Source organism: Nycticebus coucang, chromosome 10 (genome assembly GCF_027406575.1).
Source record: "Nycticebus coucang isolate mNycCou1 chromosome 10, mNycCou1.pri, whole genome shotgun sequence".
NCBI lineage: Eukaryota > Metazoa > Chordata > Mammalia > Primates > Lorisidae > Nycticebus > Nycticebus coucang.
The window spans coordinates 90,403,677-90,547,855 of NC_069789.1; the positions used below are offsets into that span (position 1 = coordinate 90,403,677).

Genomic DNA, 144,179 nt, shown 5'->3' on the forward strand with positions numbered 1-144,179 from the left:
TGATTGTTTCCTCAGCTTTCAGACTCTGCCATGTTGGAATTTTAAAGCTGACAAGAATCCTTCCAGTGGCAAGTCTCACAGTGCTCCCCAACTCCAGTCCCCTTGGGGGTGTGGGAGTTCCTCAGCCAGCCTGTCCCAAAAATGGAGTTCTGATCCTAACGGCTGTGCTTTAGGCCCCTGCTAAGATCTTCTCACAACCTTCCCACAATGGCAGCCCCCAGCCAACAAGACCTTCTCAGTATGGCTGCCTTGCCACCCATCAAACCTATGGCAAGTTCACTCCAACTGGCATTAGAATCTGGCTGCTGTACACTGTTCAAATTTGCCCACTTTCCCAAGCTTTCCCCTCAACATGCAGCTTCCTCCAACAACTGAAAACTCAGAAAAGGCTTCCTCCCATCCTGGGCCTCTGTGGGCAGCCAGCTGATCCCATCCAGTTGCAGTGACTTGCCTAATTCATTAGATTTCCATTTCTCCAGACCATCTGATGTATCCAGCTCACCACCTCCTTGCTATGCTCCCTGAGCTATGACTCTGGGTAAGGTCCTTGCTCCAGGTATGGATGGGTTCTGTCTTTTTTCCCCAGTCATTCTAGGAGAGCTCAGCTTCCAACTCCATAGTTTCTGCCTCCCCTCCCTCCATCCAAACTATGGACCTCTCTGGGAGGTATTGTTTGCCATCTAAGCCCATCAATGAGATGAAGTGAAAGCAAAACCTTAAACCTTTCTTGGCTGTGAGTCACATCTTCATCAGATGTAACTATGAGATAGTCTGGGTCTATTTTGGTCAACAACTGCTTTTGAGATGATGTTTGCTTTTGATTCTATTTTTCCTTCCTTTTTTTTTCCTCCTAGCTTTCTTTCTATTAAAGACTTCTTGGTTGTGTTGTTTCTCTAATAATTTCCAATTGACTTTGGTTGGTTCTGGTTGATTCTTTAAGAGAAAACAAAGCAGTGTTGTAAAGGGGGATCTGAGCAGGCAGCTTTTTTCCTCCAGCTGCTAGAGGCCAGGTTTAATTACCTATGGAGCCATTTTTCTGTGGAGTGGGTCTGATTTGGGTCTTTGGTAGGCCAGCTGGAGTACCAGTTTTGTGGTAGAGCATGTTCTGAGAGAATGAACAGTACCAGGCAGATACATTCCTTTGGAAACTCTCGGACTAACTCATTTAACCTCTCCATCCTTTTACAGGCTTTATTCATATACTTTCATCCTCATTTCTATTTCCCCAACCTTTAAAGATAGAACAAAAGACCACTTGAAACAAACAGTTTCTAGGTTTATTTTTTTTTCTTTTTCTTTTCAATCAGTCAATACCATTTTAATACAACCCAAATCTTTTACAAAGTAGAGGGTTTTAGTTAAGATCTAAGTAAAGAGTTTATATGGAAAAGAACTATGACTGCTCAGAATGCTGTCAAAAACAGCTTTCTTCTTTAAATGGACCTGGAACTTTCCAATGGCCTTCAAGTGCACAGAAATCTTAGTTATCATCCTCTAGCATTACACATAAATGGAGCTGGGAGAGGCTCAGGAATACCAACCACTCAGAGAAGGGAGAGGGTGGCCCTTACTTTTCAGATATGGCTCATAACTGTGAAGGCAACTTTGCTATCACAGAGGAATCAGAGCATTGTAAATTTACTCTGTGCATCTGCCATTAGAAATCTTTCCTATAGGAAAATCAGGAAAACAGCCACAAGCAAAGCCAGAAAGCTAAAGAGTTTAACTAAACTTTCAAAGGGAGATGAGGATTCTTGTACAATTCGAGATTTGGTGACTTTGAGTGTTCGGTCCCATTGGGTCATGATGGCATTTCTGGCTCCTTCCCATTTTCCTGGACCAGTCAAGCGGAATTGGTATGGTGAACATGGGCCAAAGAAGACAGCCAGAGCAAGGCGTGGATCCGTCAGGAGCATAGAGAAGATGTTGGGTTTTGCATTGATATAGGTCAGGAGTTCATCTATATATGTGATATAATCTGATTGTAAAGCTTTGCAGTAGCACAAACCAAACCTTTATAAAAGAAAGATTGAGGAAAAAGAGGAAGATAAAAAAAAAAAAAGATAATCTTAGAACAAGTAAAAGTGCCCCCAAACAAATGCTACTGAACAATTTGGAATGGTTTCTGTGTTCTTTTCCCTTTATGCCCATAGCTATTAAGTGGTCTCATTCTATTTCTTAAATACATGATGAGTCCCTTCAAAAGATACTTTATACATATGGCTTTCAGTAGGTGCTCTGGATACTCAGAATACATCTGGTATTACTTTAGTTCTTTTGTGAAATGATTAACAATTTCTAGAGGAAAATATATTTTATAATTTAAATAGATTTTAATGTAAAAAACAATGTAAAAAGGCACAAAAAACCCTAGGGTGGAATTCTCTGTAATGCTGGTATTAGGGTCCTAAATTGTTGGCTGAGCTATGTGATAAGATTTTACATGATGTAGTAGTTCTAATTAGTTACCAATTATGGTAGAGTTCCATAATGGAGATCAAATCATATTCCAGGTTGAGGATAAAAACAAGACATCTAAAATACTTTTATTGTGTTGTAATTTGGTACTTTGAGGAGGACAGATCAACACTTGGAATTTGAGAATATATATGAATGAGAGAGTTGGTAACAAGTTCCTTAAATGTAGTGATTTTAAAACTTTTTTTTTCTGACACAGAATTTTTTTAAGTGAAAATTTATATCAAAGTCCCCAACAGATAAAACAGTAAAGTGGATAAAATCAGGAGTATTTTGGTTGATTGAGAACATTAATGGAAGGTCAAGATTCCCTCTTTCTTCACTGGTCACATGCCTCCCACTATTCCTGGCTCTTGTGTGACAGCCACAGAGGAAAGTGCAAATGGAAGCCTGCCCTCTAGAGAAGTGGTCAACAAGAGATGATAAATGTCTTAGGCTTTTAGGGTCACATGACTGTGTCCATTACCCAACTTTGCTATTGTAATACGAAAGTGGCCATTGATAATATGTAAGTGAATGAGCATGGCTGTGTTCTAAAATTTTATTTATAGTCAATGTGATTTAAATTTCATATAATTTTCACATATCACAAAATATTTTTCTTATTCTTTTTTTCCAACCATTGAAAATGAAAAGCAGGCTTGGCACTCATAGCATGGTGGTCATGGCGCCAGCCATGTACACCAAGTGTGGCAGGTTTGAACCCAGCCTGGGTCAGCTAAAAATGACTATGACAACTGCAACAAAAAATAGCCAGGTGTTGTGGCAGGCACCTGTAGTCCCAGCTACTTAGGAGGCTGAGGCAAGAAAATTGCTTAAGTCCAAGAGTTTGAGGTTGCTGTGAGCTGTGATGGCACAGCACTCTACCAAGGGTGACACAGTGAGACTCTGTCTCAACAAAACAAAACAAAACAAAACAAAAACAAAAAAAAAAAAGAAAGAAAAATGAAAAGCAAGGCTAGTGCCCGTAGCACAGTGGTTATAGCATCAGCCACATGCACGGAGGCTGGCAGGTTCGAGCCTGGCCAGGGCCTGCTAACCAACAATGACAACTGCAACAACAAAAATTTGCCAAGTGTTGTGGCAGGTGCCTGTGGTCCCAGCTACTTAGGAGGCTGAGGCAAGAGAATCGCTTAAGCCCAAGAGTTGGAGGTTGCTATGAGTGTGATGCCATGGCACTCTACAGAGGATGACAGTAAGATTCTGTCTCAAAAAAAAAGAAAGGAAAAATGAAAAGCAAAAAAAGTAAAAAAATGGGTGTATGGAAGTCTTGAACTACTATTGTTGAAATGTTTATTTTTTCCCTTTAATTCTGACATTTTTCACTCCATATATTTTTGGATTTTTTTTTTTTGTTTCACCCAACTTTTATGTTAAAACTAGACTTAGACTAAATAATAATTGAAGTTCATTGAAAAAAATGGAAAGCAAAAGCAACGATCTGAATAAAAGCAATGATCTGAATAAATGCAACAGAGCTAATGAAGACTTGTTTGTTGAATGAATAAATGAGCAGATACTTCTAGTGTCACAGTGGATAAGCATAATTGTTTGCCTGCTGATTATGAATAAGGTATGGAATAATGTGCACAATAGATGAAAGTTACTTATATAATACTTGGTTTGGAATCCAAACTCCTGGTGATGCTAGACAACTATGAACTGAAGTGTTGACTTTGGGGACAATAACACTTCTCAATTTTCCTCTCCCTCCTCTGTTTTTAAACAGGCTGTTGTAGTATTTTTCCTTTAAGTTTCAGATGCATCTTTTTCCGCCAATGTAAGTCTCACCTCTCTGCTATTGTTTTACCAATTTCATAAAGCTTTAGGAGTTAACTTACCAATGGGGCTTGTTTTCTTTCTTTGCATTAACTTCCTCTATCATGACACATGGTGGTGGTAACTTATTCACACCTTCAAGACAAAAACATGCAATTTAACATTAAGTCTATCTGTTTACTTATGAATAAAGATGCTTCATTACTCTCTTCTTTCATTTCTAGGATTCATCTACTCATTTGTTCTGAACTGACTTGTGGTGTGTTTCCTGGTAATGACACAATCAGTTGAAAAAACAAACATTGGATTCTCCCTAGTTATTTGACATGACAGAACTGTACACAGGTTTTGCCTGATTTTCTCATTCAATTTCTTGAATTTTAAAATTTTAATGGAACCAGTTGAATCTGTTGCCTGAAAGAGCTGTTAACTGTTATTTTGTCTTAGTCAAAATTACAGTAACTGGGTACAGTGGGGTGTGCCAGCTGTCCTAGCTCCTCTTAAGGCCAGGAGTTCCAGGCTGTAGTGTGCCATGCTCATGCCTTGAATGGCCACTGAATTCCAGCCTGGGTGACATAATAAGACCTTGACTTTTTAAAAGAAAAAAGAAAGAAAAGAAAAAGAAATAACAAGTTGACATAAACATGGCTTATTTTTTTATTTTTTGAGATGGGGGTCTCACTCTTGATCAGGTTGGTCTCCAACTCCTGAGCGGAAGCAATCCACCTACCCTGGCCTTCCGGAGTTCTAGGATTACAGGTGTGAGCCACAGCGACTGGCCGACATGGCTTATATTTTTGATCCCTGATTTATCATTTATGCTGGTACATGTCATTATGATGGTATATTTCAGTGAATAATAGAACAGACCCAACTTTTAAAGGTTCTGTTGTTTTTAACAGGAGGTGGGTAACAGTCTCAGAATTTCCGGTATCTGAAATCATACAGCAAACCAAACTCTCATGTCCTGCTGTTTCTCATTCACTTACCTTTCAGGACTCTAACAGCCCATCGAGCTTGTGTTTCTCCAGTGGGTATCATGGAGCCCAAGGGTTTGATGAGGCCAATGACAGCCAGGGTTGGCTTTTGCAGATGTGCAGGGAAGATATATTTGTAGAGTGATGCTTGGCCGTCTTCAACTTTCACTACAGACTCATCAAGGAAGGGGAAAGTGAAGGTGTATCCAGTGGCAAAGACAATGATATCAGTGGGTTCTTCCTTTGGGGTGTTGTTAAAAATGATGGAATTTTCCTTTATCTCCTTTATACTTGGCCGGATGAGAACTTTCCCTGTGATGATGCGGCCTGGGAGCTCATCATTTAGCACAAACTCTTTCAGCTGAGTCCTAAACAAAACCATGAATAGGAAAGGGATCTTCCAGTGAGCAATGCAGCCAGCCCCCTCCCTCTTCTTCACCTTCCTGTCTTCATTCTAGGGCTGTCTCCTTTGTTGGACAAGAATTATTAGATTTGGGAGACATTACCTCTGTGGAAGGGGGTTCAGGAATATCCAAGAAGGATTTTACAATATGCTTGCCATTTTCTAGAGTTTAGAAGCTTGAGGAGGAGACCACAACCTTCTGTCGCTTGTTTCTCTTGCTGATTTTCAGCATTCAGCTGTCACTGTCATTCTATCGAGAGCTGAATGCTGAAGGGCTGCAAGGGAAACCGGGGACTTCTCTGTGTGAGAAGAACTACTGGAAGCTCTATCTTGGAAAGGCTTTTTTTCTAGGAAGCAATTGTGTAAGGAAAACACACATGTATTTAAAGGAACAAGGGAAGAATCATCTTTTTCTGGCTGTACCTTTGGAATCACAAGACAAACAGTTTTGAGTTGAGTCTGTCTCAGCTGAGCCATTTTTGGCTTATGGTAAATGCACAGACAGACATTTATGTGGTGAAATGAAATTGCCACTGGAGTAGGAGGTAGTGAGAGTGGCTTCTTATCCAAATGTCTGTACGTAACAGATCTTGGGCAGGTCTTGTAGTTGTATAGGTTTTCTCCTATTTACCTATGGGGGGGGGCACCAATACTTGCTATCCTTAGTTCATGGGGTCGGATGAAGAGCACATGAAATAGTATATATGCAGAGAACTTCAGAGATGGCAAATGATTAAATATAAGAGAGAAAGAATTATAATTTCTTATATTTCTCCCATTATGTTCTCATGTTTATGGGACTAAACCAAATTCTGTATAGTCCCATGAGCTACCATCCAGGCTCAATAAAAGTCATGGTAGCAAAACCTCCACTGGAGAGTCAAAACCCTGAAAAGCCTGGGATATAGGAGGTAGAAGAGAGATGGTAAGAGATAAGGAAGGAAAAAAGGGAGACAATAAAGAGGGAAGCAGCAAGAGAAAAGCAGAAATACATGTGCTGGAGAGGGGGCTGCCTGCCCTTGGTGGTAGCCTGCGTGCCACCTGACTCGAGAGCCAGAGTGAAATCTGGAGGGAGACCAGAAAGGATCTCCATGCCGTGGTGTCAACCGAAAATGGATTTTCATTGTATAAACTTAATGAATGAGGAAATAAAATCTTTGGTTCTTGTTAATGGGATAAATCATAGGTTGTGAATGAAAGGAGAGACTGAAATCAGGGTCCTCTTGACAAGGGCAAGAAGATACTGCCATTAGAGAGATGGTAAAGGGCAATTACAAGATTCGATTTTTCCTCACATGATGGAACAAAGCAAGTGTGTTGCTTTTGTCAACAAATTCATCGACAGATCACCCTCTTTGATTTCTGCCACTGCGGCTGTGCTAATTTTCCAAGGTCACACAGCTCATTTACTACACAATGAGTTTGAAAAATGACTGAAATTTGCTAAGCCTCAGTTTCCCCACAATAAAAGCATGATTATAACAACACTTACCTTAAAGGATTGTTGATAAGGTGAAATACATAATTTTACTTACTGAGCACTTAAGAACAGTTAGTTAGTATTATCAAGCAACTGTTTTTTTTTTTTTCCCAGACAGAGTCTCACTTGGTCACCCATACTGGAGTGCAGTGGTGCACTAACTCATTGTCACCTTGAACTCCTGGGCCCAAGTGATAAGATTGCCTCACCCTCTCTGTGTGCACCACAGGTGTGCACCGCCATGCCTGGTAATAAAAGGAGTTTTTTTTTGTTTGTTTTTTTCTAATTTTTGTAGAGACAGAATCTTGCTATATTGTCCAGGCTGGTCTTGCTCTCAAAAGATCCTCTCAACCTCAGCATCCCAAAGCTCTGTATCTGGACTTTATCAAGTAACTTTGTATCAAGTGTCCTTTCACATTCCTTATCTTGCTCTGTTATTTTCTCCTTTGTATATGTCACTGGGAAGACTGGGGTTCTTTTCTCTTTCTTTTTTTTTTTTTTTTGAGATAGAGTCTTACTAGTTGCCCTTGGTAGAGTGCTGTGGCATCATAGCTCACAGCAACCTCAAACTTGTGGGCTCAGGTAATTCTCCTGCCTCAATCTCCCAAGTAGCTGGGACTACAGGTGCCTCCCACAACGCCTGGCTATGTTTTGATTTTAGCAGGGCCAGGCTGGGTTCGAACCCACTCCCAGTGCATGTGGCTGGCACCCTAACCACTGAGCTATGGGCGCTGAGCCTGGGGTTCCTTTTTCTTAATAGCCCTTGTCAGGTATGTTATACTTACCTGTCTTGTGGTATTAAGCCGAAATTTGCATGACTGAACCAGCTGTCCATCTTTCTTGCCATCAACCAAGTCACAATTGGAGTAGGGAGGCAATTTCTGAGCATGTTCTGAAATCGCGTCATGAACACCATGTCCCACGGGTATCCTGAGTCAAAGACTCTGCTGATCACCCAGGCCCCTGCAGTGGTGCTGAGGAAGACCTGAAAGCAGTCAAAGAGAACCTCAGTCTGACGTGGTGATCATGTCATAGACTTCTCCTGCCAGAGACTTGAGAAGTGTGATGAATTTGATAAGCCACCGAAGAGTCTGCCAGGCTTGAGATACTATGGCAAGCCCTAGGAAGCTTAAATTCTCATGTGGGAAGAAAATGAACAGGTGTTTGCAATTTTGTACACTAACTATAAGAACAGGGCGTGACATCAACTAGGGGAGTTGTTTACAAAGTGTTTCGACTCAAACCACTGGTTTAACTGACAGTAAAATTTGGAACTACAATTAATTTTGGTGTTTTCTTTTTCTTTCTTTCTTTCCTTTCTTTCCTTTCTTTCCTTTCTTCTTTTCTTTTCTTTTCTTTTCTTTTCTTTTCTTTTCTTTCTTTCTTCTCTCTCTTTCCTGTTTTTTGGAGACAGTCTCACTGTGTCACCCTCGGTAGAGTGCTGTGGCATCACAGCTCACAACAATCTCCAAATCTTGGGCTTAAGTGATTCTCTTGCCTCAGCCTCCCAAGTAGTTGGGACTATAGGTGCCCATCACAACCCCCGGCTATTTATTGGTTGTAGTTGTCATGGTTGTTTGGCAGGCCCAGGCTGAGTTTAAACCCGCCAGCTCCAGTGTATGTGGCTGGTGCCCTAGCCCCTTAGCTACAGGTGCTAAGCCTTTGTTTGTGGCTATTTGAGTTACCTGCTGAGTTTATTAAGCTAATAGTTGTTCTGGTACCTACACAATAAGGAGTTTCTTTTTTTTTTTTCTTTTGAGACAGAGTCTCAAGCTGTCGCCTTGGGTAAAGTGCTGTGGTGTCACTGCTGACAGCAACCTCAAACTCTTTGGCTTAAGTGATCCCCTTGCCTCAGCCTCCCAAGTAGCTGGGACTACAGGTGCCTGCCACAACACCCAGCTATTTTTTTGGTGCAGTTGTCATTGTCTTTTGGTGGGCCTGGGCTGGATTTGAACCCACCAGCTCTGGTATATGTGGCTGACACCTTAGCCAATAAGGAGTTTCTTAATACAGCTGTTTAAAAAGCCTCCCCTTCCCTCTGCCCCCCTCCCACAAAAAAAAAGAGTGCATAAGAAGTAGGAGCCAATGTTCACGGAGCCATCACAGCAAGGACCATGTTGCTTCCGAACATCCTGCTCACGGGTATACCTGGGGTTGGAAAAACCACACTAGGCAAAGAACTTGCATCAAGATCAGGACTGAAATACATTAATGTATTAATGTGGGTGATTTAGCTAAAGAAGAGCAGTTGTATGATGGCTATGATAAGGAATATGATTATTCCATGTTAGATGAAGATAGAGTGGTTGATGAGCTAGATAACCAAAAGACAGAGGTGGAGAGTTATTGTTGATCACCATGGCTGTGATCTGTTCCCAGGACGCTGGTTTTGTATAGTTTTTGTGCTGTGAACAAATACCAGTAAATCGTACAAAAGACTTGAAACAAGGGGTTATAAGGAGAAGACATTAAAAGATAATATCGAGTGTGAGATTTTTCAAGTTCTTTATGAAGAAGCCATAGCTATCCTATGAGGAAGAAATTGTGCATCAGCTCAGTGTCAGAGATTTTGTTATACATTGTGTTTGGCCTTATAATCCAATGGAGCAGGATATACAATGCTGGAAATTCAGTGCATAAACTACAGGCACACTCAAAGTTCTGACATGAGATATCTACACTGAACTTGCCTCTCTGTGTTATGATACAGAATTAGATATGACATTTCAATCGGTATTAAGTTTTAAAACAAAGGGAGTCTCTTTGTTGATCTATCAATGATAAAGGGTGTGCTAAAACATGCTTTTTAAAAACAGCATTTAGATTTTTAAATGTTTTTTTTTTGAGACAGAGTCTCACTATGTTGCCCTTGGTAGAGTGCGGTGGCATCACAACTCACAGCAACCTCAAAGTCTTGGACTCAAGCAATTCTCTTGCCTCAGCCTCCCTATAGCTGGGACTATAGGCACCCACCACAACACCAGTTTTTTTTTGTTGCAGTGGTCATTGTTTAGCTGGCCTGGACTAAGTTTGAACTCACCAGCCTGTATGTGGCTGACCACTGTGCTACAGGTGCCAAGCTGATTTTTTTTTTTTTTTTTTTTTGTAGTTTTTGGCTGGGGCTGGGTTTGAACCCACCACCTCTGGCATATGGGGCTGGCGCCTACTCCTCTGAGCCACAGGCACCGCCCTCCAAGCTGATTTTTTTATTTTTTAAAATTAGAGATAGGATTTTATTGAGTTGCCCAGGCTGGTCCCAAATTCCTGGCTCAAGTGATCCTCCCTTCTTAACCTAGGGAGTAGCCAGAACTACATGTGTATGCTGCCACACCCTAAAGCATGTTTTCTGATTGAAGAAATTTCCAAATGGTTAAAAAACAGAAATAATAGTATGCTGCTCTCATGTGGTAGTCATAGTGGTTATAGTGGATAGGCCTGTGTTAGTATTTGTATCAAGACTGCCTTTCTCAGCTTGGTGCCCGTAGCACAGTGGTTATGGCACCAGCCACATGTACTGAGGGTGGCGGGTTCAAACCTGGCCTGGGCTAGCTAAACAACAGTGACAACTGCAACAACAAAAAAATAGCTGAGCATTGTGGTGGGCTCCCATACTTGGGAGGCTGAGGCAAGAGAATCGCTTGATCCCAAAAGTTTGAGGTTGCTGTGAGCTGTGACACCATACCACTCTACCAAGGGTGACATAGTGAGATTCTGTCTTAACAACAACAACAACAAGAAAAAAGACCTCCTTTCTCTTCTTTCAGGATAATATCACCAAATTGCTAAGTTTCTTCAAATCAATTAATAAAGCTATCAGTTAATGAACCAGTCATTAAGTCCCTTCTACAAAGTCCTAGAAAGCTACATAGAAATAGGATCTTGCTTTGTTGCGTAGGCTGCTCTTGAACTCTTGGCTTCAAGGAAAGAGTCCCACTGAGATAACAGATGTGAAACACTGCATCTGCCTGTGCAGAAGGCATTGTAAAGTTACAAACTACCATTTTTTTCCTTCACAGCTAATTTCATTCTTGTAATTATTGGTGTAATTATTTATACTTATTTATGGGCCAAGCATTGTGGCTCATGCCTGTAATCCTAGCACTCTGAGAGACAGAGATGGGCAGATTGCCTGAGCTCAGGAGTTTGAGACCAACCTGAGCAAAAGCAAGACCCTGTCTCTACTAAAAATAGAAAAATTAGCCAGCTGTGGTGGTGGGCACCTATAGTAACAACTACTTGGGAGGCTGAGGCAGGAGGATCGCTTAAGCCCAGGAGTTTCAGGTTGATGTGAGCTATGATGATGGCATGGCATTCTTGCCTGGGCAACAAAGTGAGCCTCTGTCTCAAAAAAAAAAAAAAATTATTTGTACTTATTTATTTGGTGGTATATGTTTTTCTTTTCTTTTCTTTTTTTTTTTGTGTGAGATAGAGTCTCACTATGTCACCTGTGGTAGAGCGCCACGGCATCACAGTTCACAGCAATCTCAAACTCTTGGGCTTAAGTGATTCTCTTGCCTCAGCCTCCCTAGTAGCTGGGACTACAGAAGCCCCCCACACCGTCTGGCTGTTTTTGGGTTGCAGTTGTCATTATTGTTTAGCAGGCCCAGGCTGGGGTCGAACCTGCCAGCCCCAGTGTATGTGGCCGGAGCCCTACTCACTGAGCTACCAGCACTGAGCCAGGTATGTGTTTTTCACCCAAACTATGCTATATATCAATGGGAATCTTGTTTTTGTGGTGGCTGTGTTTGCACAACATTCAGCACATGTGAAGCCAACAACCAATATCCATTAGTTAGCTGAGTGGCTTCCAATGAGTTTACAGCATAGTTGGAAGGAAAATATATACTATAAAAGGTAATTAGCAATACTAAGAATTAGTATGTGCCCACTGAAGAGTACAACTTACAACGATATGTATATTCTGCATAGGGAGGGGTCATTTGGTGTTGGGACGACCTATCTGGGAATGTAGAGGTAGATTGTACTAGAAGAGAAAAAGACTCTGTGGAAGGGGTGACTGATGTGAGCAAAGGAGCAACGAAGACCTGGGAACTGCAAAGGGCACAGAATAGACCTGCTTGGCTGTAGTTGATGATCATGCAGGAAATAGTAGGGTTAAAATTAAAGTAGTCGATTTGGACCAGGCTATGGAAAACTCTGTGATGCAGAGCTAGCATATCTGCTATTTATTATTTTCAGATAAGAAGGGTTTTAGAGATTTCTCAGCATGAAAGTATCAATACTAGAACAGGCTTTTCCGAGGATTTGTTTGTCAGTGGCTGGAGTCTAAATGGCTTGTGGTGAAGCATGGATTGTGGGAAGACATGGGCAGAGTTAGGAGGACAGGCTTTGAGGTCAATCCACTGTGACTCATTCTATCATCTGCTAGTGCTACGATTTTAAGCATCTTCTTTAACCTCTCTAACCTTGGGTTCCTCGTCTGCAGTCAGCGATACTAAGAGGACCTACTTCAATGGCTTGTTCTGATGACTGGTTGAAGTAATCAATAGAAAGCATTTAGTGCAGTGTTTGGCCCGGGGAAATCCTGGTAAATATTAACTATTTCTACAATTATTATTAGAAGAACAATGCAATAGTCTCCTCATTTTCATAAGGAAAGGAAGGGTCAACTGGGAGAGTGTAGCAAGGAAAAATTGCCAGGATATTCGGACCTACATGACTGAGTAAAGAAGAGATGTGTCCTATAGCTCTTGCTGGAAGGCTGGGAAAATGACAAAAAGAAATCAGAGAAATTGGTTTTGGAGGAAAGATGACAACTGGCATTCATAGTAAAATTTATGAACATTTGATAAAAATACATAATAATCTGTTGTATATGTTAAACATTTTTATTCCTTTAACAATTATCATAGTGTCAGATGCTGTCTACTTGAGGCATTCATGTTAAGATAAAGCTGTTCCTTAATATCAAGAATGGTACCTTTTTTGCCAGGTGGCTGGCCTCCACTGCAATGTCTGTGCCAGAATTTCCCATTCCAATCACAAGGACTCTCTTGTCCTTAAATATATCTGGATGCTTATACTGTCGGCTATGAAAGTACTGCCCTTTAAAGGCATGTATACCTGTAGGGTGAGAAAAAGAGAAGTGAGATAGAGAATTTACAGGATAACTGAATGAAACATTAATATTTTTCAGTTGATCATATATCCTTTTGAAAGATGGTTTAGGTTGTTTTTACTGGTATAGTCGAGTTTGAGGAAATCTAAAATATGAATACAGGACTTTATAAAATATCAGTGGATAGCCAGGCATGATGGCTCACATGTATTTTCTCATATTTTGAAATAATCTCAGCATTTTGAGAGGCTGTGGTGGGAGGATCACTTGAAGCCAGGAGTTTGGGACCAGACTGGGCAACATAGCAAGACACCTGTTTCTACAAAAAATATAAAAAATTAGCTGAGCATAGTTGTGTGTGCCTGTAGTGCCAGCTACATGCAAGGCTGAGCTGAGGTGGGAGGATCGCTTAAGCCTGAGAGTTCAAGGTTACAATTAAATATGACTGCACCACTGAATTCCAGTCTGGGCAACAGAATGAGACCCTGTCACTTAAAAAAAAAAAAATAACCTTAGCTGGTATTTATTTAATGGGGTAATTACTTCATTGCACTAGAAGGCCCTCACTTTTACTTACTAGATGATTAACTACTAAACAGAAATATTGTGGGATAAAGTCATACTAAGCGTAAGTACAAGGAATCGTTATCATTTAAAGGTTGATAGAAGTCAATGGGAAAATAGAAATCCATTTACTAATATTTTATTTAGATAAGCTTTTCTCAAGCAAGGAGCACAAGCAAAGAAGTTTGAGTGAACTGTGAGTTAGTGCCTCTATTCAGCAAACATTTTTGGACGTCTGCTATGTGCCTGGCACTAAGCTAGATGACATGGGGGAAATAAGAGAAATGAAATGCAGTCCCTACTCACAGAAGTTCATAAGAGTTGGGGAAGTTCATTGGTAGTTCACCTTGGTGACTGACTGTAACTTGGGCTGGCCCAGAGGAAAAGGGATTGATTATGTTAGTTACATTAAGAGTCAGTAATTTGATAGGATATCTTAGAAATTGATGCCAAATATTAGTGTAACATCAAACATGAATGGAGAAATACTCTCCAGGCCATGTTACACAACCAGAAGGAATATGGCTAATCAAAGTACTTTCTTTTTTTCATTTCTTAGAAAAAAAATTTAACTTCTTGAATGCTTACTATAGATGAAATAAACCAAACCATTGCATTTTCCATTCCCTTGAGCTGAAATCCAATTAAAATTTTGCATAGATTGAGGGTGGAGCAAGATGGCAGCCGAGTAACAGCTTCCTTGCATCTGGGCACCGTGAGTCTGGGGATATAGGACTCCAGGCATCTCTGGCTGGTGGGATCTGCCTATCATCAACCCTGAGAGGATACAGGGAGTCAGCGAGAGACTTCTGGACCCCAAGAGGAGGACTAAAACAGTGGAAAACCGGCAAGTGGTCGCGTGTGTTCAATCCGCCTAAACCCGCCCGCAACTGTAAGTTCAGTAGCAGCGAGACTGCAAACCAGAAAGGCCTTACCTGTGAACTGTTTTGGTGTCTTTGGACTTGGCACTCAGCTGAACTGCCTTGGGGAGAGCCTGAGCGGGAGTGCGGAGAACTTTGGCCTTTGTCTAGGGCCCCAGTCTGAGCCGCTGAGCCAGACGGAGCTAATAGAGTTTGGCTCTGGGTCACAGGCAGACATTGTGAGCGATCTGCCCTGGCAAGCTCCGCCCTCAGGGTCGCAGAGCTGGAATTGGGTGGGAGCTGGTAACCCAGCGACCAAGTAGCCTAAGGGCGGGGTCTGAGCCGCCTTGCAGCCCTAACCCTCGGGGGCAGAGGGAGACCAGTTTTGACACACAGGGTAAGTGGATGGCCACTTCAGCAGTGATTCCAGCAACAAGCACTTCCCTGAGAAAGCTTCTGCTCAGTAAGTGAACAAGTTCAAAGTGCCTTTTAAGTGGGCTGAAGAGAGATTTAGGGTGTCTACCTGCTGGGGTTCGAGAAACTAGCAGCCTCCAGTCGTATCAGAACTGTGATTAACATCTCATACCCCAGAAGACCACGTGTTGCCCAGACAATATTCAATTCCATATACATACTGCTTTGTTTTTGGTTGCGTGTATGTTTTTTTTTGTTTGTTTGTTTGGTTTTTTTTTTGGTTTGGTTGTTTTTTTTGTTTATTTTGACGTTCTAGATTGTTGTTTTGTTTTTTAAGTTCAACCTTTTCCATACACATCCTTTTTCTTTCTCAATTTTTCTAGTTTAATTATAATTTCCCATTGCTGCCTATTTCAATAATCAGAACTTCATTTTTGTTAGTGTTTCTACCACTATTATTTGGTTTTTCCAGCCAATTTTATCCCGTAAAGTTTTCTGTTTGCTTGTTTTGGTTTGATTTATAGCATTTTTGTCTTTCCTCTCTACTTGGTGGAGGTGGGGTACTGTGTCTGATCAGGTTAGCAAAGAGCTGCTGACCTCAAGGGAACCACCCCACTGGGCACCCCCAGAAGGTGTTTTTTTTTTTTAAGGTTGTATCAAAGTACCCTACTGTACACCTATATTGCTCTGTCTCCCTCTTTCTGTGCCTCTCTTCTTTTTGTCAATATTCCTTTCACCCAACCACTCTCCTTTCTCTATTTTTCTTTTTTTTCATTTTTTTTTTTTTTCTTATCACTTGGTCCTCATTTCTTTCATCACTTTTTTGCTCTTAAACCTTCTCACCCTTCTGGTCCTGTAACCCTTAGTCCACAGGCACAAGAACTTAAAGAGCAAGAGGAAGTGAAAGGAAAATTAGGGCAAGTAAACAGATAAAAGAAATCACCCATGAGGAAGAATCAGCAGAAAACTCCAGGCAACATGAAGAACCAGTCCAGAACTACCCCGCCAAGGGACCATGAGGTAGCTACTGCAGAGGATTCCACCTATACAGAAATGTTAGGAATGACAGAAAGGGAATTTAGAATACACATGTTGAAAACAATGAAGGAAATGATGGAAACAATGAAGGAAACTGTTAATAAAGTGGAAAATAACCAAAAGGAAATTCAAAAACAGAATCAAATAAGAGATGAACGATATGAAGAATATAAAAAGGATATAGCAGAGCTGAAGGAAATGAAACAGTCAATCAGGGAACTTAAAGATGCAATGGAAAGTATCAGCAACAGGTTAGACCATGCAGAAGAAAGAATTTCAGAGGTAGAAGACAAAGTTTTTGAGATAACTCAGATAGTAAAAGAGGCAGAAAAGAAGAGAGAGAAAGCAGAACGTTCACTGTCAGAATTATGGGACTTTATGAAGCGTTCCAACATACGAGTTATAGGAATTCCAGAAGGGGAAGAAGAATGCCCCAGAGGAATGGAAGCCATACTAGAGAATATTATAAAAGAAAATTTCCCAAATATCACCAAAGATTCTGACACACTGCTTTCAGAGGGATATCGGACCCCAGGTCGCCTCAACTCTAACCGAGCTTCTCCAAGACACATTGTGATGAACCTGTCCAAAGTCAAGACCAAAGAAAAGATTCTGCAAGCTGCCAGGAGTAAGCGCCAGTTGACCTACAGGGGCAAATCCATCAGATTGACCGCAGACTTCTCTAATGAAACTTTCCAAGCAAGAAGACAATGGTCATCTACCTTTAATCTACTTAAACAGAACAATTTTCAGCCCAGAATTCTGTACCCTGCTAAGCTAAGCTTCAAAATTGACGGAGAAATCAAATCATTTACGAATATACAAACATTGAGGAAATTCGCCACAACAAGACCAGCTCTACAGGAAATACTTCAACCTGTTCTGCACACTGACCACCACAATGGATCAGCAGCAAAGTAAGAACTCAGAAATTAAAGGACAGAACCTAACCTCCACACTGATGCAAAAGATAAAATTAAGCAATGGACTCTCACAAAATAAGATGAATAGAATACTACCACACTTGTCAATTATCTCAATAAATGTTAATGGCTTGAATTCCCCACTGAAGAGACATAGATTGGTTGACTGGATTAAAAAACACAAGGCATCCATTTGCTGTCTGCAAGAAACACACCTGGCTTCAAAAGACAGATTAAAGCTCCGAGTCAAGGGTTGGAAGACAATTTTTCAGGCAAATGGAATTCAGAAGAAAAGAGGAATTGCAATCTTATTTTCAGACACATGTGGATTTAAAGCAACTAAAGTCAAAAAAGACAAAGATGGTCACTTTATATTGGTCAAGGGAAAAATACAACAAGAAGACATTTCAATTCTAAATATCTATGCACCCAATTTAAATGCTCCCAGATTCTTGAAGCAGACCTTACTCAGTCTGAGCAATATGATATCTGATAATACCATCATAACAGGGGACTTTAACACTCCTCTTACAGAGCTGGACAGATCCTCTAAACAGAAATTAAACAAGGATATAAGAGACTTAAATGAGACTCTAGAACAACTGTGCTTGATAGACGCATATAGAACACTCCATCCCAAAGATAAAGAATATACATTCTTCTCATCACCCCATGGAACATTCTCCAAAATTGATCATATCCTGGGACACAAAACAAATATCAACAGAATCAAAAGAATTGAAATTTTACCTTGTATCTTCTCAGACCATAAGGCACTAAAGGTGGAACTCAACTCTAACAAAAATGCTCGACCCCACCCAAAGGCATGGAAACTAAACAATCTTCTGTTGAATAACAGATGGGTGAAGGAAGAAATAAAACAGGAAATCATTAACTTCCTTGAGCATAACAACAATGAAGACACAAGCTACCAAAACCTGTGGGATACTGCAAAAGCAGTTTTGAGAGGAAAATTCATCGCTTTAGATGCCTACATTCGAAAAACTGAAAGAGAGCACATCAACAATCTCACAAGAGATCTTATGGAATTGGAAAAAGAAGAACAATCTAAGCCTAAACTCAGTAGAAGAAAAGAAATATCCAAAATCAAATCAGAGATCAATGAAATTGAAAACAAAAGAATCATTCAGAAAATTAATGAAACAAGGAGTTGGTTTTTTGAAAAAATAAATAAAATAGATAAACCATTGGCCAGACTAACCAGGAATAGAAAAGTAAAATCTCTAGTAACCTCAATCAGAAATGATAAAGGGGAAATAACAACTGATCCCACAGAGATACAAGAGATCATCTCTGAATACTACCAGAAACTCTATGCCCAGAAATTTGACAATGTGAAGGAAATGGATCAATATTTGGAATCACACCCTCTCGCTAGACTCAGCCAGGAAGAAATAGAGCTCCTGAACAGACCAATTTCAAGCACTGAGATCAAAGAAACAATAAAAAAGCTTCCAACCAAAAAATGCCCTGGTCCAGATGGCTTCACTCCAGAATTCTATCAAACCTTCAAGGAAGAGCTTATTCCTGTACTGCAGAAATTATTCCAAAAAATTGAGGAAGAAGGAATCTTCCCCAACACATTCTATGAAGCAAACATCACCCTGATACCAAAACCAGGAAAAGACCCAAACAAAAAGGAGAATTTCAGACCAATCTCACTCATGAACATAGACGCAAAAATTCTCAACAAAATCCTAGCCAATAGATTACAGCTTATCATCAAAAAAGTCATTCATCATGATCAAGTAGGCTTCATCCCAGGGATGCAAGGCTGGTTTAACATACGCAAGTCTATAAACGTTATCCACCATATTAACAGAGGCAAAAATAAAGATCACATGATCCTCTCAATAGATGCAGAAAAAGCATTTGATAAAATCCAGCATCCTTTTCTAATTAGAACTCTGAAGAGTATAGGCATAGGTGGCACATTTCTAAAACTGATTGAAGCTATCTATGACAAACCCACAGCCAATATTTTACTGAATGGAGTAAAACTGAAAGCTTTTCCTCTTAGAACTGGAACCAGACAAGGTTGTCCTCTGTCACCTTTACTATTCAACATAGTGCTGGAAGTTCTAGCCAATACAATTAGGCAAGACAAGGAAATAAAGGGAATCCAAATGGGAGCAGAGGAGGTCAAACTCTCCCTCTTTGCTGACGACATGATCTTATACTTAGAGAACCCCAAAGACTCAACCACAAGACTCGTAGAAGTCATCAAAAAATACAGTAATGTTTCAGGATATAAAATCAATGTCCACAAGTCAGTAGCCTTTGTGTACACCAATAACAGTCAAGATGAGAAGCTAATTAAGGACACAACTCCCTTCACCATAGTCTCAAAGAAAATGAAATACCTAGGAATATACCTAACGAAGGAGGTGAAGGACCTGTATAAAGAAAACTATGAAATCCTCAGAAAGGAAATAGCAGAGGATATTAACAAATGGAAGAACATACCATGCTCATGGATGGGAAGAATCAACATTGTTAAAATGTCCATACTTCCCAAAGCAATCTACCTATTCAATGCCATTCCTATCAAAATACCAACATCATACTTTCAAGATTTGGAAAAAATGATTCTGCGTTTTGTATGGAACTGGAAAAAACCCCGTATAGCTAAGGCAGTTCTCTGTAATAAAAATAAAGCTGGGGGCATCAGCATACCAGATTTTAGTCTATACTACAAAGCCATAGTGCTCAAGACAGCATGGTACTGGCACAAAAACAGAGACATAGACACTTGGAATCGAATGGAAAACCAAGAAATGAAACTAACATCTTACAACCACCTAATCTTTGATAAACCTAACAAGAACATACCTTGGGGGAAAGACTCCCTATTCAATAAATGGTGTTGGGAGAACTGGATGTCTACATGTAAAAGACTGAAACTGGACCCACACCTTTCCCCACTCACAAAAATTGATTCAAGATGGATAAAGGACTTAATCTTAAGGCATGAAACAATAAAAATCCTCCAAGAAAGCATAGGAAAAACACTGGAAGATATTGGCCTGGGGAAAGACTTCATGAAGAAGACTGCCATGGCAATTGCAACAACAACAAAAATAAACAAATGGGACTTCATTAAACTGAAAAGCTTCTGTACAGCTAAGGAGACAATAACCAAAGCAAAGAGACAACCTACACAATGGGAAAGGATATTTGCATATTTTCAATCAGACAAAAGCTTGATAACTAGGATCTATAGAGAACTCAAATTAATCCACATGAAAAAAGCCAACAATCCCTTATATCAATGGGCAAGAGACATGAATAGAACTTTCTCTAAAGACGACAGACGAATGGCTAACAAACACATGAAAAAATGTTCATCATCTCTATATATTAGAGAAATGCAAATCAAAACAACCCTGAGATATCATCTAACCCCAGTGAGAATGGCCCACATCACAAAATCTCAAAACTGCAGATGCTGGCGTGGATGTGGAGAGAAGGGAACACTTTTACACTGCTGGTGGGACTGCAAACTAGTACAACCTTTCTGGAAGGAAGTATGGAGAATCCTCAAAGCACTCAAGCTAGACCTCCCATTTGATCCTGCAATCCCATTACTGGGCATCTACCCAGATGGAAAGAAATCCTTTTATCATAAGGACACTTGTACTAGACTGTTTATTGCAGCTCAATTTACAATCACCAAAATGTGGAAACAGCCTAAATGCCCACCAACCCAGGAATGGATTAACAAGCTGTGGTATATGTATACCATGGAATACTATTCAGCCATTAAAAAAAATGGAGACTTTACATCCTTCGTATTAACCTGGATGGACGTGGAAGATATTATTCTTAGTAAAGCATCACAAGAATGGAGAAGCATGAATCCTATGTACTCAATTTTGATATGAGGACAATTAATGACAATTATGGTTATTGGGGGGGAAACAGAAAGAGGGAAGGAGGGAGGTGGGTGGGGCCTTGGTGTGTGTCACACTTTATGGGGGCAAGACATGATTGCAAGAGGGACTTTACCTAACAATTGCAATCAGTGTAACCTGGCTTATTGTACCCTCAATGAATCCCCAACAATAAAAAAAATAAAAAAAAAAAATAAAAATTTTGCATAGATTAACATGAACCATGGTTACAAAAACCAGATAATCAGGGGCGGCACCTGTGGCTCAGCGGGTAGGGCGCCGGCCCCATATGCCGAGGGTGGCGGGTTCAAACCCAGCCCCGGCCAAATTGCAACAAAAAAAATAGCCAGGTGTTGTGGCAGGTGCCTGTAGTCCCAGCTACTCGGGAGGCTGAGGCAGGAGAATCACCTAAGCCCAAGGATTTGGAGGTTGCTGTGAGCTGTGTGACACCACGGCACTCTACCGAGGGCGATAAGGTGAGACTCTGTCTCTACAAAAAAAAAAAACCAGATAATCAGACCCAAAGATGTTTTAACTTGTCTCCCAAGACTAATCTCTCTGTTAATTATTGACCCAACACCATAAACCCCGATCTAGCTAACAGCTATGGCTACATATAAAAATGAACAAATATATAGCCGGGCATTGTGGCAGGCGCCTGTAGTCCCAGCTACGTGGGAGTCAAGAGAATCACTTAAGCCAGTGGTTCTCAACTTTCCTAATGCCTCCACCCTTTAATACAGTTCCTCATGTTGTGGTGACCCCCAACCATAAAATTATTTTCGTTGCTACTTCATAACTGTAATTTTGCTACTGTTATGAATTGTAATGTAAATATCTGATATGCAGGATGGTCTTAGGTGACACCTGAGAAAGTGTCGTTCGACAACCAAAGGGATTGCGACCCACAGGTTGAGAACCGCTGGCTTAAGCCCAAGAGTTTGAAGTTGCTGTGAGCTGTGATGTCACAGCACTCTACTGAGGGCAACAGTGAAACTCTGTCTCAAAAAAAAAAAAAGAACAAATATAAAAAATCAAATTCCTTTTTCCTTTATTCACAATTGACATTTGGGGCCTCTAAACTCAACTTTGGCAATGTACAACTTCTGCTGAAGCTAGGAACTTGTCTAAGCATGCTGTGTCTTAGAAGCCAGTTACTTAAGGAGGAACATTGAATCTCAGTGAAGCATAAAACTGCTTCTTAACTGACCATTTTGCTCCTCTACACTTGTAAGTTGTTTGGAACAAATGAAAGCTAAAACTTGGTTAGAAAAATACTCCTGTTCCCTTCCAGCTTTTGCTATATAATGGAGTTCATTCCTGGACCTGTCAAGTACTGACGGTGGCTCCCATGAGACAACACGAGGTCAGCTGCAGAAAGTGCTGTACCTGGAAAGGAATCCAGTGGCAAATAAGGGTCAGTGAGAAAACCAGTGCAGACCATGACAGCATCAAAGATGGCTGATTCATGCTTTCCTTCATGCAGAGTGACCACCTCCCATTGGCCAGAGACAGTAAAATCTGGGCATTTTGTTATGCTGCAGACCTTGGTCTAAAAAAAAAAAAAATCATAAATATGATTAGCAGTTGTCAAGGTTCCACTGAGGGCTTGGTTGTTGATACACTAATTGGCATTTCAAAAGTTCTAGAGCACACACTAAACGTAATTAATGAGTATGATCCTATAAACCCAACGAGGCTATCAGACTAATCATGATTTCCTGGATGGGAGTACTCTAAGCTTAGAAGGGTTTTTGAGAGAAGTGGTGGCTTCCAGAGATTTTAAGTGACTTGCTCAACTTCTCACAGAAAGTGGTAAAACTAAGATTAACCTAGGCTTCTAAAGTCTTTTTCATTATTCTCTCTATTATACAATCTTATTTCTTATAGATCGTCTCTTTCACAATAGTTCCTTGAATAGTGATATGAGTAATATATAATTGAAAGCATGAATTTGGTTTCAGGTATCTTAGCTTATGAAAGATCTTATAAAATATGTTGCTGAAGTTTTTCCTAGATTTAGAGAGCTATTGACAAGTGCTAACCTTATGGCCTGAATTTTTGGGAGTAGTCTAAATTTCAAATAGACTATTGTTTTGTTCTTATTGAGTACATATATGTCCATGAATACTATCTTCTGATTCAGAAAATACATACACAATTAATCTAATACAAATCAAACTTAAAAGCATACATTTTTCACTGACCAAGTTTTGCTGCTGTTCTTTCCTTTACAAGGTTTTTAAAGAAGATAGGCTTCTCAAGTCCCTCCTCATGGGTTCATGCTTTAGTTTATAATATTCAAAGTGCTTATTGGGTTTCTACATTTGTATTGGCAACTCTGTCTTTTCTAAAAAATTAATTAATATTTATTTCAAATTTTCAAGATAAAATGTATTTTTAATTATACAGTATTAAATGTTTATTGCTGAATATTTGGAATGTATAGAGAGGAATGATAAACAATCCCAAACAGATATCAACCAACAACCACCTCTCAGAAATAGCTGCATGTGTACTTCTAAAAATTTTGTTGAACATTTAAATCAGGATGCACTTTTTATAATTTTTTTTTGTGGGTTATATCCATTCACTTCACAGTACTTAATTTTTACTGCATCACTTGCAAAATAAGGAAGTGGAATAAAACTCCCCTTGAAATTATGTTTAGAAAGACTTTTAATATTATGACTATAAATGCAACTCTGATTTGGTACTTGTGTGGTCAATGTCTCCATTCATGTAGCTTTTTGTGTGTAATTCCCTATGAATTCCTTATCATCCCCATTTCTGATAGGGGTGGGAGATAGGAGAAAGAATATATTTTTTATTTTTTGCTGTCCTTCTGTCTTCTTCCTGTCTCTAGTCTCTGAAATGGGAAAGAAGGAGGGCCTAAGAGAAGAACAATATTCAAAGATTTTTCTATTCCCTAAAACTCTAGAAAGTATTTCTTTCTAATAGCGAGGCTCTCTTGTTTATGGGCCATTGTGCGTGCCCATTCCTGTAAGAGGATAGTCGAGAAGAGCGCATCCAAGTGGTCATTGTTCATGTGTGCAGGCATCTGGCCCAAGATGAAAATGTGGTTTGGTATTTTTTAGGTCCCTTAGGGTACTTGGATGACAGTATGACAAAGTAAAAATTTTCACATGTAAGTCTTTCCACAAAGTAACCACCTCTACCTTCAGATTTACTTGGAGTGAAGGATGAATACAGTAAGAAAAGAAATCCAGGCAAGTGTCATTAATCTTGCCAGTGAAGTATTTCATCTATAGAGCCAGGGCTAGGATAGGGAGAGGTAATAGAAAAGACGGAGGAAAATGCTTTCTGACTACTAAAGGATGTTTTCATGTCATACCTTGAATTGAATGCATTCCAGAAGGTTGAACCTATTTGCATACATTTTGAGATATTCCAGAAATTGAGCATTTGGCACATAGTTTGGATAATCTTCTGGGAATGGAAAGTCTGAGTAACAAGACATCTCTTTGCAGCTGTTGGAAACCACAGACTTGTAGAGACTGGCTCTGCCTTCTTCAACATGTTCCTGTATAAACAGCACCCACACATGAATATTCATCGCATGCGAACAAACAAACCAGGATGAGCTCACCTGTCTAGATTCACACAGTATCCCTGTAAAGTACAGGAGGATATGGGAATAGAAGGTAGCCAGGAAGTAGTATTTGGATGATGAACTATTTGTACTATTGTTAAGTACTTTGGTTTTGTGAGGTATTCTTGAAAAGGTTATGGAAAAGAGGGGTTCAGATGATGAAGTGTGTTGCATCCAAAATTAATGAATTTGGATTTTATAGGAAGGTGACAGCAGTCTACTGAATGTTTTAAACATGGAAGTGATTCACATTAAATTTTTGGAAGAAAGGCTCAGCGCCTATAGCTCAGCAGCTAAGGCACCAGCCACATACACCGAAGGTGGCAGGTTCGAACCCAGGCTGGGCCTGGCAAACGACAACTACAACCAAAAGAAAAAAGCCGGGCATTGTGGCAGGTGCCTGTAGTCCCAGCTACTTGGGAGGCTGAGGCTAGGGAATCACTTAAGCCCAAGAGTTGGAGGTTGCTATGAGCTGTGATGCCACAGCACTCTACCTAGGGCGACATAATGAGACTCTGTCTCAAGAAAAGAAAAATTGGGGAAGATAATTATAGTTAGAAGGGGCTGGAGAAAAATGAAGGAGGTGAGTAAAGACTGTTCTTGATTGTTATGAGGGCTCAAGCAGAGGGATAGGTGGAAAGCAGAGAGGAGGGACTGTTGAGAAGGCAGTAAAGAGAATGCACAGGACTGAGAAATCAGATTTAGGGATTATGGGAGGAAACAGTTTCAGATTGGATGCCTGTGTGCATTGCACAACACTGACCAATTTCCCACTCCCAGGTTCAACTCAATTAACTAGAAAACATCAGTATCTCGTGACTACTACAAGGTTGAATAATAAGCAGCTTTAGTAATATCTTGAGTGGTATCACGGTATTATGGAGAATTATTCTCCTGATTTCAAGGGAAGGGTCTTTAGTATTTTATTATTATATAGTATTTAGTATATAGTATTATATAGTATTTATTAGTATATAGTTCATTTTTCCTGTAAATAAAAATTATTTTATTTATGTGAGCAAGTGGAAACATGAACATAAAACTCACATATGAAGTGGTCTTACTCTTTTCTCCCAAAGGATTTGAATCTAGATCTATGTAGAAAAACACAGCAATAATAGGGAACAAATTATAAGCCTGTCTCTGTCGTTTACTGTTACCCATTTCAACAACTGCTAAGAGTTGACCATAGCCTGCTTATCTGTGGCCTCAAATTTGATACCCTCTCTTATCCAGAATATGTCTAGAAAACCTTAAGCCAAGAGTCTTTTGAGAAAGATTACTAAATTTTTATCTTTTTTTCTGCTAGAATGTCCAAAACAGTGTTAGTCATATGTAGTCTGTAGAGAGGTACTGATATAAACTGTTACTGGTGTGTTACAAGATAAATATAATTCCCTTTCAGATGGAGACACCATCTTCCAGTGGTTCACCAAAATGATGAACACAAAGGGACAGAGGAGAGGTACCCAAAACATGTTCTCTAGGCCTTTGAGGAAACATGGAGTTTGTTCCTTTGGCCACACAAATGCGCCTCTATAAGAAAGGTGATGTTGGCTCAGTGCCTGTAGCTCAGTAGCTAGGGTGCCAGCCACGTACACCGGAGCTGGCAGGTTTGAATCCAGCCCGGGCCTGCCAAACAACGACAACCGCAACCAAAAAATAGCCGGGCGTTGTGGGTGCTTGTAGTTCCAGATTCTTGGGAGGCTGAGGCAAAAGAATCGCTTAAGCCCAAGAGTTTGAGGTTGCTGTGAGCAATGACACCAAGGCACTCTACCCAGGGTGGCAGCTTGAGACTCTGTCTCAGAAAAAAAAAAAAGAAAAAAAGGTGGTGTTGTAGACATCAGGGGAATGGGTACTGTTCAATGAGCATATTGAACACTCTTAGAGCAGAGACAGTTTTCTTTTTTTTTTTTTTGAGTTTTTGGCCAGGGCCGGGTTTGAACCCACCACCTCCGGTATATGGGCCAGCACCCTACTCCTTGAGCTACTGGTATATGGGCCAGCACCCTACTCCTTGAGCTACAGGCACTGCACCCAAGAGACAGATTTCTAAAATACATGAAGGAAAATGATCAGAAAAAGAAGGAAGCCAAAGAGAAAGCTATCGGGGTTCAACTGAAGCCCCAGCCTGCTCCACCCACAGAAGCTCACTTTGTGCGAACCAAAGCAGAGGAACCTGAGCTGCTGGAACCTATTCCCTATGAATTCATGGCAGAATAGGTGTAAAACGTAAAAGGTTACTATAAAAAAGATAAATACAGAAATAGTGAGCATTTAGAAACTATGATGTATACCAGTAATTTGACTCCTTTTTGCTAAATGGGATGTAAGATCAGTCTTGGTTTTGTCTAATTTGTGAGAAGAGTTTGACCTAAGTACCTGTCATGTGTAGTGGAACTGCAAGATAATGTGTGGTGTTTTAAGGCTCGTTTGAAAACTGTTATCCAAAAGTGCGTAAAATCTGTAATCATTTTATTTCACTGAAAGATAATTTATTTCTAATTATAACCTTACAGTATACATTATTTGAACTGGCTACTGATACAAGGTTGAAGATAAGTTTTAAAAATACAGCACTGTCTGCTTTCTTTTGGATAGCAGTTAAAAAAAAGTATGCTGACCTTACCGAGATTGCTTTAACATCTCTTCTTCCATTCCAATCAGTATACCGCAATGAGTCTAGTTTCTCTACATCGAGTGTTGTTAAGCACTACATAGATAACTTAGGTATATGTTATCCCCTGCAAAGGGCGTTGTTTTCTAAAAAATATTATTTTATTTCAAAATAGTAAAGGGGTACAGTGTTTTTGTTACATACACTTTGCACATCCCTGGAATGACACTCATTGTTCCCAACATGGGAACAATGAACAATGAATAGAAATATCTGTTTATCCCACATTCCCCTTCTCACCCTCCTCCCTTCGTGTTTTCTCATTTTTTTATTTTGCTTTGTGTCTGTCTGTGTGTACCCATCTATTAGCTCCCACTTATTAATAACAACATATGGCATTTGGTTTCTCTTTTTTCTTTTCGTTTTTTTTGAGACAGTCTCATTATGTCACACTCAGTAGAGTGCTTTAGCATCACAGCTCACAGCAACGTCAGCCTCTTGGGTTCAAGAGATTCTCTTGCCTCAGCCTCCCAAGTAGCTGGGACCACAGGTGCCTGCCATGATGTCCAGCTGTTTTTTTGTTGTAGTTTTCATTGTTGTTTAGCAGGCCTGGGCTGGGTTTGAACCCGCCAGCCTCGGTGTATGTGGCTGGTGCCCCAACCACTGAGCTACAGGCGCCAAGATGGTATTTGGTTTTTCATTCTTGAGATACTTCACTTAGGATAATGGTCTCCAGTTCCATCCAAGTTACTGGAAATGACATTATTTCATTTCTTTTTAATGGCTGGGTAGTACTTCATTGTATGTAAATACCATATTTTCTTTGTCCACTTATGAGTTAATGGGCACTTAGGTTGATTCCACATCTTTCCAACCGTGAAGGGTGCCATGATAAACATTCAAGTGTAGGTGTCTTTTTGGTAAAATGACTTCATTTCCTTTAGGTAGATACTCAGTAGTGGGATTGATGGATCAAATGACAGATCTACATTTTATTTTGAAGAATCTGCATACTATTTTCCATAGAGTTTGTATGTCCTAATTTCAGTGTCACCAACAGTGTATAAGTGTTCCTTTCTTTTCTGCATCCATACCAGTATCTATTGTTTTTTTATTTTTTCATAATGACAATTCTGATAGGGTAAGGTGGCATCTCACTGTAGGTTTAATTTACATTTCCTTGATGATTAGTGATGTTGAGTGTTTTTTCCTATGTTTTTCAGGCATTTGTCTATTTTCTTTTGAAAAACTACTGTCCATTACTTTTGTCTGCTTTTTGATGTGGTTGCTTGCTTTTTTTTTTTTTTAATTGTTAAATCATAGCTGTGTACATTAGTTCAGTCAAGGGGTACAATGTGCTGGTTTCATATACAATCTGAAATATTCTCATCAAACTGTTCAACATAGCCTTCATGTCATTTTCTTAGTTATTGTATGTAGACATTTGTATTCTGCATTTAGTAAGTTTCGCCTGTACCCATTCTAAGATACACCGTAGGTGTGGCCCCATCCATTACCCTCCCTCCATCCTAACCTCCCCCCTCCCTTCCCCTCCCTTGGCCCTTTCTCTGTATTCTTGAGCTATAGTTGGGTTATAGCCTTCATATGAGAGCTATAAATTAGCTTCATAGTAGGGATGACTACATTGGATACTTTTTATTCCATTCCTGAGATACTCTGTTAAGAAGAATATGTTCCAGCTCCATCCATGTAAACATGAAAGAGGTAAAGTCTCCATCTTTCTTTAACACTGCATAATATTCCATGGTATACATGTACCACAATTTGCTAGTCCATTTGTGGGTCATTGGGCACTTGGGCTTCTTCCATGACTTAGCAATTATGAATTGGGCTGCAATAAACATTCTGGTACAGATGTCTTTGTTATATTGTGATTTTTGGTCTTCTGGGTATATACCTAGTAAAGGAATTATAGGATCGAATGGCAGGTCTATTTTTAGATCTCTAAGGATCTCCAAACATCCTTCCAAAAGGAATGTATTAGTGTGCATTCCCACCAGCAGTGTAGAAGTGTGCCCTTTTCTCCGCATCCACACCAACATCTCCGGTTTTGGGATTTAGTTATGTGGGCTACTCTTACTGGGGTTAGGTGATATCTCAAAGTAGTCTTGATTTGCATTTCTCTAATGATTAAGGATGATGAACTTTTCTTCATGTCTCTGTAGATCGTGCGTCTGTCTTCTTTACAGAAGTTTCTCTTCAAGTCCTTTGCCCACCCTGAGATGGGATCACTTGTTCTTTTCTTGCTAGTATGTTTGAGTTCTCTGTGGATTCTGGTTATTAAACCTTTATTGGAGGTATAACCTACAAATATTTTCTCCCATTCTGAGGGCTGTCTGCTTGTTTTACTTACTATGTTCTTGGCTGTGCAGAAGCTTTTAAGTTTGATCAGGTCCCAGTAATGTATTTTTGATACTGCTTCAATTGCCTGGGGAGTCCTCCTCATAAAATATTCACCGAGGCCAATTCCTTCAAGAGTTTTCCCTGTACTTTCTTCAAGTATTTTTATAGTTTCATGTCTTAAGTTTAAATCTTTAATCCAGTGAGAGTCTATCTTAGTTAATGGTGAAAGGTGTGGGTCCAGTTTCAGTCTTTTGCAGATTGCCAGCCAGTTCACCCAGCACCATTTGTTAAATAGGGAATCTTTCCCCACGGGATGTTTTTAATTGGCTTGTCAAAGATCAAATAACGGTAAGTAGCTGGATTCATCTCTTGGTTCTCTGTTCTGTTCCAGACATCTACTTCTCTGTTTTTGTGCCAGTACCATGCTGTTTTGATCACTATCGATTGATTTATAGTACAGTCTCAGGTCTGGTAGCATGGTTCCTCCTGCTTTGTTTTTATTTCTGAGTAATGTTTTGGCTACTCGAGGTTTTTTCTGATTCCATATATAATGAAGTATTATTTTTTCAAGATCTTTAAAATATGACAATGGAGCTTTTATAGGAATTGCATTAAAATTATATATTGCTTTGGGTAGTATAGACATTTTAACAATGTTGATTCTTCCCAGCCATGAGCATGGTACGTTTTTCCATTTGTTAACATCTTCAGCTATTTCTTTTCTTAAAGTTTCATAGTTCTCTTTATAGATAGCTTTCACGTTCTTTGTTAGATAAACTCCCAAATATTTCATCTTCTTTGGCACTACTGTGAAAGGAATAGAGTCCTTGACTGTTTTTTCTGCTTGGCTATTGTTGGTAAAGGCTACAGATTTATGGGTGTTGATTTTGTAGCCTGAGACATTGCTGTATTCCTTGATCACTCCTAAAAGTTTTGTAGTAGAATCCCTAGTGTTTTCCAGATATATGATCATGTCACTGTGAAGAGTGAAAGTTTGATCTCTTCTGACCCTATGTGGATACCCTTGATCGCCTTTTCTTCCCTAATTGCAATGGCTAAAACTTCTATTACAATGTTAAAGAGCAATGGAGACAATGGGCAACCTTGCCTGGCTCCTGATCTAAGTGGAAATGATTTCAATTTAACTCCATTCAATACGATATTGGCTGTGGGTTTGCTGTAGATGGCCTCTATTAGTTTAAGAAATGTTCCTTCTATACCAATTTTCTTAAGTGTTCTGATCATGAAGGAATGCTGGATATTGTCAAAAGCTTTTTCTGCATCAATTGAGAGAATCATATGGTCTTTATTTTTTAGTTTGTTTATGTGCTGAATTCCATTTATAGATTTACGTATATTGAACCAGCCTTGAGACCCTGGGATAAATCCCACTTGGTCATGGTGTATAAGTTTTTTGATGTGTTGTTGGATTCTGTTTGTTAGGATCTTATTGAGTATTTTAGCATCAATATTCATTAGTGATATTGGTCTATAGTTTTCTTTTCTTGTTGAGTCTTTCCCTGGTTTAGGGATCAAGGTCATGTTTGCTTCATAGAATGTGTTGGGTAGTATTCTTTCTTTTTCTATATTTTGGAAGAGGTTTAGTAATATAGGTACTAGTTTTTCTTTAAAGGTTTGGTAGAATTCTGATGTAAAGCCAGCTGGTCCTGGGCTTTTCTTTTTAGGGAGATTTTGTATTGTTGATGCTGTTTCAGAACTTGATATAGGCCTGTTCAACATTTCCACTTTGTTTTGGCTAAGTCTTGGTAGGAGGCGTACTTCCAAGTATTGGTCGATTTCTTTCAGATTTTCATATTTCTGAGAATAAAGTTTCTTGTTATATTCGTTAAGGAGTTTTTGAATTTCCGAGGGGTCTGTTGTTATTTCATCGTTACCATTTCTGATTGATGAAATTAGAGATTTTACTCTTTTTTTCCTGGTTAGGTTGGCCAAAGGTTTATCTATTTCATTGACCTTTTCAAAAAAACAACTTTTGGATTTATTGATCTGTTGTATAATTCTTTTGTTTTCAATTTCATTTAATTCTGCTCTGATTTTGGTTATTTCTTTTCTTCTGCTGGGTTTGGGGTTGGAATGTTCTTCCTTCTCCAGTTGCTTGAGATATCCCATTAAGTTATTAACTTCCTCTCTTTCCATTTTCTTGAGGAAGGCTTGCAGTGCTATAAATTTCCCTCCTAGGACTGCCTTTGCAGTATCCCAGAGGTTCTGATAGTTCATGTCTTCATTGTTTTTTTGTTCCAAAAATTTGGTGATTTCCTTCTTAATCTCTTCTATAACCCATCTATCCTTCAGCATAAGGTTATTTAGCGTCCATGTTTTTGTATGGGTATGCAGGTTCCTGTTGTTATTGAGTTCAACTTTTATTCCATGATGGTCTGAGAAGATGCAAGGAATAATTTCTATTTTTTAAAATTTGCTGAGGTTAGATTTGTGGCCTAGGATGTGGTTGATTTTGGAGTTATGTTCCGTGGGCTGATGAGAAGAATGTGTATTCAGTTTTGTTGGGATGAAATGTTCTGTAGATATCTGTTAAGTCCAGATGTTGAATAGTTAAGTTTAAATCTAAAATTTCTTTGCTTAGCTTCTCTTTGGAGAATCTATCCAGCACTGCTAAAGGGTTGTTACAATCTCCAACTACGATGGAACTGGAGGAAATCAAGTTGCTCATGTCTGTTAGAGTTTCTCTTATAAATTGAAGTGCATTCTGGTTGGGTGCATAAATATTAATAATTGAAATCTCATCATATTGAGTATTACCTTTAACAAATATGAAGTGTCCATTCTTATCCTTCCTTATTTTGGTTTGTTTAAAGCCTACTGCATGTGTGAATAGTATTGCAACGCCTGCTTTTTTCTGCTTTCCATTTGCCTGGAGTGTAGATGACCATCCCTTCACCTTGAGTCTATATTTGTCTTTTCATATAAGGTGAGGTATAGCAGCAGATATCTGGCTTGAGTTTTTGTATCCAGTCAGCCAACATGTGCCTCTTTAGAGGACAATTTAGACCATTCACATTAATTGAGAATATTGATAAGCCGTTCGAGAGTCCGGTGGACATTTTTAATCCTTTTGCGACTGTGGAAGTTGGAATTTGATCAAAATTTTCTGGGTGTTTTACTTTTGTGGTGGAGGATTATGCTGGTCTTTATGCAGGATAGGTCTGAGAATTCCTGGAGAGCTGGTTTAGTTATGGCAAATTTCTTCAACATGTGAGTGTCATTAAAGTATTTAATTTCTCCATCATAAATGAAACTCAGTTTAGCTGGGTATAGGATCCCAGGTTGAAAGTTATTTTGTTTTAGGAGATTAAAAGTTGATGACCATCCTTTTCTAGCTTGAAAGGTTTCAGCAGAGAGATCTGTAGTTATTCTAATATTTTTCCCCTTGTAGGTTTTGGTTTTCTTTCGTCTGGCTGCTTTCAGAATTTTCTCCTTCATATTAACTTTAGTGAAATTGATTATGATGTGTCTGGGGGATGTCTTAATTCAGGTTGAATCGTGCTGGAGTTCTGAAACTGTCTGCTATCTGAATTTCAGAATCTCTTGGCATGTCTGGAAAGTTCTCTTTCATAATCTCATGGAGAAGAGACTCTGTGCCTTGTGAAGCCACTTCATTGCTTTCGGGGATCCCTATAAGATGAATATTGATTTTCTTCAAATTATCCCAGAGGTCTCTGAGAGAGTGCTCTGTTTTTGCCCTCCATTTGTCTTCCTCTTTGAGAGTTTAGGAGCGTTCAAAAACTTTGTCTTCAATGTCAGAAATCCTTTCTTCTGCTTGCTCCATTCTGTTACTGAGGGATTCTACTGTGTTTCTCAGATCTTTGAGGGCTACAACTTCTTGTCTCAATGTGTCAAAATCTTGGGTCATTTGGTCTTTGAATTTGTTGAATTCTTGAGACATCTTTTGGGTTACTGCTTGGAATTCTAATTTGATCTTATTTGCTATCCAGATTCTGAATTTGATTTCTGACATCTCAGCTATTTGTTTGTGCATGGGATCTTGTGCTGTGTCTGCCCCATTATTCCTTGGGGAAGTTGATCTACTCTGATTATTCTTATTGCCAGAGTATTTCCATTGATATCGCCTCATGATTGTTTTTCACCATTGCTTCTGGCCATCCTCAGAGTTGGGGAGGTATCTCTCCAAGATAAGACCCCAGTGGGATCACTCTATTGTTGCTGGATCTTTGTATGGAGTAACCCTGTGTAGCTCCTCTGGTGCTGCCCCAGCCAGGGAGTTCTGATTGTGGGAACAGCTCCGAGTGTGATACCCGGATCCAGCAACAGGGCAGGGGGTGGTGCACATGGTTCTGGGAGTGCCTGGCACCCAGTGACTTTGGCACAGAGGGCCCAAGGCTCCAGCAGTCTCTGGCCAGAAGAAGGGTTCTGTGCAGAGGCAGGGAGGGTTCTGGAGGGCATGTGGCTACCGGAGTCCCTGGCCAGACAAGCTGGCTGGTGTGGAGGCAGGGAGGGTACGGGAGTAAGGACTGGGGTTGTGTTGCTCCAGGAGTTCCTGGTCGGGGCGTGCGGAGGCCCAGCCCATGTGGGTCACGGGTTGCGGGTTGTGGCGCCGCTGGTATGGAAGTCCGGGCAGGCTCAGGTCGTGGCGCAGCTTTTACTGGGGTCCAGGCGGGCGCCCATTGCAGGTGGCAGTGCAGCTCTTTCGGAGGTCCGGGTGGGTGCCAATCGCGGTCGTGGCGCAGCTGTTACGGTGGTCCCGGCAGGCACCAATCACAGATTGTGGGTCACAGCATAGCTCTTCCGGTTGTGTGGCAGGTGCCGATCCTGGAGGATCTGGCAATGTCTTACACCTATGGGGACAGATCACAGCCAGAAGGCATTTCAATCGGAAAACTTCTAGGCACTACAGGTGCAATATTTTCCGGGACCCTAGAAGAATGGTCAGCAACTGTGGTGGTATCAGTAACCAAAATCTGGTTGTTTGCTTTTTAATTGCTGGTTTGAGTTTTTTTGTAGATGCTGGATATCATTCAGCATAAATGCTGAATCATTCAGCATAAATGCTGAATCATTCAGCATAATTTTTGTGTGTGCATAAAATGTGAATATCTTCTCCCATCTGTAGATTGTCTATTCACTCTGGTGACAATTTCTTTTGCTGTGCAAAAACATTTTAAATTTAATTAAATACCATTTATTTATTTATTTTTGCAGTTTCGCTGGGGCCGGGTTCAAATCTGCCACCCTCAGTATATGGGGCTGGCGCCCTCCCCACTGAGCCACAGGCACCATCTCATTTATTTTTGTTGTTGGTGTATTTGCCTTTGGGGTTTTAATCATAAATTCTTTGCCTAGGCTAATGTCTAGAGTTTTAGGGAATAGAAAAATCTTTGAATACTGTTCTTCTCTTAGGCCCTCCTTCTTTCCCATTTCAGAGGCTGGAGACAGGAAGAAGGCAGAAGGACAGCAAAAACTCTTTTTGTTTGTTTGTTTGTTTTTTTTAAGAGATAGAGTCTCATTATGTTGTCCTTGGTAGAGTGCTATGGCATCATAGCTCACAGCAACCTCAAACTCTTGGGCTTCAGTGATTCTCTTGCCTCAGCCTCCCAAGTAGCTAGGACTATAGATGCTTGCCACAACGCCCAGCTATTTTTTTTGGTTGCAGTTGTCATTGTTATTTGGCAGGCCTGGGCTGGGTTTCAACCCGCCAGCTCCGGGGTATGTGGCTGGTACCCTTGTCACTGAACTACAGGTCTGAGCCTTTAATTATGTTTTGTATATAGTTGGAAATAGGTGCCAAGGCTCATTTTATTGCATGTGGCTGTCTAGTGTTCTCAAAATCATTTATTGGATAGGGCTTCCTTTTCCCAGCATGTGTTGTTCTGTGCTTTGCCTTGTTAATTGTATATAGTTGTTTTTATTTCTGGGTTCTTTATTCTGTTCCATTGGTCTATGTCTCTACTTTTATGCCAGTACCATGCTGTTTTGGTTACTGTTTAGTTATAGCCTCGTAATATAATTTGAAGTCAGGTAATGTGACGCCTGGAGATTTTTTCTTTTTGCTTAGGATTGCTTTGGCTATTTGGACTCTTTTCTGGTTCCAAATGAAGCTTAGAATTATTTTTTCTACAACAGTGAAATATGACATTGGTATTTTGTTGGGGATAGCATCGAATCTGTAAATCACTTTGGGAAGTATGAATATTTTAATGATGTTGATTCTTCTAATTTATGAACATAAGATGTTTTTCCATTTGTTTGTGTTATAGGATGAGTTATTGAGGAATTCCATCCTTGATATTAGGGAATAGTTTTTGCAGGTTGGTTACCAGTTCTTTGTAGGTTTGGTAGAATTTGGCTGAGAATCCATCCGGTCTTGGTATTTATTTTTGTTGTTGGAGATTTTTTATTACTCTTTGATTTTTCAGTTTTTCTTTATTCATTTTTTGACTCAATGATATGTCTAGTTCTCTGAGTGAAGTATTGAAGTCACCAGCAATTCATATGCCACTTAAGAATCTGCTTTATAAAAGTGGGAGCACCTGTGTTAGGTGCATATATATTTGGGATTGTCATGTCTTCTTTTTGAATTGCTCCATTTACCATCATATAATGACCATCTTTGTCTTTTTCTACCATTGTTGATTTGGAGTCTATTTTATGTCATGTAAGAACATACATTTGCTCACTTTTGGTTTCCATTTGCCTAACTAGAACATTTTTTTCACCACATTGCCTTTAGTCTGTGTGAATCCTTGTTTAGATTCACACAGATTAGATTGTTTAGATCCTTGTTTAGATTTTGATGTATTTCTTAGAGACAGTAAATACTTAGGTTTTTTTTATGCATTCATTTGGTTTGTCTTTTGAATGGAGCGTGCAGACTGTTCATGTTGAGTATTAGTTTGATATACCCAATGCTGTTCTTTTGGATGATACCTTATTGCTATCCCTCTTGTGCTATTGTTTTCTAAGAGGTGGGACCTAGAACTTTTGGGTGTTTTTACACGGGTCAGTGTCTATTGTGCTGTTGCATGTATAATGTAGTTTTGAGCACTTCTTATAGGGAAGATCTAGTAGTGACAAATTCACTTAGTGTTCCCTTTCCTGGGAAAGACTATTTCCTCTTCATTTATGAAACTTAATTTAGCAGGATACAGATTTTTTTTTTGAGACATTATGTTGTCCTCGGTAGAGTGCTGTGGTATCTCAACTCATAGCAACCTCAAACTCTTAGGCTTAAGCGATTCTCTTGCCTCAACCTCCCAAGTAGCTGGGACTACAGGAGCCCACTACAACACCTGGCTATTTTTTTGTTGCAGTTGTCATTGTTGATTAGCTAGTCTGGGCTGGGTTCAAACCTGCCACCCTTGGTGCATGTGGCTGCCATTTAATCACTGTGCTATGGGCGCCAGGATACAAAAAGATTTTTTTTTATTGTTGGGGATTCATTGAGGGTACAATAAGCCAGATTACACTGATTGCATTTATTAGGTAAAGTCCCTCTTGCAATCATGTCTTGCCCCCAGAAGGTGTGGCACACACCAAGGCCCCGCCCCCCTCCCTCCTTCCCTCTACTTTTCCTCTCACCCCCCCCCCCCACCCTAGGATACAAAATTTTGACTGGCAGTTATTCTGTTTAAAGGGAATAAAGAGTAAGACTTTCCAGCTTGTAAGGTTTCTCTTGAGAATTGTGCTGTCCGTCTGGTGGATTTTCCTTTGTAAGTTGCTTGATGCTTTCAAGTGTTTATATGAGTTCCTCCTTCATGTTGACTTTTGTTAGTTTAAGGACTGTACATGTATGTCTTAGTTATGGCTTTTTTTACAATGATCTTCCAGGTGTTTGTTGAGCTTCTTGTATATGGATTTCTAAATCTCTAGTAAGACCAGGGATATTTTTCTCAATTATTCCTTCAAATAGGTTTTCTAGGCCTTTTGCTTTTTCTTCTTCACTCCCAGGGATGCCTGAGATTTTTGTATTTGGTCATTTTACATAATCCCATATCTCTCATATACTTTGTTCATTACTCTTTTTTTTTTTTTAGAGACAGAGTCTCACTTTGTCACCCTTGATAGAGTGTTGTGGTGTCACAGCTCACAGCAACTTCTAGCTCTTGGGCTTAGGTGATTCTCTTGCCTCAGCCTCCCAAGTAGCTGGGAGGTATAGGCATCCACCACAACGGCTGGCTATTTTTTGTTGCAGTTTGGCTGGGGCCGGGTTTGAACCTGCCACCTTTGGTATGTGGGGCCGGCGTCCTGCCCACTGAGTCATAGATGTCGCCCTAGTCTTGATTCCTTCCTTCCTTCTTCCCTCCCTTTACAGAGTCTCACTATGTCACCTTGGGTAGAGTGCTGTGGTGTCACAGCTCACAGCAACCTCAAGCTCTTGGGTTTAAGCAATTCTCTTGGCTCAGCCTCCCAAGTAGCTGGGACTACAGGTTCCTGCTACAATGCTTGGCTATTTTTTGGGTGTAGTTGTCATTATTGTGTGGCGGGCCCGGGCTGGATTTGAACCCGCCAGCTCCAGTGTATGTGGCTGGCGCCTCTGAGCTACAGGCATGGAGCCTGTTCTTTATTTTTGAATGACTGGGTTAATTCAAAAGAGTTGTCTTAAAGCCCTGAAATTCTTTCTTCTGCTTGCTCTAGTCTATACTTAAAAATTTCCACACTATTTTGTATTTCCCTAAATAAAATTTTCATTTCCAGAAGTTCTGTTTGTCTTACAAATATATTTATCTCTTAAATAATTTTTCATTCATTTCCTGAATTTTTTTTGGTTTAACTTGATTTTCCATTTTCTTTGGCCTTTCACTGAGCTTCCTTACAATCCACATTTGGAATTCTTTAACTGTCATGTCAGTGTTTTTTATTTTGGTGAGATTCATTGCTAGAGAGCTAGTGTGCTTCTTCGGAGGTGTCTTTTCACTCTGATTTTTCATACTTCTGTAGTTCTTGCCCTGATATCTTCTCATCTGGAGCAGCTGTAGCTTCTTCATTTTGGATTTTTCTTTTGTTTAGATGATGCTTTTCCCCCCTCTCATTTTTTTTTTTTTGAGACAGAGCCTCAAACTGTCACCCTGGGTAGAGTGCTGTGGCATTACAGCTCACAGCAACCTCTAGCTCTTGGGCTTGGTGATTCTCTTGCCTCGGTCTCCCAAGTAGCTGGGACTAAGGCACCTGCTACAATGCCCGGCTATTTTTTGGTTGCAGGCGTCATTGTTGTTTGGCGGGCCCCAGCTGAATTTGAACCCGCCAGCTCAGTTGTATGTGGCTGGTGCCTTAGCTGCTTGAGCCATAGGCGCTGAGCCAGCCCCCTCTCATCCTTAAGGATGTGCCTGTAGCATGTGTTGGGTAAGGACCTTTGGCTTTGCTTATGGGTGCTTTGATGGGGTCTAGGTTCTGGAAGGATACCTTGGTTATAGAGTGGTGTTTTCTTTGTTGCTAGTTATTTGTAGGCTTTAGCAGTGGTGTGCTATGTGTATGGGCAGATTTCCTGTCTCTTGTTGACAAGGAAAGATGAAGTCTTTGAAATCTTTTGTCTTTCCCCAGCCCTGCAGACTTCTTAACAATATAAATTATAGGGCTGAGTACAGTGGCTCATGCCTGTAATCTTTGCATTCTAGGAGGCAGAGGTGGGTGGATTCCTTGTGCTCAGGAATTCAAGACCAGCCTGAGGAAGAGAGAGACCCCCATTTCTTTTTCTTCTTCTTCTTTTTTTTTTTTTTTGAGACAGATTCTCACTTTGTCGTCCTCAGTAGAGTGCTGTGGTGTCACAGCTCACAGCAATCTCTAACTCTTGGGCTTAAGTGATTCTCTTATCTCAGCCTCCCAAGTAGCTGGGACTACAGGTGCCCACCACAAGGCCCAGATATATTTTGTTGTAGTTGTCATTGTTGTTTAGCTGGCCCAGATTAGGTTCGAATACACCAGCCTCAGTGTATGTGGCTGGTGCTGTAACCACTTCTACAGGTGCTGAGCCAAGAGACCCCATTTCTAAAACTAGTTGAGTGTTGTGGCAGGCACCTGTAGTCCCAGCTACTTATGAGTCTGAGGCAAGAAGATTGCTTAAGCCCAAGAGTTTGAGGTCACTGTGAGCTATGAGGCCATGGTACTCTACCGAAGACAACAAAGTGAGACTGTCTTAAAAACAAAACCAAACAATGTGAATTATATTGGGATGCCCAGTTTAATCTCTGAGACACAATAGGAGATGCTTATGGGAAGAATCAGCTGCAGTCACTGCCAGTAGGTGGTGTTGGCAGGAAAGAGCCAGCTGCAGTGGTGTTTTTTTGTGATTTGTAACCTGCTATTTATTTTTGAGACAGAATCTCAAGCTGTAGCCCTGGGTAGAGTGCTGTGGCATCATAGCTCACAGCAACTTTCAACTCTTGGGTTCAAGCCATCCTCTTGCCTCATTTTTTCTATTTTTAGTAGAGATGGGGGTCTCGCTGTTTGCTCAGGCTGGTCTTAAACTTGTGAGCTCTAGCAATCCACCTGCTTTGGCCTCCCAGAGTGCTAGGATTACAGGCATGAACCGCTGTGCCTTGCCTTACCTGCTCTTTAGATCAGAAGAGGCACTCAAATTCCCCAGGCAGTAAGCAGAGCCTTGGAACTCCTAAGAAAGTCCTTATTCTCCAGTATGGCACAGGCGGGTGGAGGAGGTAGGCTGGGGAGGGCTGGGTTAGAGCAGCCTGTGTTCACGCTCTATAAAGGCAGGCAAAAGATCTGTCTCAGGAGGAGTTGAGGGTCCACTCTCCAGCTGCTGTGGAAAGCCACCAGGGAGGGGCCAAAGTAACCCCACTAACCAGAAAGACTGCTCTTGTGTGCAGGACCATCTGTGATTCGCAATCTGGCTGTTGGGAGTGGGTTTTCCCCTTTTCTCTCCTCCTCTGCCCTGTGGGTCTCCTTCTGTTATCTGGCAGCAAGAAGCAGCCCAAACAGGCTGAGCTCACCAGCAATGGTGCTGTGGGCTGGGAGGTTCCTTGCCCAGGCTCCCAGCCCCAGGCTGCGAGTACAGCTTTTCTGTGGGGTGAGGGGTGCCCCATGAGTGTTCTGCGGCTCAGATCCACTCGGCACTCTCCGGTCAGTTCTGCCGGAGTGGGCTGTATTTCCTGAAATTAGTTCACAAATCTCCACTCTGAGCCCTTGAGGAACATGATTGAGTCCTGTAACATTGGAGTATGGGATCCAGCCTGCAAGCCTGTCTTTTTGTCCCTCAAGTCCAGTCTCTGACCATGCCAGGGTAAAGTGTGCTGGTCCTGAGTTGCTTGTGGGGTGCTGAAGTAGGTTTGATGTCCTTCTGCTTCGGGGCGTGTCCTGCTGTAATAGACCAGCCAGGCAGGCAGCCCTGGGAGGGCCAGTGAGCAGCCTTTGGTCTATGGCCGGTCTCTGAGGGAGAAGTGCGAGCCCCACTCTCTGTGGATGCCTCAGCGTGGTGTGCATGCGAACAGGGGAAGCAGCTGCTTCTGAGAGCCCCGGCTCCATCGTCCCTTGGGGCACTGTGCCACTTGACAGCAGTGGGCTGGGAGGCGGAGGGAAAGCATCTAAATGGTGGTAAACTGGTGCTCTGCCCTTTTTACATCTCTCTGGAAGGAAGCCCACCCAGCACCTCAAAGCTCTGGCATCACAGAGTTTCCACAGGATAGTTTTCTCAGGACCTACCAGCCCTGTGGCTAGGGTCTGGCAGGAGTTGGGAAACAAGTGTGTGGGAACCAGAGACGCAAAATCTAAAGGGCTGATGCTCTCTGGGGAGGACAAAACACAGTGAGTGGAAAAGCAGTAGGTCACCGCCACCTCTGTTCAAGCGTGTGGGAGAGGGAGCGACCCCGAGGGGGCTGGCAGTCTGGTGCTTTGTTCTCAAGAAGCTCCCAGTTCTACTGCTGGCAGCGGCTTTTGGGCTTCTGTGGTAGGAAAGCCCTCCAGCAGCTCTCGAGCCTGCAGTCTTCCAGAGGAGTGAGGGAGGAAGAACAAAGCCCCCACCTACCCTTTCCAGGAGGCTCTAAATTTTTCATTGCTTATTCTCTGCCCAAATCTTGTAGCTTCTTATTCAGCTTCTTCCCATGGAGTCTCTGGTAAGTTCTGGCACTTTCCTCTCAGAATTACACCTGAGCTATGTTTTTTTTCCTTTTCCCTGAGATGATCTAGTGACTGATGTCTTTAGTCAGCCATCTTTTTTTTTTTTAGAGGCAGAGTCTCATTTATTGCCCTGGGTGGAATGCTGTGGTGTCACAGCTCACAGCAACCTCCAACTCCTGGGCTTAAAGCAATCCTCTTGCCTCAGCCTCCCGAGTAGCTGGTACTACAGGCTCCCGCCACAACGCCTGGCTATTGTTTTTTTAGTTGTCGTTGCAGTTGTCATTGTTGTTTAGCTGGCCCGGGCCAGGTTTGAACCCACCAACCAGCCTCTGTGTATGTGGCTGGTGCTGTGCTATGGGCACCGAGCCTTAATGTCATGACTTCTGACTCTGTACAAATTTTTAATTTATATTTTATACATTTTTACTTGTCAGTTTCATTTTATAAAAATAATTTTTATTATATTTGATAAACAACAGTCTATAGTTACTTAGAAATTTAAGAAAAACCTGATTGTTCTCCACAACTTGAGAAGCACAACTTTCTAGACCAGTGCTTCTCAGTCTTGTTAAGAATGGCCTAGGGAATCTAATTAACATGTATATGCTAACCTGGCAGTCTGGGTGAGCTGAGAGTCTGCATTTCTAACAAGCTCCCAGGCAGATGCTGCTGGCCCAGTAGCATCCCTACTTTGAATGAGAAGGCTTTAGAGCAGCACTGCTCTATAGGAATGTAATAGAAGCCACATCTGTACTTTTAAATTTTGTAGCAGCCACATTAAAAAAAGTAAAAGAAATTTTAACATTGTATTTGAACTCAGTATATTCACAATATTATAATATCACCATGTAAAATTATTAATGAGATATTTTACATTCTTTCTCTTATCCTGTCTTCCAAATCTGGTGTGTATTTTATATGCATATAGTCAAATGTGGTATTTCATTTGGAAAAGTGGACTCACATACCCAAGTTGATCTAAATATATTTAAAAGTTCTACAATAATTGAATTGAGTTTAAAATGAAAATTAATTAACATTAAAGTAATAAAAAACTCAGTTTCTTAGTCATACCAGCTATATCTCAAGTGTTTTAGAGCTACATGTGTCTAGTGGCTACCATATTGGATAACATGGTTTTAGAATATCATTAGACCTGAAGATGGGTATTAGAACTAAATATAGGCTTGGTGCTCATAGCACAGTGGTTATGGTGCCAGCCACATGCACTGAGGCTGGCGGGTTTGACCCCGGCTCGGGCCAGCTAAACAATGACAACTGCAACAAAAAGTAGCTGGTTGTTGTGGCAGGTGCCTGTAGTCCCAGCTACTTGGGAGGTTTAGGCAAGAGAATCAATTAAACCAGTGGTTCTCAACCTTCCTAATGCCTCCTAATGCTGCGATCCTTTAATGCAGTTCCTCATGTTGTGGTGACCCCCAACCATAAAATTATTTTCGTTGCTACTTCATAACTGTAATTTTGCTACTGTTATGAATCGTAATGTAAATATCTGATATGTAGGATGTATTTTCATTGTTACAAAGGAGTCACGACCCACAGGTTGAGAACTGCTGGTAAGCCCATTGGTGGTTGCTGTGAGCTGTGATAGCACAGCATTCTACCGAGGGCGACATAGTGAGACTCTGTCTCAAAAAAAGAACTAAATGTAAAGTTTGTTTTATTTAATTAAAATTAAAGCAGTCATCAGGTTTCCTCTGGGTTATGGGAATAAAGAAAATAGCTATAAAGAGCTCTAATACTGATACGAGCAGACATAGGGAAAGAAACTGCAGAATAAGCCAAAAAACGCCAGTTATAAACATTTTGGGATCCATTAGTGTAGGGCTGAAATTCCCTCACTTTTTTCCTGGCATCCAAGACTATCACATAGTAAATAACACTTTGTTGTTAATAGTCTCAATTTCTAGTAAATAATTATACAAAGCTAAATTTGATATTAATGGGGGAGAGGATACATAATATACGTTAAGACCAGTAAAAATAGTTCAAAAAATTGAAAGCATTTTGTAATAACATGTTTTAATATCGGAGAGTAATGGGGAGTTCTTATTGGAACCAACTAATCTTGAGAACCATGTATTTTATGAGAGTTTAAAGCAAATAAACAAAAATAAAGGAGAAAAAAGCCTTTGCTTTGCAAAATTTAGGAAGCTAACTGTAAAGACAGGAAGAAAAGCTTTTAGGAAACACTGAAACCATTTGTGAAATAATCTATCACAGATGTTAGCACATGAGAAATTGTAGCTTAAAGGAAATTTAACCCTTAGGGTAGAATCCAAGACCATCTCTTTGGTCTTGTTTTTCTTTCCTCCCACTGATTATTTCTCCTGGAAAAATAGAAGGTCTGGACTCTGGAGTGTTTAGTGTATATTCAGAAAGTACAGTCCATGCCAGTTCTGATTTGTTTTGGTCCAGGAACTTCCCCTCCAGTGTTTGACTTAGTAAGCAATCTTCCCAGTGGCCCCAAGGCCCATCACATCTCACCCCCAGTGTACCCCTTCCTTCCCCAGCTGCAGACCTTCAGGGCATCATCCCTATGTGGGTCTGACAATTGCCCTGGAAGTCACATGTGGAAGCACTGATGGGGTCACTTAGAGGAAGATTCTTGTTCTCATGAAGAGAAAAATGAGTAAGAGAGAATAAGAGGAAAGCAGAGACGAAATGTGGAGAGAGGGAAAAGGAAAACAGCATCAACAGAGGCTTTCTGGTCCACTTTGGTTCTGTAGCACAGTGAGAAGGTTCCCGTCACCCACGGGGACACATGGAGAGTCTTCATGATGTTGGGGGGCCTAACTCAGCCACACAGGAACCCTCCCTCCTCCTCTCCTCTCCTAAGATAAAGACACAAGCAATCTGGTTGGCCCCACTCCCCAGAAGTTTACATCAAAGGACCCTAACCTTCTGGGCAAGCTGTGCAATTTACCCACCACCTATGGCCCCATATAAGAGGGGTCTCTAACTGCCCCCCGGTATAGACGTCACCTTTGCACTGTCCGGGCAGGTCACCCTCCCCTTTCAATAAACCTGGCCTGAACATTTCCTCTGAGTCCTCATCTCTGGGCCCTACTACTTACACCTTTCACACGAGCCATAGGCTAAGATATGCCTGATTCTCTAATTGTGAAACCAACTCTAGAAGTGCTTGGAATGTAGTCAGTTCTTAGCAGCACATGCCCCCAAATCAGACTGTCTTGAATTTATACTTAAGCTTTATTTTTTTTTTTTCTTTAAGACAGAGTCACACTCGGCTGCACAGAATGGAGTACAGTGGTGTAATCATAACTCACCACAACCTCAAACTCCAGGCTTCAAGTGATCCTTCTGCCTCGGCCTCCCAAAGTTCTAGGATTACAGGTGAAAGCCGCTGTGTCCTGCCATTAAGCCTGCCATTTTTAGGTGAGATCTTAGGAATGATCTTTACTTCTCTGTCTCAGTTATCTTACCCTCATGAAGGAGCAACAGTGTTAACATACCCCCAAAACCCCCCAGAATAAACTGAAATGATAGCTATCATGCTTTTAGAACAGTGACTGGAAAGCTCTCCATAAATATTAGGCATTATTTGCGTTTTTTTTTTATAACTACCACGGAGATTTACTTTCTTGAGTTTTGTCTCCTTTAGTGAGGAGTGTAGATAATGGGAAGAAAGTTTTGTCACACAGAAGATCTTTTCCTTCCCTTTCTTTCTTTTTTCTTTCTTTCCTTCTTTCTTTCCTTTTTTAGTGACGGAGTCTCACCATGTTGCACTTGGTAGAGTGCTGTGGCGTCACAACTCACAGCAACCTCAAACTCTTGGACTTAAGCGGTTCTTTTGCCTCAGCCTCCCAAGTAGCTGGGACTACAGGCACCCGCCACAACGCCCGGCTATTGGTTGTAGTTGTCATTGTCGTTTGGCAAGCCTGGGCTAGATTTGAACCCGCCAGCTCCAGTGTATGTGGCTGGCGCTCTAGCCACTGAGCTATAGGTGCTAAACTTTTCTTTCTTGTTTTAAAAATAAATGTAAAATGATAATAAATGTCATTGCTATCTAGACGACTTCTCTCTATGCTTATGAAATTCACACTTCCTATCTCCAAAAGTAGTTATTTCCTCTTTCTTTTTCTTTCCTTAAAATAGCCAGCACCCATTTTTTTATTTTTTTGTCACCCTTTTCCCTAGTGAGAGTAAGACTCTCATGGGAGGACAGTGCCCAGTTCTTGGATCTGTATCACAGGAGACCTGCAGAAACTTCAGAGGAGATTCAAGGAACCTCCAAGAATGTAAGCTCTGTGAAGATGGGACCCTGTCAGGTGTACCCTATAGTGGAGAGTAGGAATTCAAAGATGTTTATTGAATATATGTGAAACCACTTATATTAAAGTAATGTAAGGCCTTAAATCAGGAATAGCCATAAAGGCCTGATTTCTAATGAAGTATAGAAAGTTAAACAGCCATTGTTCCCTTCCCCACTACTCACTGTGAACGGGTCACGTCTCCTTGACAGATGCCAGATTTGCAATTTCCCTAGTCACTTCTATAGATAACATCGCTATTGCAAAACTGAAGACTGGCTTTTGGATATTAAATATCTTCTAGGCTCTCCATTTGGGGGAACCAGCTGATGTCACCTGAACCTGTGGCCATGTGTAGGAACTAATCCAACTAGTCTTACAACTCCCTACCCAGGAACTGTCACAGCTAAGAAGACAGTTTCTGCTTCCTGACCATACGAGTTCATCCCCAGCCAGTGGACAGACTTAGTTCCCTAGCCCTTTTTTTGCCAAACCACCTTTAAAAATCTTAGCTGCCCCCCTCCTCCCACTTAAACCAAGCCTGGTGGCTCAAGCCTGTAATCCTAGCACTCTGGGAGCCCGAGGAGGGTGGATTGCCTGAGCTTAGCAGTCCAAGACCAGCCTGAGCAAGAGCAAGACCCCCGTCTCTAAAAATAGCCAGGCATTGTGGCTGGTGCCTATAGTCCTAGCTAATAAGGAGGCTGAGGCAAGAGGATCACTTGAGCCCAAGAGTTTGAGGTTGCTGTGAGCTATGACACCATGGCACTCTACTGAGGGCAACAGAATGAGATTCTGTCTCAAAAAAAAAAAAAAAAAACTTAGCTCCTAAATTCTTGGGGAGTTGAATTTAAAAAATTACTCCCATCTTCTCACCTGACACCTTGTGATGTTAAACTTTCTCTGCTACGACTCCTGAGGTCTGAATAGATTGGCCTTTACTGAGTGGAGGGCAAAGGACTCAGTGGGACAACAGGAAACCAAACTGTCAGAGTTCTTTGCGACTTTCTCTATGCTTCTAATCCAACCCCACTCACCACTCACGGCCTCTTCGCCCTCCACAGGCGCCACATTCTTCTGAAAGAACTGAGGTCTCTTGTGCACTGCTCTTGAGCCTTCTTTCCCATACCTCAAAGTTTCTCTCTCATGTTTGCCTTCTCTCCCCTTCACTCTCTGGGGAAATGTGTCTCGTCACCCACATCTCTGAGGCTGACCGTTTCATGTGTGCCCACAATTACACGCCTTCCTTTTTCTGCTAGCATCTTGCCCCCAGTTTGGATTTATATAATCAATCATTTCTTATCAGATCTTCACTTATAAACCTCTTTGGGTCTTTCCCTTTTGCGAATGAAACAAGCATAATGAAACAAAGAAATCTTCTTACTTTTGCTCCTTATTCCTTATTGCTTTTTAAATAGAATGTGAACCCCTTGCCCAAACATTCAGCCACCCTTCTCTCTTCTCACCACTCCTGTTACATGTACCAGATGCATCAATAAGCTATTTTTAAATTTTTCTGAGTGTATCTAGCACTTTTTCTTTGCTGGTTCCCTCTGGTATCGTCCGCTCAATCTCTTCTGCCTGTTGAAATTTGTGAAGCCTTCACACCATCTCTTTATGAAAGGCTTCCTTGGATTCCTCCTGGTGGCTTTTTATCCTACCCTCATTTAAATGCCCACAGTACTATTTCTGACTTGAAGATCTTTGCCTTCTTTCATCTACCTGCCAGCTCCTAAGAGCACAATGAATCCTCATTTTTGTTTCCCGACAGTGCTTCGTGCTTTGTGCATTTGACCTACCCATGTCACACAACCAGCTGGGCACAGCTCATCTAGACCCATTTCTTTTGACTCTTAGATCAATGATTTTTAGCATTAATAATTAGGTTGGGCGGTGCCTGTGGCTCAGAGGGTAGGGTGCCAGCCCCATATACCGAGGGTGGTGGGTTTGAACCTGGTCTTGGCCAGCTAAAACAGCAATGACAACTACAACAACAAAAAAAGCCAGGCATTGTAGCGGGTGCCTGTAGTCCCAGATACTTGGGAGACTGAGGCAACAGAATTGCTTAAGCCCAAGAGTTGGAGGTTGCTATGAGCTATGATGCTATGGCACTCTACTGAGGGCAACAAAGTGAGACTCTGTCTCAAAAAATAATAATAATAATAATTAGGTATCTATGATCTAGGAGCCTCTTCCTTCCCTTCCCTTCTCTTCCCTTTCCTTTCCAAATACAGTATATGATTTTCTTTTTTTTTTTTGGGAGACAGAGCCTCAAGCTGTCACCTTGGGTAGAGTGATATAGCATCACAGCTCACAGCAACTTCCAACTCCTGGGCTCAGACAATTCTTCTGCCTCTGCCTCCCAAGTAGCTGGGACTGCAGGCGCTCACCACAACGCCCAGCTGTTTTTTTTTGGGGGGGGGGGTTGCAGCCGTCATTGTTTGGTGGGCCTGGGCTGGATTCGAACCCACCAGCTCAGGTGTATGTGGCTGGCACCTTAGCTGCTTGAGCCACAGGCACTGAGCCCAGTATATGATTTTCAATATGGAGCATTTTTGGTCTGATGTTACAAGAGGCTAAGTACAGCTTTTGGTCATTGGGCTTACTTTTTGGTCTGAGATGAGCCAAATAATTCTGCTAATTTAATTGGGCAGTACCATTTTTCAATCCAACTGTCTACTCTGACCCATTAGATATGCTTGCCTGGAATACTGTGTTAGGAAGGATTCTGAGGCTCAATAGTGGAACGGTATCATACTTGATTAGTAATGTCTTCAAAGGGCTTAGGAGGGGAGAGCTGGCACAGGCCTCAGGTTTCTGCTATACTGTGGGAACACATGCAGTTTGAATTCTGGGAACTGATGTGCCCTTTTACCTTGTCCCCTTTGGAAAATCTCCATGAACTGATGACACATTTGGTGCCTGGGTACATTTTAAGATATGCAGTTTTGCATGTGAGCCAAGCTGGCCTATGTTAATGGACTGTGACTTAACTAGCAACCTTGGCCTCTGGAGTTTTGCTCACTGAGCTAGAAAATAATTACTTTATTCTACTTCCAAATTCCACCCTTCTGAAACAGAAGGGGATCTGTGGCCAGTCCATCTGAAATCTTGCTTCTTTTCACTGTTTGACAGCTTTCTCCTCTGCACATTTAAAACAGGTGGGAAGGAGGGAAAAAGCTTTGGGGAAATTGGATGCAAATGCTTGCTGAGTGAGCTGTGAAGCTCAGAGAATGTTCACCCTGCCTGGTTACAAGCACCCTTGTAATCCTGCGGGGCCCTGGGCCAGCAAAGATGAGCTTCCCAGTCTCTTTGATCCTTACCCCTGTTCCCCTCTGCAATATAAACTATAGCCCTGCTGTGACTTGAGAATATTACTTCTCTTTTGCTTGGGGAACAACAAGAACAACAAAGCCTCTAAACTCACATTCTTTACTTCTGACTGTTCTTGATCTGGACTAGGATTGCCTGAGACCCTGATGATGGACTTTATCTTACACAGAGCCCCTGGTCACTTTAATGCAGATGGAGCATGGCTGGGAAAAAAGCTGGTGAAAGCTTCTGTCTTGCAGCACAGGCAGAAATTCTTGCTCTTGTCCCAAACACTGCAGTCTGCAGCCTTGCTTCAGACCTCTGGTTCTGGTTCTGCTCCCCTGGCCCTGGGCTTCCTGACCTGTCTTAGTCACACTATTCTTTTCCACACATTGTGGAAAAGACACATCTTTGGACACATGTTTTTCCTCTTGGCTTTAGATAAAGTTTGTGAGTTGGCTGTTGTACATCCCCCCACCCCCACCCACCAAGCTCAGCCTGAGCCCTGTTTCTTTTACAATTGCAACAGCCCCTTCTGGCCCCTGTTCAGCAGACCTTTCTAACCTTCCCCAGGGCCGCCAGCCCATAGAAGAAATAAAGTTAAACACAGTTATCATTTCCCAGCCATCAAGCCATTCTGCAACAGATAAAGTTGTTGAAAACCCACTTACGGTGAATCTCCACAGACCCCCAAGGTCGTCACTCCTTTCAAAGCAGGTGGGCTTCAGACCTTCCTCCAGACAGCACTTGATGGAGGCCAGGCCGCTGACCCCAGCTCCCACAATTGCCACTCTCTGGGCCATGTTTTCCTGTGTGGGGAAAATGAAGTGGAGGTTTTTAGTCACTAAAGCTCCACCCCATCCTTGGCTGCTCCCACAAATCAGGAAACAGAACTTAGAAGATTAAAGGATTTACTCAGTTTGAATCCCATGTAGCTGGCCTCTGGTGTGTGCATATGAGAAGGGATATATTCAGGGCACTGGTTCACTCCTGTGCTTGCTATGTCCCCACCCCTCACACAGCATGGTGCCAAATGTCAGTGCAATTGCGGTTGAGGCTGTGGGTTCTGGCAGAGTGGCTGGAATCGGACGCTTTAGTGGGCAGAGTCTTGCATTCTGGACTATGCTGCTGCCTCCAGCCTCCTTTGGCTAGTCCTACAACTGAGCAGAGCAGCAGACCGGGAAAGGGTCACCTTGTCAAACAGGTGCCTTTTATTGCATGTAGAACTGAGCTCAGATTGGTGTGGTGGCCTGACATGAAGCCACATGGCAGCTGGGGGGTGGAGTTGGGATCAAGAGCCAAGACATTCGTGGCCACCACCAGGTGCTTGCTGCCCTGCCCTGTGTGATTCCAGCTCCTGGCACACTGCCAGCACCCCATGAGCTGCTGGTGTCAGTGCTGGTGTATCCCTCTTTTGCAGGTCACCAGTGATGGTCCCTGGTGGGAGACAGAACCATGAGGGTTTGTTTGTGGTGGAAAGGTAGGCACAGAAAACCATCTATCCTCTTTTAATCTGATACTAATTCACCTCCAGGGCACATGACACAGTTGCCACTGGCATTGGCTGGAGAATCTTCTGACAGGCCACCTGTTAGTAACATGGATGGTACAAATATGGAAAGGCAATAATTGGTACTGATTAAACAACCAGGCTCTGGAGCCAGACTGCCTGGGATACATCTCATTTCTGTCAGTTACTACTGTGTGATTTTGGACAAATTATTTAACCCCTCTTTGCATCATAAAAATTAAGAAAATTTTCGTAGCTTGCTTGCAGTGTTTTGTGAGAATCAGGTGAGTTAATACCTATAAAATGTTTTAGAATGGCTTCTGGCACATAGTAAGTGCTCGATATCTGTAAGTACACGAGTGTGGTGGTTCACACCTGTAATCCTACCACTCTGGGAGGCTGAGGCAGGTGGATTTCCTGAACTCTGGAGATTGAGAACAGCCTGAGCAAGAGCAAGACCTTGTCTCTACTAAAAAAACGGAAAATCTAGTACATAGCTATAGTTCCAGTTACTGGGGAGGCTGAGGCAAGAGCATTGCTCAAGCCCAAGAGTTTGAGGTTGCTGTGAGCTATGATACCAAAGCTCTACCCAGGAAGACATAGTGAGTCTCTGTCTCACAAAAAAAAAAAAAAAAAAAAAATCTTTAAGTTATTGTAATTGTAAAAACGTTATCCAGAATTGGTTTTGTCGTCTGCCTTTCACATCAGCAAGCTTCTTTCAATTTCTGGTCAAAAGCACACACATTTAGCACTAAGTCATGTGATACTAGTGGCAATTTTATCTCCCTATGTAATTATTATTATTATTATTTTGCAGTTTTGGCCAGGGTTGGGCTTGAACTTGCCACTCCTGGTATATGGGGCCGGCGCCCTACTCCTGGAGCCACAGGCACCGCCCACCTAAAGTATGTAAATTTTAAAAGTGCAGTGAAGTGTCCTCAAAGGCACAGTTTTCCTAAATATTTTCTGTTTTTTTTTCACAGATGAACTCTCTTGTTTTGTTTTTCTTTTTGATATGCATCTTTTGAGAATTGGGAACCTGTGAGAAACAGCTGAGCTATGGAGACTTTGATTTTTTTTTTCCCCTGATTCTAGGCAGATATATTATTCAGTTTTTAAGTGAAAATATATACCTGTTTTCTTTCTATGTTTTAGAAAATGTAATATTAAGAACCTACTATGTGCTGGCATGGTGTGGGGCTCCAAAAAGCAAAAGCCCAGTAGGGAGAAAATTATATGTGTACCTTCTCATGTGGCCTTAGGTGATCGCACGGTGCAAAAGTCCTTCTGTGTTTCATGCACACATAGGACCACTCCCACTGCGCTTTTTCTCCTGTCTGTTGAGCTCATCTGAGTGGGGGAAACTCCAAGTGCATCCTGTCCCATTGCATGCATTCCACTTCTCCCCTGTGTGCTTTTGCTCATGGATTCGGAGGTGATGAGACTTTGCCTGAGACTTCCCACAGTCCTGGTATGTGCAGATGTAGGGCTTCTGCTTTTCTGGATCAATTGCTTTAACAGGAAGTGTTGTTGAGTTCTGGGTGAGGACTGCCCCAGGCATGTCAGAGGATGCAGAATTCATCACTGTAGGCCTCAAAGGAGGGACCACCTGGATCTGTGTTGACTCATGTGGTCTGTGCTCACCTTGGGCTGTCAGCTGTGCTGCACCTGGGTCTTTTGCCTGTTTCTCCTGTGGCTCAGAGAGGCCTTGGAAAAACTTGTCAGTTTCCTCAAGCCTCTGGAGGAGCCTGGAGTTCATCTCTTTATGTTGCCCAGTGACTGCCTTAGATCTCATTTATGGGATCCCTTCTCTGTCTCTGCTGATCTGACCCCATCCTTGTCCAACCCATCATCATCTCCTGTCTAGCAGTTTGGAATTACCTCTCAACTGGCCTCCTCGATTCTGGAATTGAGTCCATTCAGAGAACCCTCCATGCACAGAGCAGAACCTCAGAAATCAGGAACCCAATGAAGGCCTGATTCCCACTCCACCTGCCCTTTGTCTGTTTTGGGTCCCTATAGTTTCAGGCCCTCAGATGGATCCCATCACCGGCTAAAGGGGTCATTAAAACAGTGAGTTGTAGGGTGGGTGCAGTGGCTCAGGCCTGTGATCCTACCACTCTAAGAAGCCAAGGCAGATGCATTGCCTGAGCTCAGGAGTTGGACACCCGCCTGTGCCACAGTGAGACCCCATCTCTAAACGTAGCTGAACATTATGGCAGGTTCCTATAGTCCCAGCTACTTGGGACGCTGAGGCAAGAGAATCGCTTCAGCCCAAGAGTTTGAGATTGCTGTGAGCTGTGATGCCGAGGCACCCTACTGAGAGTGACAATGTGACTGTCTCAAAAAAAAAAAAAAAATCAGTCACAACTGAGGGCTACACTGCCTTTTCCTGATCTCTGATACTTGTAACTGAACCCACCTGGTCCCCTCTCTCATCAGCCCAGAGTTCCCAGTATCCATCCACGGATGCTAGCAGTAGCCCACGACTAGACCCTGTGTGGTTTGAGGACTTGAGCACCCTAGTCCCTGGGATCACATCAGCTTTAAGAGCCAGTTCTCCCAGGGTCTCTGCTAGCTTACATCTGTCTGGTAAGAGGCATGTCCTGGGCAGCTGAATATTAACGTCCCACAATAAATGGACTGTATTGAAGAGCCTACTCACCCTTCCCCTATAGATGCGCAGTGCGGGCTAGGGACAGTACAGACCTGGGGTCAGCCCACCGGGGTGGACGTAGAGTTCCGAATCAAACAAGCTGTGGACAAGGCCATTTATACCCACAGGAGGGCCGGGCTTTCCACCTGCCTCGCCTTGGAGTGGGAGCCCGATGCCCTCCAGGCGTCACCTGGGCTAGTTTGACCTGCACAGATGTTACTTACCAGCCCCGCCCTAAGCCCATCTGCCTTAATGCCTTCACTTCCTGCGTTCGCACCATGTGAAGAAGCAGTTTACATTAATTAGCCCATTTCTTCTGCTCCAGTTCTGTGAGGTGAATTTTATCATTGTTATGTGAAAGTGGAAAACTAAGACTCAACTAGGTTAAGTATTTGCTGGAAATCACAATGAGTCAGTCGTGGATTCCAGGTTTGACCTCAAATGGTTTTGTTCTTGAGGTCTTAAACCCATACAAAGCCTGAGCTCCAATCAGCTGTTCAATTACGCAGGTTTCCGCTGTGTGACCTCCCATTCTCCCGCCTCCTCCCTACTAAAAATAGAAAAACTAGCTAAGCATTGAAAAATTAATTAAACTTAATTTAATTAATTAAATTTAAAAAAAAATTAAAAAAAACTTAAACTTAAAAAAAAAAAAAGAAAGCTTACATTTTTGGCCAGTAACGTTGGCCCACGCCTGTAATACTACAACTCTGGGAGGTCAAAGTGGGTTAATTACTTGAGTTCAGGAGTCCAGGATCAGCCTGAGCAAGAGCAAAACCTGGTCTCTACTAGAAACCGAAAAACAAACAAACAAATGCAAAATACCCCAAACCTAGTTTTGAGGGCATGTAGGTGACTGTAGTCTCTCAGCTACTGGGGAGGTTGAGGCAAAAGGATCATCCTGCTTAGAGTGCCTCGTTGTCATTGTAGCTCACAGCAACCTCAAACCTTGGGCTCAAGTGATAGCCTTTCTTCAGCCTCCTGAGTAGCTGGGGCTACATCAGCCCACCACCATGCCTGGCTAATTTTTGTATTTTTAGTAAGATGGGGTCTTGCTCCTGCTCAGGTTGGTCCTGAAATCCTGAGCTCCTGAGCTCCAGCCGTCTGCCCATCTTGGCTTCCCAGAGTGCTCTTTATATTAATTTATTTTTCTTTCTTTCTTCTTCTTCTTCTTCTTTTTTTTTTTTTTTTTTTTGAGACAGAGTCTCAAGCTGCAGCCCTGACACCACAGCACTCTAACAGCAACTTCAAACTCTTAGCTGTGATTCTCTTGCCTCAGCCTCCCAACTAGCTGGGACTACATGTGCCTGCCACAATGGTTGGCTATTTTTTGGTTGGGGTTGTCATTGTTGTTTAGCAGGCCCGGGCAGGGTTTGAACCCTCCAGCTTCCATGTACGTGGCCTGTGCCCTACTCACTGAGCTACAGGCACTGCCCCTGAGACTTCACTTGTTTTTTTCTCTGCTGTGTCCCCAGTGTTTAGGGCAGCACTTGGAACATGGCATCACAAATACTCAATGAACCTTTTTTTGAATTAAATGAAAATTAATCCCTTTTTTCATGTGCTATGTAAAATTATTGTAAGGCAGGTTCTTCTCATAGCATCTGGGTAGTATTTACTAGGGAAGAGCTAGTGGGTTCCCCAAGTCATGCCTTAGACCCTGGTACACACTATAGAATCAAGAATTTGTATAATTTGCCCCTCCTGAGTTCAAGGGGAGTAGAGTGACCCCACATTTAGAGAGGAAGCTGAGGCGTGGATGTTGGGGCCGGGCACTTCTGTTTCAGATCCCTGCTCTATCATGAATTAGTTTGGTGACATAGAAAAAATGGTATATCCACTTTAGGCCTCAGTTTCCTCATTTGGAAGGTGAGATATAATGCTATTCATTTTTGTGGCATATATTAGGCATTCAATAAAGAATATCTTTTTTAGGGGAAAAAGGACTTTAGGAAAAATGAGAGGAAATTGCATGTATACATTTGATTTTTGCAGCTGTGCACAGATGCATGCTGGCTGGTGCAGACAGCAGTTCTGATCACAGGGTGACATTCTTACTCTCAGCAGGACAACAGGAAACAAAGCAAATCCTTTTATTAGTGGAGGGTGAGGAGCCAAGAGCTCCTCAAAATAGAGGGTGAGGGAATTTTTCTAGCAGGCTCCATTGCAAGTAGAGAGGAAGTTAGCAGGGGGAGGTGTAATTTCTCTCAAGAGAGGCTAGTAGTATTCATCCTGTCCAGGAGGGGGTCCTGGACAGGAGGAATGGGCTGCTGGTATCAAAAGAACAGGGGTGTATATTTCCTTGCTTAGTATGTTGTAGTGTCAGGTATGTGTTGCTGCTTGAAAGCCCTGTGCTGGTTCGATATGCAGCAACTCATTTACTCCAGTTGTTGGGGGGAAAAGGAGGCTCAGCGGAGACCTGGCCACAGAGGTGTGAGTGGTTGCTCGACCCTATGGTGACTTTGCTTTTCTCTCTCCCTTTGTATTTTTATTTATTTATTTATTTTTGAGACAGAGTTTCACTATGTCACCCTCAGTAGAGTACTATGGCTTCACAGCTCACAGTAACCTCAAGCTCTTGGGCTTAAGCAATTCTCTCACCTCAGCCTCCCACGTAGCTGGGACTATAGGCACCCACAACGATGCCCAGCTATTTTTTTGTTGTGATTGTCATTGTTGTTTAGCAGGCCTGGGCTCGAACCTGACAGCCCCAGTGTATGTGGTTGGTGCCCTAACCACTGAGCTATGGGCACCGGGGGCTGAGCCTACAGTTACATTTTAACTTTGCAACAAGTTATAAGCATTGTTAACTATATTCATGCAAATGCAATATGGCATCATCAGTTTAATAACGAGGTGTTCAATGTTGAACGATGTTAAAGTTGAATGATGAGGTGTTCAATGTTGATTTGTTGTGTCATTCTAAAGTGTGTTGGTTAGTAAGGAACAGGTGTCAGCCAAAATATCTTTGGGAGAATAGTCAAATTTTATGAAGAACAGAATCAGCAATGTGAATTATTATTATTTTTTATTTTTTTAATTTTTTTAGAGGCAGAGTCTCACTTTCTTGTCCTCAGTAGAGTACCCTGGTGTCACAGCTCACAGCAACCTCCAACTCCTGGGCTTAGGTGATTCTCTTGCCTCAGCCTCCTGAGTAGCTGGGACTACAGGCACCTGCCACAATGCCTGGCTATTTTTTGTTGCAGTTTGGCCGGGGCCGGGTTGGAACCTGCCACCCTCGGTAGATGGGGCTGATGCTCTACCCACTGAGCCACAGGTGCCACGCCAAGCAATGTGAATTATTGAAAGAAAATTTCTATAGGTGTGCAGCATTTCTGTGTGATATTGTGTCAAATCAAAATGACTTGAATATTTCTTTGCACGGTAAAACTAAGTTTATATATTATCTGTGGCAAAAAAAAAAAAAATCTAAGCATTTTACAAAAAGCTATCTTTTTTCCAAAAAGCTTCCTCTTCAAAAGGAAATTTTGGGTGAATGTTTTTCCCAGTTAGCAATGGTTATTGATGAGCAGGATGATATAAGTGAATCATCTGAAGAACATGCAGCCATTTATAAACCTATTGATTGGAGAATACAATGAAAGTTTCACTGACTTTGAGAATCATGACATCACACTGAAATCAGCATTTCAGCCTCACCTCGTTGATATCAATAAGGCACCTAAAGAACTACAGCTGGAATTGATTGAGCTCTCAGTAGATGATATTGTAAAATCACAGTTTCATGCTAAGAAAGATCCAGTTGGAATATGGCATAAAGCAGGAGAATGCCCATGTCTTTGGCAACATGCCCCCAAATTGCTTTCTTGCTTTACAAGCACTTACTGCTGCAAGTCTGCATCCTCCTACCTCACCCAAGTTTAGATGCCCTTAAGGTCACAAACGACTGTTACCCATCTGGAGGATCAATTGAAACGGTGGACCTTCATGCTGCAACCAAATGTTCAAATGCTTTCCAAGAGAAAGCAAACACAACAAAGTCATTAAAAAGGTTAGTGGACTTTAAAATTAACAAATAGTTTTCATTTTTTGAAATTATCAAGTACACAGGAGATTTTTACAAGATAATGTACATTTTTACGTATATCTAATTGAAGTTTCTTGACTGTGGTCTTATTTGATTACGATTAAATTAATGTGGCCATCTATCATGAAAAGGTGCCTCACCCCTGAACTAAAGTGTAAACTCAGGTGCCTCAGGAGACTGCTTGGTATTTAATTTTACATGAGTGAGCTGGTACTCTAGTTGTCAAATTAAGTCCTGTGAGCTCTTCTCTTTCCTTCCCTCACATGGAACAAGACTTTCCCTGAGCCAATCACCTGTAGTTAGGGGGAGAAGTGACATGGGCCCTGGCTTGGCTGTAGCTGCTGGTATCTCCCTGAGTTACCTGCACCCCCAGGTCTCCTGGCTCCCAACTTGCACAGCCACTGGAATTGCCCAAGGGCTGCAGTCTTTGTGGCTCAATTGCCTTATGAATTTAGTCCATGCCCCAGACTGCTTTTTGGCAGCCAGTGATGGGGCTAGTGGGAACTCAGGTTTAGGGGCAAAGAATTTCCCACTGGCCGGGCTGATCAAAATGTTCTCCCTGGAGGCACTGGCAAAATTCTGCCCTGTGCTCTGTTGCTCTGTGGTGTGTTTCCCTGTGCCAGGGCAGCCTTGAGTTTCTATTCAAAGCCCCACAATCACTTCCCTTGGCACAGAGAGTTTCTCTTCACTGGGCACACTGGTACAGCATGACTGGGGGATGGGGAAGGGGCACAGGCAACGCAAGACTGTCTTTTCTGCCCCCTTTTGTGTCTCTTTCCTTGATAGAATATTAAAAACATGTAGTATGGTTGCTCATCTGACTTGAGGTTCTTCTGAAGATGCTTGCCTGGGCAGATAATCATTGTATTGGGTGTTTGTGGGAAGGGAGGATTGCTGGAGGTTTCTAATGCACCATCTTGGTCTGCCCTTTCCTCACTTTCTCTCTCTCACCTCCTGGAGGAGCTACAGTGTGTGTCCCACAAGAAGAGATTGCACTGTGTGGTTGATTAACTGATCAGTCAGTATTCTCTCTGCATGAGGCTGTATGTTTCCTCAATGTAGGGGATTTTCTTTGGCATATTTCTTATCTTTTTCCTAGTAACATGCCTGATCCATAATAGTTTTGGATAAATATTTGGCAAAGCATTGATTTGCTCCTGGGTAAAATGAATTCTTTCATAACTTTGTATCTGTTTCAATTAAAAAAATTAATTGAGCAAAAGTTTGCTGGGAGCTAATATCCTGTGTTAAAGATTCCTTCCTCAAATTACCTTTTGTCAAATGTTTAACGAACGGAAGTCTCCCCAGGCCACAAGCGCAGCTCAGCCTGGGCCAAAGGCCGTTAGTCTCCTCTGAGCAGCAAATCTCCCTGGGGTTTTCCATGGCCCAGGTAGCAGAGGCAGAGATGTGGGTTTAAAGTTCATTGTTGTCTGATTACCAGCAGGATGAATTAAAGCACCTAATTTAATGTTTCCATGTCTCAGTATCCTTCTCCCTCCTGTGAAGTTAGAAGTACAGTTAATACCGAGGTTTATTGTAAAAGTGAAAAAAAAAAAAAATCCTAATGTATAGAAAGTATTTACCAGAGTACTTGGGACATTCTGGGCCCCTCAATAGATGTTGCTATATTATTTTCATATCCTCAGGAGATTTTTCTTTAATTTGATATTTTTGTGGTTATCTGCCTTAACAGTTTCATGTTTATTTATGAAGACAATGTTATAGAATACTTGAAATTGGAGCCCCTGGGGAAAACTAGAAATGTATGTGTTTAAAAATTGTCTTTTAGGCAGGGTGCAGTGATGCATGTCTGTAGTCCTAGTACCCTGGGAGGCTGAGGTGGGAGGATTGCTTGAGCTCAGGAGTTGTACACCAGCCTGAGTTCAAGGGAGACCCCATCTCTACTAAAAATAGAAAAATTAGCCAGCTGTGATGGCAGGCATATGTAGTCCCAGCTACTCAGGAGGCTGGGACAGAAGGATTGCTGGAGCCCAGGAGTTTGAGATTGCTGTGAGCAAGGCTGAGGCCTGGCACTCTAGCCTGGATGACAGAGTGAGACTGTCTCAAAAAAAAAAGTTGTCTTTTTGAAAGTGAAGGAAATATAAGAATGATGATCAAAGAAAGGGAAAGAGAGAAAAGAAAAAAGCGCACAAGATGGGTTTCAAAGTCACCTTGAAAGGCATTTTTTTCTTTCTTTAATTTTTGTTCACATCTGCTTGGTGTATAGCCATTTTCTCATCGAGTTGCTCCCGTGTTTGGAAGCAAACATGAGAAAATGTGAGCAGAGAGGCACCCAACGTGAATACAACCTGCCCTGTCACACAAAAGTTAGTGCTTCTAACTACTCCTTCAGCTATCGATAATTATATGAAACCAAATGATTTGAAATAAGTGTGCTTTTTAATTTAATTTTTTTTCGAGACAGAGTCTCACTCTGTCACCCTGGATAGAGTGCTGTGGGATCATCATACCTCACAGCAACCTCAACCTCTTAGGCTTGAGCGATCCTCTTGTCTCAAGCCTCCCGAGTAGCTGGGACTACAGGCTTGTGCCACTATGCCCAGCTAGTTCTTCTATTTTTAATAGAGATGGGATTTCACTCTTGCTCAGGCTGGTCTCAAACTCATCAGCTTAATTGATCTACCCACCTTGGCCTCCCAGAGTGCCAGGATTCCAGGAGTGAGTCACCACGCCCAGCCAAGTATGCTTTTTTTAGAAAAAGTTTTGGCCCCTCCCCCTTTTTATAAGTAAAAATAATTTTTAGTTGGTGAGACTGTTTTACATGGAGACAGAGTGACTGTAATTATGTAAACTTAATTAGGAAACTTTATTAGAGTGAAAAGTGCATTAATAGCACTGATTATTGGAACGCAATTTCCCATGGAGATGCAGAAACACATTTAAAATGATATTGCTCCTTATGAAGGTATTCAGCAAAAATTGGGCTGTTCCTTCCTTAGAATTTTTTAAGGAAATATGTTCTTAATATTTTAATGAAGAAAGACTCATCCAAGTTTACTATGTATGAAAGAAATAGGTAAGAGAAATTAGGAAAATATGACTAAGTTGTGAAAGGAGATGTCACTGGGTGAAAGTGAATAAAAAATATATATAGCTGGGCGGCGCCTGTGGCTCAGTCGGTAAGGCGCCGGCCCCATATACCAAGGGTGGCAGGTTCAAACCCAACCCTGGCTGAACTGCAACCAAAAAAAAAAAAAAATGTGTATAGCTTAAGGAACATAAAATTAGTAGATGAGTTGGGGAATTATTATTGGCAGCACAGAGACTGCCAGTTTTTAACCATGAGGTTAGAAACTACTATGCTCTTTCCTGCGGATTTTATACTGCTTTCTCTACTTCAAAGAAGTGAAATGTGAGTATATAATTTACTAAAGTCAGACTTTAGAGTCAGAGTGCTCACTTTGGTTTATGGGGCTGATATATCATGAAGGGTCAGAGCAGGAGACTGGGGCTGTCATTCCTAAACTGTGCAGAGCTGGCCTAAATTATTTTAAAATTTTGAGGAAAGCAGAGTGATTCTCAATGTTTGTAGAACATCACACTAAGAATTAGTTCAAGGTAGTTAACCATTTTAGTACTATGTAAGGCTGTTTTCCATTTGGCGACAGTGCATCTTTGCAAAGATAAGCATTTGGCAACAGCTATGACAAAAAGCAAGGATGGCAGGAAAACCAAGGTGAACAGAAAACCAAGGAGTCATGTCCAATCTGATGTCAAGAATTGAGAAGTTGTCCAGTGCTTGGCAGGCACATAAACCCTTTACTAAGTAATTGTGATTGAGAATGAAATAAAAATACCATATTGTTTTCGATTTGTAAATTATTTGTTCAAACAACTACAAAGTTATTCCAACATAAATATTTGCTCTGTTATTTGGGCCTGACCACTTAAGAGGAACTATATATGGCCTGGGGTTATTAAGGGCCCCCTGAATCTAAAAAGTTTGGCTATTGGGCAAGAGTCTTACTTTCTGGGTATTTTTTTATTGATCTGGAGACCTTATCTCTTGTTGTCAGGAAAATGCAAGTTATCTTACCTCTAAGTCCAGCACGGTATTGATTAGCCAATGTTTAACTGTCTCAGTGTGATTCATCTTTGCATTTACCTGGAAACCATCTTTGCTGGTGCTGTCAAGTTATTTCCAGCCCTTTGTTTATGATTTCCCAGCCCCCCTCCCTCCTTCCTCACCTACTCTGAGACGGACAGACACACACATGCTTTAGTATAGTAAAATACTTGTTGATACAGACTGCACAATGATACCGTATCCTCAACTGGGCTGTGACATTTCAGGAGTAATCAGTAGATTCTGTTAGATAGGAATTGGGGGTGGGGTGGTGCCTGTGGCTCAAGGAGTAGGGCGCTGGCCCCATATACCAGAGGTGGCGGGTTCAAACCTGGTCCCGGCCAAAAAAAAAACTGCAAAAAAAAAAAAATAATAATAATAATTAAAAAGAACTAAAAAAAAAAAAAAGAAATTGGGGGTGGATGAAGAGGGCCACTTAGTCCTTGGGGACAAAGGAGCACAAGCTGGTAAGAAACTTGGGTTGGATAGCAGCTGTGACTCCCTGTCCCTAGGCACATCCCCCCAATTGCACAATTTTTCCTGTGACCTCTGTCGACTTCTTTATGGGCTTCTCTGTGTCTGCATCAGCCTTGACTATGCTGTTTCAGTTTTGCTTTTCCCAATCTGAGTATAGAGACTTAGCTCCTTCTCTATTCCACAGAGCTCTGAGGGATTTCTATCCTCAGCAGCAGCTCTCCATTTCCTCAACTCCATTCTTAGCCATAAGCACCAGATAACAAAAATTCTCCTAGGCTCTGAGTCTCCTGTGCCAGTTATAAGGTCAAGGCAGGTTCTGTAGGACAGAGGGCTCCAGGGATTGTGTGCAATGGCTCACGCGTGTAATCCCAGCTACTTAGGCTGAAGCAGGAGGATCTCTTGAACCCAGGAGTTTGAGACCAACCTGGGCAACACCGTGAGATCCTGTCTCCACAAATTTTTAATAAAATATTAGCTGGAATTGATGGTGTGTGTCTGTAGTCCCATATGCTCTGGAGGCTGAAATGGTATGATCCCTTGAGCCCAGGAGTTAGAGGCTGTAGGGAACTATAATTCTGCCAGCCTGGGCAACAAAGAAATCGTATCTCTCTCTTAAAAAAAAAAAAAAAGAAAAAAGAAAAGAAAAGGACTGAGACTCAGTTTCTCTATCTGTAAAACAGGTGGCATTGAACTGAATTGTTAAAAATGATTTTCAATACACTAATCTCATGAATTTAGTTGAAACTGGAATTAGGAAAAAGGATCTGTCAATGGCCAGAAAATCAAGAAATTTTGACATATACATAGAATGGAGCATGAAACTTTTTTTTTTTGCAGTTTTTGGCTGGGGCGGGGTTTGAACCCACCGCTTCCGGTATATGAGGCTGGCACCCTACTCCTTTGAGCCACAGGTGCCACCCGGAGCATGAAACATTTTTAATGACAATAATAATAATAATAATAATAACATACCAGAGCAAATTAGTCAAAATCCAAATGGGAGCTGACCTCTCACTCCCTACTTGCACCAAATGCCAGCGTTTCCAGTCAGCATCCCTGAGCCATTGTCTCAGATCACTTAGAAGCTATTGATGGAAGCATTTAAGAAAAATAACTAATTTCCTTTTGCATTGGAAATCCAAGTTTTCCCCTTTCATTCAACTATTTAACAATCTAACCAGTAGTATGCGTACCGATGTACACTGATAATTTTTGACTATACTCTGCCATTACAAATAGTCAACATGCACTGCTCCAGTGCTTTGGGGCAGGGACTAGCTTTATAGCCCCTCCAGGGTCAGACAAGGGAGCTGGCTGCTTTCTGATAAGGTGATTCTGCCTGAAGCACAATAACAAAAGAGGGAAAATCCAGGCCCCAGCTTCCTTATCCAAAGGAGATTATGTCTGGTTACTTACTTTATGTGCTTGTAACTCCTGGTTGCCTGCCCTGCCACACAGTTTAGACTCCAGAGCAAGCAGAAATCAAAGTGGATCAGTGCGAGCCAGGATTGACCTCGGAGTCTCCAGCACACCAGATGAACCTGGTATCAGAGATAAGGAATGTTCTGTAGAATTTGGAGCCTAAAGTTAGTCGTTGTTTATATTTTAACTTGCTGATTAATTGAACAGTGAAATGCTAAGAGAAACACTGTCTGATGTTGTGCCCTTTAGACTCTTGGGGCTGCAGAGTCTAAGTTAGGGAGTTACAGCAGCATCCATCATTTTCAGGGGTGGGAATAAAAGAAGACAATCATGCTAATAGCTGCTACACCAAAGACTCATTTTTAAAGGTTTTGATCTATTTCATCTTTAGAGAAAATTATTCCTTTTTTTTTAAGAGTCGTACATCATCCACATTAGTAAATTCAATTTACAAAACCTTTTTAAGTGAGGATGATTGCTCTGGCACTTAGAAAATACAAGGTAAATATAGGCGAGGAGTATGGCTTTTGGAGGCATAAGTCCTGGGATCAAATATTGTGTTCAGCAGTTACTATCAGAGAAATCTTGACGTTGGGTGTGGTGGCTCATGCCTATAATCCCAGCACTTTGGGAGGCCAAGGAGGTGGATTGCCTGAGCTCAGGATTTCCAGACCAGCCTGAGCTAAAGTGAGACCCTGTCTCTATAAATAACCAGGCATTGTGGTGGGCGTCTGTAGTCCCAGCTACTTGGGAGGCTGAAGCGGGAGGATAGATTGAGTCGAAGAGTTTGAGGTTGCTGTGAGCTATGATGCCATGGCACTCTACCCAGGGTAACAAAGTGAGACTCTGTCTCAAACAAAACAAAACCAAGAAATTTTGGAAAAACAGTATAACTTTTAGCTTCTATTTCCTCAGTTTAAAACAGACAGAATAACATCTGTCTCAGATGATTGTGAGGGAGTTTAGACGAGAGAGTCTATGTGTGATCACACACACGACGCTGTGTGTGATTGTAATGATGATGCTGAAGTGTCTTCATTACTGATTCATAATATTGAAATGACTCCCCCAGCCACAGAGAGCAAACACCAAGAAAGGCTGGTAGACTGGAGCAGTGAGAGGGTTCTGAAAGAATGAATCTTTTCCCTTGGTCATCAGTGTGGCATCACCACACTCTTTGGCTCTCTGCATCTGGGCCTTGTGGATCACTGAGTTGCTTCTCACTCATGGAGTTCACCCCTTGTCATATTTCTGGCTTATTTTAAATGTTTTGCAAAGAGGCAGCATTGTTAGTTTTGCAAAATCCAGCTGTCTTCCAGTAGCTCAGAAGATAATATTTGGATGATTTCAAAATTTTATCCAGAAAGTAAGCCTTTAAGACTTCTATTAGCGCAAATGAGTTTTTAAAAAATCAAAATATGTTTGATATTTGATATCGAGTTAGAGACATTTTGAGAGCTGGGGCCACCGTTTGTGTCTCCAAAAAGCACAGTGCTTAATCATTTACCTTGATGTGCACAAGATGTACTCCAAGGGTGTCTCTGCGCCTTACCAGGCATGCTGCTGACATAGAGGAATCAAAGGGCTTTGAGAATGATCACTTTATATATTGCCTTATTTTCCAAAACTGGCAATTAAAAATGAGATTGCCCATCAATGGCACCTTCATTTTCCTCCATTTTTAGGGCATGTTATTAATTGTACTCCAGGCCATGGGACAAGGAGAGATTTGTAGTCCCTTTATGGGTCAAGTGAACCTAGACCTCAAGAAACCTGATTGGTAGACAATAATGCTCTTTAGAAAAATCTTTTGGACTTTCTGCCTTCTGGGAAAGTGGTAGGATTGTACTTCTCGGCCCTCTAGTGGTTGGTTGTGAACATGTGACTAGCGCTGGTTAAAGAACTGTGAGCCAGATGATTTAATTGCCAGTACAAGATCCTATAGAACGTTCTTTTCTTTTAGTATTCAAGATGGTTGTTCCATTAGTCTGGATACTGAGTGACTGTGATAACCAGGGCCTATCCCTAATGGACAAAGCCATGAAAGAGAAATAATCTTTGTTATATTTCAAGGGATTGACATAGGGGGTTGGTTGTTAGTGCGTCATCCCTTGACACTACTGACTCGTGGTGCGCTAGAGGGATGTTTCTCGACTCCTTCCTTATATTTATAAATCTTCTTCTTTAACTTCTCTTCCTTTATTCCCCGTTCTGATTCAGATGGAATTTTAGAGCTGAAAGAGAGCACAGAATTAACTTAGTGTTAGTCCCAGTTGCAAATTGGACCTGCCTACTGCAACTTGTTTCTTTCTCCCTACATAAAGTGAAATGAAGACAAGCACAACTCCCTACCTCTCAACACCCCCAGCCTCCCCAAAGCATCAAGAGTCTCGCTATCTACATAGGTCTTCTCTGCTGGTGCCTGTCTCTGCAGTGGTTTGTTTTGTTTTCTGTTTTTTTTTTCCTGGTTAATGCTCGTGTTCCTAAGAGGGAGTAATTTCCTAAGTCCTTTACACATTGGGGTAGTTCCTTTTCTTTTTGTGAGAACACACCTGCAGAATGAAAGTACTGAAAGGGAGGTAGAGAGAGCACTAAAACCTACTCAAGGCCAGTTTCTGTGCTTGAAATGGGTCTTCTCTCCGCCAGTTCTGGTGATTCAGTGACTCATATCTTGACAGATGGGAGCAAATAGCAGACATGCTCTTTTAGAATTTCCTTTAATGTCTTGTACTTTGATAGAGATTTTGTGAGAAAGCCTGCAACTGTGAATTGGAAACTATTTTATCACTTAGAATTCTATCCTGCGTCTGCCTGCCTAAGGAGTTTGTAATTAATAGCAAATGTTTACACAGAGTCTTATTTAGAATAGTGTAGTGGGGTGAAATGCAGAGTACACTGATGAAGTATCAAGTTCGTTAATATTCTTATCTGTAGAGTGAGATAATCATCCTTGCTTTGCCTAACACACAAGGTTGGGGTGAAGATTGGGTAGAATAAAATTCATAGAAGTTGGCTCGGCGCTTGTAGGTAAGCAGCTAGGTTGCCAGCCACATACACCAGAGCTGGGGGGTTTGAATCCAGCCCAGGCCTGCCAAACAATAATGACAACTACAGCCAAAAATAGCCAGGCATTGTGGTGGGCGCTTGTAGTCCCAGCTACTTGGGAGGCTGAGGCAAGAGAATTGCTTAAGCCCAAGAGTTTGAGGTTGCTGTGAGCTGTGATGCTATAGCACTCTACTGAAGGTGACACAGTGAGACTCTGCCTCAAAAAAAAAAAAAATTTGTAGAAGTTCTTTATGAATGCTATAGAACTTGATTAATTAAACGTCAAAAGTTTGCATTTTTTTTTTTTTGGAGACAGAGTCTTACTATGTGGCCCTCAGTAGAGTGCTATAGCATCACAGCTCACAGCAACCTCAAACTCTTGGGCTTAAGCAATTCTCTTGCCTCAGCCTCCCGAGCAGCTGGGACTACAGGCGTGTGTCACAATGCCCAGCTATTTTTTTGGTTGAGCTGTCATTGTTGTTTAGCAGGCCCGGGCTGGGCTTGAACCCGCCAGCCTCAGTGTATATGGTTGATGCCCTACTCAATGAGCTACGGCGTGAGTCACATTTATTTTTTGTTCATCTTGATATCCCCAGACATAGCACAGTGTCTGGCCTGCAGTAGGTGCTTAATAATATGTTTAATAAACAAATAATCTGCAGTGCCTATGTCTTTGCTTGAGAGAGATATCTAGATCTTTCCATGATTTTATGAATCTTATAAAAGTGAAGATTCCAATGGTTGGAATTCTTTTTTTTTTTTTTTTATTGTTGGGGATTCATTGAGGGTACAATAAGCCAGTTACACTGATTGCAATTGTTAGGTAAAGTCCCTCTTGCAATCATGTCTTGCCCCCACCAATGGTTGGAATTCTTAAAAGGGTGATACATACACCCTTTTAAGAAACTTTTGTAAGGCTTAGGCAACCTGAGAACTTATTAGAGACATATGCAACTTGTAGAGCAGCCAGGGCCTTCCTGTTTCCGGCACACGCCCTCAATTTCACAGCTCTCCGCATGGCTTCTGCCTATTCCATGGTTTTCTTTAGGTCTGTATTGCCTCTGACTGTGCCCTTACTGTTTAGCCCCATACCAATCTGATGCAGAGCTTAGCTCCTTCTCTATCCCACTAAAAAGTCCACCTCTACTAAGTGTTTATTGCATTTTAAAACTTTACCGAATATTCTTGGGGCTGCAGAGAAAGGTCATGTTCACTCTACACAGCATTTTGCTATCCCACTGGGTTGATTCTTTCTTTGTGTTCTTATTTTTTTCCCTTTCTTCCTCTTTTAAATAACTTAAACGGTTCTATCTTTTATCCTAAAGAATCCAGTTCTGCCCCAAACCAGGTCCCTCAAGTCTCTGCTTTCTCTCTCTCTCTTTTTTTTTTGTGGTTTTTGGCCAGGGCTAGGTTTGAACCGGCCACCTCTGGCATATGGGACCGGTGCCCTACTCCTTGAGCCACAGGCGCCGCCTGACTCTCTCTTTTTTTTTTCTGAGACAGAGTCATACTCTGTTGCCCAGAGTAGAGTGCCATGGCATCATTATAGTTTACAGCAACCTTGAATTCTTGGGGTCAAGCAATCATCTTGCCTTAGCCTCCTGAGTATCTGGGACTGCAGGTGCCCACCACAATGCCTGGCTAGTATTTTTATATGTTTAACTATTTTTATATGTGTATATATATATATATATATATATATATTTTAGTAGAGATAATTGTCTTGCTCTTGCTCAGGCTGGTCTTGAACTTCTGAGCTCAGGCAATCCACCCACCTTGGCCTCCCAGAGTGCTAGGATTACAGGCGTGAGCCACCACCCCCAGCCTGTCTCTCCTTTTTCTTTCAGGCACTTCTAAGAATATTTTTTCTAAACAAATGAATTTCTCATTCTTATTCAGATACTTTAATACATAAACAATGATGGTATTTATTAATGTAGACATTAATACAATTTTTATTATGTCATTAGACACAAATTAATATCATTTAATAATATATTTTCATTTTATTTTATTTTATTTTATTTTATTTTATTTTATTTTATTTTATTTTATTTTATTTTATTTTATTTTATTTTATTGTTGGGGATTCATTGAGGGTACAATAAGCCAGGTTACACTGATTGCAATTGTTAGGTAAAGTCCCTCTTGCAATCATGTCTTGCCCCCATAAAGTGTGACACACACCAAGGCCCCACCCCCCTCCCTCCGTCCCTCTTTCTGCTTTTCCTCCCCCCCCATAACCTTTATTTAATAATATTTTTGACAACTTTCACTTTATCAACTTTTCAGTACTGCTAGGGATAATTTCTATTTTTGATTTATAGACTGGGAACAAAACAGGTTAACATAATATTCCTTCTTGAATATAAAACAGACCCTGGAAAATGCAGAGATAATACATGATTTAAAAAATGATTTCATCATCTTGTACACCATCCTTTAGCATAGGCTTGAGGGGCAGACAGTTTTGGCAGTAAAACCCAGCTAGGCCCACTTATAAGCCACATAACTTAGGAATGTTGTTTACTCTGAGTCTCAGTTTCTTGGCATAAAAGAGGATTTTAGAGTTAGACATGATTAAATAAAATTGAATTGTTTATTACATCTAGTGGCTCTTAGTATTTTACCCAGGTTACTTAGGTTACTATTCCAGACTTGGAATAGTTCAACATCAAGAGAAACTGATACTCTTTATCAATTAATTACTTTCTGCCGGTGATCTGTGAAAAGGTCCTGTATGCAAAGGTCCTGTATGGTACCCAAATGCCATGCCAAAGGCAACAAGAAACCCAAGAATGAGGCAAACAAAAACAATTTATCAGTATAGGATGAATTATTAGAGGTATTTATGGACAGAAGTGTGGTCTCAGGCAGCTGGAAGACAGGTAGCTGGGCCCTGGACCCCAGGCTTGTATCTGGGTGAGAAAGTATATGTGGTCTGGAAGGAATGCTGCTGGCAGCAGTGAACCAGCATGAAGAGCTATTTTGGAGGAAAGGTGAAACTTTAGTGAATGGCTTTCCCTGAACAAAGAGTCATATATCAACTAGACATTTCTAGACTTGGGATTAGGTGGATGGGTTAGCAATTAACAATAAAGTCGCTGTTGTCCCCACAACTGGCCACCAGCACAAAGTATAGGGTTGTTTAACAATAAAACTTTTTATCAGTTATAATAAAAATCCGTTTCCAAGAATATTAGCATATATAGATGGACATCTAAGTGTTAAAATATGAGTTTATTTTATTTATTTTTTTGAGACAGAGTCTCACTGTCACCCTTGGTAGAGGGCCATGGCATCATAGCTTACAGCAACCTCAAACTCCTGGATTGAAGTGATCTCTTGCCTCAGCCTCCTGAGTATCTGGGACTATAGGCACCAGCTACAATGCCTGGCTATTTTTTTTTTTAGAGATGGGGTCTTGCTCTTGCTTAGGCTGGTTTTGAACTCATGAGCTCAAGCAATCCACTACCTCAGCCTCCCAGGGTGCTAGGATTACAGGTGTGAGCCACCACACTGGCCTAAAATATGAGTTTTAGATATAACTTACCATCCATAAGAGTAGAGCAGTCCATCCCTATAATGGTTTGTTTGGGTCAGTAGTGGAAGGATCAGTGGCCAATATGCAGAAGTTCTGACTGGTCGTGTGATCCTGGGCAGTCCCTTCTATACCCCAAAGGACCCAGTGACTTGTAATGACTCTTTGGTTTCAAAGCATAATTCCTATTATTATATTATTAAATTAAATTTGGCTTAAATCTGTCTCTGTACATACCAAACTATAGTAAACAAACTGTAATCTAATTTGAGAGTATATTTTTGTAATAAGTAACTGAGTCTTAGCCAGTCATAGTAGCTGAGCTTTTTCAGCCAATCATAGGTTGCAAACTGTTAAGACATGTTCTCATAAGGCAAATGCTAAGCTGTAACCAATCAGGCTATTTCTGTATGTTACTTCCTTTTTCTGTCTATAAACGTTGCCTGCCCAGGTTGCCAGGTGGAGCTCTCTGAACCTCTGTTTGCCTCCTAATTCATAAATTGTTTCTTTGTTCAAATAAACTCTGGTAAGTCTAATTTCTTTGAAGTTTTACTTTTAACATAGTGGCATTAGAAGTGGGATCCAGAGCATACCTCTAGCAATCCCCAGAAGCACCAAATGAGCAAGGGAAGGTACTCACCAGGGCCTATTGCATTTGAGCTTCATGGATTTGTGTTTTGAACTCTCCAATTTTATTTGAGCAATTTTTACTGCATTGGCTTGGGTCCAGTATGATGTTGTATTCAATAATTAACTGGACTGAATCTATTTAGAGGCCTTAAGTAGGTACCTTTTGAAAAAATGGGTTTCTTCAAATCTAAGGAGACTGGGATTCCACTTTCTGCTATTACAGCTAACTTTATTTACTAATATTATGGACCCCAAATCTGTGTATTTGTTGGGAAAATGAATGACATTCTAGTGACCACAGTGGGAGAAGTTTTAACCTAGATAAAATTGTTCACTTTCAATGTATGTTAGAGAAAGAAAAGGATCCAAAAATACCACAAAAGCAATGAGATGCATTTTTCAATGGATATGTGGAAGTATCTAAAGAATAAATGAAGGCCAGGCACGGTAGTTCATGCCTATAATCCTAGCACTCTGAGAGGCCCAGGCAGATGGATTGCTTGAGATCAGGAGCTTGAGACCAGCTTGAGCAAGAGGGAAACCCTGTCTCTACTAAAAAAATTAGAAAAACTAGCACACACCTGTGGTCTCAGCTTCTGAGGAGGCTGAGGCAAGAGGCTTGCTCAAGCCCAAGAGTTTGAGCCACAGCATTCTACTCAGAGTGAAAGAGTGAGACTCTGTCTCAAAAAAAAAAAGAAAAAAATAGAATAAACGAATCAAAGATTACCTCTTTGAAAGGTTACTTATAGATGGCAAATGAAAAAACCTTAAAAGTCTTTTTCATAAGTATCAGTCAAAAGCTTTAGCCATTGGGCGGGAAATATTGTTTTATGGGCCAGAAAAACAATTTCGATCCAAATAGTCTTTAATAAATTGGGGAACTTATATATTATTGCACTTGGCATTTGGCTAAAATTTTAGAATGAAAGCTACGATGTCTGTTTTTGTCTATATTTTATGTATGTCTGTATGTATGATATATATGCATAAATTTTATATCTACTTAAGATATTGCCAAATTAAATTGTGAAAGAGCTCTATTTAATTGGTTTTATAAAAACAAGTGCTTATAAATGTGAAATATTCTCTCATAAAATTAAGAACTAACCCAAATTATTTTCAAATTCATGTGACTTGGGTGATCTTTAATAAATAAGTATATTGTTGATTTGATTAAAATAGTACATCTTCAGAGTTTGCAGTATTAAATATAATAAAAATGCACAACTTTTCCTGCCTAGATTTCCTGATAAAATAAGCTTATTTTATCTCCATATTACAAAATTTGTTAGCAAGAAAAATACTTTAAGATGATGGCAAGTTGTTTAACAATGTCTCTCTCGCTCTCTCTTTTTTTTTTAGAGACAGAGTCTCACTTTATTGCCCTCACAGCAACCTCCAAATCCTAGGCTTAGGTGATTCTCATCTAAGCATAATTGTTGAAAATAAATGAGTTAGATGGAATTACCATCTTACTTACTTAAGGATGTCCTTACTTAAAAGATGTCCTCCCCCTTCCCACTTCTTTTTAAGTATGGAGATAAAAGATGTCCTTTTTATACCAGAGGTTTTATCATTCTTTTCTTTTCTTTTCTTTTTAATTTCAGATCAATATGAGAATACAAATGTTTAGGTTACATTGTTTTCATTTCTAAGGAAAATTCAAGTTGGAGTTGAGCCCTTCACCCAGGGGCAATGCTGAATGCCCTTACATTGTGCACATGTGGTGAGAGCCCTCCAGTCACCCTCCCTCCTCCCCACTTCCCTCTCTGTTCTCTCTCCCCTCCCCTTGGTTAGATTATACTTGTGTTTTTCTTTCTTGTGGGTGTATAGTTGTTTATATATTGGTTTCATATCAGTATTAAGTACATTAGATACTTTTCTTCCCATTCTTGTATTTCAACTCCATTTAGGTAAACACAAAAGATGTAATGTCTCCATCTTTTCTTTCTTTCTTTTTTTTTGAGACAGAGTCTCACTATGTCACCCTTGGTAGGGTGCCGTGGCGTCACAGCTCACAGCAACTTCCAACTCTTGGGCTTAAGCAATTCTCTTGCCTCAGCTTCCCAAGTAGCTGGGACTACAGGCGCCAGCCATAATGCCCTGCTGTTTTTTTTTGGTTGCAGTTGTCATTACTGTTTAGCTGGCCCCGGCTGGGTTCAAACCTACCAGCCCCAGTGTATGTGGCCGGCGCCCTACCCACTGAGCTAATAGTACTCCAGGGTATACATATACACAGTTTGTTCATCCATTCATCGATTGTTGGGGTGTTTATCATTCTTATCATCAAGAATGGAAAGTTGAGATTGAGGGAAATCTATATATATAATAATTTAATGCTTAAGCCTAGCAAACAAACAGAAGTTACAGGGTAAACATAAAACTTTGAGTCCTCTTCAGTTTCTTTTCTTTTCTTTTTTTTTTTTTTGAGATAGCGTTTCACTATGTCGCCCTTGGTAGGGTGCTGTGGCATCACAGCTCACAGCAACCTCCAAATCATGGGCTTAAGCCATTCTCTTGCCTCAGCCTCTCAAGTAGCTGGGATTATAGGTACCCCGCCACAACGTCTGGCTATATTTTGGTTATAGTTGTCATTGTTGTTTTAGCAGGCCCAGACTGGGTTCAAACTCGCCAGCCTCCGTATATGTGGCCAGCGCTGTAACCACTCTGCTACGGGTGCTGAGCCTACATTTCTTATTATGGAGAGATGAAATCTATTTGGGACTATTAGTAAACACGTTCAGTGCCATATTGACAAGTTGTACTTCAAGAAAGCAGATGCTTCTAGAAATCATGGTTCACAGATTTGCTAATCTGCAGATTGACAGTTCACAATTGCTTGTTTCCTAGTGTTTCCTGGAAATTAAGTCACGAAGGGTTAAGAGTTCTAAGGTAGCCAAAATTGCAGAAATAAGGAGAAATATACAAGGAAGGCAAGATTTGCTGTTGGTTAAAAAAAGCTATAAGGTATCAGGATGTTTCGTTAAGGGAAAAAGAGTAACTTTTGTCCTAAGGTAATTTAACTTGTTCCAAAACAAGAAGAAAGTGTAGGACAAAAACAGAAAGGATGGGAAGTCTGTAGAAGATTTATGGAAGATGAATCCTGTGAAAGGAATTTTAGGTGTGATCGGGCTGTTGGATTAGAAGGGTCTTATTTATAAATTTTTCTAAAACTTGAGCATTAATATCAAAAGTTCACTAATACAAAACTAGAATTTGGTGTCTCTGTTAAACAATAAGGTTTTCTTGGAGAATTGGTCTGCTCTTAGTTGAAAATTATGAAAGGTTTTTCTTTACCTTTTAGGTAACTGGCCTAGGAAACGAAGATTCTCTTTTTTGAAGATAATTTCCTTTTGTCTTTATTATTTATATACCTCATTCTGTCTTTATTAGGTTTTTCATTACTTAAGAAAACTGAGTCCTCTCTATTAAAAGAGAGAAAGCTTTTCTACAACTATGTAACTTCCTATATTTGCCTTTGAAGCTTTAAAATTATCACTTTGGTTAAATAAACGACTATTACTTCACAGTGACTTGTGATCTTTTGATCAAATATTTTAACCTTTGATATTTTTGATGAACTTCCCCCAAATCAGATTTTAAATTAAGTCTGTTTCTTAACCTCAAATTAAGTTAGAGATTTTCCAGATGGGGACTTGGAACATCTCAAAAGGATATCTCTCCTTATAAAAAAGAGACATAACAAACTAGCTGGGCTTATTTGATGTATTAAATTATGTGGGAAGCATTAGCAAATCATATGTAAGGCTAAACCTTCTTTGAATTATACTTTACACGGATGTGTTATTAATTTGTTTAAGAAATTTTATGAAATTCATAGAAATCTAATAGTCTTGGTATAATGCAATTAGTCATAATTCTAGTTATTACCTTAAAATGCTGGATGCAACAGAAATAACCAAATTTCCTTGTCAACTGCATCATTGTTGTAATGAACTCTCCTTAGATTTTTAACCATGGAGATTCATGGAAAGGACTCTGGCAAGTACAGGTTTTTTTTTTGTGTGTGTGATTTTTTGGCCAGGGCTGTGTTTGAACCCGCCACCTCCGGCATATGGGACTGGCGCCCTACTCCTTGAGCCACAAGCGCCGCCCGCAAGTACAGGTTTTAATAACTTTAAGATCATACCAATGTACTAAGTAAGAATTATCACAATTTTAATGAATAAACTGGTTCAAATAACTGCTAACCCAATATCAATCAGAACAAAAATTAATTCGGTATTAATGAACTGATCTGGCACATTTTCATGCTAAGTCAGGCAGTACTGAAATTGTAAGGTATGCAGTTGGAATCGACTCCACAGGATTGATCCAAGTCAAATTATCTATGATAACCTATTTAATAAACTGTACTATGCATCTGAATTAGAGAGACAAAATTGGTGTTTAAGAGAATGTAAATCCAGTGTGAAGCATGTACTCTGGAAGCCATCTGGTTCTTTCCTGGGTTCTTAAAGCTTACATTATTAAAAGCTCTATTAAAAGCTTCTATGGAAATCATAGAAGACAAAAAAGAAAAAAAAAGGGATCTAATTTCAGAAGAAATATTCATGGAATGCCTGTTTTAGAATTGCCAAAATGATTTAGACTCAGTTTTTAGATTGTTAAACTCGTTCTGGTAAGGCAATAAAAACATTGGGTGATATATTTCTGGTACCTGATGGATTATTTGAATATTTTTGGGTGGATTTCCTTCAAGTGCCACCTAAAATGCATGTTTTCTGGTTGTAAGAAGCTTTCCCATGCAGGAAGGGTGATGCTAAAATAATAGGTAAAAATTATTAGAAAATGTATTTTCCTCATAGGGCATTTCTGGAGAAATGTCCATTCAGTGATGGAGACACTCATTTCATTGGACAAGTTCTGAAGGAGTTAAATAAAGTCTTACAAATATAATGACATTAAGCAAAGCTAACTGAATCGATTGGTCTGTCTTGGTCAAAGGTGTTACTTCTTGATGGTACCAGATCCACTCTCACTAGAAAACAGATTAGCCCTTTATGAAATAGTTACTTGAAGCCTTACGCACCTAATAACACAATCTTATTTATCTCCCACTCTCGTAAACTCCGACATGACCCAAGAATGCCAGATGTTAATGCCTTTTGCCAAAGCATATTTTCACCAGGTAAGAAAAGCTCTTCATGACTCACTAACTGATAACAACCAGACCTTTTGTGATCTAAAACCCAGATATTGGGTCTTTTGGAAGTGACATCAAGAAAAGACTGTGCTTGAACTCTGTTGAAAGGGACCATACCAAGATTTTCTTCATGACAAAACTTCAAGGCCTTGAGTCTTGTATCCGTATCTCTGAATCTCTAAACTCAGAAGGGCTTCTCCAGATGCCGGGAACTATGCGTCTGTTATAGATCCCAAGGAAAAGCTGACCAGGGGAGTTTTTCTCCAGAAGCAGAGGATATTTAAGGCCTGGACTGCTTTCTCAAGATCATAGATCAAAACATCTCTGCTTTCATGAAAGCCTAACTCCTCTGGCCCCTACTTCCTGCTGTCTTAATCCCTCCCCTTTCCTAAGAGGAAAAACCATGAGACCAGAGTATGTGGTTGCCTGTAGCAAAATCTTATGCTCTATAAAGAAATCAGAACAATTGTTGGAGTTTGGGGCTATTGCCCCCAAATCAGGGGACAATTTCATTTATTCTAATGCTTCTCTATGTTCCGGTGAGTATCACTCTGAAACCCCAAAAGAAGAGTAGAAAGCTGTCCTTCAAATTCTAGATATCACATCTTCTTGTTTTCCTATATTCACTGTAAATAATGTCCTAAATTTCCCAATTAATAACCTAATTACCACCAAATAAAGGAAATCTGTTTAAATGATGCCTGCAAAAGGTACCTTGTGCTTCCAGGTGTCACATACTCAAACCTGGGGATGACTAGTGTGCGTATGAATAATTGCTTGTACATTGCCATGGGATTAAATCCAGAAGTTCCCTTTCCACTAACCGCGGTTATGCACCCTTACAGCATATTACAAAGGGGCCACAAAAAAGTTAAGTTTCTCACTGTGTCTTGCTGAGGAGTTGCACAGACTTACTGGCAAATTTAACTGACGTCTGTTCCAATGCCACTAGGTGGCCCTCTTTTCCAGCCCTGACAGCCTATATTAGGTCTATGGAGAATTGTTTTTTTCACTCTGCTTTGTCTCTGTGTTGGTTCTGATTTTGCTATGTGGCCTTCCTCGAGCCTGCCTTCCTAAGTACGTTCCCTGAAAGCTCCCATACTTCTTTCCATAATCAGAGGCCAAGGCAGTTGATAACCAAGATTAGTACCAACCTTGAAGTAGATGAAGATAAGTTAGGTTCCTAGGGCTAGCTCTTAGGGGGGTGGGTGCCAGTTGTATGGAATTTGAAGCTAAACTGAAATTTTGGAACAATATTGGATTTTATAGCCAATCAGACCTCCCTGAATTTCAGGAGAATGGAAACCACTACCCAAAAGATGGATGAAAACATTAGTATTCAACAAAAACATTTAATGGGACATCATGTAGCTTTTGAGCTCCTCTTTGCCCATGTCAGGGGCTTGTGTATGGTACTGAACGGAGCTAAATGCCATGCTCATTTTTCCCCTGGTTTTGCTATTATAGAAAGATTAATTTAAAAGGTGGCTGATACAAGACTTTGCCACTGAACACATCAAGGACATTTCTCAGGGGAAAGGAGCATGTGATGTGAATCTAGGTGCAGATAACTACTGGTTTGTAGGCATCCCAAATGGTTATTCTAAGGTTTTTCAACATTTGTATTTCTTTTATTTTTTTAGTGAGTCTTAAGATTAATATGATTTGCATTGCCAACCTAACTACAAAAATGGAGAACTCTCTAAATCGGGTTCTACAGATAACTATGGTCCTCAATTGTCACGATTCCCCAAACATGGACTATGACCAAAGGGACTCAATACTGTTGAGTTATCTTTAATGCTTGAACTTTAAATTGCTTGACTCTGGTCAGTTTGGCTCGTGGAGACTCTTGTTGAGGAGTGTGCTTCAGTTTCTTGGTATTATTGTCCCTATAGTCACCACAATAGTCTCCCTGATGTACTGTATCCCCTTACAAGTCTTAAATGGTTATATGCAATCATCCTGCATACACCAGATCATCTCATTGTTGTTAGAGTAACAAAAGCATGAAGAAAACATAAGGAATCGTTCAACTAATTTGACCCCGGGAATTGAGAATTTTGTGTTGCATTGTAACATGGTGGAGAAGTGGAAGGAAAACTGAGATTATGTAAATGGGATGAGACAAAGTGGTCCTACCTGCTCTGTAACAACCTGATTTTGTGAGAACTCAGTCCCACAAAAACTGCATTAATTCCTTCATGAGGATGGAAGAGCTCCCACCCAAATGTCTGCTTACACTGCCACATGGAGGAATTCAGTTTTCAACCTGTGGACTTTTGGGGAACACATTCAAACCATTGCATGCTTTCTTCTTATTTTCCCCTCATACAGGTATTTTCCTTAAGAAAACCCTGGCATGAGAGATATATGGAGAACACTTAGAGATCTAAAAATAGATCTGCCATTCAATCCTATAATTCCTCTACTGGGCATCTACCCGGAAGACCAAAAATCACATCATAACTAAGATATCTGTACCAAAATGTTTATTGCAGCCCTATTCACAATTGCTAAGTCATGGAAAAAGCCCAAGTGCCCATTGATCCACGAATGGATTAATAAATTGTGTTATATGTATACCATGGAATATTATGCAGCCTTAAAAAAGGAGACTTTACCTCTTTCATGTTTACATGGATGGAGCTGGAACATATTCTTCTCAGTAAAGTATCTCAAGAATGGAAGAAAAAGTACCCAATGTACTCAGCCCTACTATGAAGCTAATTTGGGGCTTTCACATGAAAGCTATAACCCAGTTATAACCTAAGAATAAGGGGAAGGGGGAAAGGGAGAGGAGGTGGATGGAGGGAGGGGGATTGGTGGGATTATACCTGTGGGGCATCTTACAAGGGTATATGTGAAATATGGTAGATGTGGAATGTAGATGTCTTGGCACAATAACTGGGAGAATGCCAGGAAGGCTGTGTTGACCAGTGGGATGAAAATGTGTCAAACGGTCTATGAAACTAGTGTATGATGCCTTGTGTATGATGCCTCATATCAATGTAACAGCTATGATTTAATAAAATAAAGAAAGAAAGAAAGAAAACCCTGGCATGTTTAGTCTGATTTTGACATCTCATCTGGATTAAGTAGAATATAATCTTAGGAGACTTTTTCTTAGCTTCAGAGCAAGAGTGCATTCTGCTCAGTGTGAACACATTCTCCCTCCTGGGAAACACCCAGACATTGTGGGTCAGTAGTAGTATCTTCCAGGATGAAAGATGGATTGTAAGGAAGTGTCTTCTTTATTAATACTCATTATGATGTGAATGCTGGATTCTTTCTGGGTTATACTTTTAAAATCTTTATTATTGGCTGGGCATGGTGGCTCATGCCTGTAATCCTAGCACTCTGGGAGGTTGAGGTGGGTGGATTGCTTGAGCTTAGGAGTTTGAGACCAGCCTGAGCTGGAGGAAGACCCTGTCTCTAAAAATAGCCGGGCATTGTAGCAGGTGCCTGTAGTTCCAGCTACTCCAAAGAATGAGGCAAGAGGATTGCTTTAGCCCAAGAGTCTGAGGTTGCTGTGAGCTATGATACCACTCTACCAACGGTAAGATGAAACTCTGTCTCAAGAAAAAAAAAAAGCAACACCCTCCCCCCCAAATTGTTGACATCTCCAACTATAATAATGGATTTTTCTACAAAAATCTTTATTATTAAAAAGTTCTGTTTAAGGCTGGGTGCGGTGGCTCACTCGTGTAATCCTAGCACTCTGGGAGGCCAAGACGGGTGGATTGTTTGAGCTCATGAGTTTGAGACCAGCTGAGCAAAATCAAGACCATGTCTCTACTAAACAAGGTAGAAAAACTGAGACAAGAGTATCGCTTGAGCCCAAGAGTTTGAGGTTACTGTGAGCTATGAGGCCATGGCACTCTACTAAGGGCAACAGCTTAAGACTCTGTCTCAAAAAAAAATTATTTTTTCTAAATTTTATTATATATCCTGGCCCTAGTATTTTATTTTAAAGATATCTTTATTCTCCTATAAAGAACAAATGTGACATATTTGGCTTTTAACAGGAAAAATATACTATCATTTAGAGAAGAATAGTTGAATGATTAGCAAAAGGAACCATCACAAGGAGACATTTTGGAGGAAGATGGTGTCTAAGTCCATCTTGTGCCACTTTAACAGAATACCTGAGACTTCATAATCTATAATGAATAAATATTTATTTGGCTCATGATTATGGAGGCTCAGAAGTTCAAAATCGGGGACTGGCATCTGGTGAGGGCCTTCTTGCTCATCATCCCGAGGCAAAGGCAAAGGTGGAAGGAAAAACAGTATGAAAGAGCAGGAGGAAACCAAACTTCATTTTACAATAAACTCATTTCTGAGAATTAATGGAATTAAGCCTTTCATGAGGTAGCGACCTCCTTACCTAATCACTTGTCATTAGGTCCCACCTTGCAACAGTTGTTTCAAGATTTTAACACATGAACGTAAGGGATGGTTTCAAACCACAGTAGGTAGTAACCAATTAACATCCTTTATTGGAGAAGAACAAACATTGTAAACTATAGCCTGAAATGCCAAGGCTGAACATAAGGGAGAATTTGGTCCAGAGAGATGGGAAATATCATGGACTAATATCTGAAAGCAGAAGTTTTTGAAAGGCCTCAAACTAGATGTAATGTACACAAGAACCTTCTCAGGAGCTTATCAAAACTGCAGATTTCAGCAGAGATTCTCTTTTTTTTTTGGTAGAGACAGTGTTTTACTTTATTGCCCTCGGTAGAGTGCCGTGGCGTCACACAGCTCACAGCAACCTCCAACTCCTGGGCTTAGGCAATTCTCCTGCCTCAGCCTCCCGAGTAGCTGGGACTACAGGCGCCTGCCACAACACCTGGCTATTTTTTTGTTGCAGTTTGGCTGGGGCTGGGTTTGAACCCGCCACCCTCGGTATATGGGGCCGGCGCCCTGCTCACTGAGCCACAGGCGCCGCCCTCAGCAGAGATTCTTATTCAACAGGTCTGAGTTATTATTACGTTTATATTCAGAAATCTGTGTTTCTGCAAGCTCCTGGAATTATTCTGATGGAGGTGTTCTGTAGCTAATATTTTAGAATAGGCTACTCTAGATGGTTTGGCTGGGTTAGCTTCATGTTTGGGATATATGGAGGCAGAAAGATAGACCGAATGCTCTCCTAAGCCCTTGAGTTGGCCTTGGAGGCAAGGTTCTCTAGAAATGGACTATTTATGTTTTCCAAAAGATATCAGAATATTTGGAAAGATTTCAAGAGTTTTCTAAAATTTTCCAGGATACAAATTTAATAATAATTTTGTGCAAATAGAGTTATTTTTCCACACCAATTTAGCATTAACTTGACAAGTGTTTTTCAGTCTTTTCCACTGTAGAAACAGGATAATAACCATAGCTACTTCAGTGGTTAGTGGTTGAAATGAGGCAAGTTATGTAAAACAATTAGGACAATGCCTTGCACATTATAAAATAGGAATTGTCAAACATTTTCTATAAAGGCTTAGACAGAAAGTATTTTGGGTTTTATGGTTCATGGTTTCTGTTGTAACTACTCAACACTACTATTATAGCTTGGAAGCAGCCATGGACAATGAAAGAAAAGATGTGGCTGTGTTGCAATAAAACTTTACAAAAAAAGTGGTTGGGCTGGATTTGGCACATGGGCAGTAGCAGTTTGCTCACACTTACTATAAAGACTTGATAAATTTCTTTATGGCTAGTAATACAGTGGCTCGCAAATAATCTTTAATAATTAGCAAAGCAATCAATTTATAATGAAGAGCTAAGAATATGTATCATTTGCAATTTTTTTTTTTTTTTTAAATTTTTTGAGACAGAGTGTCACTTTGTTGCCCCCGGTGGAGTGCTATAGCATCATAGCTCACAGCAAACTCAAACTCTTGGGCTCAAGCAATTCTCTTGCTTTAGCCTCCCAAGTAGCTGGGATTAAGAGGTGCCTGCCACAACACCTGCTATTTTTAGAGACAGAGTCTCACTCTAGCTCTGGTCTCAAACTTGTGAGCTCAGGCAATCCGTCCACCTTGGCCTCCCAAAGTGCTGGGATTATGGGCATGAGCCACCGTGGCTGGCTCATTTGCAATTTTTTTTTTTTTTTTTTGAGACAGCCTCAAGCTGTCACCCTGTGCAGTGGTGTTACAGCTCACAGCTCACAGCTCCTGGGCTTAAGCAATTCTCTTGCCTAAGTAGCTGGGACTACAGGAGCCCGCCACAATGCCTGGCTATTTTTTGGTTATAGTTGTCATTGCTGTTTGGCAGGCCCAGGCTGGATTTGAACCCGCCAGCTCTGGTGTATGTGGCTGGTGCCTTAGCTGCTTGAGCCACAGGCATGAAGCCATAATATTGGTTAGGCATGGTGGCTTACACTGGTAATCCTAGCACTCTGGGAGGCCAAGGCAGGTGAATTGCTTGAGCACCTGCCACAATGCCTAGCTATTTTTTTTGTTGTTGTTGCAGTTGTCATTGTTGTGTAGCAGGCCCAGGCCCGGTTTGAACCCGCCTGCCTCGGTGTATGTGGCCAGCGCCCTAACCACTAAGCTTATGGGTGCTAAGCCTCATTTGCAATTTTTTTAAAAAAGAAATTTGCTTACAAGAACAATGTAGAAAAAATCTTGCATATAAACACTGGTGTAATGTCACTGAACTTTAAAAATTTCCACTACAGAGATTGCCATCTCATTGTTCTAGGCCTTTAAGGGAGAAATGCGGGCCAAAATTGACAATGGTCTCCACAAAGCCTTGGGAGAAATAAGAGGAGAAATTTGCCAAAACTGTTAACATCTCTGACTTTTGTCTTCTCTTTGAAGGCCTTGGTCTGAAGTCATGACATAGCTTATCACCAAAGCACAGTTCAGGGAAAGGGAAGCTGTAATGGATGTTCTATAACCAGATGTTTATCTATTATGTTGCTCAATGTCTGTTGGCATTGAATTGCTTGTGTTTGTTTCAGACTTTAGTTCAGAGAAAATGTTTGTCTTTTCTAACAGACTTACATGTTTGCTGTTATCAGATGGCGAAAGAGTACATATTGTTTAGTTTTTGTTGCCTTGGTTGTCCGTAAGACTGGAGCTAGATGTAAGACTCAATCATTATAATGCTTTTCATCTACTTGTGAAATATTATTTTCTTTATGGGGGGGGAAGCAGAAAGAGGGACGGAGGGAGGGGGGTGGGGCCTTGGTGTGTGTCACACTTTATGGGGGCAAGACATGATTGCAAGAGGGACTTTACCTAACAATTGCAATCAGTATAACCTGGCTTATTGTACCCTCAATGAATCCCCAACAATAAAAAAAAAAAAAAAAGAAATATTATTTTCTTCCTTGATTCTTATTTTTTACCAGCTGTCAATGATCATCTTAAATGTTATTCCACAGGTATCTTTCATTGTAAATTTCTTTAAATGCTTTTTAGGTCTAGCTGAAATATAAGCCAAAAAATTATAAATAAAAGTAACTGAATCATATTTGCAAAGAAAATGCTGTTTTATGTATAAAGTTCCTCAAAAAGTAACATATATGTGACTATTAATAAGATTGTTAATATATACTTTGTCAATAATGGAGGTTTCTGTAAAAAAAGTGTATTATGAGGCAAGGTTATTATCTTCAGTTCTAGGCTCCAATAAACCAGGGTTCCGATTCCAGTTGCATCACAAGACCAGCTGTGTGCTGTTGGACATGTAACCCAATTGCTCTGAATCTCAGTTTCATCACCTATAAAATGGGCATAATAGCTAAACTCATCTCACAGAGTTATCGTGAGAATTGAGTGAATAATATATGTGATATGCGCATTGCACAGCATCTGGCCTATAAGCATTATCTATGTATATATTTATTAGCTAGCTATTAGAGCATGTTTATTTTTTAATTTTTCCAGAAGTGCTTTTGCCAAAATATAGGAAATGTGACTATTGGCTTCACTTTTCGTATGAGGCCCGAAAAGTCTGTCTGAGCAATGTTGTTGTTTTCTAAGTCTGTCCTCTAATTTTTTTCCTCTAGTCCTTTCCCCTGCCACGTGAATGGAACGTGACCTCACACCTGAGAAGTTTGTTATTAAGTGAAGTTTGGAGAGAAAGATCACCAGGAAGGTTGTGCAGGAGTTTTAAACATTTATCCACAATTTAAATGGTCCAGCAATCTAAACCCTGGGGATTGCTTTTCATTTTGTGTGATTCTACTGTTTGCCTGCACAGCTCCCCTCTGTCAGGGATGAGAGTACACTCTACTTGGGGCCAGTGTTATTTTATGACAACTTTTGGAAAATCTGTTGAACTGAGGTAAGGGTGGAATGGCATAGAAATTTCATAGTTCAATTTTAATTTTGAACATAGACCTAATTCTGGTAATCCTCCACAATAACTCCTCTTATTTCTCCTAACTCTAAACATGTATCATTAGAATGTAGATTTGATATTTTTTCTTTTAGTCATTTTCTTTCTTTTAAGAAGTACTGACTGGCAAGATAATCAAGGCAAAAGAATTATGCTGAAAGCTTAGAACCATTGAAGGTGGAATAAAAAGGCCACAACCACAGCAAAGAGCCCCAGGATTGCCAACAGAGAAGAAACTGGGAAAGGAGATGAAGCCTTCAGAGTTCGAGTCTTTAAAGGCTTCAGTATCCTTTGCTTCTGGGTGAAGATGGCGTCCTTGGCTCCTTCCCATTTCCCCGGCCCAACAAGGCGATACTGATAGGAGTTGCAAGGTCCAAAATAAAGCTTCACAGCCAGTTTGGGGTCCGTTAACAAGAGAAAACCAAAGCTTGGCTTCGCACCTATCTCTAAGGCGAGCTCGTCCAGGTAGTCCACGTAATTGGTCTGCAATATCTGGCTCAGGCTTTCTCCAAACCTTAATGAAGAAAGTAAAAAGGGAAGATTCTAAATTATTCATATAAGAATGTTAGGCATTTGATAGCTGTTGAAAGGATGAAGGAATGGGTGAATAAATGAGTAAGGGTTGAAGGAATCTCTGATGGTGTGAATTTAGTTCATCCAAAGACCCATATCTCAGATTGAGAATAGGCCATAAAGTAAATACCTATGAATTCATGGAAGCTCTAGGACAATGATGAGGTTGATAACTATGATTGTTACTGGTTAGCTATTGAGCAGCTGCAAGTCTCCGGGCAAGTAGTCCCATTGCTGCCAAGATGCATGAGATAACACATATGAAAGCATAGTGGAGTGTCTGGCCCAGAGGTGATGCTTAGTATTTACTTGTTAAATTACTAAAGTATCTTGCAGTGTGGGGAGCACATACTAGATACTCAGTAAGTGCTAGATAAATTAGCATTTGAGCATGAGATAACTCCTTACACCTGATGTAAGGCCCTCCCATCAGCTTCCCAAGGGTGCTACATCACAGTTGAACCCCATTCCTCCTTACCACGAAGTACAAATCCTTGATCCTTCATGCCAACCCCTTTCTAATTTATTTTGATGGGGATCCTCCTGCTTACTTTTCATAGGTATTTAAGCTACTGTCACCACCACTCTTCTGATCCCATTTCCTCTCTAACCAAAGAGTGTGGGTGGCCTGAGAAGATAATGAAATCTGACATGGGCATCATATAAAAATAAAATGAAATTAAATGAAGAACAATGAATTAAATGATCAATTAAATGATTTCTATCTTTTTTTTTTTTTTTTTGAGACAGAGCTCTATTTTGTCATCCTCAGTAGAGTGCCATGGTATTAAAGCTCACAGCCACCTCAAACTCTTGGGCTCAAATGATCCTCTTGCTTCAGCTTCCCAAGTAGCTGGGACTATAGATGCCCTCTACAATACCCAGCTATTTTTAGGGATGGGGTTTCACTCTTGCTTAGGCTGGTTTTGAACTCCTGAGCTCAAGTAATCAACCTGCCTTGGCCTCCCAAAGTGCTGGGATTACAAGCATGACCACCACACCTGGACAATGATTTCCATCTTGGTTCTTAAACCAAAGAGAATATTAAGACACGATTGCAAGAGGGACTTTACCTAACAAATGCAGTCAGTGTACCTGATTACAATAAATCAGTGTAACCTGGTTTATCGTACCCTCAATGAATCTCGCCCCCAAAAAAAGAAGAATGTTAAATTTCTATCCACATTCTTATCCACAGAGCTTCGGACTCTGTGAATCTGAGCTGTAGTCCAGGACTTTGCATTCTTATCAGGCAGCAAGGTGGTTCTTGTAAGTAGTTAGATCCCTGCACTTCTAGAAACACTGCTCTAGGTAAAGAATTTTTAAAAAAGCATTCTTACAGGTCAATTTTTTTCTTAGTCCTCTCAATAATGTCTGCCATCATTGTGTCCTCCGAGGGCAAGCTACACAAACCTAAGAAATAAAAGGTTGGTTTCAATAGCAAGTTTGATTCAATATCATTGCTTTATCTAGTATTTTATTCTAAAATTAAACTTTGGCCATTTAACTTTATTATACCAGTTGGAGCTGCTGAGTTGTAGATCCCCAGAGGGCGGCACTGCCATAGTGTTCTCTGTGATGCTGCCCAGGGGAGTCCTGTGAGTGGAGAGGGGGTTGGGCTCTATCCTGAAGGTGATAGGAAGCCGTGGGAGAGAGACCTTCATGAGGTGACAAGCTCAGACCTGCCCTTTGGGAAGATCTTTCAGGTTTCTCAATTTAGGAAAATGGAGTCCAGGGAGGCAAGCCTAAAGTTAGGGAGACCAGTTAAGAGGCTGTTGAAGTAAACCCAGTGAGAGATGAGAGTGGCCCAAACTATGATAGGACAGTGGGGATAGACAAAGTAGATTGATGCAAGAGTTAGTACTGCATGTTCATGATTCTCTCTGCTGTCCACAAGGGTTCCCTGAGCTTCAGACATGTTGAAAAACGTCCAGTCCCCTTACAATATGGCTAGTCATTCAACATCTCAGAGTCAAGTCGTCCAACCCTCCATACTGACCCTCCTGTCTGGACTTTCATCTTCTCCTGTACACTCTTTCTCTACTCACTGTTAGTTTTTAATGCCAGAAATCTGCAAGTCCTCCTTGATTCCTCTATTTTTCTCATTTTTACACATTGAACAAATCACAAAGTCCCACTGATTTTATCCTTAACTATTTCTACACGTTTATCATCTATTCTACTTTGTCTCTCTGGTGTGGCATGGATTGCACTGTATGTAAATATAGACTATTGCAGAAGCCTTCTTTCCTGTCTGAGCATCCATTCTTACCCACTTCCCCCTCAAATCTATATTCCACACTACTGCTGCCTTATGCCTAAGTATAAATCTGATAATGCCTGCTCCCTGTTAATAACCCTTTATTGGTACCTTTGTTTGAAGAGCTCTCTAAAATGCAAAATCCAAGTCCTCAGGCTAGACTTAACCGGGTCCCTCAGGGTCCACCAGATGATTTTTATATGTAGCCAGATTTAGAAAGCACTGATCTACATTTCATAATCCAAGCTTCTTAGCACAGATGTCTTACAAAGTTACCGTGTCCTGTCCCCTTCTCCAAGAGTGATCGCCATACATCATGCTTTGTGTCAAATAGCTAGCATCTGTCCATAGGCAGCCTCTGTGCTTTTGCCCAGGAGATTCTCTTTCCTACATCTGAGACACACAGTTATCCAGAACTTTTCCTTGACCATTTTTCCCTCCTTATCTCACCCTGGTGCATGCTCTTTCTCTTCTCAGAGCACTGTAGGGATTACTCTATGAAAGCATTTGCCATATTTTTGTTGAAATGATCTTTTTAAATTTCTCTCTGCCTTACCAAGTCCCAGCAGAGAGCTAGGTATTCAACAAATTTTTGTTGAGCAGAATTGAACCTTGGAGATAGGGAGATAATAGCCATCTGAGGGGATGAAGTGCTACACAGATGCTCAGAAAGAAGTTTCTCAATAATTTTATAAACTTGTGAGGATTTGTGAGATTGAGCTGCTCAGATATTAGGACTTAATTTGGATTTAAGTATGGGGGAGGCCCTACGTTTCTTGATTTGCACATATTCTGGGGAATTTACAAATACCATACAGGAGACATAGACATTTTCCTTCTTAAACTTACCTCTCATGATTCGAAGAAAGGTTAACAGGTACTTAACTTTATGCTAGTTGAAATTCTCTGAACTGTCTAATATTTTAGAGGAATGATTGAAGGAGCTTATTATATTATAAATTCCTATATTTGTTATTCTATGAATTCTCCACTAACTTTTTAGAATGTTAATCTTGTGAGAGAAGCCAAAGTTGTCTAACTTATTGGAAGCCTTCTTATCTAAGGCAACCTTCTTATCAATATTGAGCAAACTTTATCAGGTCCGAAAGCCTTGGTCATATACCTGCCCGTGCACTCACCTTTGAAAATTCTTGTCACCCAACGAGCTTGAAGTTCAACAGTTGGGAAAATGGAACCCAGGGGCTGGATGAGACCAATGCATGCAAGGGTTGACTTCTTGAGGTGAGGTGGGAAAATATATTTATACAGTGAGACCATGTTATTTTCTACTTTAACAAGTGAGTCTTCAAGGAAGGGAAAAGAGAAAGTATATCCTGTTGCAAAGACAATAACATCAATGTCTTCCTCCACCGTTTCATCCTCAAAGATGGCGGATGTTTCTGTGAGCTCTTTCACTCTAGATTTCACCTTGATGGCTCCATAGAGCAGACGACTTGGAAGATCATCATTTAATACAGGTTCTTTCATAAGGTATCTGAGACACAGAAAAAAAACACTCAGAAGGACCATTTACTTGAATCCTCTTGATGTTTTTTGGGGGTGGCTCTGAAAATAAGAGTTTATCAAATATTCATAAAACTCTAACTTGACTAGTTGGTCTACCCCAACCCTTACTTCCTAACTTAATTCTCATGTCACAAATATCTCCCCCAAATAAATTATGAAAGCCCATAGGTGGCGTGTGTCAAAGATACTTCAAAGAATGAAGTATCCCCAAGGGCTTAGACAAAATCTCCATGTTTAGGGTCAATCCTTGAGTATTTTGGTGTCTATTATACTATTTCTGTTTCTACCATTTTTCTGTTATCTAGCTTTAATTATTTTGCTGTTTTATTTAATAACTATCTTATCAAAAGAAGCAAAGAAAATATTTGTTAAGTTTCTACTAGTTTTTAAATCTATTAAGGAATCATTGTGAAAATTAATGTATAAAATTAGGTTTGGTGATATTCATTAATCCATAGAGTATCTGTTTGTGCTAGCATGGATGTTGGTACAAAGTCTGCTTATCTTTCTGGAGTTTCTTTCTTTGTGGATTTGAGAATATTTTCTTTTTCTTTTCTTTTTTTAAAATAACACAATACATGGCACATGTATGAGATCTCAGAATACATCAATCACCGGGCATTTATTCAAAAATTCTACTACTTTTCTGTTTTTTATTTTCTTTTGTTTTTTGTTTTTTTAAGGGAAGGAGACTGTATCAACCAAAGCAAAGTAAGTATGCACAGTGTTTGCTTGTGCTTGCCATATCAATGATGTACGAAAGTTGGACAATTAAATTTGCAAACTCATCCTAGAAAAAGTGCTACATCCCTCATTGTTGAATATCACTTCAGTCACCAGATGGCCGAGGGGAGCACTTTGGAGGTGACTGCAGTCATATTCAGCAGTGAGGTATGTAGTACTTTTTCTAGGATGAGTTCATGAACTTAATTGACCTCACATAACTTCAAGACCAACAAAGATTTGTTTTTTGCTAAAGGGAAAGGAATATGTTCTTAAAGTCTGCCCATAAAAGTCTCTTCAAGGTACAGAGTTAGAAGTAACAAAAATTATTATAATGGAGAATTACATGTTTCTTCTCCATCCCTCTGAAAAGTAGGTCATAGTCTCTTAAAGCAGCATTCTCTAATGTTGGACAACTTCAGGAATTAGGAAGTTCCTCCCTAGTTCTGCTTTCTGGAGTAGTTCATAACACTTTTGCTTCATCTTCATAAGTATTTTTTAAAAGGCTTACCAGAAAAATTTGGATTTTGAGATCCAGGACCTATATCATGTTCATAGTGCTAGGTTGTAGTTTGAACCACCATGTTAACAATTTGAATCTTTATAAAGGGAGCCACCCTCGGACAACCTTGCTTACCAGTGAGTATACCACAAAAAAGTAAAATAACTCTACTTGTTTTGAGGCTCAAGACCATAATTTTCATGGTTGAACCACTTATTCATCTGTTCTTTCATCATCCATTTTACAATCGTCCGTGGCAAGATGTTTCGGAGCATAGATTTAAATCGGGTGTGGAACACCAGGTCCCAAGGATAGCCATCTTCAGAGATTCGGCTCATGACCCAGGCACCATGCCTGGTGCTGATAAAAACCTAGTAAGCAAAAAAGAATGTAGTCCAAATTAAGGCATTGTCTCTTTGTGTTTGATAATTCTGGGTATAGCCCCAGAACTTACTGAGGTTCTATTTTAAAGATAATTGATCTCCCTAAAATGTGTGTACCCAGTGACATTTGCACCAATAAGTTTCTTTCTTTTTTTTTTTTTTTGTGGTTGTTTTTGGCCGGGGATGGGTTTGAACCCACCACCTCTGGCATATGGGACCGGCGCCCTACTCCTTGAGCCACAGGTGCCGCCCTTTCTTTCTTTCTTTCTTTTTTTTTTTTTCCAATTTTTAAACTTAAGTATATTTGTTACAATCCTTTTTAAGTAGATTGTGACTTGGGCACTACATTTCCATTCACGAGCCTCACTTTTCAGCTAGCTTTACAACACGCATGGGTAAGCTTCTAATTTTGCTCCTCTAAACAGTAACTTTTCTTTGGAAAACAAGCCCTGCATAGAGTTTCATCAAGTTGCTTCACTTTATGTTTCTAAAGTACCACTACATGCAAAAAATACAAGGGAATGAAAAGTTTAAAAAGTAAAGCCTAGAAGATAAACTTAAGTCATTTTAACAAATGGTTTTCTTCTTCTTAACATCAAGTTATATTCTAAATACTCAATGACAAAAAGATTTGGTCTACCAAGGAATCTGGCTTGATAGCTAAATACTCTAGGCCACAACATTAATGTAGGTTACATACATCTTACGGCACTTTACCTCAATTTCTTAAAATAAGTCAATGTGAACCAAAAAAGCATTACTAGCTCTGCTTCAGTGCCCAAGTATCACAGTATCACAATTAGATGTAGAAAGAAATCTTATCTTTCCTTTCAAGTATTATACCATGCCCTGTAGAATTTTTAAACATTAAAAACAAACAAAAAAAATTTGAAAATGTATTATCAGAGGGAATGAAGTATTGAACATGTATATAAGGAATTTGTCAAGGAAAGCTTAGTCTACTTCTTCCATGTATGATGATGTGTCATCATCTCCTTTAAGAGGTGGCATCTCTTCAGTTACGGCAGCATTGGTATCGTCAGCAGTAGGGTCATCTTCATCAATACCCAGACTAAGTTTGATCATCCTGTAGATGCTGTTAGCATGTGTCTGGGGATCTTCCAGACTGAAGCCAGAGGACAGAAGTGCAGTTTCATAAAGCAAGATGACCAGATCCTTCACTGATTTGTTGTTCTTGTCAGCCTCTGCCTTTTGCCTTAAGGTCTTGATGATGGAATGGTCAGGATTTATCTCCAAGTGTTTCTTTGCTGCCATGTAACCCATTGTTGAGTTGTCTCTCAGGGCTTGAGCTTTCATGATTCTTTCCATGTTTGCTGTCCAGCCATATGTGCTTGTGACAATACAGCACGAGCATGTCACCAATTGCTTTGACACAACCACCTTTTCAACTTTTTTCTCCAAGATATCTTTCATGATTTTGCAAAGGTTTTCAAATTTTGTTTTTTTCTCTTCCCGTTTCTTTTTCTCCTCTTCATCTTCTGGAAGTTCCAAGCCCTCTTTGGTGACTGACACTAAAGTTTTCCCCTCAAATTCTTTCAGCTGTTGGACACAATGCTCATCAATTGGCTCGATCATATATATCACTTCTAAGCCATGCTTCCGAAGATGTTCCACAAAGACTGAGTTAGCTACCTGGTCCTTGGTCTCACCTGTGATACAGCAGATATGTTTCTGGTTTTCCTTCTTTCTGGTGCAGTAGTCCTTGAGAGAAACTATCTCATCACCTGAAGCAGAAGTGTAGTATCGCAATAGCTCTGAAAGCTTCTTCCGATTTTGAGAATCTTCATGTATTCCAAGCTTTATGTTTTTAGAGAACTGCTCATAAAAGTTTTTGTAGTTCTCCTTATCTTCTGCCAGTTCATTAAAGAGCCGTAAGCACTTTTTGACCAAATACTTTCTGATAACTTTCAAAATTTTGCTTTGCTATAACATCTCATGGGAAATATTTAGAGGGAGATCTTCAGAGTCTGCCACTCCTCTAATGAAATTTAAATATTCAGAGATTAGCTCCTCACGGTTATTCATGATAAAAACTCTGTGGACATACAACTTAATGTTGTTCTTTTTCTTTCTGTTTTCAAATAGATCAAAAGGAGCACGTCTTGTGACAAAAAGCAGAGCTCTGAATTCCAACTGTCCCTCAACTGAAAAGTGCTTCACTGCCAAGTGATCTTCCCAGTCATTGGTCAAGCTCTTACAGAATTCTCCATACTCCTCATTAGTTATATCATCAGGATTTCTGGTCCAAATAGGCTTTGTTTTGTTGAGCTCTTCATGATCAATGTACTTTTCCTTAATCTTCTTCTTCTTCTTCTTGTCACCATCCTTCTTCTCCTCTTTTTCTTCATCAGAACCAACATCTTCTATTTCAGGTTTGTCATCAGACTCCTTTTCTTCTTTTTCTTACTCCTCCTCCTTGTCTTCCTTTCTTCTGCCTCATCATCGCTGACTTCTTTTGTGGTTTTTGGCCGGGGCTAGGTTTGAACCTGCCACCTCTGGCATATGGGACCGGCGCCCTACTCCTTAAGCCACAGGCACCGCTCCATCACTGACTTCTTTATCACGTTCCTTCTCCACAAAGAGAGTAATGGGATAGCCAATGAACTGAGAATGTTTCTTCACAATCTCCTTTATTCTTCTTTCCTCCAAGTACTCAGTTTGGTCTTCTTTTAGATGGAGAATAACCTTTGTTCCACGACCCATAGGTTCACCAGTGTTGGTCCTAACTGTGAATGATCCTCCTGCAGAGGACTCCCAGGCATACTGCTCATCATTGTTATGTTTGGTGATCACAGTTACTTTCTCGGCAACCAAATATGAAGAATAAAAACCAACACCAAACTGGCCAATCATAGATATATCTGCACCATCTTGCAGGGCTTCCATGAACACTTTGGTTCCAGACTTGGCAATAGTACCAAGGTTATTGATCAAGTCAGCCTTGATCCAGTATCCACAATAGTAAGGGTTCAATCTTGTTTGCTTGGTATGAGATTAATGTGCAGCTCTTTCCCAAAGTCTAGTTTACTGGGATCTGTCAAACTTTCATATCTGATGTCCAAAGCATCTGATGAGTTTGAAATGAGCTCTCTCAGAAAGATCTCTATGTTGGAGTAGAAAGTATTAATGATCAATGACATCAACTGGGCAATTTCTGCCTGAAAGCAAATGTCTCAACCTCCTCCTCCATCGGTTGGTCTTGAGTCTGGGTTTCCTCAGGCATCTTGGGTAATGGACTGCAGAGCCTCCACAGTACAGCAGCACCAGGATGCTAAAGCAACTTGCCAATAAGTTTCTTTTATAGTGCAGGTGAATGATTATAATTCTTGGAAATGTATGATTATAACCTAGGGACTGTGCAAGCAGAAATGTACATGTCTATATAATCCTGGAGGGAGAATAACAAGGGAAATCACCTTCCCTCCATACTTAAGAGAACTTTGTTATGTATTTTAAAAGCTAAAAACTTTGAATAAATACTGTGATTCCCTTGCTCTTAATGTGTACATCTAAGTTTCCTTTCACATATATTCTTTACCTTGTTTACTAAGATTTCCCTTGTTTTCTTTCTTTTCTTTTTTTTTTTTTTTTTTGAGACAGAGTCTCACTTTGTCACCCTGGGCAGAATGCCATGGCATCAAAGTTCACAGCATCCTCAAACTCTTGGGCTCAAGCGATCCTCCTGCCTCAGCCTCCCAAGTAGCTGAGACTATAGGTGCCAGCCACAATGCCCGCTATGTTTTCTATTCTTGGTAGAGATGGGATCTCACTCTTGCTCAGGCTGGTCTCGAACTCCTGACATCAAGCAATCCTCCTGCCTTGGCCTTCCAGAGTGCTAGGATTACAGGTGTGCCCCACTGCGCCTGGCTTCTCTTGTTTTCAAAATGTATATTTAAATCTCTTCTCAGATATATTATTCTCCCATTATCCAAATGCATGTTTGAATTATTTTTCAGTTTTTGCATACCATTTGATGAGTTTTGTTGTTTAAGGCTTGATACAACACTTACATAAGGTACACTTGTAAGGAAACCAATTCACTTTAGAGGTTAAGATCATGTACTCTTAAGATCCAGACTGCCTGGGTTTGAATCTCAGGCCCTCTACTTACTAGTGTGTTGCCTTGAGTGAGTTATTTCAATTTCTCTGTGCCTCACTTTCTCTCTCTGTAAAATGATGGTAATAACAGTGCCTACCTCATGGCATTATTGTGCAGATTATAATATTTATTTTATTTATTTATTTTTTTTACCCTTCACCATCTTCTTTTTTTTTTTTATTAAATCATAGCTATGTACATTGATGAATCATGGGGCATCATTCACTAGCTTCACAGACCGTTTACCAAGTTTCACATATACCCTTGTAAGATGCACCACTGGTGTAATCCCACCAATCCCCTTCCCTCTACCCCCCTTCCTCTCTCCCTTTCCCCCTTCCCCCTATTCTTAGGTTATAACTGGGTTATAGCTTTCATGTGAAAACCCTAAATTAGCTTCATAGTAGGGCTGAGTACATTGGGTACTTTTTCTAACATTCTTGAGATACTTTACTAAGAAGAATATGTTCCAGCTCCATCCATGTAAACATGAAAGAGGTAAAGTCTCCATCTTTCTTTAAGGCTGCATAATATTCCATGGTGTACATGTACCACAATTTATTAATCCATTCGTGGATCGATGGGCACTTGGGCTTCTTCCATGACTTAGCAATTATGAATTGAGCTGCAATAAACATTCTGGTGCAAATATCTTTGTTACGATGTGCTTTTTGGTCTTCTGGGTAATATTTATTTTATATATAAAAATTATATATAGACATATAAATTCTATTGTAAAATTATATCAAAAATACTTAGAATATTGCCTGACAAGTGATAAGTGCTACTAGCTGTTATTATTTTGTAAATTTAGGTTGGAGAAGAGGGATTGCATACAGTTTACCTCACATCTGGAGTAAGCCAGAATTTGGAGACAAATTTTGTGGGAAAGGGCCTTAACGCCTTAGCTCATGAAGGAGCACTTACGCCAAACATTCTTATGTTGCTGGTCCACATGTGGGATATACTGAATTTCCCCTGCTGTTCCCCTTCTGCTGGCTTCGCCTTGATTTGGTTAGCTAACAAGCTTTTCTTGCATAGTACCATTAGTGTCTCTTTCCATTGCTTTCCTCCTTCTTCTTTAGGATCCACCCGTATTTCAACTTGGATGCTCTGCCTGTTTTATTTACTCTCTTTCTGCTCTGACCTTTCCTCAGCTGGGGAGACTAACTTGACTAGTCTAACCCGCACCGTGAGATGTACCTGGGGATTTGAGCTCTGCCTGCTTTCTCTGAGATGCATGCTTTGGGCCAAGCTCCAGAGGTCTGAATTTTGGTGGGAAGTGTGTGGCTGACCCAGAGTACCTTGGGTGGTGCTTTTAGACTATAGCAGAGGGGGGCTGTATACTTATGAAAGTGAATTTCGTTTAATAAAGCAGGGCACACTCGGAGTTTCGGTGAGTTCAGTTTGTAATTCCCAGCACTGCATGTGCACCTAGTTCTGTCCCTTGCATACACAGCTCCTGTAAAGCCTCTATGAGTCTTTTTGCAGATGGTTTGAGAGTGTAAAAGGTGTTGTCATAATTGTAGATTTATGTTAGTGGTCTAATAAATACTGAAGAGAGACTCCATCTTTTGCATGGAGTCAGAGTCTCAGTTTGTCACCCTCAGTAGAGCGCTATGGCATCACAGCTCACAGCAGCCTCAAATTCATGGGCTTAAGTGATTCTCTTGCATCAGCCTCCTACAACACCCGACTTTTGCTGTTGTTGTTGTTGTTGCAGTTGTCATTGCTATTTTAGCTGGCCGGGACCGAGTTTGAACCTGCCACCCGTAGTATATGGGGTCGGCGCCCTACCCACTGAGCCATAGGCACCACCCACTAAGGTAGTGTCTTAATCATGAATGTGGCCCCATTAGCAGGCTTTTGACATGGCAAGCTCCATACAAGGAATTGGCTCTCAAAATTGAGATTTGATTTCTTTGGAAGATCTTTCTAAGTCCAAGGACTCACCTGACTACAGGTAGTGGTCCAGGATGGGTCTTTACTTGGCTGGCTGCTGTGTCAGCTCCTGCCACTCTGCCCTGCCACACTCCTTTCCTGAAGCTCTGCAGATGTTCCCAGCACAAAGGAGCCTGGGACAGCTGCCTCCCAGTTCCCTGCTCCGCCCTGCTCTGCCCTGCTCCAAGCTTCTATAGCTGGTGCCTCCTCACTTGTTCTTTTCCTTTTTTCGAGACAGATTCTCACTTGGTAACCCTTGGTAGAGTGTCATGGCATCTTAGCTGACAGAAACCACAGTCTTGGGCTGGAGCAATCCTCTTGCCTCAGCCTCTCAAGTAGCTGGGACTACAGGTGCCTGCCACAATGCCCGGCTATTTTTTTTTTTAGAGACAGAGTCTCACTTTATCTCACTCAGTAGTGTGCTGTGGTGTCACAGTTCACAGCAACCTCCAACTCCTGGGTTTAGGCAATTCTCTTGCCTCAGCCTCCCGAGTAGCTGGACTACAGGCGCCTGCCACAACGCCCGGGTATTTTTTTGTTGCAGTTTGGCAGGGGCTGGGTTTGAACCCACCACCCTTGGTATATGGGGCCAGCGCCCTACTCACTGAGCCACAGGCGCCGCCTGCCCAGCTATTTTTTTAGAGATGGAGTTTTGCTCCAGCTCTGACTGATCTCAAACTTGTGAGCTCAGTCAATCCACCTGCCTTGGCCTCCTAGAGTGCTGGGATTACAGGTGTGAGCCACCATGCCCAGCCTGCCTCATTTGTTCACACTGAGCTCTAAGAGCTTTGAAAAATGAGAAGCGATTTCTTTTCACAAAAAAAGTGAGGTCTTCTCAGGTCTAGTAATTCTCTTTTTGGTCTTGGTGCCCTTCTCTGTCCCCAGGTTTGTACTGAGCAATACTGACTGACAGGTGACTCCGACAGCTCCCTGTGTAGCCCCTTCATTAGCCCGCTAGGTGGACGCTATGTGTATTTATCGCATTTGCTACTGGGCATCTCAAGCCCTGAATGTGCAAGATGCAGGACAGGTAATGTTTGCTGGTTGTGGATGTGGCCATAGGAAGGCCTGTGTAGCCAGAGAGCCCAGCCTGAGGGGACTAGTGTGATTGTAAGCGGATCTGCTGCAGCCCTGCTGAGAGGGACCCTGGGCTGTGTTCCCATCTTTACCCAGGTCTGCCTTTCCAGAATGGATTTATTTTCTCATATTGCCAACCATCTCTGTCAACATCAACGTTTTCTAATGTTTGACCCTTCAGGAGGTCAGCTGGTGTCCTTCTTAAACAAGAGCAAAGATGACAGTGTTTGGAAGGCCTCAGAGGACACCCAAATATCTATGGTCTTAGTTGGGAGTCTTATCTTCTGTTTAATCTTTCTTTTCATGAAACTTGGGTAACTGAGGTTCATCCACATTTCAAATGTAATTGAAAGATGTACTAAATTACTAAAAGGCACTCCCCCCCGCCCCCCATGATAGGAACAGGTCAATATCTCATTAATTCCCCTGCTAGAAACAAGGCCTTTTAAACTGAAAAGCATCTAGTCAAAATTTCCCATTTTAAAAATAAGTGACCTATTGCCCAGAGAAGTGAGATGATTCACTCCATGGTACATGGCTTGTTAGTGACATAGCTGGGAGGTAAATTCTGGCTTTTTGACCTCTAGATTTTCTATAATACCACCCAAGGCAGCGGTTCTCAACCTGTGGGTCACAACCCCTTTGTAACAATGAAAATACATCCTGCATATCAGATATTTACATTACGATTCATAACAGTGGCAAAATTACAGTTATAAAGTAGCAACAAAAATAGTTTTATGGTCGGGGGTCACCACAACATGAGGAACTATATTAAAGGGTTGTGGCATCAGGAAGGTTGAGAACCACTAACCCAAGGGCACCAGTCAGTGAACAATAGAGCCTTGATTATAAAGCCAGGGCTTCCTTCTTCCACCCTGAGGCCCAAGTTAAGCAGAGTGCATCTTACCTGAGCAGCCTTCTTACTCAGCTCAACGGCAATATCTGAGGCCGAGTTTCCTGTTCCAATCACCAGGATGCGTTTCCCCTCAAATCCGTCTGGGTGCTTGTACTGGCGGCTATGGAAATACTGGCCTTTGAACTTCGTGATACCTTCAGGGAGAAGAAGAGAGAAGGCTGTAGAAGGCTGTGAACATCTGAGCCACCACGTCAAGCTAATGGAAATAAAACTGCATTGTCAAACTTTTCCTTTCTGGAGTCAATCATTTGTTTTGCTGCTTCCCCTCAGGAGTCACACCAACAAGGCCAACTGGCAAACTCTAAGTATGAAGCAAATAAGAAAAGTTAGGGACTGTGCATTTGGTACAGAACCAAAGAGTTCAGATGTCAGAGCGCGCATCTTGCTATTTATCAGAGACAAACAAATGGTGTGGGGTGGGGTACAGCAGAGTCACATGCTGGCTTCTGACTACTCATTATACTATCTTGAACTGTATGATGACACTTTAATATCACATAGCCGATATTCCTTTAAATATTTCTTAAATATTTATGCTGCTATTGTAATTATATAATAATTAGAATAAAATTTAGCATTCTTATTTTGAAAAAGCCAACAAAAACTAAAATAAGCTAAAAGTCAGATGTATAGGAGATAAGGGGTGGTTTCCACGTTGCAGCAAGTTGGTGAGTTATTGGTTGTTAATTGCAGACAAGCCTCCCTGTGTCCTTTCTATTACATTTCCCTGGAAGATGCTACTGTTGATAGTGCAGTTACTTGGAAGAATCTTTAAATTATTGGTTCTTAAAGTGTAGTCTCTTGGCAAGCAACCTGAACATCATCTAGGACAGCGGTTCTCAACCTGTGGGTCATGACCCCTTTGGACTTTATTAAAGGTTCGCGGCATTAGGAAGGTGGAGAATCACTGATCTAGGACTTGTTAGAAATGCGTATGTCCAGCCTCGTGCCAGACCTTTTCTCTTAGCCGATTTTCTATTGCTTTTAAGAGAATACTTGCAGCCAGGTGTTTTATAAGAAAAGGAATTTATTTCTTATAATTATGGAAGCCGAGAAGTCCAAGGTGGAGGGCTGCATCTGATGAGAGCCTTCTTGCTGGTGGCAATGCCCAGAAGGGTCCTGAGGCCATGCAGGGTGTCACCTGCCAGGAGGGCTGAGTGAGCTAATGTGCTATGTTCAGCTGTTTCTTCCTTTCCTTATAAAACTGCCACTTCCATTCCCACGGTAACTCATGAATCTATAAACCCTTCAATTTATTAAGTTATGAATAGATTAATCCATTAATCCATAGGGCAGAACTTTTATGATCCAACCACCTCCTACAGGCTCCACCTCTCCATACTGCCACATGGGGGATTAATTTCAACATGAGTTTTTTTTGGCGGAGGGACATTCAAAGCATAGCACCTACTAATCAGAAATACTGGAGGAGTGGCCCACCAATTTGAATTTTGACAGGCTCTCCAGGTGATTCTATCTGAGAACCACTGCTTTAGATTAGCAGATCTCAATTCTGACTGTACATATGTATTAAAATCACTTGAGCAAACTTTAATCGACCCAGCCCTACACAGGCATCCTCAAACTTTTTAAACAGGGAGCCAATTCACCGTGCCTCAGACCATTGGAGGGCCAGACTATAGTTTAAAAAAAAAAACTATGAACAAATTCCTATGCACACTGCACATGTCTTATTTTGAAGTAAAAAAACAAAACGGAAACAAATACAATCACACAGCCTCATGTGGCCTGTGGGCCGCAGTTTGAAGACCCCTGGATAGCATTTCAATCTTGGAAGGCTGGAGCCCCAGGTATCAGGGCTGTAGAAGCTTCACAGGTGATTGTAATGTGAGGCCTACAAGATGAATCACTGTGTCAAATGTTTCCCTAAGAGCCTTGGAAGCGTGTCCTATGTGGGAGGGGCTGGCGGGCACAAGAACAGATGGATGCAAGGTTCTATTCTCACATTCCTCTCCTCACCACTAACCTGCAGGGGCATTTCTTTCTAGGACCTTTCCATAGGAACCCCTCCCCTGGGCATTGCTGTGAGGAAAAGTCTGTAAGATCTAGCCTTCCAAATACTCACAGGTGTTTGGTAGCATAGACAAAGGCCAAGGCAGACACATGGCTAAAACGTCCTCTCCAATAGAAAACCAGCTTGGATGAGAATTCTCTGAAATTCTGGGGACAACTTAGTGACCTTGGAGGCTATTAGCTGAGCTGTCTGTGTAATGAAGACCTAAATAGGTCAATAGAAACAAAGGCTGTGTTGGAGCCGTTCATCTTTCCAGCTCTCTCCCCAGTCTGAGTGTTGCATTCATTTGCATCAGTGAAGCGTGCCTGCCAATCCAAACTGCACATCAAAGACCTGGACCTACTTCAGAAAGCTGGGAATCAGTACCAGTCTCACCTGGAAATGACTTCAGTGGGATGTGAGGCAAGATGTGGTGGCCACTGCAAACCATAACTGCGTCGAAGATGGCACTTTGCTCCTTGCCGTGGCTCTGGGTAACAACCTTCCATTGTCCAGAGGATGGAAAATCCGGGCATTTTTTTACACTAAGGACAGTTGTCTTGAACAAATATAGAGAAAGCGTCATTGAGGATTACCCTGGCATAACAGGGGACTTGTTCAAGGTCCTGGCAGTGGGGGTGGGTAGAATGTGATAAATAACTCCACCTGGGTTTCATCTCAATCTGATTTCAGGCTACTCAAGGCAAAGACTGCCAAGTGTCTTCCTCTTTGTGCAAGAGGCCTGCCTTGGCAGTGGGGACCAGTCTGTTGAGAGTGTCAAGTACTGAATAAGGACTTGAGAGAGAAAAGAAATGAAAGGCAGGGTCTTGTGAAAGTTGTTATGTAAAAACGGAGTCACTAATGTTAAGAAAACCCTGACAAACAGAGCCAGGGAAGGCCAGAAAGAGAGTCCTCACATTTATACTCCTGATAACAAAGAAGACTACAAAAACCTCAACCTTGCACAAAAACCATGGCAACCTTGCACAAAAAATACTTCTGCAAGCACATCTGCCCTGGCCACTGCCTGTCCAGTCCCAGACTGGCATCTCCCTTGTTATTATTCTTTATAGCCAAAGATAATTACATCAAGGGAATTATATAATCCTCCTTATTTTTGTCTTTTAAAAGCCTTTGTCTGCTTTTACCTCTCTCCCATCCAAGTACTAACCAGGCCCCACCCTGCTTAGCTTCCCAGATCAGACGAGATCGGGCACGTTCAGGGTGGCATGGCTGGACACGCTTTTACCTCTCTGAAAACACACATGGCTTATTATGGCATGAAACTAATCCATCAATACTTTGTGCCCATGTAGAAGTAAAACTCAATGAAAATTAAGCAGGTGGGAGGGGGAGGCAGAGAGGGGTAAATTCTAACAGGTATAATGCACACTATTTGGTGAAGGGCACACTTATAACTTTGAATCAGTCCATAGAAAGCAAACTATGTAACCACAACTTGTGTACCTCTGTAGTATTCCAAAATAAAAAAAGAAAAGAAATGTAGAATCTCAGGCCTCACCCTATACCAATTAAACCAGAATCTACAATAGTCACAGGTTTCCAAGAGGAATGGAAAACAATGAGTTTATTCAGTACATTTCTTTTTTTTTTTGATTTAACAAAAATTTTTTAATTAAAGCTGGTATTATGGAACACTTGGGATGTGCCAATGCAACTGCTTTCCGTGACTTCACTCACTCAATCATCCCTCAACCTTTCTGCTATTATCGTCAATGACCCACTTTACATGTAAGGAAACTAAAGCACAGAGAGTTTAAGCCCTTTGCCCAAGGTCATACAGCTAGAATTCAAACATAGGCAGTCTGGATCCAGAACCCCTGCTGTTTACAATATTGTGCCACCACATGCTCTAGCCACATAGGAAGAGAGAAGAAAATGGGGGTTAGGGAGCAGTTAAGAGGTTGTATGGAAGAAAGTTAAATCCTCATCTGTCCTAATAATAAATCAGCATACGCATATCTAGAACATATAAAGCAAGAAATTTTCACCTATTCGTATTCAGTACATTTCTAAGAAATCCTATTTCTATAGGGAATTTAAGAAAGGGAAATATCAGTTTAACTTTTCTTATATGTCTTTTCAAGGGAAATGAGGCTAGGAGTATTTAATGATAATAGATATTAATTTAAGTGTAATGATAATAAATATTAATTAAATTAATATTAATTTTGCCATCAATAGCATCATCATTCAAACCTTTAATTTGAACACATGGTTTTCCTCTTTGATTAATGTGTATGATCTATAATATTAGGGTAATGACACTACTTTGGTGGTTTTGTATTACGATCCTATCTTTCAAAAAAAATTAGGGTGGGATACTTTATTCTTAATTTCTTTTATTATCAGAGTAACTTTTTGTTTCCCCCTTCCCGCCCCCCAAGAGTAACTTTCTTATTTAAATGCAAGCTCAATTAATGTAGAGAAACCCATTCTCCCCCAAAATACAATACCTGGAACTGAATGTATTTTAAAAGATCAAAATTTTCAGCAAAAATCCTGAAGTATTCCATAAGTTTAGAATTGTGCAAGAAGTTTGGGAAATCTTTAGGCATTGGAAAGTCACTGAAACAGGACATTTCTTTGCTAGTGTTGGTAATGACAGATTGATAGATGCTCGCTCGGCCATCTTCCACATTTTCCTAAAGAAGCAAATAAAGTAATTAGTTATAATTACGCATTCCAAAAAATTCCTTGGCTTCCTGCTCTTCTTCCTACATCGAACTTTCTGTGAGTGAAATGTTTAGGTGATGAGTTGCATCCTGTGTACACCATCATTCTGTGTGATGGGACCTGTTTACTGTGGATCAGTGTCGCTCACTGGGGGGTGATATTGCCATTGGTAGGCATGGGGACTATTCTTTTGGTGCGTAATAAGGTAGTTAGCATCCCAGCTCTCTACCTATTTAATGTCCATCTTTGAGACAACCAGCTCCTTTCCTAAATTCCTCCAGGGGAAGTCTCTTACCTCTACCTCTTTAGGAACCAATAAACCCTGGAGAGCATAATAGAAAATTCCAAGTAAAACAAGTCCTTTTGGGGGCAGGGAGTCTTCACTTCCTCTGAACACCTCTGCCTTTAGTTTGTACTTTATACAAATCAACCTTCTTCAAATGATAAAGGTGAATAGCTCATACCAATCAAATCTCAAACCTGATTCTCATTGTCAGCAACCATGCTTTGGTGAAACCTGAGGCAGCACATGCTAGGTTGGGTTTATAATTTTCTCTGTAAGTAGCACCCTGCATAATGAATGTTCTTAAGTCACCTGAAGAGACAAGCATGGTGATTCAGTGTCTCCGAAATCTGCATATGACCAAAGAGGCTTTTATAAGAACATTTAAATAATGGTACTCAAATCTTCTATAGATGCTTCTGCATATGAAGAGACTAAGGCATAATCCAGGTAAATAAAAATTACTATTTTGACTCAGAAAGCCTGGAGGAATTTCTTAATTGAAATAAATTACTTGGCCTTAAGCATTATCAAGACCATAGTCTCTTCCACAGAGTGGTAAATTAAGAAAAGTAAATATTCACTCGAATCCAGCCACAATAAGTCACTTATGCATGTTCATTTCTCATCATTATTCATAGAAAATCATTTTTCCTGCCCAATCTTTAGATAAAGATTTTTGACAACATGGAACAAAGCAGCATAGACTAGCAGAAGGAACTTGGTCTTTGGAGGTAGATGTGAGTTTATGTCTTTCTCTTTCAGACTGAGTGAGCCTGAACCACATGGTGCCCCTGAACCTCAGTCCTCTCATTTATATAAAATAAGGATGCACTAGGTGTTCAGTGGTAGTTTCTATCATTATGGAGCAAAGCCATCAGTTATAGCTCCCTGTTCACTGCAGTATAAAAAGCCACCTTTGACTGACACCAAACTCACCTGGCAAATGCACACCTGCAATTATTAAACATGAGCTTTCTGACATTTTCTGTATGAGGTTGTATTTCATTTCAAATGAAGTATTGTAAGAGTAAACTTGTGATATCTTGTCTCTTCTATAAGCAAAGCTCTTTATACTTACTGGACCTCACTGTGTCCTTATTTCAGGGATTATTAGCCCAACATGGCTCACAAAGCTAATACGATGTTTGCTCCCAGATCATGTCACTTCGCAGCCATACATAGAATATTTGCCAAATATAGGTCGGTTTGTATATATCTCCCAACCTCACTCCCTGCTTCTCTTTCTTCTTTTCTCATTTATTCATTCATCACTTATTCCTTTATCCACTCATGTCTACTATAGGGCTTTCTCCATGAGCAGTGTGTTTAACTTGCATGGTCCAGGGAAGTACAGAGATTTATCTGTCTTGTGGCTATCTAAGACAATGCTCCCATCCACAAATCCCCCTAATAAATCATCCCATACAGCAAATTGGATTTGCTTGCCTTGTTCTTTGTTTTCTTGTCTCCTTCAGCATTTTGGGGGTGGTGGTGGTGTCACTTTGCCTATATGCCCCTCTCACCGAACATGAGAAAATAAATTTGTGTTGAATATTGGATCTTGGGGAAGTGACATTTTAAGGGAGAAAGTGATATTTCAGATTGAAAAAAATGTTTAGAAAATATTCTCTGTGTGTTGACCACCTCTTTGTAAAATTTCATAGTGAATATTTTGTAAATAAAGACACATTTACTTTCATTTTCCCATTTTCCCTGTGTATGATGACTTTCGGGGCAACTTTTGGGACACTTTGTATGTGTGAACCTACAGTGGACCAGCATCTACCATATTATATCACCCTTTTAGGAAACTCTGTAATGATTCTAATGAATGGTTGTTAGTAGGATATGATCAAGCTGTTTTATTAGTTTTCCTTTCTGCAAGGCTACCTGTCTCATGTAATGATTAACTTCTCTCTTCTCCATCGTTAATTCTGAGTGTTTGGATGGTTGAATGAATATATGTCTTATTTGGTATTTGAGCAATGTTTGCCAAACTTGCCTCATCATAGATTCATTTGAGACTCTCTTTTTTTTTGGGGGACAGAGTCCTCACTATGTCACCTTGGGTAGAGTGCTGTGGTGTCACAGCTCACAGCAACCTCAAACTCTTGGGCTTAAGTGATTCTCTTGCCTCAGCCTCCCAAGTAGCTGGGACTACAGGTGCCCGCCACAATGCCTGGCTATTTTTTTTGTTGTGGTCATCTTTGTTGTTTAGCTGGCCCGGACCAGGTTCGAACCCACCTACCTGGTGTAGGTGGCCAGCGCCCTACCCACTGAGCTACAGGCACTGCCATCATTTGAGGCTCTTATTAAAAATCCTCAAAAGATTTTGATTAAGCAGGTCTGGGCTAGTGCCCAGGAATCAGTATCTTAAGAAGCTCTCTATGTGTATTTAATAGTCATATGTATTTGAAAAACTTAGTGTTAAAAAATCCCTTTGGCATGAGATGCAGTTTGTATTGGCAAAGCACAAGTGCTGCGTGACCTTGCCATCCCTTAACTGGTCAGTCAGTAGGGAGAGCCCTGGACGGTCTCTGCTAAAATGTGAGTTTGCTTTTCATGCGTTATACCTTTTGCCTCCATCTGGATTGTTCTTGTTTTTTTTTTTTTTAAATTTCATTAATATGACGGCACAGACAATTAGGTAATATTGCTTGCATTTGTTAGGTAGAGTCCAAATTGTACTTGTTCCCCTTACCCAGAAGGTATGTCATGTACCCTTACATTGTGCCTGTTAGGTGAGAGCACACCAGTGTTCTCACGTGTTTTAATACCCCACTTAGATACACCTAATACATAATCCTGAAGTCATTGCTTTTGAGTTCTAAACTTAAATTTCTGTTTAATCTTTTTGAGCAACAATGCAAGTTAGGGCACAGTTAGAAGTAGTGGCTTAGCTGCTTAGGAGTCATCTAGGCTTAGGTTTGAATGCCCCAGTTGTGTGACCTCCCCCCCCTCACTTAACCTCCCCCATTTTCTGTTGGCTCAGATATAAAATATCCAGTTTTTATTATTAGTAGCAAACATTTATTTAACTCTATTATAAGCCTATATATAAGCCTATATCTACATCTAAGCTCTTTATGTGAATCACCTCCCTTAATCTTCAAAATAGCACTGGAAGATAATCACACTTTTCTATCATTATGCTCACACGTAACTCAGTAAACTGGGACACAGGGATGTAACTGACTTGCCCAATATCTCACAGGTGGGTGGCAAGCTAGTACGTACTCATTCAAAGGTTGCAGGAAGGAATAATGATAAATCTGTCTTATAAAGATAGATTTACATATCTACATATCTTCCTCATTTTCATGCGAATTCTGAAGGACAGCTAGCATTATTAATATTTGGGTTTGACAGAATGAACTTAATTAATAAAACATATTGAATGAAGAATTTCATGGCAGTTATACTGAAGTGTCTGTCATCAGTAAAGCTCATAAAAAACCCTGGTCTATTTGTTAGGGAAAAATAATAGTGATGGGGGCATATCGTCTGAAGAAGCATTTGGCTCCATGATTGAAATGGAAGTGGCATCCTGAAAAGAAGTAGATTACTGAGCCTTAAGCGTTAGCATGAACTCTAATGCTTAAGGCTAAGTAATTTACTTCCATCTTGTAAAAGGTTCTCTAATATTTGTATAACCTCTAATTAGCATATAAGAGAGGGATCAAAGTTGCTTAAGAAATTCCTCAAAAAAGGAATGCATTCCTTCAGGAATGCAATTCACCCTGAAATAGCAGCACAACCTGTTGGAAACATCAGAAAATCGCACTTACTTTGAACCTCCATAGCCCTCCAATATCTTCAGTCCTCTCAAAGCAGGTGGGCTCGAGTCCTTCATCCACACAGCACTTCAGAGAAATCAGCCCACTGACCCCGGCTCCGATCACTGCCACCTTTTTTGCCATTGGCTTCTGCAGAGGAGTTGGTCAATGAATATTGCTCGCCTGGGACAAAATGTAAGAGAACCCTTTTGGAATGATCAAGTAATTGGCTTTAAACACTGTCGCAGTAGTAGTTTAATTAGCAGCACTGATTGAATGAAATGCCAGACACAGCCTTATCCCTTCTTCCCCTTGAGAAAAGCTAAGTTGTCTTACGGACTTTGTTGCATAACTTGTTTACAACATCTTGGTTTAATATTTAAAAGCAAACCATTTAACAAAGCCAAAGTATTTAATAAAACAGGATGCGAGGGACCAGAGCCAAGTCTCTGGTTAGACTGCTGAGCTTTTCCTTAGCAGCTTCTCTCCCCAGCGATCATCCTTACCTTTATTTTTGCCTTTTGGGACCATTCACAGAATAGTTTTCTCTCTTGATTATGTGCTAGGAGGCGGTCAGAAGTGTTTTTAAGAGTTGGAGGTGGCTGTGAGAACTGGGAGGAGCATCTCCTCCTCCATATGCCAGCTGGACTCCAAAGGCTGTCAGGATCCTAAAATCAAGCAACACTCTGAGGTCAAGAGTAACAGTGGAATGTCTTTATAGTAACAGCATATGCACTTGTGCATGTAGGATGCAGATAGTTTAAAAATCATTTTTATAATGATGTAATAATTGTTCACTAGCTAAATGAGCCAAGAGAGATAAATAAAAAGAAGTTAAAATTACAGCTAATCTCACCACCCAGAGATAACCACTATTGACATTTTTGGTATCTCTTTTCACCTACTTGGTACACACACACATATACAAACAAACATGGAATTGGCGTCTAATTGCCAACTTGATGTTTCACTTTCTAGTAATACAAATACCTTTGTACCTGTTGCAGCATTTTTCACGGTTATATTTCATGGTCAACCATCTAACAAATGTTCATTTCTATGTGGCAGGCAATATTTGTGACATATCACTGTGACTGGATGAACAAGGCAGCTTGTGTTCTGGCCTGGTTATCTCAGACTCGATGGTTTCTGGACTCTGGCACACTGTGGTTACCTGTTCCTAGACTGCTCACCCTGCCCAGACTCATCTTGATTTTTCTGCTTGTGTGTATGCAGGGTTGGATGATCCTTGTGAGATTTCTAAGATCTTCCTTTCTACTGCCTTCTTTTCGGTTTGTTATAGAACTGGATAGCTTACCTGTGCTTACAATCTCAGTTATTAGCATTAACATTTATTAGAAGACTAAGTTAGGAGAATACAGATCCCTTGTATACCTTAGATATTGTCTAAATGATGGAAGTGAAGGACTCCATTCTCCAATCAATCCAAGGTCAGTGATTATAAGGACCCTGAGATGCTTTATTTAAATCTATTCAGCAACTATCTAGTGAAAACTTCCTAGGTGCCAGACACTTTCTTTTATTTCTTTTTTTTTGAGACAGAGCCTTAAGCTGTTGCCCTGGGTAGAGTGCCATGGCATCACAGGTCACAGCAACCTCCAACTCCTGGGATCAGGTGTTCTCCTACCTCTGCCTCCCAAGTAGCTGGGACAAGAGGCTCCTGCCATAACGCCTGGCAATTTTTTGGTTGCAGCCGCCATTATTGTTTGGTGGGGCCAGGCTGGATTTGAACCCGCCAGCTCAGGTGTATGTGGTTGGCACCTTAGCAGCTTGAGCCACAGGCGCCGAGCTGCCAGACACTGTCTAAGTGCTGCAGATACAGCAATAGACAAATGACAAACTCCTCACCCTTGTGGAGCTTGTATTCCAGGGGAGGGAGTCAGAAAATCAATCAATCAATCAAATAAAATAAGCAGTAGATGGTAATGAAAGGTATGGATAAAAAAAAGATCAGGGAAGGGAGCTCTGGGGTATAGGATTGAAAGATAGTTTTATAATGTTAAATAAGATGTTCAGGAAACATCATTTTCCCTGACATTTCCCAAAGTGAATTTAGTTGTGATAAAAGGCTTTCTCTGTCTAATAAACAGAGCAGCACTATGACAAAAGTAATTAACCACAACCAAAGTGATGATTAGTGACTAAGGAACAAAAGGACTGAACACAATTTTTAGTTAAAAAGTAAATAAAAGAAAAACAACAACAATAAAACCCCCCAAATTAAGTGACTTTGTTGATGGTTGGGCTACAAATTTTGTAAACAGACTGTGAAAAATTCTCTGACTGTATCTTCACTATGTCTCCTCTGTTTAGTTATGATATCAGTGGAAGCTCTGCTGGAAATAACTGTGTTTTGTATAGAGAAAACAAAATACCTAAATATATTAGCAAATTAGTTTTCTCAACCCTTGAGAGGTGACAGAGGCAGATGGCTCAGTTCTCCCCCAGAGACAACCTATGTGAGGGTATTAATGCCCTCTTGTGCCAACATGTATTATGTATCATACACCTACATTCAGAGCAGCATAGGAGCTGAGGAGCAGGCATCTTCTTGGCACCAGTACCAGCTGACAAGCTTGCTCTGCAAGTTAGCCCTGGCTGGCAAATCATACTTAGGTGTGTGCCAAGGACCAATAAGCTTCCCCAAAGAATATCATGTAGTCAATGGTTTCATAAGCTTGTTGGTCCTTGGCACACCTAAGTGTATCACTTGGGGAAGTGATCTATAAAGCACCTGGCCAATTTTCTATTAGTAAACTTTCCTAAGATTTTGCTATTGTAAAAATTCAGCATACTTCTTGTGCATTTCTTCCACACTTACCTGATCATTTTCTTAGGATCAATGCCTAACGCAGAAATTCCTGAGTGAAAGTGTTTGCACATTTTTAAGACTACAGTGCTCCTCACACTTCAATGTATGTATGAAACATTCAGAGATCTTGTTTGAATGCTGATGGGGATGTTGTAGACATGGGATAAGCTTCCTAGAAATTTCAGGTATGTCCTTAGGCCATAGTTAGAGTTGCAAGTTCCTGATGTGCTTTGCCAAGTTGTCCCTAGGAAACAGACACATTTTAATACTATTTAATTTTACACAGTGTTTCAAATTAAAATTAAGTCTTTTTATCTGGATAAATGCCTATTTTCACATAAATAAATTCATTTTTCTAGTTCAGGACCATAGACAATACCACCCATCCCTATTTTAAGAATGTGAAAACTCTCTGGCTTAGCTACCAGAGAGTTTAGGAACGACCAAGATGGCAATGAGCTTCTTAAAGTTTGTTACACAAAGAGCCAGTGAAGAGATGTTTATTTATTTATTTATTTTGAGACAGAGTCTCACTATGTTGCCCTGGGCAGAGTGCAGTGGCATCACAGCTCACAGCAACCTCAAACTCTTGGGCTTAAGTGATTCTCTTGCCTCAGCCTCCCAACGAGCTGGGATGACAGGTGCCCGCCACAACACCCGGCTATTTTTTGTTGCAGTTGTCATTGTTGTTTAGCAGGCCTGGGCCAGGTTCAAACCCACCACCCTCAGTGTATTTGGCTGGTGCTGTAACCATTGTGCTATCAGTGCTGAGTCTGAAGAGACTTTTGATACTTAGGCTAGTCTGGGGTCCTAAACTATGGCCCACAGGCCACATGTGACTGTGTGATTGTATTTGTTCCTGGTTTTTTTTTTTTTTTTTTTTTTTACTTCAAAGTAAGATATGTGCAGTGTGCATAGGAGTTTGTTCATAGTTTTTTTTTTTTTAAACTATAGTCCGGCCTTCCAATAGTCTGAGGACAATGAACTGGCCCCCTGTTTAAAAAGTTTGAGGACCCATGGCCTAGATGATACATGTTGAAGCATAATAGAGGAAGGCTTAGAGGAGGGAGGAGCAAGATGGTGGCTGAGTAACAACTTCCTTGCAACTGGGCACAGTGAATCTGGGGAGAGAAGACTCCAGGCATCTCTGGCTGGTGGGATCTGCCCAGAAACATCCCTTTGGGGACACAGGGAGTCAGCCAGAGACTTCTGGACCCTGTGAGGAGGCCAAAAGCAGTGGAGAACTGGCAAGTGGTTGTGTGTGTGTTTGTTCGGTCCAGTCCCACTGGCAGCTGTAAGTACAGCAGCAGTGAGGTTGCAAACTGGAAAGGCCTTACCTGTGAGCTGTTTGGGTTTTTTTTTTGGACTTGGCACTCAGTTGAACTACCTTGGGAGAACTTAGGCAAGAGTGCAGAGGACTTTAAGCATTGTCTAGGGCCCCAGATTGAGCTGCCAAGCCAGACAGAGCTCATAGTGTTCTGCTGTGGGCCACGCAGAGCCATTGTGGGAGAACTGCTCCAGCAAGCTCTGCCCTTAGGGTTGCAGAGCAAGGATTGCGAAGGAGCTAGTAACTTAGTCACTGAGCAGGCTAAATGTGTGGACTGAGATGCCTTACAGCCTTGGCCTTCAGGAGCATACAATGAGACCGGTTTTGGCACACTGGGCATGGCAACTTAAAGAGCAAGAGGAAGAGAAAACAAAATTAGGGCAAGGAAACAGATAAAAAAATCACTCATGAGGAAGAATCAGCAGAAAAATCCTGGCAGCATGAAAAAAATCAGTCCAGAGCAACCCCCCAAGGGACCGTGAGGTAGCTACTGCAGAGGATTCCACCTATAAAGAAATGTTAGAAATGACAGAAAGGGAATTTAGAATACAGATGATGAAAACAATGAAGGAAACTTCTGATAAAGTAGAAAATAACCAAAAGCAAATCCAAAAACAGAATCAAATAAGAGATGAATGATATGAAGACTATAGAAAGGATATAACAGAGCTGAAGGAACTGAAGCAGTCAATTAGGGAACTTAAAGATGCAACAGAAAGTATCAACAACAGATTAGGCCATGCAGAAGAAAGAATTTCTGAGGTAGAGGAAAAAGCTCTTGAGATAACTCAGATAGTTGAAGAGGAAGAAAAGAAGAGAGAGAAAGCAGAAGATCACTGACAGAATTATGGGACTTTATGAAGTGCTCAAACATATGAATTATAGGTATCCCAGAAGGGGAAGAAGAATGCTCCAGGGGAATGGAAGCCATACTAGAGAATATTATGAAGGAAAGTTCCCTAAATATCACCAAAGATTCTGACACACTGCTTTCAGATGGCTATTGGACCCCAGGTTGCCTCAAATATAACTGAGCTTCTCCAACACACATTGTGATAAACCTATCCAAAGTCAAGACAAAAGAAAAGATTCTGCAAGCTGCCAGGAGTAAGTGCCAGTTGACCTACAGGGGCAAATCCATCAGGGTGATTGCAGACTTCTTTAATGAAACTTTCCAAGCAAGAAGACAATGGTCATCTGCCTTTAATCTACTTAAACAGAACAATTTCCAGTCCAGAATTCTATATCCTGCTAAGCTAAACTTTAAAATTGATGGAGTAATCAAATAATTTTCTGATATACAAACATTGAGGAAATTTGCCACAACAAGACCAGCTCTACAGGAAATACTTCAAATTATTCTACACACTGACCATCACAATGGATCAACAGCAAAGTAAAAACTCAGCAATTAAGGGATAGAACCTAACTTCCACACTGATGCAAAAGCTAAAACTAAGCAATGGACTCTCCCAAAATAAGATGAATAGAACTCTACCACACTTATCAATTATCTCAATAAATGTTGATGGCTTGAATTCCCCACTGAAGAGGCATAGATTGGCTGAATGGATTAAAAAACATAAGCCATCCATTTGCTGTCTGCAGGAAACACACCTAACTTCAAAAGACAAATTAAAACTCTGAGTTAAGGGTTGGAAAACAATTTTTCAGGCAAATGGAATTCAGAAGAAAAGAGGAGTTGCAATCTTATTTTCAGATACATGTGGATTTAAAGCAACTAAAGTCAAAAAAGACAAAGATGGTCACTTTAGGGCGGTGCCTGTGGCTCAGTCGGTAGGGCGCCGGCCCCATATACCGAGGGTGGCGGGTTCAAACCCGGCCCCGGCCAAACTGCAACCAAAAAAATAGCCAGGCGTTGTGGCAGGCGCCCGTAGTCCCAGCTACTGGGGAGGCTGAGCCAAGAGAATCGCTTAAGCCCAGGAGTTGGAGGTTGCTATGAGCTGTGTGAGGCCACGGCACTCTACCGAGGTCCATAAAGCGAAACTCTGTCTCTACAAAAAAAAAAAAAAAAGATGGTCACTTTATATTGGTCAAGGGATAAATACAACAAGAAGATGTTTCAATTCTAAATATTTATGCACCAATTTAAATGCTCCCAGGTTCTTAAAACAGACCCTACTGAGTCTGAGCAATATGCTACTCTCTAATACCATAATAACGGGGAACTTTAACACTCCTCTTACAGAGCTGGACAGATCCTCTAAACAAAAATTAAACAAAGATAGAAGGAACTTAAATGAGACCCTAGAACAACTGTGCTTATAGACACATATAGAACACTCCATCCCAAAGTTAAAGAATATACATTCTTCTCATCACCCTGTGGAACATTCCCCCAAATTGATCATATTTTAGGACACAAAACAAACCTCAGCAGAATCAAAAGAATTGAAATTTTACCTTGTGTCTTCTCAGACCATAAGGCACTAAAGGTGGAACTCAACTCCAACAAAAACATTCAACCCCACACAAAGGCATGGAAATTAAACAACCTTCTGTTGAATGACAGTTGGGTGCAGGAAGAAATAAAACAGGAAATCATTAACTTCCTGGAGCATAACAACCAAGCTACCAAAACCTGTAGGATACTGCAAAAGCAGTTTTGAGAGGAAAATTTATCATGTTAGATGCCTACATTTGAAAAACAGAAAGAGAGCACATCAACAAACTCACAAGCAATCTTATGGAATTGGAAAAAGAAAAATCTAAGCCTAAGCCCAACAGAAGAAAAGAAATATCCAAAATTAAATCAGAGATCAATGAAATTGAAAACAAAAGACTCATTTAGAAAATTAATGAAAAAAGGAGTTGGTTTTTTGAAAGAATAAATAAAATAGATAAACCTTTGGCCAGACTAACTAGAAATAAAAAGTAAAATCTCTAGTAACCTCAATCAGAAATGATAAAGGGGAAATTACAACTGATGCCACAGAGATATAAGAGATCATCTCTGAATGCTACCAGAAAATCTATGCCCAGAAATGTGACACTGTGAAGGAAATGGATTAATATTTGGAATCACACCCTCTCCCTAGACTTAGCCAGGAAGAAACATAACTCCTGAACAGACCAATTTCAAGCACTGAGATTAAAAAAACAATAAAAAATCTCCTCCCCGCCAAAATGCTCTGGTCCAGATGGCTTCACACCAGAATTCTATCAAACCTTTAAGGAAGAGCTTATTCCCATACTGCAGAAATTATTCCAAAAAATTGAGGAAGAAGGAATCTTCTCCAACATGTTCTACGAAGCAAACATCACCCTGATACCAAAACCAGGAACAGACCCAACTAAAAAGGAGAATTTTAGACCAATTTCACTAATGAATACAGACACAAAAATTCTCAACAAAATCCTAGCCAAAAGATTACAGCTTATCATTTAAAAAGTCATATATCATGATTAAGTAGGTTTCATTCCAGGGATGCAAGGCTGGTTTAACATACGCATGTTCATAAATGTTATCCACCATATTAACAAAAGCATAAACAAAGACCATATGATCCTCTCAATAGATGCAGAAAAAGCATTCGATAAAATCCAGCATCCTTTTCTAACTAGAACACGGAAGAGTATAGGCATACGTGGCACATTTTTGAAACTGATTGAAGCTATCTATGACAAACCCACAGCTAATATTTTACTGAATGGAGTAAAACTGAAAGCTTTTCTTCTTAGAACTGGAACCAGACAAGGTTGTTCTTTGTCACCATTACTATTCAACACAGTGCTGGAAGTTCTAGCCAATACAATTAGGTAAGACAAGGAAATAAAGGGCATCGAAATGGGAACAGAGGAGGTCAAACTCTCCCTCTTTGCTGACGATATGATCTTATACTTAGAGAACCCCAAAGACTCAACCGCAAGACTCCTGGAAGTATGTCTCAGGATATAAAAATCCTTGTCCACAAGTCAGTTGCCTTGGTGTACACCAGTAACAGTCAGATGATAGGCTAATTGAGGACACAACTGCCTTCACCATAGCCCCAAAGAAAATGAAAGACCTAGGAATATATCTAACAAAGGAGGTGAAGGACCTCTATAAAGAAAATTATGGAATCCTAAGAAAGGAAATAGCAGAGGATATTAACAAATGGAAGAACATACCATGCTCATGGATGGGAAGAATCAACGTTGTTAAAATGTCTATACTTCCCAAAGCAATCTACCTACTCAATGCCATTCCTATTAAGATACCAACATTGTACTTTCAAGATTTGGAAAAAATGATTCTGCATTTTGTATGGAAAAAAACCTCGCATAGCTAAGGCAGTTCTTAGTAATAAAAACAAAGCTGGAGGCATCACCATACCAGATTTTAGGCTGTACTACAAAGCCAAGTACTACAAAGTCAAGACAGCATGGTGCTGGCACAAAAAAAAGAGACATAGTCATTTGGAATTGAATAGAAAACCAGGAAATGAAACCAACAACTTACAACCACCTAATCTTTGATAAACCAAACAAGAATGTCCACTGGGGGAAAGACTCCCTATTCAATAAATGGTGTTGGGAGAACTGGATATCCACATGTAAAAGACTGAAACTGGACCTGCACCTTTGTCAACTCACAAAAATTGATTCAAGATGGATAAAGGACTTAAATTTAAGGCATGAAACAATAAAAATCCTCCAAGAAAGAATGGGAAATACACTGGAAGATATCAGCCTGAGGAAGACTTTATGAAGAAGACTGCCATGGGAATAACAACAACAGCAATAATAAACAAATGGGATTTAATTAAACTGAAAAGCTTCTATACCGCTAAGGAGACAACAACCAAAGCAAATAGACAACCTACCCAATGGGAAAGGATATTTGCATTTTTTGAATAAGACAAAAGCTTAATAACTAGGATCTATATAGAACTTCAATTAATCCACAAGAAAAAAACCAACAATCCCATACATCAATGGGGAAGAGAGATGAATAGCAGCTTCTCTAAAGAAGATAGATGAATGGCTAGCAAACACATGAAAAAATGCTCATCATCCCTAATTATTAGAGAAATGCAAATTAAAACCACCCTGAGATATCATCTAACCCTAGCGAGAATGGCCTATATCACAAAATCTCAAAACTGCAGATGCTGGCGTGGATGTGGAGAGAAAGAAACACTTTTACACTGCTGGTGCAACAGCAAACTAATACAACCTTTTTGGAAGGAAGTATGGAGAAAGCTCAAAGAACTCAAACTAGACCTCCCATTTGATCTTGCAATCTCATTACTGTGCATCTACCCAGAAGGAAAAAAATCCTTTTATCATAAGGACACTTGCACTAGATAATTTACTGTAGCTCAATTTGCAATCGCCACAATGTGGAAACAGCCTAAATGCCCACCAACCCAGGAATGGATTAACAAGCTGTGGTATGTGTACACCATGGAATACTATTCAGCCATTAAAAAAAATGGAGACTTTACACCCTTTGTATTAACCTGGATGGAAGTGGAAGACATTATTCTTTGTAAAGCATCACAAGAATGGAGAAGCATGAATCCTATGTACTCAATTTTGATATGATGACAATTAATGACAATTAAGGGCACGGTGGGGGTGGGGGAAGGGGAGAGCAGAGAGAAAAAGAAGGAGGGAGGGGTGGGGAAATGAAGAGCAGAGAGAGGGAAGGAGGGAGGGCGTGGGGTCTTGGTGTGTGCCACACCTTTTGGGGGCAAGACAGGATTGTAAGAGGGACTTTACCTAACAAATGCAATCAGTGTAACCTGGTTTCTTGTACCCTCAATGAATCCCCAACAATAAATTAAAAAAAAAAAAGGAAAGTGCATAATAATTGCCTTCAAGAAGGCTGCTATATGGAAAAGGTCATACAAGGCCTATTTTGGGTAAAAGAAAAGTCTACTTAGGACAACATTCAGTTACAGAGAAACTGAATTTGCCTCAATATAAGGAAGAACTTTCTAGCTTTGATGCTTTGCGAATATAGAGTGAGGTGCTTTGTAAGGTAGTGAACTATCATCATTAACGCTCAGAGGTTAGATTACCACTTGTTAGTGGACAATAGAGGGACTGAGGCAGCATGTTAGAGTGGAGTAGGGTCACTAACTGCGAGAACGTAGGGTGAGATCTGAGATCCTATCATTATCAATTAAAGTTTCTTTTATATATACTCGCAGTAGAATACTATCAGCTAACGTTTTAAGATACATATAGAAATATTGAGATGACGTTGGGTTTGATTTGAAAGTACCCTGGTTACTGAGAGGCTGCTGACCCTGTTCACCCATCCGTGTGATTAGGGGTCCTGTAGTTACCTGACCCTTTCCTGGAAGAGTCCAAGCTCCTTTAACTGTGTAAGCTTTCATGAAAACAAAGCATATCAGCCCTGGTATCTCCTTATTCATTTTTTTTTTTTTTTTTGGCCGGGGCTAGGTTTGAACCTGCCACCTCCAGCATATGGGACCAGCGCCCTACTCCTTGAGCCACAGGTGCCGCCCTCCTTATTCATTTTTAACTTTCTATTACACACTTTAAGAGAAAACTTCTTAAAACCATGTCACACTGCCCGAGGGGCAGAATGTCATGAAGACAAATTCTCTCTTTAAGTTGCTTTAGACCTTTAGACCTCTAGACTAGAATGAAAAACCATACTAGTCTTCTTATATCCCTTGACCATGACTTTAGTTTTTCTGTCTTGATAAACTCATCTCTACCTCTTGTATGATGGAGATAGTTCCATCGCTTCTATGTGTCTGGTATTTTCTGGGGCAGTTCTTTTTCAAAATAATTCCTTGGGAGCATCTTAATCAAGAGAGTGAACCGAGAAAGCACATATACTACCCCTTCCAAAATCTCATCAAAGTGGGAAGAAATCCACATGAAAGGAATAAATCCATGACAGCATTGAGAAAGTGAAATGTTACTTGGACCAGATTTTTTTTTTTTGAGACAGAGTCTCACTATGTTGCCTGGTAGAGTACAGCGGCGTCACAGCTCACAGCAACCTCAAACTCTTGGGCTTATGCGATTGTCTTGCTTCAGCCTCCCAAGTAGTTGGGACTACAGGTGCCCACTACATTGCCTGGCTATTTTGTTGTTGTGGTTGTCTTTGTTGTTTGGCAGGCCCAGGCTGGGTTTGGGCCTGCCAGCTCCAGTGTATGTGGCTGACACTCTACCCACTGAGCTATAGGCATTGAGCCCATGGACCAGATTTTTAAAAAGCAGTTTTTTAAAAAAATTTCAGATTATAGGAAGGTGCAAATGTTTAGGTTACATTGTTAAAAAGCAGTTTTATTGAGACTTAATTCATAACTGAAATATACCCATTTGAAACTTGGTGCCTGTTGCTCAGTGGTTAGGGCACCAGCCACATGCACGCAGGCTGGTGGGGTTGAACCCTGCCAGGGCCTGCTAAATGTCAATGACAACAGTTTTGTTTCTTTTTATTTTTGAATAATATTTTATTGTATGGATGTCATATTTTATTTAACCATCTATCAGTTAATGGACCTTTAGGATTGTTTCTACTTTCTGGCTTTCATGAATAATGCTATGTTCATTGTAGGTTTTATTATGAATATGGTTTTCATTTCTCTTTCATATGTACATATATATTTACTTAGCTAGGAGTGAAGTTGCTGGGTCATGTGGTAACTCTAATTTAACCCTTTGAGGAACTGCCAAACTGTCTCAAAAGCAGCTATAGTATTTTACATTCTTACCACCAATGTATGAGGGTTCCAATTTCTCCATATCAACATTTGTTATTGTCTTCCTTTTTTGTTATAGTCATCCTAATGGATATGAAAGTGGTATCTCCTAGCGGTTTCAATTTTCATTTTCCTAATGGCTAATGATGTTGAACATCTTTTAACCCTTTCCAGTCCAATTTTTCTGCAGCCCACATACTCTTATTTATTTATTTATTTTGGGTGGGAAAGACATTGGTGGATTACTTGTAATTATCCTACAGTTTAAAAGAGAAAAACTTAAATATGCACTCACCTCATGATTTTTATTATCAATTTTAGTTTACATAAAGTAATTAAAGTGTCATTGTTTATTTTTGTTTATAATTTTTTTGATACTTCTCAAAGCAATCTCCAGGATACAGTCCAGGCTTCCTCTTGCTTGTCTCAGAGAAGAAAATGGGTTCTCTCCTTCGACCTTTCTCATTTCTTCTGCTGCAAACCATGTAATCCTTTGTTGATTTTTTTCATCTTGCTTTATAAAATGCACCTTCCCATTTAGCCTTTCCTCAGTGTCAGAAGATGATGGTCTTCCCCTCTTTCTTAAATTTCTGTTCCTCACATTGCTCACAAGTTGAGTGGTGAGCTTTCTCCTGTAAGAAAGGTGTATCTGCACTTTTTCTCCAGTGGAGCAGACGAATAAAAGCAATTAAAAAATGTGTTGGATGTCTTCTGACATAGGATTGGAAATTAATATACCTGTTGACCATTTTTATATTTTCTTTGGAAGTGTCTATTCAGATCCTTTGCCTATTTTGTCTTCCAATTATTGAGTTGTAAGAATCTTTTATCTAGTCTAGATACAAGTCCTTTATCAGGTACAATATTTGCAATTATTTCCTCTCATACTACAGGTTATCTTTTAACTTTCTCAATGATGTGCTTTGAAGAACAAAAGTATTAATTTTGATAAAATACAATTTATCTATTTTTTCTTTTTCTTTTGTTTGTACTTTTCATATTATATCTAAGAAGTATTTGCCCACCTGTGGAATAGATTTTGATGAAATTTCTGAAAGATAGAATTTGTATGGGATTATCTTGACAAACCAGGATGGAATCTGTTGCCCAAAACAGATGGAAGAAGCCTGGAGCAGAGATAGGAAACATTCTTACCAGTGAAGGCTTCATAATCTCTTTCATTTTTGTAATACTTATTATATATGAGGCATTTTAAAATTTTACCTAGATTAATTTGCTTGATTGTTACCATAATCTTACCAGAGAGTAAATATTGATTAGCTACATTTTTTTGAATGAGAAAGTTGATACAAAGAAGACTTCAGGAAAATTCTGAAAATCACACAGGAAGAGTATTTTGAATCCAGGCCATTGAAATACACAGGGTGTGTCTTTAATCATGGCCTCAGATAAACTCAGAGGTGGCATGTATGGGGAGAGGAGTGTGTTGTGGGATGTTAATCAAAATATTAAATGAATGAGAGCCTATGCAATAGCTGGTTCTTCTTCCTTCATATTTCTATTCATCACCTCCCAAGATAGAGATTGGAGAACAATAGCATTTGTCTCCAGAATTAGTTCTAATTAACAGAAGAAAATTCAAAGTCCTTATAATGATATTTCATTCTCATGGTCTACCCTATCCTAATGTTCTTCCTAGACTTAATTCCCACAAAGGTTTTTGCCATTTTCTCAAATTTAACTATTTGCAGAGTCACACACTATTCCTCTTGAAAAACACTGCCTGACAATTTTTAATCTATTTGTTTTTAATCTGTAATGTTAGCATTTTGCCATTTATATTCTATTTCCTGAACTTGTTCTATACTTTTCTTTTTATTCTTTTGTGCTAACAAATGTTTATTAAATTGTTTTCTATTTTTCTTTAAAAACTTTTTTTGGGGGTTTTCTATTATTCTTTTAAGGGTTTCCCAAGGAATTACACTATACATTCTTGCTTCTTTTCTTCCCCCCTCACCTCTATACTAATGAGGACTTGCCTTCTTAAAGTATAAGATGTGTTTTTAGTTTTACCATGTCCAGGATAATAAAAGGTCTATATAACACTTTAAATTCTTTGTTATCCTCACACAGTTTGTCATGCTATTCTCATGTATATTTAATTACCCAGGTGTTTACTACCTCACAAGACACTTTAGTTACTGCTACACATAGTCAATATTCATTAAATTTACACATATATTTACCTCTTCATTCCTTAGTACTTTTATGCTTTCATCTAGGATCATTTTCATTTCCCTAAAGAACCCTATTATTCCCTTTAGTGTTGGGTTTTTGGCAGTTAGCTCAGTTTTCTTCTTTTTTTGAGTACAAATTAGTTTTATTTTTTTAAGATGTTTTCAAAAGGCATAGAACTCTGGATTGGCAGTGTTTTTCCCCTAGCACTTAGGCGATATTATTCCATTGCTTTCTGACTTCCATCATCTCAGTTGAGAAGTCACATATAAGTCTCAGTGTTGTTCCTTTGAAGATAATAAACCCCTTTTACTTCTCTGTGGCTTGTCTTATTCTTCTTGTGTTTGGTTTTCATTAATTTTGTTTTATTTAATTAATTTATTTATTTTGAGACAGAGTCTTACTTTGTTGCCCTTGGTAGAGTGCTGTGGTATCACAGCTCACAGCAACCTCAAACTCTGGGCTTAAACGATTCTCTTGTCTTAGCCTCCCAAGTAGCTGGGACTACAGGCGCCTGCTACCAACACACAGCTATTTTTTTGTTGCAGTTGTCATTGTTGTTTTAGCTGGCCAGGGCTGGTTTTGAACCTGTCGGCCTCATTACATGTTGCTGGTGCGGTAACCACTTGCTATGGGCCGGGAGCCGCCATCAATTTTACTATGAGGTGCATAGCTTATCTCTCTGAGGTGCTCTAGAAGGCAGTTTAGGCTGAATTTGGCTAATTAAAACCCTTTTATGAATCTAGTGAAAGGCCTAGGATATTTGCCAGCCCTGCTTTCCCTTGAACTTTAATTTTTGTCTCCTTACCTTCTTGGTATTTCCAAAAGCCCATAGTCCTTACTTTCAGTTGCTGCTTTCTAAATGGCTCATGCCTTAAACAAAAAATGAAGGTACAGGGCTCATATCTTCAGTGACAACTTTTCTTTCTTCCTTCCTTCCTTCCTTCCTTCCTTCCTTCCTTCCTTCCTTCCTTCCTTCCTTCCTTCCTTCCTTCCTTCCTTCCTTCTCTCTTTCTTTCCTTTCTCCTTCCTTCCTTTCTTTATCTCTTCCTCTCTCTTTCTTTTCCTTTCTTTCTCTTCTTCTTCTTTTTTTTTTTTTTGAGACAGAATCTCACTTGTTGCCCTCAGTAGAGTGCCCTGGCATCACAGCTTATAGCAATCTCAAACTCTTGGGCTCAAGTGATTTTCTTGCCTCAGCCTCCTAAGTAGCTGGGACTACAGGCACCTATCACAATGCCCCACTATTTTTAGAGATAGGGTCTCGCTCAGGCTGTGTCTTTTAAAAATAATGTCTTGTCTAGTTTTTAAAGATGTTCTCAGTGAGCAAGTAGGTGTAATACAAGGTAGCCAGTCATTGAGAGGAAACTTTAATAATTTTCAGCTATTTCTAAGAGTTTTATAGATTTCTGTCCTATATAGATACAGAAAAAAATTAGTTTATTCTTCTCTTATCTTTTCATCTTGTTGACATTTTATTGCTGATAAAAAAATAATCCATGCCCATAAAGAAAGCTTGGATTGGAGATATCAGGAAATGCAAAGATGTCGGTATGGGGATATACTAGAAAGTCTGTTTAAGGAGCAGATCTTTCTCTTCTTCATCATGCAGATCTCTAAGATTGCCCTTCCTCCATCCTGCATTGAGCCTGGAGGTTTGACCTTTGTTGCAAATTGAACTGGTTATGTTCCAGACCTGGAAATATGAAAGGGATTACAAACCAAGGTAACTGACTGTAAAATTTTAAAACTCCAGAGATAAAATACCCCATGAACCTTCAGAAAAGGAAATACAAGTCATGAATGAAAGACAGAAAATAGAAATGACAGTGAATTTTTAATGATAATCCTGAAGCTTGAAGACAATGGGGCAATGACTTCAAAAGTCTAAGGAAATATATAATTTTGAGCTTATCCTTTTATATCCTGATAAACTAATCAAGTGTGAGGATGGAAGCAATATATTTCAGTCATGTGAGAGATATAACACACACTGTTTATTGGCTACTCAATAGCCTCCAAGTTCCGTTTTCTCTTTCTACCTTGTGCTATAGGCTAGAAAAGATTAATCATTATTTCAGATAACCTGGCACTTAGAGGTCACCATGCAATCTCCATTCTGGCCAGTGAGATATAAACAAAACTCTCCTGGTAGATCTCTAGAAAACCTTTTGATTTCTCTCTCTCCCTACGTCCCTCTCTTCTACCCTTCCCTTCCCTACCCTTATTATTCCCTTGCTTTCTTTCATCTATCTATCCAACTGTCCATTCATGATCCACTTCCATCTTATTTGTTCTTTTGATATTGGAGTGTTTTACTGGATTCCTCATTTAACGGACTTCCAAAAGAGTACAAAAATTCAGGTATTTAACATTTTCCTTTTGCTTGTTGTTTAACGAGTGAATCCTCCAAGTTTATGGTTATCTTTTGTCTTATAGGATCCTAAATGTTTTTCTTTCTTTTTTTCCCCCTTTTCCCTTCACTGGCAAATTGCCTAAGGATTATCTTCCTCTGTAACCAAACTCAGGTTTTGCTGTCTGCTGCTGAAAAAGCCAGACTTGAGAGACAAGTATGGCGGAAGCAAAAGTGGATATATTCAAGAGCTAGCACCCTGAGGAGATGGCAGACCAGTGTTCCTAAAGCCATCTCAAACTCCTGAAGCTGGCAGAAGGGTTTTAAAGGGAAGGAATTTGGGGAACATATATATGTGGAGGTCAGCATAGCTTATTCTGATGGTTATCTTCAGTAGTGGGCTGTCTGGCTGTCTGTTTGGTGTCAGCTAGACTGCAATAGAATTGAAGGCTAAATACTTAGCATTTGTGGGTGGGGGACAAGGAGGATCCTTGAAAACTTGGTTTTGTAGTTAGTTTCTCAAGGCCAGTTCTTAGAATTCTTGTGTAAGCACACAATTAGGTATTATAAAAGAAAGTTATTAGTTAGTTTTAAGATGAAGTGACTGGTACTGTCATACTTTTTTTTTTTTTTAAATTCCTGGAGCTATGCATTTCAAAGACTATCTCCTTAAATGTGGTCTATCTTTTTAAATCACATCTGTCCCTTTATATGGTGCCAATCCTTTTCAGTGGTGCCTGATCCTTTAAATAGCTACTATTTGAAATGCTTTCTCAGTAGTCTATACTCCAATCTTCTTAAATACTTTTCCTAATTTTATAGTGCATAGTGAATGCAATCAATTTAGAGGTTGTTCAAGTCACCATTAGGTTTTTTTTTTTTGTTTGTTTTGTTTTGTTTTTTACCAGCTCCCTGCTTCTTTCTTTCATGCAGTTTTTCTTTGTTTTTCTCTTCTTATCTTCTCTATGACTAGATAAGAAGGGAGGGCAGCGTAAGAGATCACACACTATGATTTAGTGATTTTTATTTTTTACTCACAGTTATTTTGCAGGTTTGGTATTCTTTGTATTTAAGCCACACTGAAGGCATGTTTTGGTATAGAAATTACTTCTTCTAGTTGTTTTAAATAATTTGATGAGGAGATCCTAGGAGATGTGTTTCTCTACAGCCATCCTTATTCAGATACTCCAGACTTTTTGTTTACATGTGTGCTTGTATATATGTATTATATGTATTCATTTAGATGATAAAAAATTCTTGAGAGGAAGAATCTACCTGTTTTTTTCTTACCATCACATTGCCTTGTGTGTGCTAGGTGCTGAATGATTATCTTCTTTAATAACAATTAATCTGGAGTACAGTGGTACCTTAATCTACTAGTGTGTCTTGAGGATTGTCGATGTGGTCCTACTAGTTTTGAATTTATGCTACTTTTTGAATTCAAGGTAAAGAGACTGATTAGTATTTATCTTTTAGGGTATTCATGAAAATTAGTGAAAAGTTTGAATAATATTAATTTTTAAATAAATGTAGTATGATTACTTTCAAGAGTAACCTCAGAGGCACTTTCTTTGTAATGAGATAATTTGCAATGGTCATATTTTTTATTTTTGTGAATTTTTTGTTGTAATACTACCTGATTACAGTTTTTTTTATCTTAAGTGGGCTGTGTTCCTCATTGAAATATTTTTCACTTTATTTGTTTTTCGTAGTTAAAAACAGATGTCATAGCTAGCAGAAGTATATTTTGACACCCTGCATCCATGTTATTGTGAATTCTACACAGAGATTAGTGATACTTATAAAGAACTATTATTATTACTTTTTTATTGTTGGGGATTCATTGAAGGTACAATAAGCCAGGTTACACTGATTGCAATTGTTAGGCAAAGTCCCTCTTGTAATCATGTCTTGCCCCCATAAAGTGTGACACACACCAAGGCCCCACCTCCCTCCCTCCGTCCCTCTTTCTGCTTTTCCTCCCCCCCATAACCTTAATTGTCAATTAATTGTCATTAATTGTCCTCATATCAAAATTGAGTGCATAGGATTCGTGCTTCTCCATTCTTGTGATGCTTTACTAAGAATAATGTCTTCCACTTCCATCCAGGTTAATACGAAGGATGTAAAGTCTCTATTTTTTTTAATAGCTGAATAGTATTCCATGGTATACATATACCACAGTTTGTTAATCCATTCCTGGGTTGTCAAAACAACCCTGAGATATCATCTAACCCCAGTGAGAATGGCCCACATCACAAAATCTCAAAACTGCAGATGCTGGCATGGATGTGGAGAGAAAGGAACACTTTTACACTGCTGGTGGGACTGCAAACTAGTACAACCTTTCTGAAAGGAAGTATGGAGAAACCTCAAAGCACTCAAGCTAGACCTTCCATTTGATCCTGCAATCCCATTACTGGGCATCTACCCAGAAGGAAAAAAATCCTTTTATCATAAGGACACTTGTACTAGACTGTTTATTGCAGCTCAATTTACAATGGCCAAAATGTGGAAAGAACTATTATTTTTATAAAGCCTCTTAGAAAGTGAGATGCTGAATTTCTCATTACTCATTCTTCTTTTAGCTGTCCTCGCTATCAGAAAATTCTTTATTATGTTCAACCAAGTCTTCCAAATCTCATTAAAAAACTGTTAAATCAAACTAAAATTGGCCCAAGGATGCTGACAGGCCTCTTAACTGCAACCCAACTCAGCACATAAATCAACTGAAAACCTAACTTAGAAACAAATAATTGAATCTCAACCTATCATGGGTGGCCGACTATTCAAACATGTCCCAATGAGACAGACACGATCTGTAACCAAATGGGCTATCTCTGTACCTCACTTCTGTTTTCTGTACATCATTTCCTTTTCCCTGGCTATAAATATAACCTACATAAGTGGTGGGGAAGAGCATTCTAAACCACAGTGCTGCCTGATTCTAGAATTGCAAATAAAACCCAATTAAGATCTATAAAAATAGATTTGGTATGTTTTTTTGTCTTTTAACACCTCCAATATAACCATTATTTAAGAAAGAAAATGACTTGAATTTTTGCTGGCTTTCTTCTCTGTGGACATGTTTATAACTTTTAATCCTACTTTATTTTATGTAATTTAAAGCTACATAGTTTGTCAAGGATAATTTCTGGTCTATTTTTAAATATTTAGAATTATAGCCATTTTTATTCTATGAGAATATTTCATAGATACTTTATTCATAGTAACTGGTGGGGGTGGAGATGGTAAAGTCAGTCAACTGGTTAATTATTTGAATGGCATGCTATTTTTATGCAATGAGGAATGTGTGTATTTATTTTGTAAGTATTTGTTGGGTACATATCATGTGTCACTGACTACACATACTTGAGCTTTTGAACAAATTGTTTCCCAGTGAAAGTCTTTTAAGAACATACTTTCAAAAGCCAATAATGTTTTTGACTAGTAAGTTAATGGTGGGAATGCGATTGCTTCCAAAATATTTAAAATATTTTGTATTGCACAACAGTTTAAACTTTCTCTTACAATTCTGTTTATGGTATTAAATGTTCATGATTTTATAGATAAAATAAAGAAATACTTCAGCCACATCCTTATCAAAATTGTCATAATTTCTGATGTATTGAAAGAAGACCTGTATTTTTGCAAAGGCTTTTCAACTAGTCTTGTTTCTGATTCTAGTCTTTCCCACTTATAATAAAATTCTAGTCTTTCCCACTTATAATAAATTCTCTACCTTAAAGCCTATCATTCAAGGCTGACTTTGATTTTCTGTCTTAGGACAATTATAATACATAGGGAAAAGTAGAAAAGTAGTTGTATGGAAAAATCCCAGATGTTTTCAAAAGATAGTCCTTTGTTGACTGGGATGATATGTGTGTAAACTAAAATAAAATCTTCAGCCCCTTCAACTGACTGACTGGACCGTTTCTTGGCTAAAGGGATCTTAGAATTATCTTAAGGCTGAGTTGCTGGTCCTGAGAAGGGAGGTCAGACTTTCCTCCTCATGCCCCTTTCCCTTGGAGATACGCTTTGTAATTCATTAACAGGCCTAAATCTGTGCAAGACAAAGCTTGAACCACATCAGCGGGCCATGAATTTATTTAGCAGATCATGTGAATTTTGGTAAATGTCCAGTAGGTACCTTGTCTCTGAGTAACAGACATCCTTATCTTAAGTAAAAACATTCTAAGCCTTTAGACAAGGCTTCATCTCTTTAACCAATTACAAATCAGAGGATCTTTAAACCCATGTATAACTGTAAGCCCCTCCTTTGAGATGTACTACCTTTGGGGGCCAAACCACTGTTTGCCCTCCATGTATTGACTTGGAGTCTCATGTGTAATTCCTGTTTCCATGAATGTATAAAACCAAACTGTAACTCAGCTACTGTCACAGGCATATTTTCTCAGGACCTTCTGAGGCCATGTGCTCTGGACTAGTCACACACGTTCAGCTCAGAACAAACCTCTTTGATTATTTTACAGAGTTTGGATATTTTTCCATTAACAGGTATGAGGGTACTGGGTCCCAGAAGTCAGAGAGAACTGAATTGTTCTAATAAGAAAAGAACAGAAGGGCTCGGCACCTGTAGCTCAGTGGTTAAGGTGCCGGCCACATGCACTGGGGCTGGTGAGTTTGAAACCAGCCAGGGCCTGCTAAACAACAATGACAACAATAACAACAACAATAAAAATAGCAGAGCATTTTTGTGGGTGCTTGTAGTCCCAACTATTGGGAGGCTGAGGCAAGAGAATCGCTTAAGCCCAAGAGTTTGAGGTTGCTATGAGCTGTGACATTACAGCACTCTACAGAGGGTGACATAGTGAGACTCTGTCTCAAAAAAAAAAAAAAAAAGAAAAGAACAGAAGGTTGGTAGTGATGGAGTTGAAAAAATGTTACCCTTAAAGATGACCCTTGGCATTTGAGAAAACACCTTTCATTTTTGCCCTTCTCCCCTGAAGCAGGCTATAAAATAATTCTCTGACCTTTCTGTGAATGGCTCTCATTTCCAGGTGTCCTACCTCATTCTGGAGGAAAGAAATGTCTTTATCTCTGACAACCCGACACACAGAGAAGAGTCTGACAAAACAAGTCTTGCTAAATTCTAAATTATTTTAAATGATAAGTCATTACCATTAGATTACATCCCTTGTTAAGCAAAAATGAGTGACTGAGTCAAGAGAAGCAATCAATCCAGGTTTGTTCTATGCCCTGGAAAAATACAAGTCAGGGAAAACCTCTATGGCTTGTGTTCTCCAAAGAGGTTTTTGGGAAACTTAATATTCATACATTTCTTAAAAAGGGATAAAGGCATGTAGAAAGTGGGGAGCCAAGTGGAAGAATGATCGATCTCGCCTTTGCTCTGCACATGGGAAGATAAGCATTATCAGTGTAAAATCTAATGGACATTAGTTTTTGGAGCTAATCTTGGATTGTAGATCTAAAATTACAGTTGACATGTCCTTCTTGGATAGGGGGATATATTATACACTTTGAAAAGTTTGAAAGTAAGCAAAGAACAATTTGTGAGGGCCTCCATGCAGCGGTGCCAAGGCCGTTTGCCTTTCTGTGGGGTCTGGCTATTGTATAACGCTCTGACATGAGGTCATGAAGTGCCAGTTACTCACCTGGAAAGGCAGTATTGTCTCTGAGTCTCCCCACTTAACTTTCCCTTTGCCATAGCAAGTTTGGAGGTACTGAGACTTTTATTTTTCTTTATACACTTTTGTGCAATGGTACTTCTCCACAAGTATCCACTCCTTCATCATTCTTAGCATAACAATACACAGTTTTTCCTGTTCCTTTTGGGTCTTTATTTTTGAAGGGTCCTGTGTCTTGTAAAACTTATGTTAAATACATTTACAAGCTTTCCTTTTGTTGATTTGTTTTTTGTAGTAGAGGTCTCAACCATGAATTTTGCAATGAATGAGAAAATTCTTCTGGGGAGAATATGGGTGGGTGGGTTGGGGGGAGCAATTATTCCGGAACCAGAGGATGGAGAAACTCTGAGGAGAAAAGGTCAGCAAGAGGGTGAGGGTGAAAGTCATCAAAGAAAACTCTTGAGAGGAAGCAGAGACGTCAAATGAAGACTTTTTATGAAGCTTTGCCTCTTAGTGTCAGTTGTATTCCTCTGTCTTCCTGCAGAAAAAAATCCGAATTATTTGCTACTGTTACATAGAATTGGATTTACTTTTAGGGAATGGCTGTGTCCTGCTTTAAACCAGGAACAAGAATGAAGGTTGCCCACAGGGTTAATCTATTCAAATTTTGATCCCAATGTACTCCACATTCAAATGAGTGTGTGTGTGTGTGTGTGTGTGTGTGTGTGTGTGTGTGTGTGATGTACATATAGAGGAACACAGGAAGAATTTGGCATCTTGCCTTTGGCCTTCCCTCTTGTATTCTCATAGATATTTCTGTTCTGAGATCTTGATGACCTAGTAGCCATAAATGGCTAAGGAGAAGGAGATAATAAAGGTTATTTGTTTTTAAGGTCTGTGGACCATGATTGTACTAAGAACAAGAGCCTCCTTGGTGTGCAGCTTATTTGGAATCTGCTTTTAGAACTGGTGCCAGGATATCTAAGACACAGTGAGATATTTGGGCAAAAGACTGGACTTGGAAGTCACAGGAACAGAGGTGAGAGTCATGGCAGAAAGAAGAGGGCTCACAGAAAAAAGAGCATTTGTACATAAGTAAGGTCAGACTTAGGAGGAGGCCGTGCCCTCAGGATGTGTGATTTAGGTGTGGTGAGGGGAAGGCTCTGGCCAGAAAAATGGGTTTTCCATGTGCTGGTTGCTACTTCAAGTTCCCCTCTTGGGCCTTTGTCCATTTCATTTAGGTGAAGCTTTGGTGCTTCTGCTTTCTTCCTATGGTACAAGCACAGCACCTTACATAGCAGTTGGCAAATGGCTAAAATCAGATACCTGGGGAGGGGGATATTTGTATTTTATTTTGCCTGGGCTATATACCTACAATAAAAATTATTAATTTATCATCTGAAATTTAAACTTAATTGACTGTCCTGTATTTTTATTTGTTAAATCTGACAACCTTGCCTAGAAAGTCTCCACAATGTGAGCAGTTGTTAGTCATTTAAAAATGAGAGTAAATTAATTTGCTAGAACTTTTTCCCCCTTGAAAACAGGTTTTTATGGGGAAGGGTAGATCTGTGAGTCAAGTGTGGGCAAAATAAAAGTGAGGATAATGGTTTCCAGAAAAATGCACAAGGAAGAAAGAATAAAGATAAATAATCCAGAGCAGGAGGGGTCCAAAGTGGTGGTGATGGAAAAGTGTGTTAGGTGATGAAAGGTATCAACACAAACTGGGGAGAAAAGGTGACAGTCATTATAGTATGAGTTCAGGAAATACGACCATCCCAATACTACCAGATTATTAAGAGGGAGGAAGGGAGCGCGAGAACAAGAAAGGCTGGACTTGTTTGCTCTCCAGCTCAGGTATTATTCAAAAGGTGATGAGTCACATTTCAGGGTGTTGAGGAGAGACACGCTGTGGCCAGATTTGTGACAGAATGTTGGGTAGATAGCGGGTGGCAGGGCACCATCAAAACCTGCTGGCATTTCTTTCCAGACCTCAGCATTGATCTGGGGGATCCATTATGAAACATTAATTACATAAATTACCTGGGGACTGTTCACGACTCCATTATTCTCACCTTTCTCATGTACCAAGCAAAGTATCCTGCTACTATTGTTCTGGGAATATCTGGCCCCAGAATATTTGTCTGCAGACTAAGTATTGTGAGTTTGTCCACAGCTTTCAAGCACCTTTTGTGAGCTTATCCATGACTGTTTGTTCTTATGAAGTAGGTGCCAATGAGTACATAATTCACTAATCCCAGCTCTCTCTGGCAGTAACACAATAAATATTGTTATATAATGTACAGATACAGTCATCTGAACACAGGGAGTGGTAATAGGATACACAGGGTAAAGCAGTGTTGTTGAGAAGACAGGAAAGTAATTTGTAATCGGGCCTGGAATTCACTCATAAAATCTTTCATTTTCCCTTTTTTTACCTGGCTGGTACCTCTTCCTGAAAAGTTATTTTCTTAGAAAATAAAACATAAGTCACATAGGAGAACATCTTCATTGAAAAATTTAAACAATACAAAAGTATACAGAGAAAAGGTAACAGTACCTAGCCCACCTTCCCACTCCCAGGCCTAATCCAATCTTCAGAGAAAACCATTGACAAATGGCTTTCAGACATTTTCTTCTGTGTCAAAATAGTATTTATAACACAAAAATACATACATGTACGTTTACATAAACAAGGAAATATTGGGTGTATTATTTTGTTATTTGCCTTTTCATTAAATCATATATTTGGGAAACAGTTCCATGTCAGTACATGTAGGTTGATCTCATATATTTTGACTGTACATTATTTTACATTGTGGTGGATATTTTGAGTTGTTTCCAGTTTTCCATGGTTATAAATGAAACTAATGATTGTTCGTCCATTTTTGGGCAGTTATGCCAAAATTTCTGTAGGACGGATTTCTGGAAATAATTATTCCCTTTTCACTATTCAGTTAAATAATGAAAACTCTAGTGAGGAATCAATTCAGTGCTCCGCTCTTAGTTATTGAGTGGATAGACATGGCTCCTGCATTTGAACCTGGCACTTACAGACTCTTTCTATTTCACAGGCTGGTGCACACCACTGTGGATTTATTCAGGTGGGCATGTCGGGTAAATGTTGAGGGCAGTCAGATACCTAAGGCTGCTCCAGAAGGTAATGAATGAATTACGTGTCCAAAGAGATATTAAGGAAGAATCTGGATATTGTAGAGATGACACAAATATCGACAATATCTATCAACAGATGAATTTAGAGATCTTTGAACTCCCTTTGAACTTTAGAAATGATGGTTGGAAGATGGCAATGCATATCATTTTCAAGGAATTTAGGAAGAAGTTCTTGAATTAGAGGCCCTTAGGATGAAAACTGCCTTCACTGAGTTTTATTTGGTCCATCTAAGGCTTATCTTAAAAAAAGATTAGTTATTAAACCTTAAAAATCCTGAAAATGACAGATGAAAATACCACTACCAGTCTTCTCTAAAGAAATTTAGAAAATTTGGCTGTCCTGGGGCCTCCAAATTTCTTTGTGGAAGTAAAGAATAATTTCTCTATGCCTAATTTGTCAACAGAATAATTCATATGCAGTCTGTTTGATTTACTCATTTATGTTTCAGTCTAGTCCCTGAAGGAATCTGGGTGTGGATACTTAGTATGGGGCCAAAGCCTAATAGAGAGCTTAAGGATTTCCTTAACACGTTGAGAAGGCAATTCTGTAATATGAGTCAGTCTTTTAATGAGGACAAAGCTCAGATGATTAGCAGGGTGGGGTAGTGATGAGTCTGTGACATATTATTGGCTCAAATGTCTGAAGATGACATTTTCTTTTCTCAGAGAGGGATCAATAAGCACAGACATTAAGGTTCTGGTTTTATACTTCTTTTATTACAATAAAAGAAAATCTGTCAAAGAAACTATCCCTTATTAAATCTAAACAGAGAGCAGTTGAATGAACCTAGGTTTCTGCAGTTCAATGTAAGATGTATATTTTAAATATGCAAATAGAAATTTCAGCTATTATTTCCTTGTGGATTAATTTTTTTTTTCCTTTAATATTCCTTTTGCCTTCAGGTACTTTTTACTAAAAGCCATATTATGACACTGCATTCAGATATACTTTTATTGATTATGAAATTATTATATTCCCAAAGTTGCTGTTTTATGTCTCTAAATAAATTAGGAGATACAGAGCATGGTGTTATGTCCAAGGGCCCACCTTTTGATCCATGTAGCTGTCCAGTATGGCCCAGACACTCTGAGATTTTAGCATGAGACTCTTCTCTCTGACCACTAGAGGCCCTGCTTTCCTCTCTTCTCCTCTCATCTCTTGATTCTAGCCTCCCAACTCTATTTGAAAATAAAAAAGGATTTTCTTTTATTAGATATGAACAATATAGATGCCATAAGTATAATGTATTTACTATTTTCTTTCCTAAAGAAATATTGGAACTGTTTGAAATTTTTATGAAGTTCAATGTATAATCTCTCTCTCTTTTTTAGAGACAGGGTCTCACTCACTCTGTTGCCCAGGGTGGAGTGCAGTGGCATGATCATAGCTCATGGCAGCCTTAAGCTCCTAAGCTCCAGTGATCTTGCTTCAGCCTCCCAAAGTACTAAGATTATAGGCATTAACCACTGCTCCCGTGCATTTGGTATTTTACTTAAGACCTTTTTACTTAACTCAAGTATTTTATTTTTATTTTTTCTAGAAATTTCATAGTTTTAGAGTTTTTAGTCCTATGATCCATTTTGAGTTACTTTGTATATATAGTGCAAGATATTGACCAAAGTTCTTTCTTTTATGTCATATGAATACCAGTTTGTTCCAGCAGCATTTGTTGAAAAGACTATCCTGTCTCCACTGAGTTGTCTTTCATTTTTGTCTGTATTGTGTGTTTCTATTTCTGGACATTCCATTATTTCCTATTGATCTTTTTGTTTATCTTTATTCCGGTAACATACTGCCTTTCTTACTGTAGCATCATACAATAATAAATATTGAGATCAGAAATCAGGTAGTGTCAAGTGCTCCAAACTTATTCTTTTCTTTTTTTTCTTTCAAGGTTGTTTTGGCCATTCCAGGTCCTTTGTATTCCTCATAAATTTTAGAATCAACTTTTTCTTTCTCCAAAAAATAAGTTGGGATTTGATTAGTATGATATTGAAACAACAGGTCAATTTGGAGAGTTTAAATCACAACAACATTGAGTACTTGAACCTAAGAAATAGTATACTTTGTTGTTTGTTTAGATCTTTAATTTCTATCAGTGCTATTTAGTAGTTTTCAGTGTATAGCATTTACCCATCTTGTATCAGACTTGTCCTGAGGGTTTTGTAATTTTGGTCATCATTACAAATGGTAGTTTAAAAAATTTAAAATTTTCTATTATTTACATCAATACAATCATTTTTCTCGTAAGGTTTTTTTTTTCTTAATTTAAGATTAATGGTTGTTAGGAATTATTATTATTTTTATTTTATTTATTTATTTATTTATTTTTTTATTATTAAATCATAGCTGTGTACATTAATGCGATCATGGAGCACCATACACTGGTTTTATAGACCGTTTGACACATTTTCATCAAACTGGTTAATGTAGCCTTCCTGGCATTTTCTTAGTTATTGTGTTAAGACATTTATATTCTACATTTACTAAGTTTCACATGCACCCTTGTAAGATGCACTGCAGGTGAAATCCCACCAATCACCCTCCCTCCGCCCATCCTCCCCCCTCCCTCCCCTCCCTCTCCCCCTTCCCCCTATTCTTAGGTTATAACTGGGTTATAGCTTTCATGTGAAAGCCATAAATTAGTTTCATAGTAGGGCTGAGTACATTGGATACTTTTTCTTCCATTCTCGAGATACTTTACTAAGAAGAATATGTTCCAGCTCCATCAATGTAAACATGAAAGAGGTAAAGTCTCCATCTTTCTTTAAGGCTGCATAGTATTCCATGGTGTACATATACCACAATTTATTAATCCATTCGTGGATCATTGGGCACTTGGGCTTTTTCCATGACTTAGCAATTATGAATTGGGCTGCAAGAAACATTCTGGTACAAATATCTTTGTTATAGTGTGATTTTTGGTCTTCTGGGTGTATACCTAGTAGAGGAATTATAGGGTTGAATGTCAGATCTATTTTTAGATCTCTAAGTGTTCTCCAAACATCTGTCCAAAAGGATCTAGTAAGTTTTATGTAGACTTCAAAATTTTCTACATAGAAAATCATGTTGTCTAAGGATAAAGTTTTACTTCCCCCATTCCAACCTGTTGTCTTTTATTTCTCTTTCTTCCCTTATTTCAGCTAATGTGAGCTAAAAATAAAATCCTAAGCCTCCACTGACTGCGCGGAGCCCCCCCCAAGCCAAGGGAACCCCAAAGAAACTTTATTTTTTAATTTATTTTTTATTTTTTTTTATTGTTGGGGATTCATTGAGGGGACAAGAAAACAGGTTACACTGATTGCATTTGTTAGGTAAAGTCCCTCTTCCCAAAGAAACTTTAAAACTGAGTTCCTAGTTATGATGGAGTGGGAGGTCAGATGCGCCTTTTTTATACCCTCTCCCTTGCTAATGGCCACCAAGCTTTTTTCCCTAACTGCTAAACAGAAACTAATTTCCAGGACCAGGATCCAGATCAGCATTCTTTTCCAATAAGAAAACACAAAACTTGGAGTGGCTTAAACAGACTATGGAGCATGATTGCCCTTTGGCTAAGTGAACTGTTTTTTTCCCCCTTCTTCTTCCTAATTTCTATCATAGTTTGACATAATTTTGGACTTTTGCCTTTGTCCATGTGGTCTGGAGTGAACCGACTGGCTTAAGGTCTGGTTTAAGGTGACTGATTAACTTAGTTTACTTTTTAACACATGATTATTTTTTATGTGACAATTGCTTAGAATCTGCCCCAATGTTAGATTTTTATATTAGTTTGTTTAAAATTGGGGTTACCTTTGGTTTTAAAATTGCTGTACTTTACTAATAAAAATTGTTTCAAGCTAAAGGAAACTAAAAATATTTCACCCCCAAATATATACTTCTTAGATTTTGAGATGGCTATTCAGAGGGGCTAGAGACAGGAATAGACCTGAAAAGCGGCCTTTTGTGGAGGAGATTTGCACCTGCAGAGGAAATAGAGTGAAGTAAGCAGTAGATTACTCATTAGGCTTTCTTTAGGATCCCCTTTGTCTACCTAGGAAAGATAAACTCAGGAGGAGAGACTGAGAGGCTCACACCATAGAAGGTCTGACTTTTACACAGGCCCTCTGTGAGGCTTCATCAGCACATTAGCATAGCCTCTGCTTGGCACTATTTCCTCCCTTCAAGCTTCCAAATCCTGTTACGCCACCTACCTGCTGGAGCCTGCAGAGAAACTTGGCCCCAGGCCATTGCTCTTTGAGAGCTCAATCCTCTCCCCCTCTCTCAGGCGGGTACCCTTGCTTACACCTTTAATCCCCCACACTCTGGGAGGTGGAGGCAGGTGAAATGATTGACCTCAGGAGTTTGAGATCAGCCTTAGCAAAAATGGAAACTAACCAGGCACTGTATGTAGCCCATGCCTGTAGTCCCAGCTATGTGGGAAGCTGAGGCAAGAGGATTGTTCAAGCCCAAGAGTTTGAGGGTGCTGCAAGCTATGATGATGCCATGGTATTCTACCAAGGGTGACAGAGCGAGACTCTGCCAAAAAAAAAAAAAAAATCATTTTCCCTGAAATGCACTTAAACTCACTCACTTCTATAGCCTCCTTCTCTTAGTGAGAAGGATACTTTAAGTGTCAACCCTCTGGCCCTCCTTCGAGTTCATATTCTGTATGACTTCCATGCACATGTGCACACTTAATGAATCTGTTAGGCTTTTCTCTCATTAATCTGTCTTTAGTCAGGGGGCATGGCCTGCAGGTGACTCTTTATGACAGGGAGGAGAGGGATCATCTCCTTTTTGCCCTTTACGTTCTTTTAGCTGAAGTGTGGCCTCATTTGTTCTTAGAAACTCCGAAGAGCAGCCTATTACTGAAAAAATAAAACAGATCTGTCAACCTCTCTTTTTCTTCCTCCTTATTCCTATCGGTCTCTCAAGGAAAGGGCATCACACTAAAAGAATCGTTAGCAGGAGGGAGTGCCACTTCTGAGAGCAGTCCTGTGATTAGGATGAGGCTGTGCTGGGGAGGGTTTGTTGAATCTGAGAATTTCTTTTCTTTGCTAGGCCCTGAACCATTGACTGACTACCCTGTGGTACCCAATGTGAGAAAAGAAAAATAGCTCCAAACAACCTGAGCTGTATGAGGGATGTAAAATTGATCAGGACCAGGGAGACATGAGTATAAGACTGCAGCCACACCCCACCCTCATTGTTTCAAGTCATTTTGTTCCCGACTAGCTGCCTCACCCATTCATTATCTTCAGGGCATCTGGGATACAACAAAGGATGTGTAGCCAATCAGTAGTTTATGTAACTTCAGTGCAAATTCGTTCTGGGAAACAGCTTAGGAACTTCCTCTTCTCCTTTAAAAACCTACTGGTAACTGCTGCTAATTGGAGCATATATTCAGGGTAATTTGAATCTAGGGTTGCTCCTGGGTTACAGTTCTCAAACTTGGCCCAGATAAACTCTCAACTTACATTAAATTTGGCTCAGTGTTTTTCTTTGGGTTGACATATTGATGCTATGCTAAACATTTGAAAGAGGAAAGAAACTTCCTGTGTACATTTGACTTTTGAACAACACGGGGCCTAGGGGCACCAAACCCCCTGCAGTAGAGAATACACGCATAACTTCTGACTTTTCCAAAACTTAACTGCTGAACAGCTTACTGTTGACTGGAAGCCTTACCCATACATGGGTCACTACAAAAATTTTGAGACAGACTGTGTTATGTTTATTTCACTTCCAAGAAACACAGTTGACAGCATCCTTTCTAATTCACCTGTGCAAGTTTCTACCTGCTCGGCTTCTCTGTGGTGTTGCTGGGAGGGCTTCCTTTGTTTCCTCTGTGTAGATTTTACATTTCTTGATTGTCATGTATCTCAAAACTTTCCTTCACATCCACGTAACATAAACAATTAATGAACATAGATCTTGTATGTTATATGTATTCCATACTGAATTCTTACAATAGAGTACGCTGGAAAAAGAAAATTTTACTAAAATATCATCAGGAAGAGAAAATATATTTACTATCCAGTAAGTGGGAGTGGGTCATCATGAAGGTCTTCATCCTTGTCATTTTCACGTCAAGGAGGCTCAGAAGGAGGGGAAGGGAAGGGGTGGTCTTGCTGTCTCAGGGCCAGCAGAGGCGGAAGACGTTGGGGGAAGTAGAAGGAGAGACAAGTGACATAGGGACACTCAGCATAAAATTATAGAAATACATTATAATTGCTGTCTGAATTGGTTGCTTTTTCATTTCTCTAAAAATGTTTCTATATAATATCAATCCTTCTTCCACCATTTACTTTTATTTTTATTTATTGATTTGAGACAGAGTCTTACTATGTTGCCCTCAGTAGAGTGCCGTGACGTTACAGATCACAGCAACCTCCAATTCTTGGACTTAAGTGATTCTCTTGCCTTAGCTTCCCAAGTAGCTGGGACTACAGGTGCCCACCACAACGCCCGGCTTTTTATTTTGTTGCAGTTGTCATTGTTGTTTAGCAGCCCGGGCCAGGTTCTAACCTGTCAGCCTGGTATATGTGGCCAGCACCATAACCACTGTGCTATGGGCACCGCCACCCATTTACTTTTAGTTTTATTGTCTGTATCACAGAAGGATCTATGTTGCAAAGTAAGTCAAAAGCAATTAGAATGTATTTGCCGGATTGACTAATGTCACTTGTTTTCTGGCACTGCTTCTTTTCTATCTCTTCCTCATCATGGGGCCCTGGTTCAGAAGCTCTCATCTTCATCCGTGGTCTCCTGTTAATTCCTCCAGCGTGGTGTCTATTAGCTCTTGAATTTCTCCAGGTTCCATATACCTTGACACCTTTCATCTCCTACCTTTTCTATCATTTCCACAATCTCTTTTATCATTTTTTTTTGATTGGCTCTGTTGTAAATACTATGAAGATGATACTGTATATCATCTTCAATGGTGTAATCATTCCAGACTTTCACGATGTCCTCCTTGTTGGGATTTTTCTTACAGTGTTGACAATCCTGTTCATAGAGTATTACGTGTCATGAGCCTTAAAGGTTCTTACAAGCCTGTGATCTAGAGGACAAACTAGAGACATTGTGTTTAGGGAAAAGTAGACCACTTCGACACCTTTGGTGTTGAACTTGAGGTGATTTGATACCGATGAGATTATGCCCCAACTCCTACCAAGGGTCCTTCCAATCTTCACAATGTACCTTGATATTGCAACTAACCATGTGCTCTCCTTTTCTTTTTTCTAAAGCCTCAAGCTATAGCCTCAAGCCATAGCCCTGGGTAGAGTGCTATAGTGTCACAGCTCACAGCAACCTCAAACTCCCGGGTTTAAGAGATTCTCTTGCCTCAGCCTCCTGAGTAGCTGGGACTACAGGAGCCCGCCACAATGCTTGGCTATTTTTCGGTTGTAGTTGTCATTGTTTGGTAGGCTCGGGCTGGATTTGAACCTGCCAGCTCTGGTGTATGTGGCTGGTGCCTTAGCCGTTTGAGCTACAGGTGCCACCCATCCTTTTCTTATTTAAAACATTGTGAAGTCCTCCAAAATGTGTAGAAGTTCAAGCTTTTTGACATAGCTTATAAGGCTACATTTCTTGCCATTCCCTGCATCTACTGTGTATTCCCTTACACCAGATGTTTCTGATTCCTTACACATTCCATGCCATTTCTCACCTTTCCACATGTTGTTTCCTCTATGTGGAATAACTCACTGCTTGACTCCTCTCACCAGTACACCCCATAACTCCCCTATTAAGGTATTCTCCCTATACCCCATTTTAAACCCTGAGAGGGTCTTGTTCTCTTTGTATCCCCAGCACAAGCAAAGAGTGGGTGCTTGAGAAATGTTCACTGACAAAATTAATGAAAGACAGGATGGCCCACCTACTTGGCCTACAGGTCAGCTGTGGAGATGACAGCTCCCAGGGACTGGGCAAAGCCAATCACGGCCAAGTTTAGCATCTCTATCAGTGTGGGGAAGATGCCTTTAAACAGGGGGACCTCATTGCCTCTGCTTTTGGTAACGGAGCCATCAGGAAGAGGCAGACATAATCAGAGCCTGTTGCAAAGATGTTGGACTCGATAGTCTCAAACATGGTCCTGCCCCAAACACTGCTGAGGCCTCTATGAACTCCTGCACATTGCACTTGATGGACCCAGCACTGTGCAGGATGTGGGATGGGAACCTGCCATTGAACACAGCATCTTTCTCAGGGGACTGTGCAGAAATGCCCTTCCTGTAAAATATCTCATCTCCAGAAATTACAGCCCATAACACTGAGACCAAATTGAGCAGTTAAATATCAGCAAGAAAGCACATTGTACCCCATGATCGCATTAATGTACACAGCTATAATTTAATTAAAAAAATAGCAGCAAGAAAGCCACTGACCTCTCTTTTCTTGTGGCAATTATTTTCCTAAATTGTCTGTAGCAATCCTTAAGAATTTTTCTCTGAGCAGGCTCTTATTCAAGCCTTCAACCTTTGAGGCTTGAAGATTTTCTTTTCTTTCTTTTTTTTTTTTTCTGAGACAGAGTCTCACTTAGTCTCCCTGAGGTTGAATGCCATGGCATCATAGCTAATAGCACCTCAAACTCTTGGGCTCAAGAGATCCTCTTGTCTCACCCTCCCAAGTAGCTGGGATTACAGGTACCCACCACAAGGTCTGGCTAGTTTTTCTATTTTTAATAGAGACTGGGTCTTGCTTTGCTCAGGCTTGTCTCAAACTCCTGGGCTCAGTCATTCCACCTGCCTTTGCCTCCCAGAATGCTGGGATTACAGGTGTGAGCCACTGCGCCCGGACATGAAGATTTTCCTATGGGCATTTATACTATTTGAAGATTCACCAGATAAATGAGAATAAAACTAATTACCAGAAATAATAAAGTGGCAGAGGGTGCAGACTCTGGGAGCAGACCGCCCGTGTTCAGACCTAGCTCCATCTCTTACCAGCTGTTATTTCTCTGTACTTATTTCCTTAAGTGTAAAATGCAGTGATAACAGCATCTTCCTCATAGGAAGAGGAAGAATTAAATTGTGAGAATTAAATGAACAATTGTGTTTAAAGCATTTGAAACAGAGCCTGGCACAGGAAAGCTCCATTATTATCAGTGTGCTATTATCTTAGCTTTAAGGTCTTGTCTTCTATAGGGAAATCAGATTTGCCGGGATGGGATGTTGCTTTTCTTTCATCAGCTGTTGTCTCACAAAAAATGTGTAACAGCTTTAACACTGCATTTTAGTTGCCACAATTTTAGGAATACTAGTTTTCATGAGGGTATACTTCATTTTGATTGATGTTCCTTTAGGGAATCTAGAATTTCCTTCCAGTAACCCAGACATAAAGGAACTTTGTAAATCTCAGAATTTGTCTTTATACTTTCACACTGTTTTCTTCCTCTATAACTCTTCAATCTCTTCTTTTACCTTGTAAGCTGGTAAAAAGTAAGTTATAACAAAACCTGTTTTTCTCCTCCTCTGCCCCTTCTCTCCTCTGCACCCCCCTCTCACCATAACCCCCAGCCAGGGAGGAGCAGGAGGTGTTATCAGCTATGCAGGGTAATTGGAAGCCTTTCTAAGAGGAAGCTTAGTTCTTAGCATGAATGGATTTTTAAAACTATGCTTTAATTATCTAAATGGCAAAGCCAAAATATAACTTGTAGTTACTATGACAAAACAAAAACTCTTAACCAGCTCAAGTTTTGGCATTTATACTAAACATAGATTTAAAATCATAAAATCAATATTTTTTTTCTTTTAGATTTATAGCAATCTGTAAGACTTTGTGCTTTGCAGTGAGGGTTTAGCTTACAAGCCTGGAATTTGCTACTCTGATTTATAGTTCTTTTTTGCTTTTCCTTAAACTGAGACCTTTACACATGACAGTTTTTGGCTAGCATGGACCAGAAGATAAATTTTTTTAGTGAATCCTTTCTTTTCTTACCCATTGAAATATCCTTTTTTTCTATTGCTATGCTGATGCTTCTAATAGAATGCCTCCCTAATTAGTGTTGGGCTCTGTCTCCTATAAAGAAGGAAGAAAAAAAATCTTACTAACCTTACAGGATGCACCAGTTCTGGTAATTATTGCTTCATGTGCTCCATGCCTTATGACTATTCTGCAAAACCATCAGGACTTTAGGGGTGGAGGAAGTGTGCATTTTTGTTTTGAAACTTCCTAATTACTGAGACATGTCAATTAACATTACTTTGTTCATTACTCCTTCAAGGCACATTAGAAACATTTGAGACTATGAGGAATCGATATTCATAAAGCTTTATAGTTTATAAAGTGTTTTTTATTATATTGAATGTCACCCCAACAGTCTTGAGAAGGAGGTATTATTATTGTTACATCCCCATTCTTCTATAATCATGACAAGATAGACTTCAAAAAAATAATTTTGGGTTTGTTCAGCTCTTAAAGTTCTCTGCTGTATCATGTTGATTCCGTAAATGAATCCTGCAAGTTGGGGTGATCTACTTGCCTGCTCCACCCCCATTCTGGATTCCTTCATACCCTTCTCTACAAGATTAATTTCGATAAGGTTTCCAACTTAGACATGATCTCTGGGTATATACTGTCACCTGTATGGTTTCTAATTTAATCTCACCAACCTCATTTAGGATGAGACAACTAAAGTTAAGTTCTAGGGAGAAAAGGTTTACTTGAATCATTAAAGAATATCCCACTTTTTGAATGATGAAAGACGTATTATTTGTAGTACCCATTTAAAGGCATCAGGCTGTAGTTCTCATGCTTAAACCATGTGTTCATCTTTTTGACACATAACGAGTCAGAGGCAAATGAAGGAAGGATATTCAGAGAAAGGATGACAAGCAGGTAACATACACCCTCTCCCCAGGATGGCCTCGGTCCCAAACCTCACTCATGATCCAGGAACCATTTCTGGTTCTGATAATGACCTGGGGGGCGGGGAGAGGTGACATAGATTTCAGTGTCACTCTGTAAGAAGGGAGAAAACATGACATAATCCTCTGGGCACTTCTATACATATCCCTCAATATCCTGGTGAAAATACTTTCCAGGGGTGGGTCTAGATGAATCATTTATAATTGAAACTAGCAGAGGCAGATGACCCTCTTACCAACCCCTGAGGGCTGGTGCATGGTTGTTGAAAGAATTAGAAACGTGCTTCTTGGAGCAAGAGGGCTCTGTATTCAACTGGAATAGCTCTAATCTTCCCATACTTGCAGACTATGATGGCAGGTCTGGGAGGGACCAGCTAGCCCAGTGGCCCCCCAGGCAGTGGCTGGTGCTGTCAGTGGGCTGGGTGGGGAAAAGGAGGCTAACTCTCTAGGAGAAATTAGGCTGAGGAGATTCTAATAATACACTTGTCTTGTATCTTTTTGTAGTTGTCCCTTCATGCATACCCCTGGGCTTCTCCTGGACGTCCCAAACCTCGGCAGCTGCCTCAGTCCCCAGACAAGCCTGCCTGACTGTGTGTTTTACCATCTTTGTAAAATGGACTTTAAAATTTGTGATAACGCAAAGGAATTTTTATTTTAAAACAACTTTAGGTTTTGTTTACATCTACTTAAGAATTTATTTATTGAGTACCTGTTTCCTTATAAAGAGGTCAAGTTTCTTCAGGATCTACTGGTCATGTACGGCTCAGCTTGGAGTTCTCTTGAAGGCGCCTTGAAGGCTAAGTTAGGTTCCCTTTTCACGGTGTTGCTACTGCTGTATCTCATTCCACTGGAAGACTCTTACCTCCTTTCTTGATGGTCTGTGGACCTGTCACCCCACTTAGCTCCACTGAAAGTTCCTTGCAGTCAGGACCTAGTCTAACTTATGTCTACATTTATTTTTAGTTTAATAGAATTGTTCTGATACACCATAAATGCCCCAATATTTATGAAATTGTGTGCATCTTCTATCTAGAGTAGACCTTAAGAATGGTAAACAGTACTTTTCGCATGCGGGTGATAAGAAACACTATTTTTTTTTTCTGTTTAGACAGAGTCTCAGCTGTTATCCTGGATAGAGTGCTGTGGCATCACAGCTCACAGCAACCTCAAACTCTTGGGTTCAAGTGATTCTCTTGCCTCAACCTCCCAAGTAGCTGGGACTACAGGCGGCTGCCAAGTGCTGGGCCATTTTTTTGTTGC

General features: G+C 40.3%; 2 protein-coding genes and 1 pseudogene across 5 annotated transcripts; all 3 read right to left on the reverse strand.

Annotated features, from left to right (window-relative positions):
* Positions 1 to 1,258: 1,258 nt before the first annotated feature.
* Positions 1,259 to 63,501, reverse strand: FMO1 (flavin containing dimethylaniline monoxygenase 1). Of its 2 annotated transcripts, none has more exons than XM_053607044.1 (9): positions 63,356 to 63,501; positions 49,833 to 49,970; positions 24,265 to 24,453; positions 22,299 to 22,461; positions 13,059 to 13,201; positions 7,903 to 8,102; positions 5,247 to 5,602; positions 4,320 to 4,392; positions 1,259 to 2,013 (listed from the first exon to the last, which is right to left on the reverse strand). In XM_053607044.1, the coding sequence occupies exons 2-9, from the start codon at positions 49,962 to 49,964 to the stop codon at positions 1,671 to 1,673; spliced, it is 1,599 nt and encodes a 532-aa protein (XP_053463019.1). In that variant the 5' UTR covers positions 49,965 to 49,970; positions 63,356 to 63,501; the 3' UTR covers positions 1,259 to 1,670. The 2 variants fall into 2 exon arrangements, with proteins under 2 accessions (XP_053463019.1, XP_053463020.1); XM_053607045.1 differs by lacking the exon at positions 63,356 to 63,501 and adding an exon at positions 50,077 to 50,320.
* A 19,716-nt stretch (positions 63,502 to 83,217) lies between these two features.
* FMO2 (flavin containing dimethylaniline monoxygenase 2) lies at positions 83,218 to 107,445 on the reverse strand. 2 transcript variants are annotated; one of them, XM_053606653.1, is made up of 9 exons: positions 107,392 to 107,445; positions 106,898 to 107,068; positions 102,604 to 102,792; positions 100,523 to 100,685; positions 98,104 to 98,246; positions 89,844 to 90,043; positions 88,060 to 88,415; positions 86,001 to 86,073; positions 83,218 to 84,601 (listed from the first exon to the last, which is right to left on the reverse strand). In XM_053606653.1, exons 2-9 carry the CDS (start codon positions 107,027 to 107,029, stop codon positions 84,250 to 84,252), a joined length of 1,608 nt encoding a protein of 535 aa, XP_053462628.1. In that variant the 5' UTR covers positions 107,030 to 107,068; positions 107,392 to 107,445; the 3' UTR covers positions 83,218 to 84,249. The 2 variants fall into 2 exon arrangements, with proteins under 2 accessions (XP_053462628.1, XP_053462630.1); XM_053606655.1 differs by lacking the exon at positions 107,392 to 107,445 and having other exon boundaries at positions 106,898 to 107,218.
* On the reverse strand, positions 91,004 to 93,850 carry LOC128596858 (heat shock protein HSP 90-alpha-like; annotated as a pseudogene). Its single transcript, XR_008383155.1, has 2 exons — positions 92,609 to 93,850; positions 91,004 to 92,500 (listed from the first exon to the last, which is right to left on the reverse strand). The product of XR_008383155.1 is annotated as a heat shock protein HSP 90-alpha-like (transcript).
* Positions 107,446 to 144,179: the final 36,734 nt, after the last annotated feature.

Coding starts and splice junctions, on each gene's coding strand:
- FMO2 (XM_053606653.1), bottom strand. CDS start 107,029: ATGGCAAAAAAGGTGGCAGTGATCGGAGCCGGGGTCAGTGGGCTGATT. Junction 102,793..106,897: donor GAGGGCTATGGAGGTTCAAA/GTAAGTGCGATT, acceptor TTGCTTCTTTAG/GAAAATGTGGAAGATGGCCG. Junction 98,247..100,522: donor CCCACTGAAGTCATTTCCAG/GTGAGACTGGTA, acceptor TTCTCCCTGAAG/GTATCACGAAGTTCAAAGGC.
- FMO1 (XM_053607044.1), bottom strand. CDS start 49,964: ATGGCCCAGAGAGTGGCAATTGTGGGAGCTGGGGTCAGCGGCCTGGCC. Junction 8,103..13,058: donor CCAGCCACCTGGCAAAAAAG/GTACCATTCTTG, acceptor GACTGCTTTCAG/GTCTTCCTCAGCACCACTGC. Junction 4,393..5,246: donor GGCTGTTAGAGTCCTGAAAG/GTAAGTGAATGA, acceptor TTTGTCTTGAAG/GTGTGAATAAGTTACCACCA.